Source organism: Nuphar pumila, chromosome 6 (assembly GCF_984573655.1).
Source record: "Nuphar pumila chromosome 6, dmNupPumi1.hap1.1, whole genome shotgun sequence".
Lineage (NCBI taxonomy): Eukaryota > Viridiplantae > Streptophyta > Magnoliopsida > Nymphaeales > Nymphaeaceae > Nuphar > Nuphar pumila.
Genome location: NC_143254.1, coordinates 101,549,848 through 101,694,026, shown reverse-complemented (window position 1 = coordinate 101,694,026; position 144,179 = coordinate 101,549,848). Strand labels below are relative to the sequence as shown.

The window sequence follows — 144,179 nt, the reverse complement described above, 5'->3', positions numbered from 1 at the left end:
AAAGAAGAGCGAAAGGGGGGGTAAAAAATGGGGTTTTTGGAAACCCTAACCCTAGAGAAACGAAGCCAATTACCCGAATCCATCAATACACAGCCCCAGAAACGAGAGCCAAACCCTACGATACAACACACCACTCCATGAAAACCCCAACATTCCGGCAAACAAAATCAAGCTAACACAGAATAGAGCTCAACTTCAAAGTAAAATTCCCATCTCCCGAAGAGCAAAGCGAGCGAGTGAACCAACGAGCGAGAGCGAAAGAGAAGCAGAGAGTTCGGAGAAGAGCTAAGGAGTAGAGAAGAAACTCACGTGGTCGTGGTGGAGGAAAGCGGAGGATTCCGGCGAGGGGATCAGCAATGGCTGCTGCTGGATGGCTGAGGATTTGGAGTCTGGGCTGTGGCCAACGACGAGGACGGCCGGAGAGTCCGCCGTGGAGGCCATGGCGCCGGAGAGCAGGCCGGAGAAGAACTGCGAGTCCGAGCCGCCGGAATCGTTGCCGGAAAACATGGTCGAGACGGCGGCCGTCGGCTTCTCGGGGTGCTTGAACATGGGATGGGGAATTCCCGGCTCTCCACCAACCCGTGCCTGGTTTTGGGCCATCCCAGCGCGGTTCTCAGGTGGCGGTTTCTCGGTGGCCCGCCGGTTTCCGGACGGTCGTGGCCATGGGTTGGGGTCTCGACCAGGGTTTTCAGACGGACTGGTCTATAGCTCGGGAGGACTCGTTCTTTTGGTCTCACATCACATCCCAAAACAGACCACTCTCAACACTCTCTCTCTCTCTCTCTCGCTCTCTCTATCTTGAAGGGTAAATCGTTGCTAGGGTTATATGAGGGAGAGAGATCGGTTTCTCGTTTTGACTTTTTCCTTCTATTTGTTAATACTTTATTACCCTTACCTCTTCTCTCTTCTACCATTCCCCCTCTTCTTTTACACTTTCTTCACATTTAATTCAGTGAGTTAAGTCGTTAACTGGGGGAATATGCTCCACTCTGATAAAGTAAGAGGTAAAGTCTGCACCAAATTAAAAAGTATTTTTCAAATACCTATCAAATTTTTTTGGTTTAATTCATCTGCATGCGAAACAAGGGTCATTCTTAGTTTTAGGTTGAAGGTTTTTTAAAAAAATTCTACCATTGATCGACTGTTGTTGGTTTGACCTTTGTTTAGCACTAACCCAATTATTTAAATGTATTATTTAGCCTTCATAAGAAAATTGTGCATAGGCTTTTGTGGTGTGTTGTTCAAGATGCTTTTTTTTTTTTTTTGCCCCCTTAAGGTGGAAATCCTATCATGTTGAGCCTATTCAAAGACCAGACTTTTTCGGTTGCCCAAAAGTTTAAAGTAATCTATATAAGGCTGCCTAACATTTTAGTAATCACATTTAGCCACCTGCTTTTTAATTTATGTTTTAGAGACATGTTTGTTACTAAAATCATTTAGTTGGCATTTGTTTAGCCATATACTACTATTGATTTGCTTACCAAAAATCAAAACATAAATTGGTTGTTTAAAAAAAAATGGCATTTTATGTATTAAGCAGTGCGCGCATTCACCCTAAGTAAGCGGTTACGACCTCAAGGGTCGCCCATATAACCTTAGGAAGGACTCCCCTACTCCGGGTTCAAGTCTCTGTGTAAATGCCCTTTCCGGCGGAGCAGGAGGTTGCCTGAGAGTCCAGGTGGTTGCCCACGGCGTTTTAGGCTGCTAAGACAATGATCGTATGTACCGCAGGCTAAAACCAGCACAACCATATCTCCAAATTTGGCCATTGTTTCTGTGTAATAAACAAAAACTGTAAGTGGTTAGATGTAATAAACTAAACGTTGTGCTGCTTTTTGTAAATTAATGAAATTTATACTAAAAGTGCCATAAATTTTTGATGGTAACCCAAGCGGAGGGACCCCACACATGAGGTCAGTGTTGTCAGTATCCGTGCGTATCGGCCTGAATCGGCTGATACTTATCGCCAGAAAATAGTTACGATATTGACATGAATTAGCTATTTTTTTAATAAATGTAAAAAATAGCATAAAATTAAATTTTATATTATTTTAATGGCTTTAACACATGTCATGTTCTGATTGACACTTAATATTTTTTAAATTATTTTTTGGCCCATTCAGAACGATTCACTTGACAATGGGTATCGCCTCCGATTCACCTAAACCGTTGGCCAAACGATACAGGTCCGATTCATTGATGAGGTTCGGGCTGGCTTTAGTCTTCAAAAATAAATAAATAAATAAACCTAATAAATGTGACATCTACTTAACCTAACCACAAACTCAGGTGGAAAATTGAAAAAACACCTTAAAGTGTGGTGTGGACATGGTGGTACACATGACAATATCTATTATGTGAATATTAAACGTGGTTTTGGAATTAATAAAAAAAATAGAGATTTTTGAAGAAAAACTTTTGGTACACTCCACGTGGCAGCTGTCAAAATGCACCTGATTCTAAAAACATTATAAAAAAGAAAGTGTGAGAATTTTCTTTTTTTTTTTTTGACCCTTTGGAATTTCTTTTTTTTATTTGTCCCCCCTTCTTATCATGTCAAGTTTTATTGGATTGATCATTTGAAGTATGAAATGCGTAGGGACAACAACTATAAGTCAAATTATCCACCTATTATTTGTCACCATCATTCTTGTTAGACTAGGACTATAGAGATAAGCGTCCATCCCTTGTCAAAATCGGGATAAGCCAACCAAATTTGCACCATTATCTCATTTTTTTTCTTGGATAAATAGATTTCGGGAAATGGAAAATCCCCAAATATTGCATAGGGAGATGGGAAAATTGGAAGGGTCGTGATGTCGCATCCAAACGCCTGACTGCAAAATTATGGCTTTTAAGTGAACTCCAAACAGGATTCGTCGAAGTTTAACCCCAGTTTTTATGGGGATCTGTTCATATCTTGTCTTAGTCCAGCCGTACTGGTAAAAGCAACCAAGTACCGATTTTATTACGTAATCAATGCGTAACATGCTTTTGTTGTATCCGAGTAAACGGGGAAGCAACCGATCGAGCCCACAAGGCACAAGAAATGTCACAAAGATACGTGGAAGAGGACACGATATGCGGGTTTGACTCTCATGTTTGCAAATTTTTTTCAAAAAAAATGAAACACGTGAAAAAAAGAAAGTTTTTAATTTTTAATCAATCAAAAACCATGTTTTGATATTTAATATTTAAAAATAATTTTCATTTAAATATTATTATATGTAATAAAAATTATAACAAGAACCAAACCCTATAGAGTTTGGGTTGGGTGATAAATAAGAAGACCTAATTACGACCCGGGTTTGAACCTACATGGACTTGGGTATAGTTTGTGAAATTTTATACCAGACTCAGACCCGACCCGAGTTCTGATTAAGACCCACAGTTTTTCAATGTAAAAATAATAAAAATATGGTTTTACCGGGTATGGTCCGGGTTTGATTCATGTATAGTTCTTATAAGGTTTGGGTATGATTTTTCTTATAGTGAACCTGATTAAACTAGGGTCCGGACTCGATGCCATACCCAAAAATCTGGTCTAAGTCTGATTCCATCTGGGTCCGAACCAAACCCGAGCCGTTGACATCCCTATACACAACCGATTAGGTGGCTGGGTTTAAGGCATTAACGTCAAGAGTTGGACACCGATGACTAGTGTTCCTTGCCTTGAGAACAAAGTAGCAGGCTCCCGGGCAACTAAAAGGTTTTAAACGTTTGTGGTGGGACATATTGCAGGGTGTCAAGCCCTACCAACTAAACCACTGTTTGTCCTTGATATAAATATCAAGCCAAGCAAAATAAAAGCCATTCATGAAATCAGCTTACACCAGGTGGTGTGGTGTGGTGTGGTGTGGCCCATGCTCTCAACGTTCAAGTCAAATACGTATTTGCACGATCGGGTTACTAAGGTTTGAATTCGGCGCTTGTGATGAGACATCTATTGCACGTTCGGGTCCTAATGCCTCTCAAATAAATATGGGTGACCCCTGGACCTCACCCACAATGGAAGGACCAGCTGCAATGAAAAAACGTGCTTTTGGTAAGTTCAACTACCGCGACAGAACCCCGGGAGGCTGATTGATTTTCCGGTATACCTTTAAGGATCCAAACAAGCTCTTGGAGGATTGCTAGGCCTTTAGATCTATCCATGGACGTCTGGTATGAGGTGTGAAAGTCTCTCACATGTTGCTGGAACAGTTCTGGTCTTTTGAAACATGAATGAGGGTTGCAGTGGCCAAGAGCCGACTACCACGCACACAACAGAGTCTTCGGAGGCTTATGGCCTCTTCGGAAGGGCACCACACCACCGCTGTGAGCCTATAGGGGTGTTGCAACTAGGAGTGGCAAAATATGACACTATCCGCCAACCCGCTTCTTAGCCGGGGGTTCGGGTTTGGCTTAAACGGGTTTGTGTCATAAATGGGTTGACCTGCCTAACTCGTTTATTAAACGGGCCGGATTCGTGTTAGGGGTATGCCAACCCGCCAACCCGGCTGACCCGTTTAATAAATGGGTTAGGCGGGTGGGTCGACACGTTTACCTGACCCTGACCCGCCAACCCGTTTATCCGACCCGACCCGCCAACCCGTTTACCCATTTACTCGTACCCGACCCGTCAATCTGTTTACCTGAACCCAACCCGTCCGCTAACCCGTTTATTAAACGGGTTAACCGTGTCGTGTCGGGTTACCTGCTTAATAAATGGGTTGGGTTCGTGTTTGCCACAGCCGACCCGTTTAATAAACGGGTCGGGTTCGTATTGAGGTATGCTGACTCGTCAACCTGCCGACCCGACCCGCCAACCTGACCCGATTGCCACCCCTGGGGAAGAGGGATAGGTAAGAGAGAGAGAGAGAGAGAGAGAGAGAGAGAGAGAGAGAGAGAGAGAGAGATATTCATGCCCAAGCAAGGGGGAAAGCCCAAGGCAAGGGCGCAAACGGGGAAGGAAGAAAAATAAAGAAAGTGAAAAGGAAAGAAAGAAAAGGAAGAGAGAGAAGAAAAGGAAAGAAAGAGAAAAAAAAAAGGGAAAAGAAGGAATGAGAGATGAGAGAGCTAAAGCTACTAAGAATCTCAAGATTTCATTCATAAGTTGGGTATCTCTTTTAAGAATTATTTATAAAGAGGGTTTCCCTATCATGGATCCGGGCCACCACAAGTTGGGCCTTGAATCTTATTCAAGTAAGCGAATCCAAATCCACTAAAGTCATAATTTAAAAGACAAAAAAGCCAAAAGTTAGGCCAAATGATGCCCTACACGCAGCCCAAGGTGGGTGTGCTCATGTCTAGAGCTTGAGTGTGTATGGTAAAGTGCAGGAACTTCTTGCGCAATATATCTTCTCACACCCAAGTTGCTTTCGGGTCAGCCTTCATCCCGTTCGATAAGGAACGCTCTATGCACCTCATCTTGAATACCTTAAGAGGTTGGGGTGCTCTCTCCTCGAAAGGCATCTACCTCACTCATATGTGGATATCCATAGTATGGTTCCAAACGACTTACATAAAAAAACTGGGTGAAACAATGCAGTAAGGGGCAACTTCAAACGATAGGCAAACTTGTTAAGCCTCTCTTCTACTTGGTACATACCATAAAACTTAGGTATAAGCTTATAAAACTTAGGTATAAGCTTGGAGTATGGCTGCTCAAACAACAACTTTTGCCCTTTGGACAACCTCTTGAGAAGAACTCAATCTCCTACGTGGAACTCTTGATCGCTATGACCCTTGTTATGAAATTGCTCCATTCGTTGTTGGGTCTTAGTGTTCTTCTTAAGGATGTGCAAAAAAAATCGAAGAACTCTTATGCTCATTGGTGAGCCAACTAGGGGGTGACGGCAGCCCATAGAGTGCCTCATATAGGAACATGTTGAGGGCAGGATGGTGGTTGGTGTTGTAAGCATATTGCAACCAAGCCAAGTACTTGTTCTATTTGTTGGGGCATTCGCTAGCATAACATTGCAAGTATGTCTCCAATTTGCAGTTGGTGACCTCCGTTTGGCCATTTGCTTATGGATGGTTTGTAATATTTGGGTTTTTTCTAATATAAATAAATCAAAGATATTATCGTATGAATTTTAAATTGAATTTAGATATGATCCAAAGTCTAGATGCTTCATCTAAATAAAATTTGGATCTGTATCTTTTGTTGGTTCTAAATACTGATTTTGATGAATTGGATCTTTTAAATAAATTTGAATATTATTCAAATGGATATCTTTAACAAATCTGGATATTATTCAAATGAATATCTTTTAACAGATTTGGATATTATTCAAATATCGAATCTAGATATTTTTAGCGGATTCATATTTCAGAGATATACTTATAAATTCTTAAAACATATAAAGGTAAAATGATAATTTACTACCCAAAAGGTATAGTCTGGTAAATAGTTAAAATATTTAAGCATAAAAAGGTAATTTCATACCAAAGGATAATTTGATTATTTTGTAAATTGACCAAGGGTATAAAGGTAATTAATTAAGGTGCTTCTTTTGAATTTTTAAAAAAATTCTAGACTGTTTTTGAAAGTTGTCTTTTAAAAACTGTTTGGCGCTGACACTTATCTCCTCTTTCTTAGGATGACATCTAAGAGGGAAGGAGGGGTGAGTCACCCCCTTTCCTCTTCTAGGTGGACGACATACAGCAGGGAGAGGGTGAGTTCCATAAAGAGGACACTCATGGTAGTTATGTCATGTTTGAGTCCTTCACAATTCAATTTTAATTAAAATGATTTATTTTTATTTTTAGGAAATTTTATTGAATGATTGAAAACACATAATGTGATGTGTTTAATTATGTTGATGCAAATGTTGCATCAGCTGTGATAATTATTAATGTTTAAACACATACGTGCATGCGTGATAAATTGAAACCTTATTTAATTTCTAGTTTGCATAATCTAAAATAGACAAGTGCTGCCAAATTTTTAGATAAATTATTTTAAACGCAACTACGGGAGGTTTGATTCCATTTGGATCCGCAGGTAGGGATCAATGATTATGCAACCTCTATAATAACTTTATAATATATGTTTGAATTTGTTTGGGGGTACATAGACCAAAATTTGTACTTTGGAATTGGCGGACTAATGGCATAGTACACATGGACTCGAGTTTGGACACTGAATGGATTGAATTACATCTAAGTATTTGTATTATGAATTGTAAATTGTAAAGTCTGATTTTTATTTATGAAATAAATGAATTTGTAAATGATTGATGTGGTTTTTAATATGTGACGTGTCTGAAGTTAAATCTAGATTTGATTTAAAAAATAGACTTTCGTTGTGTTTTGAAAACAAACTTTTTTTTTTTCAAACCTATGAAATTTTGGGGCGGTACATGGTTGGTCGAGTTGTAGTACATCTTGGTCCCCAATGCGAGTGAAGTACTCTCTCTAAAACCCATTGATGATAGTAAGATCTCTATCACACATGATAGTGTGGGGTACGATCCTACAACTTCTCGATGTTCTCCATGAATGCTTTCACTGTCGATTTCATCAAGTATGTCTTGGGTAAACCAATAAAGTGTGCACACTTGGTGAAACGATCTACCACAACAACAATCACTTTCTTTTGTAAGTCAGGAGGTGCCTCAATGAAGTCCATAGATATGGACACCCATGACTGCTCTAGAATGGGCAAAGGGTTGAGGTGACTTGGTGGTTTGGTTCCTTCGTACATGTTTCTTTGGCATTTTGGGCACCTTTGCACATACTCCTTACATCTCGCTTTATGCCTTGACCCAAAAATAGGTCTTGGACATACCTATGTGTCCCACCATAGGAGGGTCATGGAACTCTCGTAACAAATCCATAATCAACTTTGAATCCTTGGGCACCCAAATTCGCCCCTTGTGGAGAACGAGAGACCTAATATATTTGGGTCACCCAACATGACTCCCACTTTATCAGGATCAGTAGAGACAAATGAACAAATAAAGATCTTGGATGAAGCTTTGTCACTTGTATGTAACCGTGGAAAGCATTTTAAAGTGCTTTAAATTTCTATTTTAACCTTATTCACTAAAATTATGTGACTAGCCTCCCAAAACTCATAGAAATATCTAACTACCCTCTTACAACTTATGAACTTACATCCATCCGCCCCGCCCTTAGATGTCACGAACCTACAAATTACTGAAATTGGATCAGAGTTCTGACCCAGGTCCGAAATAGATTTTGCCCATATTTTCAGTTTTAGATAACATATATCCGAATTTGGTTTGGATCTAAGATAAATATATACTTATGTTCATTAAGGTCTACTTTGGAAAGCATTATAGTTGGTAAGGGCTAGAATCAAGCTACGCAGCCCATTTTTCACATGAAAATCAACAGGCAAGGGCGGATCCGGGGGGGCGAGAAGGGGCTCGAGCCCCTCCTAAAGTTTCACGCTGGCGACTGTAGTGACTGGTCTCTCTCTCTGTCTGTCTCTCTCTACAGCAGGCCGCATGCTCACAGCCTACAGCCTGACGGTCTGCTCTCTCTCTCTCTCTCTCTCTCTTTGGCCTGTGTGATTCTTTCTTCCTCTTGAACATGATTTTAGGGTTTCTTTAATGATTTTTTGACCTAGTATATCAATCTCAGTTATAGGAAAAAGGGGTTTAGGGTAAAAAAAATGTAAACAGATTTGATTAGGGCTAAGATGCCCTCAATCAAAAGATTAGGATTAAGGCTTTTAGAGCCCTAATTTAGAAAAATAAAATGGGTTTTAAGAACCCCAAAAGTGAATCAACAAATGATTGAGTTTTTGCTCTTGATACATGCTTTTTTAATGAGAAAAAAGTTAAAATTTGAAAGGGTCCTATTTCTGTATTTGTGATCTAAGTTTTTCTTTATTATTATTATTATTATTATTATTTTAATTTAATGCACGCATCCATAGAAAAATATAACAAAAATTTTCAAAACTAAAACCCTGAATCTCGGATGTTGTTTGTTGGCTAGAAGCTGGGCTGCTGGTGCTCTAGGCACTACAAAATTTTTTTGCCCCCCCCCCCCCCCCTCTTTAAGCAAAGTCCTGGATCTCTCACTGTCAACAGGTATTACTCTGTTTCAGTGGATCCCATGTCACACGGTCTCTTTTTTTTAATTGGATTTGAAACTTTATTTGTGAGACTTAAGTCGGATATGGGTTTAAAACTAGAACCAATCTTCAAAGATAGGTTCTGGCCCATAGTTCTGTATTGGATAGCATATATACGAATTTGGGTTAGTTCATCAAGTATAATCGGGTTAGAACCAAATAAGCATTAAAGTTGGGTGTGGTCAAAATTGCTTCCAATGAAATCCATTTTTTTTACTTGAAATTCAATAGGTTTATTGTGAGATCAGAGTCTGATTCAGATATAAAACTAGAACCCAAATTCAAGTTAGATTCAAAACCAGATTTAATGGATAGCATACCTATAAAATTTACGTCATAACAAGCATATTAATTAATGAGAAAAAAGGGTAGAAGCGTACTTTTGGCATTTTAAAAAATATGGACAATTTCCATTTGTGGGTCAACCTTTTGCTTCTAATTTCAAATATAAGCCTCATGTTTTTGAAATCTAAAATATGGGCCTACTTTTCCTCAAATTATTGCCCTTTAGCTCAGGTTAAATCAAAAGTCACATTACAATAGCGACCTCCATCGTTAAGAGTTCAAATTGTTTGTTTTTTCTTTTTTTAACGAGGATGAATGAGTACTTTTCAATATTCAAGGGACAATACAGGAAACAAAAAAGGAATCACGTTTTCCAAAAATATAGATGTGAGCTGAAGTCTCTATTTGATTGTTTTAATTGGAATTTCAGAAAATAATGGCGCATATTTGGACTTATAAGCTAAACGTTGGCCCCTAATGAAATTTTTCTTAAAAATAAGTAAGTTTTCTTTTGACTACGCTCACAAAAACCTAGGTTTGTATCAGATAATTTCAAAAAGCAAGGTTTTTTGACATGGAATTTCAGATAAAAGGAGGCTATTACGAAGAGATTATCCTAAAAAAATGGGGCCCACCCATGGCTTTTCTGTTTGGATCGGAACGAAGGACATGAAACAGGGATGGAGGCAGAGATGAAGGTTAAAATCAAAACCAGTGTGGGGGTATGCATTCCTCCGCCCACCCCATCCCCGATCCTCGATCCTTGAACTCCCATTAGTAAAATAACTAAAATACCTTTAAGGATGGCAGTGGAATGAGGAAAAATGAGGCCCACCTCGCATTGCCCAATTGGATTGGGGATGGATGACATAAAATGGTGATGGAAGCGGGGATAAAGGTTAAAATCAAAACAGGTGCGGGGATGAAGGCATCACATCAATTTGTATGAAGTTGTGTGTTGAACCGGTGGCGGAGATGGAGGACAGAATTTTGAGACGGGGCAAGGGTGAAGACCTTGTCCCTCGCCTCTGCCTGATCCACTGTCATCTCTATTCAATTCTAGTCATCTAGTTGGACGGCTAAGATCTACATAGATCAAGGCTCTTTTTGTTAAAAAAGCCCATCAAACCTTCCAATTATGCTACCAAAAACACAAGTTGCCATTGACTGACCCTAGTCTTCTAGATGTAGTTGGACGGCTAAGATCAACATAGATCAAGACTCTTTTTGTTAAAAAGCCCATCAAACCGTTCAATTTTGCTACTAGAAGCACGAGTGTGCCATTGATGAACAAATCCTTTTGGTTACTACTGTTTATATGATAAATTTGTGTTTCGTTCTTTGGTTTCTAAAACATTAAAACCCCTTAGAACATTTAGGCCTCTTTTATTGTACAGTAAAAATGATGCATTTTTCTAAAAAACTTGCAATTTATCAAAATTTACCTGATGATTAAAATCATAAAATATTTGAACATAAAAAAACTATTTTAACCTTCACACATGCAAATTTCCTCTCAAACATGTGTCCAAGTATTGCATTCAAGATCTGTGATTTTTAACCTAAAAAATAAAAGATTTTTAAAAAATGCAAAAAAGAACAAAGAAACTAGACAGAAGTATTTTTTAACGACACCTAATTCGTTGAAAAATGATGAATAGGCATTGAGATACAACATCAACAACACTTAAAATAGGCATAGTTGTACCTATATTGACTATTCTATACTATTTTTCGGACACCTACGTTAAAAATCTAAAAAACAATAGTAAAAACGATAAAGACAGATCGGGATGTGAACTTTTCAATGCCGCTAAGATCACCTTGATCTGATAAGCAGTTAGGAAGAAATATCCTCTAAAAGAGATTGTTTGATTGTTCCTGTCTGTATGACATATTTTTGTTTCGGTCTTAAAACTAAAAAACAGAAACCCAAGAAGATTTTTTGGTTCTGAATCAAAAGGTAAAGTTATGGACATGTGTCTCAGCTTTTTAACAACTATAAAATGCAGGTTTTCAACATCGGATCAGAAAGATACAAATATAAGAACATAGAATATTTTGCAAAAAATATGTGAATATAAAGATTTTCTCATATATATGGGAAGTTCCTCTTATATGTGCATATTCTTTTATAAACGTATGAATTTTCTCATATATATGGGAAGTTCCTCTTATATGTGCAGATTCTTTTATAAACGTATGAATTTTCTCATATATATGTGAATTTTTTCTTAAATATGAGAATTTCTTCATAAATATATGTGAAGTTCCTCTTATATATGCAGATTTTCTCATAAACATGTGAAATTCGCATACATATTAGAAAATTTGTATATTTTAAGAGGAAAATCATATGTTTATGAATAAATCTGTATATATAGGAGGAACTTCACATATATTTAAGAAAAAATCTGCATATATATGCAAAAATTCATATGTTTAGGAGAAAATTCACATATATATGAAAAACTTCGTATATATTTAAAAGAAAATCTAAATATACATGAGAAAATTCACATATTTAGGACAAAATCCACATATATATGAGGAGATTCATATATTTGCATATTTTAAGAACAAATTTGCATGTTTAGAAGAAAATTCACATATATAGGAGAAACTTCACATATATTTAAGAGGAAATTCAAATATATAAGAGGAACTTTACATATATTTAGGAGAAAATTCATATGTTTAAGAGAAAATTTGCATATATATGAGAAATTTTACATGTTTAAGAGAAAATTCATATATATATATATAAACAACCCACATATATATGAGAAAATTCGCATATTCATATATTTTATGCAAATAAGTCTTTGTTCTTAGATTCGATGTCAAAAACATGCATTTTTATAATTGTTGGAAAGCTGAGACATAAACCTATAACTTTATTATTTTGAGTTAGAATTGAAAACCGCTATAGGGTCTTCATTTTTTAATTCTAAGATCAAAATAAAAAAACATCATCTGCCGACATGAACAATCAAATAGTCTATCTTTCAGAAGATGTTTCTTTCCAACCGCTTATCAGATCAAGGTGATCTTGGTGATATTGAAAAGCTAATGCCCTGATCTACCTTTGTCTTTTTCATTATTATTGTAGATTTTTAATGTAGGTGGCCAAAAAACAATACAAAATAATCAAGATAGACGCAATTGTACCTGTCCATCTTATGTTTTAGGAACATTGCTAAGGTTGTAACAAATCATGTATCGTTGAAAATGTATTTTTGTCTAGTTTTTTGTTTTTTCAAAATCTTTTATTTTTTAGATAAAAAATCATTCACAAAGTCTGTTATAGATCTTGGATGTCATATTTAGGCACATATTTGGAAGAAAATTCACATATCTAGATAAAGTTCACATATGCAAAGGTTAAAATGGTTATTTTATATTCAAATATTTACAATTTTTTGACATAAGAGGGATTTTAATAATTGTAAAGCAGTACAATCATTTTTGGTTGTTTAATTCTCATTGATTTGATGATATTTCATCAAAGCACTTCTAGATGTCATTGATCTCAAGATGAATGACATCCAAAACCTATACAGAGATACTCATCACGGACAGGCCACACTCTTTTTTGTGATGTCATTTGTGTTTCATATGGATGACATCATAATGGTTTAAAATGAACGGCTCACAATGAGCCTATTCACTGTTTTGATGGGTGTCATTCATTTTTAAGATGAATGACGTTCATGGCACCTTTGACGGTGTTACTGTCAGAGGTGCCTCACCTCTAACTTGATCCACTCTCGTTCGTATGTAAAAGGAACGACTTTACATGTAGAGATGCCAATGGGTTGGGATTCGTATCCCAAAACACTTTTGAATCCCAAGAGTCGATTTGGTTCAGAGACAATCAAAATGTGCAAATTCCTCTTCATGGATCCGGCCTATTTGCATCGCTCAATTTTTACATGAAAGCTTTCATAAGAAGTATTGATGGATTTACATATAAAAAGTAGTAAGCGGTGGAAAAAACTGACGCCCAGCAGTACTAGCATGGCACTTTCCAACCATGATAATTTGATGGTTATTTCATGGTGGAAAAAGGCTACATCGCTGTTGTCTCAGCACTTTCCCACTAAATTGCACGAGGACTTCACGTTTAAAAGAAAAGCTCCCAGATTCATATTTACCAAGTGCGTATGAATTCCAGAATCCGACCTTTGAAAAAATCCAATTACTGTTACGACTTCTCTGAATAAAGGCTACCAACAAGGGAAGAGTACAAAGCATCATCAGGAGTCAAGCCTGCTTCCAACATCTCGTCGTACAACCTCAAGGCATCATCGGCCTTTCCATTTCTAGCCAACCCTGATATCAAAGCAGTATATGTAACCACATTGGGAAGAAGTCCTCTTGAAGACATTTCATCAAACAATTTGAGTGCATCCTCCATTTTATCATGCGTGCAGTTCCCATGTATGAACGACGTGTACGTATAAACATCACACTTCAATCCATTTGCTTCCATCTCGTTCCTAAGCTTATAAGCAACCCCCATCTTCCCCTTTTTGCAGTACCCATCGATCAAAGCGTTGTAAGTGCACACACTAGGCCTGATTTTGTTCCTACCCATCTCATGGAACACTCTCATGGCCTCATCTAAATTCCCTTCTTTGCAATGAATGTCCACCAAAGTGGTATAACTCACAACATTTGGAGACACCCCTTTATCAACCATGGCATAGAAAAGCCTCTTTGCTTCCTCAAACCTATTCAACTTACCCAACCCATGGATTAGTGTGCTATATGTGTAAACATCCAGTGTGTATCCTTTCTTTTCCATGGTATACATCAAGTTGAAAGCCTCGTCCATATTTCCAACCTTGCAATACCCAGCTATCATTGTGTGAAGTATAATTTGATTGGAATCGATGCCCTTCCTTTGCATCTCACTAAGGACTGTGGAGGCTGCCTCCATCTGTCCTAGCTTACACAGACCATTGATCAATGCCCCATAAGTATGAGCATTTGGTGTCAAGCCTGCCTCTATGCTCTCATCAAGGAGAGCAAATGCTTTCTTGATGTTCCCACGCTTACAATTCCCATTGATCATTGAGGTATAGACATAGACATCCCCAACCATGTCCCTGTTCTTCATCTCATCAAACAACTCCTCAGCTCTATCGATCTTGCTGGAATTGCACAGCCCATTGATCAGAACGGTATACGTCGCGACGTTACGGTCTACGCCCGAACGGTCGACCAAGTCCAGGACCTCAAGGGCCTTCTCCCAATCACCATTCTTGCAATGGGCCTCCATCAAGGAATTGTAGGAGAAGATATTGGGCTTGATCCCTCTAGCAGCCATGTCCTCCAAAAACTCGAGGGCTCTCTGGATCTCCCCCTTCGAGCAGAACCCATCAACCACAATGGCTAGAGAATGGGGCGTGGCGACGATGCCCAACTCCAGCATCGCGTGCACGAACCCCCACGCAGACCCCATCTCGCCAGACGCCCTCAAGGCTCCAAGATAGGCGTTGCAGGACCAAGCATCTACCTTCCAACCCCGGTTTTTCATATAATCAAACACTTGGTAGGCATCCTGGGTCATGTTTTCATCCGAGTAAATCTTGAACAAGAGGGAGAAAAATTTCACCCGGGCCTTAGAATCCTTGCAGGACTCATCCATTTGAGTCTCTATAACGGAAAAGGGACAGTCATGATCAACAGCTAGAGATTTCAAGAGATCCTTTGCGGCCGAGGAACGGCCGTCCTCCTTGAGCAATCTGTAGACGAGGGTGCAGCAGACGCTGGGGTGGTGCCTCTGGGTTAGTTGATGGCGTCCCAACCAGCTGAAGAAGCACAAGAGGGAAGATGGGCTGAGCTTGGGGTTGGAAATAACGAGGTGGGTGATGTGGGAATTGAGTGTGGGCACCAAAGCGGAGCGTGAAAGGGAGCCACAGCCATGCTTTGCTATTGTCTCGGAGATTAGTTCGGCGAGTTCGTGAGACGAGGAGGAAGGTGGTGATGTGGAAGAGGGGGACGAAGGAGAAGGATGGGAAACGGAGGATCTGTAAAGGAAGGGTTTAGCGGTTTTGATGAACGCCAATCGCTTCTGCTTCTGCATGTTGATTCGCGTTTCGCATCTGCTAAGCGTTGTGGGCGATCTGTATCTCGCCGAGGGCGGAAGCTCAGCGACTACTTGGAGCCAAATAAGGGAACGGAGATTTCCAGAAAGCGGCCCTATTTTTCCTTAATATTCCAAATAGTGCTCGCCTTTTCAGACAGCCTCTTAATAGACAACGCGAATACGCTAATTTTGGCCAATTTACATATAGGGGCTTAATGTATGGTGAATTTAAGTTTAATGGCCTCATGTTTCAAATATTTAGGACACCTTTGCGTGCCAAAGAAAGGGGCTCCGTGCAGGCATAGTGATAAATCTCACGAGATTTATGAAGTCTCGCTAAAATATCGTGAGAAATTACCCGAAAGATAAAAACGGTAATTTCTCGTGATATTTTTTCATGAGTTTTTTCATCAAAAACATAAATATTGTGTTTTAAATATGATATTTATGTTTTTATCGGCTATTTATCATGAAAAAACCATGTGATTTTTATTTTTAAATATGTATGTATATTTTTTTTATAAAAAATAATTTATATATTTTTAATTTATTTTCTATTGCTGAGATTTTGCCAAAAAATGAGATTTAAAAAAATCAAATTTTGACGAGTTTTTGGCTGCCAATATTTTGCCATTTTTAACTCGTCACTGTGTGCAAGATAATGCCTGTGAAACATAAATATTGTGGAGAGGTCAGCATTTGCATTGCCCTAGTGGAGCCCATAAAAGCACAATGATTTCTGTGTGTCCATAAAAATCTTCAGGTTCCAACTGCAAGCAAATAAAGAAGTCGATGGCTCAGGAAAAATTTAATAATTTCATTTGAATGTAAACATTATATATATATATATAACAAAGAATGGCAAATCCCTTGATAATAGGATTGATATGGAAACAATAGATTTAGAGTATACAATCTTGCCAAATGAGACTTGCTGAGCGTATAAAGCAACTAAGATCACGCATGATCTTTGCAATATAACTTGCCTTCACTAGATATCATTCATGATTCAAATCATGCGTGATCTTAGCTGTGATCACAGTTGTACCCAAAATACCCATCCTTATCACTTTGATACTCTCCCTCAAGCTGAAGATTGTAGATCTGTGACTCCCAGCTTGCTTATGAGAATTTGAAACCGATCTTGTTCAAAGGCCTTTGTGAACACGTTTACAAGTTAAAATTTCTTAGAAACATATATAGTGCATATGATCCCTTATTGCACTTTTTTACTAACAAGATAATAGTCTAGTTCGATATGCTTGGTTCGCTCATGAAATACTGGGTTTGCTGCAATATAGATGGCGGATTGATTATCACAATATAATATCATTGGGCTTTTGTAGCAGATTCCAAAATCTGCTAGAAGTACTTCCAGCCAAACTAACTCGTATGTTGATGTTGTCATTGGTATTCTGCTTCTGTAGAAGATCTCGAAATGGTGGCTTGTTTCTTACTTTTTCATGAAATTGGACTAGTGCCTAACATAGTAAGGTAACCAGCTATGGATCTTCGAGTCATTGGGCAACTAGCCCAATCTGAGTCACAATAGGCTGATAACTTAAGTTCACTTTTGGTGGGCAACAAAATTCTATGATTGAAAAATGATTTTAAATACCTTAAAACCCGAATAGCAGCATTGTAATGTGGCACTTTGGGCTTCTGCATAAACTGGCTTAATATGTGAACTGAGTAGACAATGTACGGTCGAGTCACAATCATGTATATTAGATGCCCTACTAGTCTCCTATAGCAAGTAGGATCTTGAACAAGTTCTCCATCTTGCACATTTAACTTCAACTTCAACTTGTGATCCATCGAAAAATCAATCGGTTTTGCACCCATAAGTCTTGCACCAGATAATATATAAAGTACATATTTTTTTTGCCTCGGGAAGATTCTTTATGGTGCTCTAGCCACTTCAATTCCCAAAAAATATTTTAATCGGTCCAAATCCTTATGCTGAAATCAAAAATTCAAAAAATGTCAAGATATGGTATAGCTGTCATCATAGTGACAAATATCGCGTGATTTATGAAAATCTCGCGATAATATCGCCTGAAAATTTAAAACAACAATTTCTCGCAAGATTTTCAAAATATCACGAGAGTTATGAAAAAACATAAATACCATGATTTAAATGTGATATTTATGTTTTAAACGGCTATTTATCACAAAAAAATGTGTATTTTTATTTTTAAATAATTTTATTAATATTTTCTTATAAAAAATAAATTTTATATTTTTTAATTTATTTTTTTATTACCGAGATTTTGCCAAAAATGCAAGATTTATGAAAAAATTTCAATTTCTCGCAAGTTTTTGAAAAACAAGAAATTGTCGTTTAAAATGTTTGTCACTATGATTGTCATTCTCTGCCACAATAATGTCATATATATAGATTAAGATGACTACAATTTTTTATCCTACTTTCTTTGTAAAAAAGGGTGTAAGAGGATGATGCATGCATTAAGTCTGCTTCTTTGAACCAATTTTCAGATGATTGTTTTAATCTATAAATTGATTTGTTTAATTTGCAGACATGATGATGTTCTCTCTGACGGTTGTATCCCGATGGCAAATCTATATAAACTTCATCGTGAAGATCCCTTTGTAAAAATTTATTGTTAACATCCAATTGGTAAACCATCCAATTGTAAATCGAGACAAGAGTGAGTAGACAATGCATGATGATGAGTTTGGCTACCAGTGCAAACATCTCATGGTAATCAAACCCTTCAACTTGAGTGTATCCTTTGGCAGCCAGAGAGGCCTTATAGCGCTCAATAGACCCATCGGATTTATGTTTGACCTTATAAACTCACTTACATCCAATAGGTCTTTTACCTAGTGGTAGTAAGACGACAATCCAAGTGTTATTCACTTTTAAAGCTTGAATCTCTTTGAATATAGCTTCTTGCCAATATGGATGCTTAGAGGCTTAGATATAGTTGCTAGACTCAACATCATTTAAAATAGCGGAAAGGAAAGCCATGTGGAAAGCAAAAAATTTAGAAAGGCAAAAAAAGTTTTGGATGAGATAAAATTTATCCAAAACGGAATGGCCGGGAGGCATGGGTAATGTTTGCTTAGGAACCATTGCTGATAAACATATGTAATCAAGTAAGTATGTGGGGCATGTACGGGTCCTGGTGGATTGTCGAGTGTTGGGAATGATTTTGGGAGGGGTATTTGGATTTGGATCTGGAGCTGTTGAGTGTGCAGTGGTATCAGGTTCTAGAGATATATATGGATCTGGAGGTGGTGGGTATTCATCGTTTTCAACAGCTAATGAGAATGCAAGATTGGTGAATATATCCTCAATCGGGTTTGGTATGACGAGTGTCATGTGAGGAGACTCGTGTTGAGGTTTGGTAAGAAAATGAAATTCGGTTTCATAAAATAAAATATCTCAGCTAGAAAAAAATTCATGAGTGTCCAGATCATAAAGACGATATCCACGCTGATTATATGGATATCTAATGAAAACACATTTTTGAGATCTTGAAGAAAATTTGTCTCAGATGGGTCCTAAATTTGGAGCATAAAATAAACACCCAAATACTCGCAAATGATCATATTTGGGTTTACTTTTGAAAAGAACTACATGTGGAGACTTGTTTTACAAAATAAGGGTAGGGATGCGATTGATCAAATGTGTGGCTATGAGAATGCACTTTCCCCAAAAATATATAGGTAAGTTGGCTTGAAATCGTAAAGTGTGTGCAACCTCAAGGAGGTAATAATGCTTTCATTCCACCCTACCATTTTGTTGATGGGTTCTCACACATAACCATTGGTGATAAATCCCATTCTGGTGAAAAAAAATTGCATATCTTATGACAAGAATTCAACACCATTGTCAGATCGAATGTGTTACACTTGAATTTTATATTGAGTTTTGACAATGATGCAGAGTTTTGTCAGAAAAAAATATGTTTCTGACTTATATCACATAAGAAAGACCCGTGTGCATCGTGAGAAGTCATCCACAAGAGAGAGAGAAATTTGCACCTATGTGTGATTGTGTTTTGTAGGGTCCCCATATATCACAATGCATGCACAAGAGAAAAAAGTTCATTGCTTCTATTAAAACTTATTTAAAAAAAAGTCGAGTCTGCTTAGCTCAATGATACACATCACACAAACGATTAAAACATGGAGACAATTCACCAAGTTCTTTAGACAAATGTATAGTTCGGTCATAAGATGGATGCCAAGTCTCATATGCCAAACTTGGGTGTCTAGTGATTGGGTAGCATGAAGGGCACAATTAAGTTGAAAGAGATGATCAAAATGGTAGATGCCATCACGAAGCTTATCTGCTCCAATCAGCCTCTTTGTTGAACAGTCTTGAAAATTAAAAAATGAAAAAAAAGTATGGCAATACAATCCAACGATTCAGTTAGTTTTTCTATAGATAACAAATTTTAATGAAAATGAGGAATGTGAAAAACATTGTTAAGGGTCAATTCAGATGATAGTTGGGTTTTTTCGAAATGAGATACCCATATAGTCTGACCATTAGGTAGTCAAATGGGTTTTTCTTTGGACACAGATTGGTTATAAAACAAAGAATAAGTGAGGAGTCATTTGATCTGATGCCCCTATATCAATAATCCAAGGAAAATGTGACAAAGAGAAAAAAGAATGAGAGTCTGATGTATCACCTGCAAGGTTAGCGAAAGCCATATTAGAGTCTAGATTTAGCCATTCAGCTATTTGTTTAAGTTGATCCTCACTTAGTTGTGTCAAGGCTGACGTTTTACTAATTTGGTTGGATTAGTTTGTGGCTGCATTGGTTTCTTTGTTGGCATCTCCTTTATCACTTACAATATATGCCTGACTACCCATCTTTTCAGCAGCAACTTGACTATTTGGATGACTGGCTGGATAGCCTATAAGGCTATAACATCGAGCCTTGACATGTCCAAGTATGCCACAGTGATCACATAGAGGCTGTCTACGACCCCTACTACCAATGCCTTGATTATCATTCCATAGTGACAAACGTTTTTATTGGCAATTTCTTGTTTTTCAAAAACTTGCGAGAAATTGAAAAAAAAAATCATAAATCAGGCATTTTGGGAAAATGTCAGCAATAAAAAATAAAAAAATTATTTTTATAATAAAATATTAATAAAAATTATTTAAAAATAAAAATACATAATTTTTTTGTGATAAATAGTCATTTAAAACGTAAATACCGTGTTTAAATCACAGTATTTATGTTTTTTTCATAAATCTCATGATATTTTAAAAAGCTCATGAGAAATTTCTGTTTTAAACTTCAGGCAATTTCTCACGATATTATCACGAGATTTTCATAAATCTCGTGATATTTGTCACTATGTATCATTCAGGCGATCGGTATGTTGTCCAATGCCTTTTGCCATTAATGTTGCCGAGTTGAAAACTTCATTTATGGATGGTGTCAAGAGACACTGAGTCTCCTCTTGACTTACCAACGAATACACTCGACTCACATTAGGCAAAGGGTCCAAGGCCAAAACGTTACTATGAATCCCAGAGAGGGATTCATTAAGGCTCATGAGGAATTCAAACACCTTCCTCTGTTGACATTCACCATACTTCTTGAACACGCCACACGTGCAAGTTAGAATTGTAGAATACGAGCCCAATTCCTCTCAGTAAGTTTTTGAAGTATTGAAGTATGCGGCTATGGGAGATTGATATTTGCGCAGATCACATATCAATTTTTTAAGTTGATAAATACGAGTAGAATTACCTCGAGAAAACCTCTCTGCTAGATTCTTCCATGCCTCACTTGCAAGGTCTGCATAAATAATGCTATTTGCAATGTCTTTTGAGATTGTGTTGAGAATCCAGGACAACACCATGTCATTGCATCGATTCCACAAATGGTACTCATTTGAGATGGCTTTCAGCTGAGGCAACAAACCATCCACGAATGCAAGCTTGTTTTTCATATTTAGTGTCATTCTCATCGCTCGTTTCCAAGTAGAGTAGTTGTCACCCATGAGAGAGGTAAATACGATAACCATGTCAGGGTTATCTGAATGATGAAGATGATATGGGGATGTAGGAGAGGTGGGTTCCTTGCTTGGTACCTCCGTTGCCATGGTTGATCAGGGTCAATCTGATTTGAAGGAAGAATAGGTTAGTAGAGGCAATGAAGATTGCTAACTCGGTTCTTTAGATCCTAGCTCTGATACCACAAAAAAGTCGATTTTATTTGAATGTAAACATTTACATATATACGATAAAAAAATGGCAAATCTCTTGATAATAGGGATTGATATGGAAACAATGAATTTACAACAAAATGTATAATCTTGCCAAATGAGACTTGTTGAGTGTATGAAGCAACTAAGATCACACATGATTTGATCATGCATGATTTGATCATGCATGATCTTTGCAATATAACTTGCCTTCACCAGATATCACACATGATTCAAATCATGTGTGATCTTAGTTGTGATCACAGTTGTACCCAGAATATTGATCCTTATCACTTTGACAACAAACACACCTTTAGGGTGTGTTTGTGTGCCATGGAAGAGAGCTCCACGGCAGCCTTTTCATGGAGCTCTCTTCTGCAGAACATGAGTCCAACCATCCCACAAAATCATTACCACAGGAAGGGGTGGTAAGACGTTGAAAATGTGCTCCTCTTTTCACGGGGAAAGATGAGTTTGTGTTTGCATCACAATTGTGAGCCCTAAAAAATGCATGGGGTTGCATGTGTTTTCGCCAAAACCAAAAGGTTTTCATGATACACAAACATACACACATGGGTAGTGGAAATGGCTATCCCATATTCAATTGAACACATCCAGTCAATATATATATATATATATATATATATATATATATATATATATATATATATATATATATCAAGGAACCAACAAAACCATCATCTTAATTATCTAAAAAACATCACCTTATTTGCCCAAATAAAAGTTAAACACTTGTAATTTCTAATTTTGATATGCATCGATGTGGATAAAAAATAAACCAGGTGGTGATTTAAGTAATTTTCCAAAAGTTATGTGTCTGACTTAAATATTTGAAATTTAAGCAGCTAAATATATGTTTGCTATACATTAAGTGCATATATATAATTTATTTCATAATTTTAACAGAAAAATGCCATTACGATTTCCACCTTTTTTCTACTATTCCAATAAGAAAAAAACATGTTTTCTGGAAAGACAACATTTCATACAACTTTCCACTAAAATTATCACATACAAATATCATTTTTATTATGCCTAAAGTTAATTTCATGGTTAGGATCTAAAAAAGTATAATTTTAATCTTGGTTTTTAATGTGTGCTTAGCTTATTTTATTAGGCAATGGGAAGTTTTTCAAAAAAGTATTTGTATTTGGAATGCAGGGCATAAAGCTCGCTCCCAATAAGAAAATTCTACAAGGTAAACAGAAACACTCAAACCCCAATGAATACATGAATTGCATTTTTTATTACAGAAAATTATCATACTTGATCTACGGCAAAAATGATGCATTTCCAAAAATGCCCCACAATTTACAAAATCCACCGAATAGACAATATCAGAGGTGACCAATTTTTTCTTGTCAGTTTTACCCCTCGTAGGTGCAAATTTCCGATATTTGCACATCATGGTGCTCAAATAATACACTCATTGGACCCGTCAACAAAATCATATCAAAGGTTGCGATATTACAAAAAAAAAAATCAAAACTACAATCAATTTGCAAAACTTGATGAGTCTCACACGATCACCAGTGAAAATTATAAAATTTGTGAAAGTCTGATAATTGCAAAATTGCTTATGAGTATTGCAAAATTACAAAAAATTATAAAAGTTCGATATTATACAATTTCTTATTTGAATAACACTCATATTGTGAAATTACTTTTTCTTGCAAAATTTTATCTCATATAAATGACACATTTATTTATTTTTCTTGTTTGTATATGAAAGGGTGATAACCCCAATCATTTTGCCTCTGGAACCCCAAACCTTCTGGCCATTCTCGTAAAAGTTGTTCGCTCTACCTCGTGCAAGGTTGCGGTATTATTTCTTCGGTTAGCTATTAATGTGAATTCATACTATGCATATTTTGTTATTTTTTCTTTTTTTTACAACATAGTTTCCTCTTCTTTTGTTTGGTTGCTATGTGGACTTATTATGTATGTTTTGTTGTTCTAGATGTTACCCGATGTAAACATGTAATATTTGTCACCAGATTTTTCATTTAGGGTTTACCATCTTTAGGAATTTTCACATGTAATATAGTTTCTTCTTCTTTTTGTTTGGTTGTTATTGTGAACTTATTATGTTTACGTATGTTTCACTGCTTAAGGTTTACGATCTTTAAAGATTTTTGCATATAGTTACCTACAAAAGTCAGCACCAATATGCATCATGGAGTACAAAATTTCTTATTCGAATGTACTTATTGAATGTTATTTTTAAATCATAAGTAGCTCACGATGTCTAAATGTGGCACAAGCAAAATAGTCAACGATGAGAGATTTTTGCAAAGTCGCCTCTTACCGAAATATTCGCATGAATGTTGTTGGAATATTGCTAGAAGGATTGAAGATTTCCAGTTGGAGACCACAAAAATGCTAGGTGTTGCGAAAACATGATATCCAAATAAAATAATGAGGTTGAGAAACAAAGCATCATTTATATGAGACAAAATTTTGCAAGAAAAAGTAATTTCACAATACTTCAAGCGATACTCGTTAGTAATTTAACAATTATCAGACTTTCGCATATTTTATGATTTTTGTTGGTGTTCGCGTAAGACTCTTCACGAGTTTCGCAATTTGTTTATAATTTCACAAACGTTTTTGTATCGCAACCTCTGATGAGATTTTGTTGACGAGTTTTGTGAGTGTATTATTTTAGCATCATGACATGCAAAAATTAGAAATTCGCATATGCGAAGAGTAAAATTGGCAAAAAAAATTGGTAACCTGCGATATTGGCCATTCAGTAGATTTGATAATTTGTGGAACATATTAAAAAATATATCATTTTTTCTGTACAATACGGTCATTTTTCATTTTCATTATGTCAATTGGAAAAAATGTTGGCTACATTCTAGTAGAAACAACCTATTCCATCACTTTTCCTTTTAGATCAAGCATTATGGATATAATATATATAGATTGTTTCATTAAAAGCATGCTTTAGATTGTTCCATTGCATTATATAAGTTGATATTTTAACTGAAAATGACCATATTGTACACCAAAAATGATGTGTTTTCCAAAATGCCTGACAATTTTTAAAATCTGCCTATTGTTCAAATTTGCCAAATTTCAACTATGAAAGGACCTTTTTACCCTTTGTACAAGCAAATTTCTTTCAGATATGCGAACTTCCTCTCACATATCCAAATATGTGATTTTTCTCTCAAATTTGTGAATTTTCTATAAAGGCTTTAATGACACTTTTAAAGTGTTAAAGGCATTAGCAACACATTTGCAAATACTAGGCATGATGCTATTTGCCCAACATGTCTTGACATGTGCAAATACAATACGATATTCGCAACCATGAGTTGCAAAGGTCACCAAAATATACAAACTACTTTTACTAAAATTGCATAAGGGGCACATGCAGGAGGACACTCGTGAGTATTTGGTTAAAAAAGGTGCACGCATTTTAAGGACCTTCGCAACTCATGGTTGCAAATGTTACCAAAATGTGTGAGCCTCCTTTTAATAAAATCGAATAAAGGCACAGGCAATAGGACATTTGCAAATGTGTATGAGAAAATTATCATATTTAGAAGAAAATTTGCATATTTGGGAGAAAAGATGCATATTTGGATATTTAGAAGGAAGTTAGTATATATGAAGGGAATTTGCTTGTGTGAAATGTAAAAGGTCCTTTTATAGCAAAAAAATTATGAATTTGGGCATCGAGCAGATTTCAGATTTTATAAAGCATTTCGAGAAACACATCATTTTTGTCGTATAGTATGGTTGTTTTTCAATCTTTTAATCGCTTCAAAAGCTAACCATCCACAATGTGTAGTTTCATGTTTGAGAAAATCATGTTTTTATGTTGAACTGAACTACTTGATCCAAATTGTGCAATTCTGGGAATGTTTGTTTATACTTTCAAACCATCTTTTCTTCTTGATGGGAATCATTAAGAATTGAAGTTCACCAAGAATCTTGGGGTCAAGACCTTCACAGCAAGCATTGGGCCTTTCTTTGGCATTGGATCACGTCATGGTGGACCGTATGAAAAGAATGTAATGCTTGTCTTCACAAGGGCCAGGTACAAGTGTTAGAAAAACAACTAGTTACAATAGTTAATTTCATATAAAAAAAATAAAACTGCTACTACAATAGCTTTGAACTGAAAACAACCTCTTTTTATTTCACTCACCCAAAAGCAATTACATTGACTCTATTTATAGAGGGAAAAAATAACCAAAATCCCCTAAAACAAGAAGCACTACACCCATGTTTACTAACTTCTACCACTACTCCCATTATCATCAAAACAAGGAACCAACATTTACAAACTTCTACCATATTCCCACTTTCCTAAAAGTTAGCCACTACCTTGAATCCCCTACATAGGTAGTTACACCATTGTTTGAACATCAACCTTACAATTCTCCCCCTTTATGTGAAAACCCAAACACACCTAATGATGACCTGAACTTAACAAACTTTTGAAAGGGGAGAGCTTCTGTGAATCCATTTGCAACTTGATCATTTGTTGAACAATGCTTGAGCACAACTTCTCTATTTGGCACAGCTTCTTGAATGTAATGATGCTTGAGTTCAATATGCTTTGTTTTGCCATGGTATACTGGATTTTTTATCATTGAAATAGTGGCCATGTTATCACGGAAATTTTTTATTGCTTGATCTTAGCCATGATACAAATCTTCAAGGATGCGCCTCATCCAAATAGCTTGACAAGTTGTCGTAGATGCAACAATGTATTCAGCTTCGGCTAAAGATAAGGCCGTGGAGCTTTGCTTTTTAGAACACCATAATACTACTCCTGATCCAAGTCTAAACACAAATCCGCTTGTGCTCTTTTGATCATCCACCAAACCTGCTCAGTCACTATCAGTAAAACCAAGCAATTTAAAGTTAGTAATTGGTTTAAACTAAATTCTATAATCGAATGTGGTCTTAATGTAACGAAGTATCTGTTTTGCTGCTCTCAAATGATGCATTGTTGGATGTTGCATGAATCTAGATACTAAACTCACAGGAAATATAATGTCTAACGTGGTATGTGTCAAATACATCAATCCACCAATCATACTTCTGAGGTAAGTTTCATTCACCTCATAGTTCTACCGTTCATTGTCAATTTCTCATACGCATTCATGGGACTTGAGCATTATTTGTAATTTGTCATGTTGAACTTCTTGAGCAAGTCCACTGCATACTTTTCTCGTGACACAAAAATTCTATTAGTAGTTTGTCATACTTGAAAACCAAGAAAATAGTGCAACTGCCACAAATTAGTCATCTCAAATTCTTGCATAATTTTTCTTTTAAATTCCTCTATAAAAACATTGGATGAACCAATATATATAATATCATTAACATATACACACAAGAAGAATATTTGATCCTTTCACCTTGGTGTATAAAGTGGGTTCACTTTCACTTTTCTGAAAATTATTTTTGTAGAGATACGCATCCAACCGACTATACCAAGCTCTTGGAGCTTGTTTGAGGTCATACAAAGGCTTTTTCAATTTATACACCTTTTTTTCTTTTCCTTCAACAATAAAGCCTTAAGGTTGCTCTATATACACATCTTCATCCAAATACACATTCAAAAAGGCTGATTTAACATCAAACTGAAATAATCTTCATTTTCTTTGAACTGCCAATGCAAGAACAATTCTAATAGTTTTAAATCAAGCCACAAGTGAATATGTATAAAAAAAGTTTACTCCATATTTTTGCACATACCCTTTAACAACCAAACGAGACTTATATTTTTGCACTTTACCTTCCGCATCATATTTCGCCTTATATACCCATTTCATGTCAATGGGCTCTTTCCCTGGAGGTAACTCTGTTAGTTTTCATGTGTCATTCTTTTCTATAATATGTAATTCTTCTCTCATAGAATTTTTCCACTCTTTATTCACACACGCTTCTTCATAAGTCAATGGCTTGACAACCATAAGAGCAAAAGCACACTTATATATATCATCAAAAGAGCGTACCTTTCTAAGTAGCGTGTCTCCATCTAGAGTTGACTCAATGCCATGGTTACTAGTTGATGGAGATCTAGCAACTTCCATAATCTCATCATGAGTTATAGTAGTCTTAGACAATTTTTTTTCTCTTTACTTTGCATCACATCCAACATATTTTCATTAAATGAAAAATATTGAATTTCTTCTTTACTCCATTCTCATACATGTTCTTCATAAAAATTAACATCTCTACGAATGATCATTTTTTTTGTGACAGGATTATATAGGCGGTAACCCTTGGTTTCATCACAGTAACCAACAAATTGCATTTTTCACTCGTTTTATTTAACTTAGAGCATTCACTTGGATCAATCAATGCATATGCAACACAATAAAGATTTTCAAGTTACTTACATTGGGTTTCCTCATTTTCTATGCTTCATAGGGGGTCTTATTTCTTACTGCCTTCATTGGAGAAATATTTAAGAGATTCACTAAATTAGCCACTGCTTCTGGCCAAAAAATGTTCAGAAGTTGTCTTCCACTTAACATGCTTCTTGTCATTTCACCACAGTTTTATTTTTCCACTCTGCGATTTCATTCTGTTGAGGGGTCTTTGTCATTGTCAATTGCCTGTGGATGCCATTTTGCTTACAAAAGAGACCAAAGCTGTCAGACAAAAATTCACCAACTCTATCTGTACGAAGGACTTTTATGGCATATCCACTTTCTTTTCAACAAAAATCTTAAATTCTTTAATCTTTTCAATAGCTTCTGACTTTTCTAAAAGAAAATATACCCAACTCATTCTAGTAAAATCGTCAGTGAATAACAAAAAATACTTATTATTATTCATTGACATGGTTCTCATTGGGCCACAAATGCCAACATGCACTAATTCTAATGGCCTTCTAGCTCTCCATGCTTTTCCAACCGGAAATGGTTATTGGTGTTGTTTTCCATAAACACATCCTTCACAAACATTCTTTGGGAAACTAATGAAAGGTAATCCAGATACTATATTCTTTTGGCTTAACAATTTCAACCCATTAAAATGCAAGTGCCCATACCATAGATGCCAAAGAACCGATTGCTCATCAACATTGACTACCAACGCATGCTTATCAAAACAAGAAATTTCAAGAGGAAACATCCTATTTTGAACCATATGAACTTTAGCAATAAGCTGCTCAAACTTTTTAATCTCACATGCATCATTATCAAACAAAAGAGTACAACCATTTTGAATTAATTGCCTCATACTAAGCAAATTTTGTGCCAAACAAGGAACATAGTACACTTCATAAATTAATTTTTCAATACTTGACTTCGCTTTCATCATCATTGTTCCTTTGCCATCAACTTGAACTTTATTATTGTCCCCAAGCCAAACCTTTAACATTACTGTTTCATCAATACATTGGAAAAGACTTTTTTTCTTGTTATATAGTTACTACATCTACTATCCAAAAACCATATATCACTCTTACTCATATTAGAATCTATACAAGTAATGAAAAAATTGTCTTTTTCTACAATATTTGCTTTTTATTTAGTTTTTTCAAAACAATTTGCTTCAATGTGTCCAAAGTTTTTGTAAAAATAGCATTGCCTTTCTTTGTAATTTGGATTACCTTTATCATCATTACCGTATTTTTGGTAATTCATATTAGACCATCCTCGTCCTCTTCCTCAACTACGATAGCCGCCATGACAACCCCCACATGCACGACCTTTTCTATCATTCTTGGGCACACTATTTTCTTTGACTTCAACTTTACAAGAAAAAGCCTGCTTCAATGTGCTTTCGGATGACATGTTCATACGTTGCTCATGTGCTAAAAGAGAACTCATTAACTCATTAAGTGTATAAACTGAAAGGTCCTTGGATTCCTCTATTTCAGTGACAATATGATCATACTTAGAGGGTAAACATCTTAAAACTTTTTCAATAACTTTCTAATCAGGAATAAATTCACCAAAAAATTCTCATTTGATTCACAACAATTGAAAGCCTTAAAAAGAAATTTTGAACTGACTCACCTCCCTTCATTGAGAATGTTTCAAATTCTCTATGCAAAGTTTGTAGCTTTATAGTTGTGATCTTGTTATCACCATGAAACTCTTGCTTGAGAATGGTCCATGCCTCCTTGGACCTGATGGCATTAACAATTCTAAAAAAATGTGTGTCCATTACTGCTTGCTGCAATACTAATAAGACTTTAGCATCCTTTTTGCGACATTTTTTAACTTTATTCTCCTTTTTGAAAGATTCAGTTTCTTCATAACCATTTTCTACTAAATCTCAAAAATCTTGTGAGATGAAAAAGGTTTTCATCTTAATACACCAAAACCCATAATTCTCACCATTACAAATTGGCACCAAAAACTGTGATATATTGAGAGTATTAGAGTTAGTCACTATACCAATTTTTCATAAGATTATACCTTGTGTTTCTCACTCCAGCTTCAGCCACATTGTAAACATCTCAATTTTTTCTCGTTCATTCTCGGACACCTCCTTTCAACAGATGCCAATTCCCATAGATCAGTCTACCTCTAGGTCCATTCCTTTTAGGTGTCATTTTGCCCTTTTTACCAATAAAATTATCATTTTACCCTTAGGTCACCTTAGATCTCTGTCAGTCAGAGTCAACCAAGCTCATTTTTAAGTTTATAATAGTGAGAATATATGTCATTTCTAGCTTCCCTGAGCTCACAATGAGCGAATCGTGTTCATTTCTGACCATTTCAACTAAAATTAATCTATTTTTTGAAGAATGAGCTCAATTCTAGCTCGAATTCTAGCCAATTATCTCTAAGTTAGTCAATTTCAGTCAATCTTGTTCCCTTGAGTCTAACTTAAGCTCACCGGGAGTTCAAGTGGTCAAATTTCAGTTCAGATTCTTTTCCTACAGTCTTAGAGCTCATTTCAGCTGAAATTGAGCCAAGTCTTGTCAGTCCAGCTAGTGTTTGAGCTCCAGATTTAGTTTATCTCAGTATAATTGACTTTCACTCCAGCTCAAACCCAGTACATTTCTGTCACCCACTTTATTTTGTTGTTTATTTCTCACCATTTCTCTAAGAATTAGGTCATTTCTCGATCATTCAGTCTAGGAGTTTAGTTGAGTCAGTGTCTTTTTAGTTTCTCTGAGTTTAAAAACCCTAGAAACCAGTTTAATACAGTTTAAACCAGTTGAAACCTCATTTTTCAGTGTCGCTCTTTGCCCTGCAGGGGCAAAATCATTTCTCAGGTCATTTTTATTCAGAACATCATTTTTATCATTTTCCAAGCTGGCACAAGTGCCAATCCGGGCTCTGATCAATTCCTTTTCAAAAAAATTAGCTATATCCGAGATCCAATTCATATTTAGATCAAATCCAATATCGGATCTGATACCCAATACCCAATTTCATCTTCAGACAAGAATTTTCAATTCCTTATATCTACTAGGGGTCTAGGACTTCAAATCCCTCATCCAGGGTTTGCATTTGGCATATCATTTAATGTCATTTTATTGCATTTTATGTCATTGCGTGTCATTTTTTAGATCCAGCACTCTTGTTTTCAAAATATCAAATCCAGACTAGAGTTTAAAACCTTTTTTCAAAATTAATTTCAAAAACCTAGGTTTTAAATTGATATTTTTGACATTTGGCCAACCCCTAGGGCTTTGTATCCCCTTATTTCAAAAACATTTCCTTAAAAAAATGATCTGGATTTGTTTTAAACTTAATTTTTAATCAATTCTTGATTTTCACCATTTTTTCTCAAGTGGAGCCCACCCTGCAGGGGGCGCAAAACCCTAATTTTTCCATCTTCATTTAATTTCATTTTATTTCATATCTTACTTATTTCAAAAATACAAAAAAAAAATTATAAATGTAGGCGTCTTTTAAAAGCATTTTGAAAATCTTGTTTTTAACCCCTTTATTTTCACTCTTTTAAAATCAATTTTGAAAAAAAAAATAGGGCCCACATTAGATGGTGCCACATTTGAAGGTATTTAGGTTAGTTTAGGTTTAGTTAGTGTTTTAACCAAGTTGAAATCTGAAAAATCAAAGTCTAATTGATTTTAAAACTTTATTTTTATTTTAGCATTTTAACCTTGTTTTGTACCTTTATTTAGGGTTTTAAAAACCAAATGTGGGCCCACATAGGTGGCACCACATTGAAGAATTTTCAGAATTCATTTAAGAGTCAATTAGGTCTAATTAGTTAGAGTCTTTTTTAGGTTAGAACTCTCCAAGGAAAATCCTCCCCCCCCCCTTTGGCTTATCTCTTAATTAATTAAGAGAGTTCTAACTAGATCAAAACTCTCTAAACCTAAAGTCAAAAAAATCTATAAAAGGGGACCCATAAGGGGGTCGAACCTCATGTTCTATCATGCTCTTTTTCTCTCTCCTAAACTCTTTTTCTCCTCCAGCAGCCTCCTCCATTGAAGATCCAAGGTGAGCTCCTTCTTCCTCTTGCTTTTTTTTTTTAAAATTTATGTGTTTTTCTATCAAATCCACTATTGTTGCCCCTCTTGCTTGGATCTTTTCCCTTCTTTTTTCATTCAAGAACCATGTTCACAATTCAAAATGATGATATAATGAGTATTCAATGTGTTTTACATGTTTTTTATCCGTGAATAATGCTTATACTACGTTTAGTTTGTTAATGCCCCAAAAAAGATCAAGATTCGGCCCTTTTATGGATCGAATCCCTCTTTTAATGTCTAAATCAAAAATTTTATCATGTTTTTCTGTGTTTTTATTTTTGTCTCATCATATTCATGTTTATTTTCAGTTATTCATGCATTTAATCATGATTTATGGCATTAGTTATATGTTTTAACAATTTTATCATGCTTAATTAGATTTCTTTTTGTTCTAGGGTTTTAGTTTTACAATCTTGATTTTTAGCTATCTACTAATGCTATTATTTTATTAGTTTATATTCATTAGTTAAATCTAAATTTTTTATTATAGAATTATGCATCTGTCTACGGTTTCTAATAAAAAAATCAGATTTTTTTGAGTTCTGTAACCCTGTTTATAAATTCAAGAACCGAAACTTGATTTATGCACCATTAAAATGTGGTGCAAATCTAGGAGCATCTTTCCGTGGTTATATCTCTTTCATCAGAGATCGTTTTTCATATTCATAAAAAATGGCATGCTCGTCAGTGTGTCTAGTTTGTTTTGTAAATTTTTTAGGATTTTTTACAGTCGTTTGCTATTTTCTTTCATCCAAAATCAAAACCTATTTCTTTGGAACCGTTAGGCATTGTTTAACTCCTGGGTCATCTTGCCGGAGTGATTTCTCCCTAACAAAAGATAATCTCTCCAATCCGTAAAAAGTGCCGTGTTTGTCTACATGTCTAGTTTCTTTAGTATGATTTTGGTGATTTTTAAAGTCTGTTTTTTATTTTTATTTAACCCAAAATTAGAACCTACTTTTCTTAAACTATTATATATTAGCCAGAATCAAGCGAAACTTGCCAAACGATTCTCCCTAACCGGAGACTGTATTCTTGATCCGTAAAAAGGGTTATTTTCATTGATCTCCTTAGTTTATTCTTATAAAATTTCATAAATTTTTATTGTTGTTTGATATTTGATTCTGGTTTGACACTATGATAGGTATGAAATAGCAGGTAAAATAGCATATTTTTTATCTTTTTATTTAATATTTACTGTATAAATAATTACAAAGATTTATTTTTTGATTGCAAATTACTTTTAGGGTTATTGGAAGTGTTTATGTTGATTTTCATAATTTTTGGAATTCATTTGATGTGTTATTTAGTTATTTCATAAAAGCAGGATGCTCGTGGAGTTCTGATTCAACCGAAACACGAGCAAATTCTATCTTTTTTACATATTTTATTATTTTTATACATTATTTTTAAGATTTTTGAGTTTGATCATCTTTATAATCATGTTAGGGTGCTCTACGCATGATTTGACATCGTTTTGAATCCGTTTGATCCCCAGATTAAGCGTATTATAAGAATCTTTTCTGAAAAACCCTGTTTTAAACTTATTTTTGCAATTAACTTTAATTTTTAAGGGTATTTTAGTTATTTTTTCCTAATTCCAATTTTTTAATTTATTTATTTATATTATTTATTCAGTTATGCATCATCCATTATGTTATTTAATAATTTTATTTCATGAAAGCATGAAAAAAGACTTATATTTGGATAAATCCCTCAATTTCTCGATATTGTTGGATAAATTCTGAAAAAATGACATTTGTCTACTAACAAGTTTGCTAATTTTGCAGGAAAGCTCAAGATTGTATTTTTCTTTATTTTTCTTTTCTTTTTTTTAGTTTATTATTGATGTAAATTATAATTGTAATATTGGAATAAGAAAATTTCTTTCCTGCTTACCTTAGAATGCATTTGTATATAGTTTGATTTTGGTATATCACTGCTATTGATTGTCATTCATGTGCATATTTTAAATTCATAATGGTCAACACGAATGGCACATGCACTCGCTTTTAAGGAGTTGATGAACTCAGTGAAATTCGTATTTGTGGTCATAGTCAGAATATGAACGATACTCAAATTTATCTTTTTTTAAGTTACAAACAACCTATACTTTTAGGCTATCTTAAAAAATTATTGCATATTTTTAAAAGCTTTTCCAAGTATTTTTTCTTTTAGAATCAAATGAGATATATTAAATACATATTCGTAGTCATAGTCAGGAATATGTGGCAAATCTATCTTATTCAAATTCTATAAGGCACATAAAACCCCTTTATGCAAATTCGATTTCTAAAAGAAAGAGGATTTCTCAAAGATTTTTGAATTTCTTTTTTTTCAAAGTATGATTTTATAAAACCATGTTTCATTCATCATATAGGTTAGTCAACATCATATTCTGAGTCTTTTTCCTCAAAATCAATTTTCTCAAAATTTTTAATTTTCTAAGTCCAATTCACGATTTTCCAAGTTTCCTTTTCTTCAAAAATATTTTCCAAGTGTGGCTCACAATTTTCCAATCATCACATTTTTCTAAGTATTTCCAAGATGTTTGAAGCATACATCATGTTTTCAATTTGCATTTTTCAAAGTCATAGCACATGCTTGCTTCTTTGTGCATTTAAGAATAGAATAACGATTTAAGCAGTTTAGCAAAGCAAAACATAAGATCGATCTTTGGTTTGATTACTCCTGGTTATGGCGCCAAGAATGGTTGAACCTCATACCGACAGGCGAGTCTAATTCTCCAGAATTTTTTTATATTTTAAAACGAAGATGAGTTATTTTTAAAATCTTTTTCAAAAGGTCAGTTTGACTTGCAAAAGTAAAATTTTGCATGATAGCACACATGCAAAACCCTCTTCTATTGGATCTCCTTGCTACACCACACTTTTCTCTTTACAAACAGGACGCCCAATCAAGTCGCAACCTGACTCTGATACCATAATTTTTAGAGAAACAACTAGTTACAATAGTTGATTTCACATAAAAAAAATAAAACTACTACTTCAGTCCTGGGGTTAGGCAGAACCCTTACCAGTTATACAACTATATCATTGAGTTTTGAACATGAAACATCCCAACTCAAGGTGACGTGCATTAGCTGCTCCTACCAAATAAGTGGAGCCCCCGTTGATAACTTTTATGAATTTTGGTTGTTTCAACCCTATCTGTTTGCATCCCTACTACCACCTAATGGTATTGGTGTAGAACTATCACACACACTCTCTCTCCATATATATATATATATATATATATATATATATATATATATATATATATATATATATATATATATATATATTAGGCCTCATTTCTCATTTTGCCCCATGGTTTTAAAGTATTTTATGATAGATTTGAATGGTTAGATGTGATTAGCATGCTCGATTTAGTGGGAATTGACTCTTTTATCATGTTTTTAGACGAAAAAACATATTTTTATGAGTCAGGAAAAACTAGTACCTTCCTAGCCATTGATTTTGGATCACAGGAAAAACTTGTATACAGGTTAGATTCCGCTGATCAAAAAGATGATTCCCAGTAAACGGAACCTATAGATCACATCTATGGTATTAGATGTGAGAAAAATACCAAAAAATATAATTTTTAGAGGGTAGAACTCGGCGAAAGGAGAAAGTGGGAAGAACCAACACATTACTCATATATATATATATATATATATATATATATATATATATATATATATATATATATATATTGAGAGAGAGAGAGAGAGATGCTCCGGTCTGGGAGTACCTACTCGCACATACTAGAAATCATGGTTGTAGGTTGTATCTTCTCAATTAAACATTATGAATGTACTCAACATAGTTTGTTGATAAGAATCATGCTTTGGATTATGTTTTTTGGAGATAAAAATAAGATTTTTTAAGTAACAATTTTTTGATACATTATAAGCCATTGATTTTTAAAGTTCTTAAAAAAAATACATCTATACTATAATCACATGATCCAAAACTTGTTTTCTACTAAATAATGCTTATACATCATATCTGCGATCAACAAAAAAAAGTTTAAGAATTTTGAAAATCTAAAGCTTCTATTAGGTGGGATTAGGTACTTCCGGAGCACCCTATCATTACCAATATTAGTAATGATATAGGGATCCAAGAGCACCTACCCCTCATCTATGAGGTTGGATTATTTCCAATCCAGCCGTTTAGATGAGGTTGAATCTTGAATAGCTTTCCATCTTTAATTGCTTCCAAAAAGTAAGAGAAGGAGGTGCTGGAAACACTAATTTTGATGGTTTTCCATTAATAATACCTTCCAAAAGCTAAATGAATGAATTTAAGTAGTCTTATATATATTAAAAATGACGTCACATAGATGCATGCATGACCATAACTATGTGTGTGAGAGAGAGGACCATGTTCTCATCCATCCATGCATTCATGTTTATTATCCATTCATGTCTATCATCCCTTCTTGCATCCATGTCCACAATCCATGGATGGTTATGTATGAGAGAGAGCAATTCATTTACTTTTTTTTTTTTGGAAACCGCCAACCCTCCTCCCTCATTTATCTTTTTGGAAATCATTAATAATAGAAACCCATGACATTTTCAAGTTTGATCTAAACCACTAGATTAGAAATAATCCAATGGTCTAGATAATAGAGTAGGTGTCATATATATATATATATATATATATATATATATATATATAGAGAGAGAGAGAGAGAGAGAGAGAGAGAGAGAGAGTAGAGCAGAGCGTAGGTGATACATGCTTAATGGGTTTTTCAGGATTTTTTTCGTTTTATTTTTAAATTCTGACAGTACAGATGTGAGGTTTTATAGGGAGCAGCTCCTGAAGTGTTAGATTCCAATACATGGGTGGGTTTTTATAAGGTTAGAAAAATCAATGGTCCAAAATCTTTGTACATTTTGGAGCCTCCAAATATAATTTTTTTCTTAAATCGAAAACACATGATCAAGGTGTGGATTCCTCATAAATTGACCATGTCCAACACATTTATGGAGTCAAAATTGCGGAAAAAATAATGGAGCAGAAAAACCCATTAAGCATGTATCATTAAGCACCTACACTCTATATATATACACACACAAAAGGGGTATCATTGGACCCCTTTCGTCCGACTTTCGTGGCCTTGTGCCTCATTTTTTCACCCAGATCTTTAGTGGCGGTAAGACCTGTGCGCAAATTTTTTTAGGTGCACAACTGTCCAAAGATACACCCTACTCTTTATATATATAGAGAGAGAAATGGGTAGGTGTGAAATTGATACTGCTAAATGGGTTTTTCTGCCTTATGGGTGCTTTTTTTGCAGTTCCAACCCCATAAACGTGTTGGGCATGGTCAATTGACGAGGAATCCACACCTGGATCATGTGTTTTCGATGAAAAAAATAATATTTGGAGCCCCAAAAAGTTACAAAGATTTTGGGCTTTTAGAACCTTATAAAAACCCACCCATTTGTCGGAATCGAACACTTCAAGAGTTGATCCCTATAAAATAAAGTGCATAAATCACATCTATACGGTCAGAATTTTAAAATAAAATGAAAAAACTTTGAAAACTCATTTAGTAGGTATCATTTCACACCTTTTCATTATATATGAGTTAAATTTTCCTAGTGTTTATATGTGCAAACAACCTAGCAAATGAGACAGAACCCGCTTGTTTTTCTTTTCTCACATCTAAACCATAGATGCAAATTTTCAGGTTTTGTTTAGTAGAAATCAGCTTTTGGATCGCCAAATCTGACTTGTATACAGGTTTTTCCGATTCAAGAATCAATGGCTATGAAGGCCTCATTTTTCCTCGGCTCATAAAAACATGTTTTAACATGATCCAAGAGATGATTCCAACTAAATCGAGCATGCCAAACACATCTATGAGGTTAGATTGTGTCAAAACAACTCGCACCATGAGATTCAAACTAGATTGTACCAAATATAAACCATAGATATATGAAAATTGTTCCATAAATTTGAGTGTACTACGATGGTGATACACCCACCATCAGATATGAAGGGATAAAGAATCAGAGATAAGAGGGCTACAGATAATGGTGGGGAAGGAAGAGAAGAAGGAAATAAGAAAAGGTTGTGGGCGGTGGTGAAAGTAACCCTGTCGAGTGACAGTGTAAGACATCATTTACGTCATTTCAAAACCAGTTTAGATGAAAACAATTCCAGATCAGCATCTACTGCAAAACCTTCTTTACCAGTAGCACTTGATGCAGTGTGTGAGCATGCCCAGCTGCTTACCAAGTAAATACAAGAAAAGAGTAAGCCCTAACAACGTGAGTTAACGATAACTAACAGTTAACAAGAGTATGGGATTACATTTTAAAACAGAAAATGGTGACATTAGCATATACTACAATTAACACAGAAAAATGACATTTCTCAGTGCCTCCATCACAATGGTGCCAACAAAGCTACATGCTGAACCATTCCAAAAAACACATAAGCACAACTCTTGCAGATGCAAACAAGGGCACACACTATCGAAGCATTGGACACAGAATTACAACATTATGTTGCCATATATACCACAACAAATTGCTTGGCATGAACTCAAGTAGCTGGGGGCCTCCTGTAATATGATAGCGTGGTGGTTGGGAAGAACATCTGCCTAAAACCTTCAGCTTTTATAATTGGAAATATGATGTTGGTTGCGCCCTGCACAACATTTTCAAAGTAATCAGACTCCAGAAAGCACCTCTCAGCAAAAAAAAAATCCACATAAAAAATCACTTCCCAAATCAAATTGTTCAGCAACAGAGTATGCATAAGGGTCAGGACAATCATCAACCAAATACAGCTCATAATAATGTCAGTGCTATATGTTCTGATGCATGTAAAGATAGTGGTTATGTTCAACATCTTTACTATTGCATTTTCAACAATGAACAGCAACGCTGTTGACACTTTTTAACTTCACATGCCTAGACTGCATTATTCCTACATGCACAAGTTTACTCAAAAATGGAATCGCCATTTTACCTATTCCAATCAGAACTTTAAAAGTTAAGTGAATGGGAAAACTACTCTTAAACCTGAATGCATCAGTCGACCTTACATGTAGGATGCCAGCCACGACCAGATCCAAATCATTTAAATAATAAGATCTAGAACGGTTACTAACTGCTTCAACCGTAATTTGGGGATTATGAATTTGGCAGTTTTATTCATATAGGAATCTCTTCATTTGGTTCAGTCTTCTTTCACTTTTTTTCAATAAGACTAAAAGAAAAAGAAAATGAAGACAAATTTTCTAGAAAATGAAAGTAATATACATTATGATATTCACTACCAAGAGATGTTTGCTTGAACTATAAGTACTCACCCACATGCACGCACACAGACAGGATGTACAGTTTTCTTTGCTTTAACATGGATGTTGAAATCCCATCAGATGGACATAACCAATGCGGTTTTGTATGGTGGTTATACTGATAACTTCATGTAAAGGAACATTCTATTGACCAAATCTAATAATTATGTTGCATTTTGTACGGCTCAAAACATCAGTATTTGGTTGATTCCAGAAAGCTTCTCACAGTTTGTAAGGGCTGGAATCCTCAACAATGATGCCGTTAGACTCTCCCTTCAATTTTTGAAGCTGACATGCTTGCAATCTTCTTAAAAACATTAAGAAGTCTTCAGATTAACCAGAGGTTATGTCCCAGATATATCATGTGGATTGTTAAAATATTATGGCTCTTTTATATATATATATATATAACCCGATAAGGGTATTTATGTAAATTCACATATTTTACGCATATTCTCATTTGAGAATATGTTGCATTTGTTTTTTTATTTTCGTTTTGTATTTTGCTTTTTTATTTTTTTTTCTTTTCTTCCCATTAAATGAGATGTCACATGGGGGGGCTCCAACACATAGGTTGGAGCACCCTCCAACGGTTACTTTTCTAACCGTTGGAGGGGCTCCAACATATGTATTGGAGCCCCCCCATTGCTCCAATATAGTATAAATAGGGGTGACCCCCTCAGGCTTCTTCATTCTTTTTGTAAAGCCCCTTTTGGGGCTCAAGTTATTAAAGTTAGATATTTTTTTATGCCCTTGTGCATGTGTATCCATGCCTTTGTGCACTTGTGAGAGTTCTTCTTTGTGCCTTTGTACACACTTTGTGGTTCCCACATTGTGTTTATACACAAAATCTCTTTTTATAGAGATTTTCACAGTGGATACGGATGTAGATACTAGAGATATGGTGATGTTTATGAAGTTTTACAACACAACTAAATGAATTAGAAGTGTAATATCCAATGTGATATAGTGTCCCAATAAAAAAGTTCAAGGCTTGCCCTCATATGAAAACAAAACTATTCACTAGGATACCAAAAAAGGAAAGAAATGTCTAACCATGATATTAGTTAGCCAAATGTGCAACTAAATCTGCCAACAAAGATATAGCATTTCAAGAGTGGGACAAGCCAATAAATTATCATATCTGTGGAAATTCTGTCTACGCATCTATAAATGACCAAATTACTAGGTGTAGAAGATGAAAACAGTAGAAGTGAGCTCAAATTAATTGCGTAGATAAAAATCAATAATTAAAAAAGTGCTTCAATGGAAGATTTAATGACTACAACAAATATTAAAAAAAATCAGCGTAATAAATCACTAGCATAAATGGAGACATTATAGTGTATTTTCCTATGGCAGTTTGATTTTTGCTTTCATAAATCCAATTTCCCCATATGCATTATAAACACAAACAGGACATCGTTCAAAGAAAAAGTTTTCTATATTCGTTTGCAACTGCAGAATATTCACAAATTATAACAGAAACCAAAAAGCATAACCAGAGATATTCCTATTTTCTGTGTAAAATTTTGGGCATGATAATCATTCTCCTACCGAGATGAGCCGAGCTCCAATCCATAAGCGTCTAGGAGATGGAAATGGAATCAAAAGACGTCCAACACAATAGAGAGCAACAGCAAAGAAGTGGAGAATCAGGCTCAAAGGATGTGGGTTTAACCCTGATAACAGAGCAACTGGTCCAGATGAGAAGGCACCTCCAAGGCTCAAATAGTCAAAACAGGCTTGGCGCATTTCCTTCATGGCCAAATCAGGTGATGCACAGAAAACTTTATAGAGTGCATCTGCTAAAGTATTTATCGTAGACGCAACTGGCTGCAGATAAAAGGATCAAAAGATAAGGATCAATTCAAAAAAAAAAAATCCCCCGATGTTAACTTGTCCAAATTATTAATCAATGAATAACAAAAAATAGAACTACATTAAAAAAATCCAAACTTGCCAGTATTCAGATTATATTAAGCCCACAGAGTCTTACGCTGCCAGAACAGCAATTGTAAGCACGGCAGGCAGAGACAGCACAGCTAGGTCTCTGATCCTGGGGCTATTTCTCCGTGCAAATAAAAAAAAAAAGCATCTCACCCAGTGCAGTTACTTACTTTACGCAAGGTGTAAAAGGACTCCAGGTACTTGCTAAGTGATCGAGCATCACTGAGATCACGGACAGGCTTAAGAAGATTTGAGACAAGAACAACATCAGATAATGCAACAGTCATTCCTCCACCAGTTAATGGATGACGCATATTAAAAGCATCTCCCATAAGAAGAGCGCCAGGTGTAGGACAAGGAAGAGCAGGCATGCTCCTGTTAGGCATTGTTTTAATATTTCCTTTATCAATGGCAGAAATAAAAGCGTCATGCAACTGACTTGGTATCTGATGCAAAAATCAGAAAAAGTTTAAAGGTTAGAACCAAAGAAAAATTAAAGTCCTATTATCAGATGACATGAAGGGAAAGTCAAAAGTCAACTTGATGAACCATAAAATAATGAAAGAATTAATCACATCCACTACCATAAACTGTACTGTCAAAGTTAAGGAGAGATGAACCGAGGAATTAACAAAAAATGGTATGTACAGAGCCTATAATACCTGAGGTGCCACAAAAGTTCTCAAGTATTTAGCCATTTCTCCATTAGCTATTGAGGGCACTTTTTGACCAGGAACATCAACTAAGCATCGGACCTCAGTTCCACTGATGGGATAGAATAAAATGACAGAAGGATCTGCTAAAACAACATGTCCATGATTTGGGTACGGAAGCTTGCAGTTCTCCAGAACAAGACTGACAAAACAAGAAGGCACATCCACCTATTGAAGTGAAAAATATTAGTTCTAGGGAAAGCAAAACCAAAGATAATATAAAAAAGTGTCACAATGCTATTAAATTGTGTAATAGACAGCCTTCCATGATACCATAGTCATAAACATAGACAAATGTTGAATCCCTTGTGATTTTATCATGAGAATTTCAAAGTCTATGAAAATCCCAACACAATCATGAGAAATACAAAAATGTCACTGTTTTGTAATGTCATCATGCAATATTTTTACAGTTTGTATTATATTTTCTTTTTACTATTTTTGGTTAGAGTTGTATTATGATGTTCCCATTATTTCCCCCAAAAAATTCACACTTATTGTGACATTCCCTATGTCCCAGGGACATGCCATTTTGGCTGCATGTCGCTAGTGACATGAGCAGACACGCTCAAACACACCAACACGGATGGCATTATTTTAATATTTTTAAATAATATTTTATTATATTTTAATTTTATTTCAATAAAAAGTCATTTTAATGTTAAAATATTAAAAATTAGTTTTTTATTGATTAAAAAATAAAAAATCCTGTGTCCTTGTGTCCCATTTTTTGAAAAAAAAAAATGAACTTTTGAGTCGAATCCAAATCCCGCATCCTCAAGTCAACGAATCATTTTGACATGGCATTTTCTCTTGTTGAGAAAATCCCAAGAGCAATAACCACACACAAAGATAATTTAAAGCAAGGAAGAATCCATGACTTGTGAAGCATAAGTGTCTACCAAAGAAACATACTATTCAAGTTGTCATAAAAAAATCCACTTACCTTAGGAGTGCAAAGCGAGCGTCGTAAGTTTGACAAGCAGCCATCACATATAATTGTAAGTGGCGCATATGCCTTGAGTTCATCACCATTCATAGATTTGTATCTGACGCCCTGAATGGTTCCACAATCTTCAATCAGTGCAGTCACAGTTCCTTGTTCCAACCGAACACTAGAAAAAGAAAAAAACTATGTCATGCCCAAAGGAAAAATAGGAACATAAGATGAAGTGGAAAGTTATTTTCAGAGTTCAAAATTTAGAAAGATTAGTAAAATAAGAAAGTGGCAGAGAGTGCACCAATAGATTTTCACATCTGAGATCTATGTCACATAGACACATAACAAGCATGTCTTGTGTCAGCACACACAACCCCTCCCCCCACCCCGCAACACCGACATGGGCACTAGCATGGGCATTGGATGCCATGACACTTCATGACCAGAGTCAAACTTATGTCAGACATGGTCAACTAACATCATGTATGTTCTTTTATGATCTTGATCATTTGTAATACAGCTGGTTTATTCTTGTTTTAGAAAGAAGGTTTATTTTGTTCAAAATAGTCATGTAAATTTGACTTTTCAACTTGGATTATCATTTCATATTTGTTAATAATAATGGATTAGAATTGTTGCTCAAGAATGTGCACTTTCCCGATAACAATATTGATTTATTAGTTTAGATTGTGAATTTTGAATATAAACATGTGCATGTGCACAGAGGTGGAACTAGAAGGCAGGAATGAACTAATAATTAGGCATTCTCCAGTAAAATGCTGAATGGGAAATCTGTTCTGTCACCAATAAGGATTAGAATGAAGCTCAAATTATGACATGTACTGGGTATGTTTGTAATTGTCCCAGGTGTGTTTTTTCTTCTACGGTGGAGCTGGATTCAAGAAAGAAAATTCGCAAGTTCTGACTTTAAAAGGGCCATCACGTCACCACATCTTATCCATGTGCAAAGACCCATTATCCATGAGAGTCAGAAGTTCCATTCATCTATATGGAAAGTCTTATATGTAAGAGGAAATTCCTGCTCTCAATCTTCGGTAATTCCCATTCAAATTGGAAAAACGATATTGTTCTTACTTGAACAAGGATGACAACAGTGGGAAAAGATAATTCCCCTGGGAATTTTTATTCAAACAACCCAAACAACTCTTACTAGAACTTGCACCTTGTATTTTTGTGTGCTCTGTGCGTTGTGCATGTGCATGCACTGCTGGTGCAATTAGTATATCTGAGATAAATCCCAAAATATTAATTACTTATCAGCCTCTTTGTTATGTGAAGTAAGAGCAGGAAATGCATAAGATAATTCAAGTGTGCACACATGCATATTATTGCAACTCAAACTCCTGATTGATCCCCACAACATTAACAATTGACCCTTCTTTTCTTTATTGGAAAGCTTGGTGATAACCCAATTTACCATAATTTCAGTTAAATTTCAACTACTGAACTTTTAAGATCTAAGCAAGAAGGACAGTAATAGACTAATAGTTTAGTTTATGAGCATTTTAAATAGTCCTTCCTGAATATTCATTCTGAAGTATTCACTTGTGATGGCATTCGCGACCCTAAATTAGCATGGTAAGATAAACAAGTATGTAACATGGGAAAAAGAAAAAAAGGAAGTAAAGATAAATGAAAAAAATACAAGAATGATTTATGGTCAGAGTAAAATACTTAGGGTGGGAGGAAGCTTTTTCTCGCAGCCGTTGAACAAAACGCCCATTGTGAAAGCCTCTCCCTGCAACACCTGAGTGATACTTTTCCAAAGAATATGATACCTTAGTATCCTTCCCATCTTTAAAAAGTGCATACCCAAAGACTTGTTGAGCATCTATTTGTTCCACACAATCTGTGGCATGCATTAGAAAAAGGAAAAACAAAAAACCATAAGCCACAAAATTTATTCACAATTCAAACAATAAATCCAATCAACCTCATCCAGGAAACAGTTGCAACACACAACAGATACAAGTAACCATGAATGAATTCATTTTATGTAAAAAAGAGCCAGTTCAATGCCCACCATCAAGACCAAGCTCCACCAATTTTAGGTAGCCGCCAGGCTGCAGGAGTTCCCCAACAATCCTGTCTGGCTGTGTTAGATCTCTCTCAATCAAATGTACCCGCCGTCCATCCTGCCATAAACAGCATAAATACAAACGTTACTGATGAATCTTGGGAAATAGCATGCAAATCTTTAAAACCATATATTAGAACGTGTTGAGCTCAATCACAGAAAGAAAAAAAATAGTTACTGTATATGTGCACTCATTCAGACCATGTATTAGATGTTTACCGTTTGAAATTCAGAAAGACAACATGATTTTCACTTATACATCTAAGTTTATCCCAATCTCAGAAATGCAAAGAACATTTATCTCAATTAAGTAAAAAAATAAATGGTTTAACTTGATATGCTACTAACATAAGCTAAGATAGTTACAATGCTCACTTTAACTTTTCACCCTCAAAACATTTATTCTCAAAGAGGCCACTGACCATTACCCCCAACTCTCCCACCCCAAGTATCTCTCTTAAATCATTTATTTCACTGGAACATTCATCTGATTGTCTTCAACCAAGAAACAATCTCTCCGCCAGCCCAATATATTACACGCTTGGAGCAATGGCAAAATTCCGGTGAGGCCTCATGCCAAGTACCAAAATCCCAAGGATAACACATTTGAAATCTCTGCACTTCCTTGCTCATCTGTTTTCTTCTTCTCTTTTAAAACTCTCCTGTTATAAACTTGACAATAGTTTGTCGAGTTGTAGATATATTTTCTCTACGGTGGCACATTATTTTCCCATAAATTTTGGTTTCTCCAATTACACTATGTCATGAAAGCATGCTACACCTGCCCATAACAGCTCCGCCTTTCTGGCTAGGGGCAACTGTGGATTGGCACTTGAGATGGAATAGTCACGGTTCAAAATCCACGGTGGGACACAGACTAGGAGAAAGAGAACACAATTCACTTATGACCGAGGTGTTACAAGCAGAAACCAAAAGCATATTCGGAACCCAGTTGGTCTAAGCACCCCACCGACCAACACCAACTCGAGATCTTGTGGCTGGTTCGCGTTGTTGGTTCACTTCTCAAATATTCTCGAAGCCAACCGAAAGCGTCCCACTTGCGACAAAACAAATACAGACAAGCAAGCAAACACACACATTCTCCAATCACCACAAAAACAAAGGACAGAAAGAAGGGAAAAAAAAAAAGGAAAGAAACAAAATCCACCGCAAATTCCAATAGAAATCTCACGCAAAAGAAAATAACATGAAATCATTATGTTGGTTCGTAATGCAGTCTCCAAAGAAAAAAGGGTTTGGTTGGTAGTCACCTTGGCGAGGGCGTAGGCGACGGCAGAACCGGCGACTCCGGCGCCGATGACGATGACGTCCGGCCGGCCTTCCCCTCCTTCCCTCTCCCTCTCCCTTCCGCCCCCCACATTCCCTTCTCCCTTCTTCTGCGACTTGTTCCTTCTCCACCCTCTTGATAAGAAAGCGAACGTCAACAATGAAGCCAACCACAGCCACAGAACGTGCCCCACGTACATTTTCTCGCCTCTTTTCCCCTTCAAATCTTTTCTTGCTTTAAAAGAACCGGAAAGCAGACCAGAATTTGAAGCTTTTTCAATCTCTTCTTGCTTTAGAAGAAATCTTAAAGCAAGCAAAGACTTTGGAACAGACACGGACGAGAAGAAAAAGTTGATGACGAGAACACGACACTCCAATGAGAGACGGTCGGTTGAGTTGGAGCACCCCTCCCAATCTCTGCCTGTCAGCCCTTTTTTCGACTGGCTCTTCCGTGCTTTGGCTTTGGGGAGGTGCTACGTCACGTGAAGATGGACAAGTGGCGGTTTCAACTTCTTTAGGGGGGTTCTACCACGTGTCACATGGCTTCATCAATGAATTGATTGTAAAATATCGGCAGTGGGACCCACAAGATGGAGAGAGGGGATTAAGAGGACGTTTTAAAATAACAAAAAAAATGCATAGAAAATAAAAAATTTGCCTACAAGAAGTTGATATAATAAATTTTTAAATAAATTTTTTTCGCTTAAAAAAATGAGAAAGAGGAGGGGTGATGAAGCTTCTCCTCCACAGTGAATGATAATATAGACTATGTCCATGTACCATGCATCGCCTTGCCCTTGTAAAGCTTTGATTTTTCGATAACATTGGCCTCCAGTAAAAGATGTCAACCAGAACAGCCTCCTCGCCATCGGTGAATTGCCTCCCCCCACATACTTGATCTCCTTGTCCTCCTGTGAGACATCGATGCTCTCGTCCTTCATCAAACACGTTCAACATATCATTGTAATTGACCAACAACATCAGAGTATCACTGTAATCGACATAGATAATTCATCACACATCGGACCACCAGGTGGATCGCTCCTCCCTGAATCGGTGTCCTCTATGTCTCCCTCTGGATTGCATTCTCTAACGTCCCTTTTGCATTCTCTAACGTCGGATGACGCCAACATCGAGTTGACGACGTTAGAGAGAGCCCCAAATGCAATTAGAGAAACTCTATCAGAAAAAATTCTCAAAATCATACATTTCACTTTAACTACATCTTTTTCACTTCTAAACGTGCCTAAGTGTAATGTGATTACACTTTTACTGCGCTGCTACACATGATCACTCCCACGAGTAGAACAAGATGAGCTGCTAATAAGTTGGTGTGGCTTGGCTCACCTCATTGCCTGCAATAAGCTACTTTAGTTGGCTTAGTGGGCTAGCTCAATGTGTTCAAGTTGAAGGATGCCAATACCAATGGGGGGGCTCCGCTTGTCTGGTAGGAGCAGTTAGTGCATGTCACCTTGTGTTGGAACATTACAAGTTCAAATCCCAATGATATTGTTGTATAACTGGTAGGGGGTTTGCCTAGCCCCACCTTGCCTTTAAAAAAAAAAAAAAAGTTGAAGGATGCCAAGAGTTCAATTGATGCTTGAGTACGCAACTAATAATAGAATGTCTGAAGACCCAAGGGGTTTGGTGTAGTGGGATGAAGCCTAGACCGTTTGAAAGACAGTCTAGGTACAAATTTCATGGGCATCACCCTCTTAAGTAAGCTGAAGCTTAGCGAGTCTTTGGGGTTGAGAGGTAAGCCTTCAGAGTTTTATGCTGACAGGGACGGAGACCGTAAGTATGGCAGGCTGAGCCAACGCCACTAGGTTTTTGTGCCTAGAGCGGTTTCTCCGAGTAAAAACATTAATAGACTGAGCCATAACGGTGGTTTATCTTTTATTATAAAAAAACAAAAAAGAGCTAAGCTTGATATCAAAGGATGTTCAACTTGACTCGGGTTGTAAAAGCTATGGTGATAGAACTTATATAAGGATAAAAGAAACATATTTGTATAAGATAAGTGTTGTGCAAATATGTGCTACTAATCAAGATAAGGAACTAAGAGTAATGATTAGCATTTTTCTTCCACCTTGTAAATTTTTTTATGAATGGGACATGGATTTTGAATCATGTGATCCTCACATGCACATGCACATGCACATGCACATGCACATGCACATGCACATGCACATGCACATATGTTTTTGAAAAATCAAGGGCCACAAATACCAAAGCTTCACAATTCAAAAACTCCATCTTACCCTGCAGGCAGACCGCAGGTACGTCTGGCTGAGCCAGCGCGATCAGGTCTTTGTGCCGGTGCAGTTTTTTCGGGTTATAAAAAAAAGGTCGTATCCTTAGCAAACAAACCATGTTCAATGTATGTGCATGATCAGATTGAGTCAATATAACCTTTTTTTTTTTCATAACAGAGTTGAGGGAATTGAGGATCTCAAATATTACAAGAGAGTCTATGACATCTACCATCCCAAGAACTTCTAGGACTAAGGTCTCAGGCAAAAGCAAAATCGAGTTGCCTGTCAATAGAACTTATACCTATTATTTTCAATTTAATAGTTTTGTACTTTCATTAGTAGCAAATATTTTTGTAACTATACATATAGTAATTTACATTAATTGATTGCTAAGCATGATTATACATGAAAAAATAGTTTTCATCAACAAATAAATTTAAAAATATATGAAAACAATTCCAGAGCTTATATGGCAAAATATTTTCCATCCTCAAATAGAGTGTACACTGTAGTAAAAAAAACAACACTATACTTATTGACATTTTATTTATTTATTTGTGGATCTAACCTTATAAATGTGAAGTACATAGTTTGTTTGGTGAAAGAGATGTTTTGAATTATGTGATTGTATCATGTAAGCAGGTTTTCCAAGTGTTCAAGAAAAATGAATGGCACATAATGCTTAAATATCACCCATTGTGTTATGCCGAAGCAAGGTGATTCCCTGAGAGCGAGGGGTGCACCACAGGTTTATACCATCGCCACAGCTACAGTAAGTAGGATACGCATAGCCAGTGGAACTAGGTCTCCTGTTGACCAAACCTCGTTCCCATCTCGCCCTCTCTTCGCATTCTCTTTTTTTTTTTTTAAGTCAAGCTGGGGTTAGGCAGACCCTACCAGTTATAGAATGATACCATTAGGATTAAACTTGCAACGTCCCAACACAAGGTGACTTGAATGGCTGATCTTACCAAACAAGCTGAGCCCCCGTTGGTAACATCCTCTCCTCACATTCAACAACGCTAGACTTTGAATAATAAAACAAAAACCCTCCCAAAATTTATTGGACTCACTCTCCAATGTGATTGCCCATTTGAAGACAACACATCTCATTCGTAAGTGGGCCCCATGATGGGACTGATCCCTACCAACAGACCTCAACCCTAAAGACGTGGGCCCATCACACCAAGCTCTTTATAACTGAACTTTTGGTAACTAGAATCTTCATTTTACTCCAACTCAATCTCACGGATGTGATATATTACACGTATCATTCAGTAAGTATCAATCTCTCTCTCTCTCTCTCTCTCTCTCTCTCTATATATATATATATATATATATATATATATATATATATAGGTTTGTATAAAATAAAATATGCTACATGGTTTTTTTTTTTTGCAGTTTCTACCTCATAAATGTGTTGGGCATGGTCAATTTGTGAGGAATGATCATGTGGTTTCCATAAAAAAAATGCTACTGGAGCTTCAAAGATTTTGGACCATTGATTTTTCTAATGTTATAAAAACCCACCCATGTATTGGAATCAAACACTTGTAGATCCCTATAAAATCAAATACATAGATCACATTTGTAGGGTCAGAATTCAAAATTAAAACAAAAAAAATAAAAAACTCATTTAACCCAGACCCATTATTATATATATACATATATAATAATGTGTTCTTTAAGCCTACTTTTTTGTTAGGTCTCGTTAGGCTCCTTTAAAATTCATAGTTTTAAGTATTTTTTCTCTCGCCTAACACCATAGATGTGATTTATAGATTTTGTTTAGTGGAAACCAGCTTTTGGATAGGCCGAATCTGACCTGAATACAGGTTTTTTCAGTGATAAAAAATCAATGGTTGTTAAGGTGCCAGTTTTTGTCTATTCATAAAAATATATTTTTTCATCAAAAAAGCATGATCCAAGAGTCAATTCTCACTAAATTGAGCATGCTAAACACATCTAATGGTTCAGATCTATCATAAAATACTTAAAACCTATGCGGCAGAACGTGAAATGAGGTCTAATATATATATATATATATATATGAAAAACATACCCAATAGAAAACCTCTCAAATTTATTCAATCATAAATATTTATCAGCTTTTCCGTATTTTTTTGAAATTCTAATGCTTGTTTTTATAGGAATCAATTCTTGGAGCATTTGATTATGATGCATGGATATGTTTTTATAAGGTTTTAAAAATCAAGAGCCTATAATTTTATAAAATTTTGAGGCTCCAAATACCATTTTTTTCATCCAAAATGCATGATTGAAGTATCTATTTCTAGTAAATCAATTAGAGGTTTCTTATTAGGTAGGTTTTAGAGGTTTTCATTTTCATTTTCATATATATATATATATATATATATATATACTCTACTACAACAGCCATATTGTGCACGGAATCAATAAAAGAGCACGAAGTGATCATCTATGAAATAAAAATGGCATCAAAGGTCAGGATTTCAGCTAACCTGCACATATAATTCATGAGGCAAAAGCTTACTCAATTAGACTGCCAAGGGTCAGGAAGCTTACTCATCATGGTGCATATCGACCCACTCGAGTAACAAGCGCCCAGTGTCGATTTGTGTAAGTTTAAGAAAATAGAATCCCAAATTAACCTGGCCCATATAAAAAATATATTAAGAAAAGCACTCGGGTCAATTGGATATACAACATAACTCGTAGCATAAACCCAGCCTACATGTTACTCAGTTAGTGTTCAGATCGACCCAAATAACGTGGTCCACATTTTTTTTTTTGCCCATAATTAGATATTTAGGTTCAGGAATTGGATCAAGTGTACTTGAGACAAACACAACCCATTGACAGACCAAGTATAGACCCTATTTGTCATCCAGAATGTGTAAACACATGGTCAAACTGCATCTCGCACGATCGCGCTGGCTCAGCCTGCCATACCGACGGTCGTTGTGCCGGCAGCATAAAACTCCAAGGCTAGAACCCCTGCTCCTGAGGCCTATACTACGCATTGGCTCGCGCAGAAGGGCAACCACCATGAGGATTGAACCTTGACTGCATGTCTCTCAGCCAATGCTCCACCCACTACCCCAACCCCTCTTTGGGCAACGTGCCCTAGTAGTTGATAAGAAAAAATAAAATAAAATAATGATTTAATACGAAAGTGATAATGCAAGCAGAATGAAACAATTGAACACGTGTTGGATGATATAAAAAAGTTCCATGTCACAAGGATACGACTCAAAGAAATACGTCATTTTTGTTTAATTTTTTAAAAAACAATATACAAAGAGACATAATACAAGGGTAAGTTGGAGTATCCCTGTGCATAGAAAAGAAGTAATGAATATAATACAGAAGGGAACTTACAGAGAAACAACTCACCCTCTTAACAATATCATGAGTGTGATCACTTTCACGTACCCTATGGGCTCCTCAACAATAGAATGTAGGCTCCACATAAAATGTTATGTGATTAGACTGTGTCACGTAGGCAGGCATTTAAGCTATCCATGGATCTCTTTCGTTGTGTGAAGACTTCACTCATAAGATTGATCATGTTTAGACCCCAACTCCACATGTAAAAAGAGTGAATTAGGTTGATGGTTTTAGCCTTTTAGGGTCTTTTTATGCTGTTCATCCCAACACTCGTCCACCATTGCTGGGGCCTTGGATCTTATCGTCCATTAGGCCTTATTTGGAAACTGTCAATCCGTGGCAGCTAAGAATACAAATGTAAAATCACTAAAATTTGTGGTTATAAGAAATCCACATGGTTGTTTGGGATAAGTGAATAACAGTTCAGCAGAGAATTTATCACTTCCACTTATTGGACTGTTTGGAATGCAGCTGAAAAGCTGAAATTATTACTGAAAGATAATTGGAAAGGTTGTAGGAGCAGTCACCAGTGTGCAAACTAGTGTAGTACTTAGTAACTACCACATCATTCACGTGAAAAGTGAAGCGCAGAACTGGAGTTGTCAAATACCACTTCAGTTTCATTATTTCCTGCAACTACATCCATCCCAAACCACTTTGGCCGCCACTAGTGTTCAAAGGAACTTGTTCTTGTTTAGGTTTGTCCAACTTAATTACTGAAGAAAACTTTTCAATAAATGCTTTCTACATGTTCATAAACATAGTGTACACGGTACTCCCTTAACAAACAAGTGGTTGGTGATCCTTTAGATGTGATCCACTTTATGAAAAAAAGAGAGGATTCGGTGGTTGGCCTAAGTACCTTTCCAAAATGCTTATCCATTTAAAAGCTGACATTTATCTTGGCTGTACACCATAAATGCCATTCATCAATGGGGGTCTCCGCTTGTCTGGCAGGAGCAGTTAGTGCACGTCACCTTTGTGTTGTTGGGAAGTTGTAAGTTGGAATCCCAATGAATATGGTTGTATAACGGGTAAGGGGTCTGCCACAAAAAATGGCATTCATGAAATTTTACAAATAGTGAAACTTGGGCCATGTTTATTTGAAGCAACTTTAGTGAGAAAATGATGAGTTGGGTAATTTCAAAGGTCGCTAAACATAACAATGTTCAAATATCATAGTGGAAAAGTGTCATGCACAACAGCAGCAGCAGTTTCTGGTTGTTATTTTTTGCTTATATTTGTAGATGGTGAAGTGAAGTTCAAGTAATGCAGTCTGAGAGAGATCGACTCTCTGCCATATGGCTCATGTCGAAGAAGTTAAAACCCCTTGATCGCCCTTCTTGTCCACTGAAGAGCTTGCTGCTTTGGCCATAAGGCAAATGTTGCACGTCTTGGATATCAAACTCACGACATCCTTTGTATTTCTACTCTCTCATTGCGCACACCCATATCTTAAAATTCCAACAATACATGCAACCAATAACTATTATTAAAAACTAATAATAAAATCATGTAAATGGCTCTCAATGAGTCCATTCAATGACTGTTGGGGATCCTTTTGTGAGACCTTGTGGCCATAACTGGATCCAATACCAGGATCTTGTTGAGTAATGAGGGTAACAAAAATTTGTGTGGAAGCAATACAGGATTTAACAAAGGTACAATCAAATCACAACACAAGGGTTTACGTGGTTCGGTCAACACGACCTAAATTCACGAGGCATGGAGAGAATAATCCACTATAATAAGAGTAGAGAGTACAATTTAGATAGTGCAGGTTCCAGTAGCTTGCTCAAAGCTAAAGAGAATACCAACAAAGGAATCACAGGAAGAGAGGGATACAAGATTACCTCTAGGGTGCACAACTCGAGTCAAAACCCACACCACAACCAACACCTCTCTCTGAGGATCAATACGTGGTGATGAACATTCTCTCTCTCTCTCTCTCTCTCTCTCTCTCTCTCTCTCTCTCTCTCTCTCTCTCTCTCTGCACGTTGCTCACAGTCACTCTTCTCACAACACTCTGCTCTTTTCTCACCAGCACACAGTCTCTGCACCCCTATTTATAGATGGTATAGAGCCTTCTAGACTCATTCTAGAAATCGAAGGGGTTTTGACCCTTCAACTTTTTGCATTAATGGAAAGTGGGTGGCTATTTCACTTCCCCACATTATTAATGGAGGGATAGGGCTAACCCTTCAACTTCTTCTGCATTAATGGGAAGTAGTGTGTGGCTATTTCACTTCCCCACATCATTAATGAGGGATAGGGTTGGACCCAACAATATCCCCCTCCAGCCCAAGGGGATACTCCAATTCAACTAATCAACTGGAGTCCATGTCAGCCAGCTGCCGACATGTATTTTGTTTCTCCATCGATAAGGCCTTTGTCAGCATATCTACACCATTATCATTTGTGGAGATCTTTGCAAGATGAAGTAAATTTTTCTCAAACACATCTTGAATCCAATGGTACCTGATATCTATATGCTTTGACTTTGAGTGAAAACACGGATTATTGGCGAGATGAATGGCGCTCTAATTGTCGTAGTACATCAAGTACTTGTCTTGCTCTAAACCCAATTCCTTCAAGAATCTTTTCATCCATAGCATCTCTTTGCAAGCTTCTGTAAGAGCAATGTACTCTGCCTTAGTAGTAGACAAAGCAATACACTTTTGCAATTTTAACTGTCATGATAGAGCTCTCCCTGCAAAAGTAAGTACAAAACCTGATGTGGACTTCCTTGTATCAATATCTTCAGTCATATCTGCATCTGTGTAACCTGTCAAGACAGGTGGTCCACCACCAAAGCTTAAACAAACTTTGGAGCTCCCTCTAAGATATCTAAAGATCCACTTTACTGTTGCCCAATGCTCTTTTCTTGGATTTATAAGAAATATGTTAGCAACACCTACTGCATATGTGATGTCTGGTCTCGTGCATACCATTGCATACATCAAGCTTTCAATTATTGAAGCATAAGAAACTTTCTTCATTTTCTCCTCCTCATCACTTAATGGACTCTGCTCTGAGTTCACCTTAAAGTGACCTGCAAAAGGAGAACCAACTAGCTTTGCATTGTTCATACTGAACCTGTCTAACATTGTCTCGATGTACTTTTCCTATGATAACCATATTTTCTTGGTTTTTTTATCATGAGAGATCTGCATGCCCAATATTTTTTTGATAGCCTCATGTCCTTCATTGCAAAGGTCTTACTCAGTTCCTTCTTAAGCCTTTGACTTTGAAGCCTTCTGGTTGCTCCATGTATATCTCCTTCTCCAAATTACCATAGAGGAAAGAAATTTTTACATCTAGTTGCTCAATCTCCAAGTTCAGACTAGTAGCAATACCTAGAGCAACACGAATAGAAGATATTTTAACAACATAAGAGAAAATCTCTTCAAAGTCAATACCTTGCTTTTGACTAAAGCCTTTCACAACCAATCTGTCTTTGTAGTTTGGTTGAGAACATTGTTCTTGAGTTTTCAACCTGAAAACCCACTTGTTCTTTAAGGCCTTTTTGCCTTCTGGTAATTCCACCAAGTCATAAGTGCAGTTCTTCTGCAATACATCCATCTCATCATGCATAGCTATTAGCCAATGCTCTTTCTGCTCACACTCTTGTGCTTCCTGGTAACTCATTGATTCACCTGCATCAGTGAGTATCACATATTCATGTGGAGAATACCTTTTAGAAGGTTGTGACTCTCTAGAAGATATTCTCAGCTGGGGTTCTGGAGGAGGTTGTTCTCCAACTTCTTCCTACTCAACATAGTCTGTAGGTAAATCAACATCAGGCTTTGCATCATCTTCCTGCACTGCTCTTCCTTCAACTTATGCCACTGAAGAACTAATTTGATCCAAGTGGATAGATCCACTTGCAGAAGTCGAAATTGATACCTCTTTCTTGATATCTTCAAGTGTTTGGTCTTCAAAGAATACCACGTATTTGGATCTGAATACCTTTTGCTTCTCTAGATCCCATAGCTTGTAGCCGAATTCAACATCATCATATCCCAGAAAAATGCATTGCCTCATCTTATCATCAAGCTTCGACCTCTCCTCCTTGGGGATATGTGTAAATGTTCTATATTCAAATACCCTCAGGTGCTTGTAGAATACATTCTTTCCTGACCACACCCTATCTGCAACATCATTTGCTAAGACATGAGCATGAGACAAGTTGATCACATCAACTGTTGTCCTTAAAGCCTCGCCCCATAATTTCTTTGACAGCTTGGACTATGCAAGCATACACCTGATTCTCTCTGTAATTATACGGTTCATCATTTCTACAACTGCATTGTGTTGTTGGGTATCTAGAACTGTCAACTCGTGGTAAATTTCATGAATTTTATAATATTTATGGAATGGACCTGTGTACTCGCCACCATTATTTGACCTGATGGATTTTAGCTGTTTTTTTGTTTCTCTCTCAACTATAGCATGGAATTGCTTGAATATATCAAGAACCTAATCCTTGGTTTTCAGAGGGTATGCCCAAACTTTTCCTGAGAAATCATCTATAAAAGTAACAAAATAAAGTGCACCACTGAAAGTTTTCACATCAGTAAAACCATTAACAGTTTTTGTTCTTAGAGGACCATAAACATCAGTATAAACTCGCTCCAGAATGTGAGATTTTCTATGGAAGGCATTTCTAACAAAAGATACTCTATGTTGATTACCAGCTAAGCAATAAACACTCGGGTTTAGATGTGTACCTTTTAACTCTGGAAGATGCTCTCCCTTAGCAAGAATCTGCAAGCCCTTCTCACCCATGTGGCCATATCGACTGTGTCACAAATCAATAAAAGAGTCCTCAGATGTATTCAATTGTTCCTTGCATACCTTACCTTGTATCTTGTAAAGAGTACAACATCTCTTTCCTCTGGCCTGAACCAATGACCCGCTGGTGAGTTTTCACTGTCCTTGGCTAAAAACATTGTTTCTGCCCTCTTTATCAAACTTTTCTACTGAAAGCAAATTCAACTTCAAGTCTGAAACATGTTTGACATTCTTGAGCACCAACATGTACCCAAGACTGGTCTGGAGATTAATATCTTCAATCTCTATAATTTTTTATGTTTTTGTGTTTCTCATTCGAACAACACCAAAATTACTAGTCTTGTATATATTGAAATACTTTCTTCGTGGTGTGGCATGGTACGACGCTCATGTATCTATGACCCAATCTATATCCTGGTGCACACAGATACATGGATCATTAGTAGTAGACAAAATCACAAGCTCATCTTTAACTGTGGTTGTGGTATCTTTGGTTTCTGATGATTATGTCTCTTTCTTTTTTTTATGATTTTTCTTTTGTTGTTTGCATTGATTCTAGAAGTGCCCTTTTTTCCATAATTGTAGCAAGTGATGTCCTTCATTGACCTGGACTTGCTCCTATATCTGCGGTCATTTTTTTTATCCTTTGATCGACCCCTGTCTTTGGATGAACTCACCATTAATCTTTCACCAGAATCTTGATTTGGTGATGGTCTTCTCACTACAACAGAGCAGTAGATTAGCGACGACCACCTTTCATCGCTAATCCGTCGCTAATCCGTCGCTAACCATGTTAGCGACGGATTAGCGACAACGCGGCGACAGTATGCTTACGTCGCGAATATTTCGATGCTAACTGGCGACGGAATTATTCCGTCGCCAAGTCCGTCGCTAATTGCGACGGAATAACGAGCGCTATATTCCGTCGCCAATCCGCCGGTACTAAACGGCGACCACGGCGTGGCGACGGATTTAATTCCGTCGCTAAGCCGTCGCTAGATTAATATGAATAGCGACGGAATCATCCGTCGCTAATCCGTCGCAAAAACGAAAAAAAATCAAAAAAAATTTATTTAAAAATTAATTACGGAGAACTGTACAATTTATATTTCCTGTACAATTTATATTTCCTGTAAATAAAAAACAAACCACACAAAAAAATTCATATAACAAGTATCTATAATAATTAATCGTTCCACCTTAAAACTAAAAAGTTTAATTATTTACAATTCAACAATTACAATTAGGAAAAATAAAAAAAATAGAACTTCTTCAACACAGTCCTCTAATCATCGCCAAGATTTTGTGCGTCTTCTTGTTCATTGTCTTTATCTGTCCCTTCAGCTCCACTACCCTGATTATCGCTAGCAGCCTACACAAGAAAAGAACAGTCAGTATTGATAAACAAAATATAATGAAATAAATTACACACTATATGTGATTCTATCATGTGCTCATGTGTGATCTAAGGCAATAAAAAAACTCTATATGTGATTCTATCATGCTCATATGTGTGCTAAGGCAGTCAAAAAATTGAATATGTGATTATAGCATGTTCATATGTGTTCTAAGGCATATAAAAAAACTCTATATGTGATTCTACCATGCTCAGATGTGCTTTAAGGCAAGCAAAAAACTATATATGTGATTCGATCATGCTCGTATGTGTGCTAAGGCAGTAAAAAAATTGAATATGTGAATATAGCATGCTCATATGTGCTCTAAGGCAGGCAAAGCCAAAAATTTTATATGTGATTCTATCATAAATGATATATAACATGTTCATATGTGTTCTAAGGCAGTTAAAAAACTCTATATGTTATTATAGCATGTTCATATGTGTGCTAAGGCAGTCAAAAAACAGAATATGTGATTATAATATGCTCATATGTGTTCTTAGGCAGTAAAAAAACTGAATATGTGATTATAGCATGCTTATGTGTTCTAATGCAATCAAAAAAACTTTATATGTGATTCTATCATGCTCATATGTGCTCTAAGACAGACAAAAAGTTAAATATATATATATGTGATTCTATCATGCTCATATGTGTGCTAAGGCAGTAAAAAAATTGAATATGTGATTATAGCATGTTCATATGTGTTCTAAGGCATCTAGAAAAACTCTATATGTGATTCTACCATGCTCAGATGTGCTTTAAGATAGTCAAAAAAACTATATATGTGATTATACCTGAGAGGGACCTGGAATCGAAGATCCCCTATCCTGAACAGCGGCCTTGATCTCATTTCGGAGAAAGGGGGCGACGGTGTATTGGAAGTAGTTATTCAGTGATTCATTAATGATCTCGCGTACATCATCACCGGAAAGAATAGTCGGCTGCTTGGAGCTTATGTCGGCGCAAGAAGTTGGTGAGCCGTAACTGGAAGAACCAATAACTGGTGAAGTGTTCATATTACTCCCAAACCCGAACACGCGACCTTTTTTGGGTTCACCTGCTGCAGTCACCCATGCTGTAGGATCAAATGATGGATGCTGAGTAGCGTCTTCACCATATCGCTCTACCATTTGTTGCTCATATGCCTCCTACAAAATAATGTTTAAAGTATTCATTAATAATTAATGATAACATTATGATGACTTGCATATATATTGCAATGATTATTAATAGAATTAATACATACCGTTGTCGTTCTCGCCTTCTCTGATACGAAGACTCCCGTGGTCTTCCGTTTATGTGTTTCTACAAACACATCCTTATATGGTACACTGCCTCCTTTTTCTGCTTCCTGCGAAGTTAAATGACAAAAGATTTAGTACACAAATTTGCAACTATACTTATAAAATTAATATTATATATTGATGAGTTACCATTTTCTTTAGGTGGCTCCCAAATGTCTTAGATCCACCTGTGTGTAGATGGGCTTCGGGCATCTTCGATCGATTTTGTGAAGCCTTCGCAGAGCGATTTTTAAATGCATCTCCCGCCCACATATCGCACATTTCATCCCAGTAATCTCTCCTGATAGTAATAGGACCATGGCCCTTCCACAGTAATGGATCATCTACTACGCCAGATGCTTTTTTTGCTGCAGTCTTCATAGTGTGCAGCATGTCTGCAAATCGATTGGCAGCCACCTTCTGCCACACCTTCCTTGCATCATTTTCTTCCACCGTAGTTGCAAAGCGATTCGAAGCCTACAAATATTTTCAGAAAGTTAGTAGACATTGCTTAAATAAATTAAATATGAAACACATTAACTATGAGGAACAACTGTATACCATGAATGAGGACCACAATCTGTCTAATACCTCCTTTGGGTACTCTTTCCATTGAGCAACTGGTCCTGGTAGATGTTGAAGAAGTGAATTCCTAATCTCCCGTACTACTTCTTGTGGCTCAAACCTCGTGCTGCACATGAATTGTTACACAGTAAATATCAATATAAAATATTTAAAAGATATGCAATAATTGAAAACAAAATACTTACGGTCGATTATCGATATACACTATTCGAATGAGTCTTCTTGTGCCAGCCTGTGAAGACCCTGTTTCCTGTGTTGGCTGTTGACTTGTGCGATCAACTGGTGTAGGTGGGTCGTATACAGGCGCAACATCATCTGTAAAAAAATACACACCAAGTTCTCAGAATGTGCATTTGAACTAATCAAGCATCTAATTAGTTATATGATATACCTATCACAGGAGCCCGTGAAGATGAAGGTTGAGCCTGGCTACTACTGGATGAGCGACCACTATAACCTCCACGAACCATATTCTAACAAATAACATATGTCATACAATACATTCAAATAATTCACATCAAGTATTACAATGCATTCAAGTCATTCACATCAAGCATTGCAATGCATTCAAATAATTCAAATCATTGACATCAAGTATTGCACTAATTCAAATCATTCGTTAATTGCATAAATTATAATACATTCAGATAAATTACAATGCATTCGAATCATTCGTATCAAGTATTACAATACATTGAAATAAAATTTTTAATCATTCACACCAAGTATTGCAATACAACTCACATCAAGTATTACAATGCATTTAAATAGAGGTTTGTAGTATAAGATTTTTTTCACTAGCTTGAGAATTCTTCCTCGTCACTAGTTTGACTTTCTTCTTCTTCTTCTTCTTCTTCTTCTTCTTCTTCTTCTTCTTCTTCTTCATTGTTTGCCCATCCACTTGGTACATCATTTGGATCACATTCCTCTATGAATGTTTCATCAGCCAATGGAGATATGACATGCATATCATGCGCAACATCGTGACCATAAGCGAAGTCACAGACATCATCTGATTGATAGTAATCACTGTCTTCAGCTAACTCATCTTCTTGTAACTGATCATACTCGGGGTATAGTTTGGATTTCACCTTGCAAACTGCCCACCATTCATTTCTATCTGACTTTTTTATACTCGGATATGAAGTATAATAAACTTGTTGAGCTTGCGAGGCTAATATGAATGGTTCATATGTTCCAAACCTGGATTTATGATTCACCTCCACAATGCCTGAAGCTTTGTCGAGTCTTGTTGCAGTTGGATCAAACCAATGACACTTGAATACCGTAACCCTGTTATTCATGCCTAAGTAAGTCAACTCCATTATTTCCTCTATAACACCGTAGTAATCATGTTCATTTTCACCGTAGCTGCTACCCTTGACACACACGCCACTATTTATCGTTGATTTGTTTATACCGTAGTCTTTTGTATGGAATCGATAACCATTTACGATATACCCGTTGTAGCATTGCACAACTTTAGTCGGACCATTTTCTAAATCACATATTCCTTGATCTTTAACATCACCATGGCGAACCTACGCACAGACATAAACAATTATTGTGATCACGATCAATTAAGTAACTTAGTGTTGTTTATAAGTACAAAATTTATGTTAGCTTCTTTACCAACTGTTTCAACCACTCCACAAACTTAGTTTCACGTTCTTTTTGTACTTCTGCATTAGTGAGATGTGAAACTTTGCTTTGCAACTCCAGATCAAATCGTCTGCAAACCACAAATACTTATATTACCGAGCCATGTATCCACATATAGAACATAAAAGGATTTATAATTGAGTTGCATATACATATACTTACTCGATGTATGGGTCGATCGCTGAACAATTAAAAAGAATATAGATGTGTGCTGCATCTTGCTCTCGATCTGTCAATAGCCTTGATCGGCAACTACCAAATGCATGCCCAAGTCGTTGAAATATCGACAGCTTGTCAGCTACAGTTACTTGTTCTCCATCATCGTTACGGGGCGGGCATGTGTAACGTGTTGAAATATGAGGTTCGAAGTACATAGATGAGAAATTTGAAATCTCTTCTAAAGTGTACGCCTCACAAATAGAGCCTTCTACTCTTGCTTTATTACGAACCTTTTTTTTTAGGTCGAACATGCATCTGACAAGAATATACATTTCAAATTTTAAATATCTGTCATTAAAGAGACAAATATAAAAAAACATATACCTTTCAAATGGGTACATCCATCGATATTGCACAGGGCCACCAACCCTTAGTTCATATGGCAGATGTATGATCAAATGTTCCATAACATCGAAAAATGCTGGCGTAAATATCTTTTCTAACAGACAAACAGTGGTGATGACAGAGTCCTCGAGATTCTTTACATCTGATACAATGACCTCCGATGCGCACAATGTTCTGAAAAATCCGCTCAACTCAGACAATACCCCCCATATAGGTTTGTCTAACATATCATGGAATGCTAGGGGTATCAATCGTTGCATAAAGATATGACAATCATGGCTCTTCAACCCATATAACTGTCCATCGTCAATCTTCACAGCCCGAGCAATGTTAGAGACATATCCATCTGGAAATCTCAGTTGTCTCAACCATTGACATACATGTTTTATTTGATCAGGTCCGAGCACGTACTTCGCCTTTGGTTTCAGTACTTTGCCATTATACTCTTTGAGTTCCAATTCTGGTCTTTTACATATTAATTTTAAATCCATACGGGCCTTCGGATTATCCTTCGTTTTTCCTTTAATATTCATTACTGTATTGAACACATTATCAAACACATTTTTCTCTACATGCATCACATCCAAATTATGTCGTATCAATAGGGTCGGCCAATACGGTAGTTCCCAAAAAATAGATTTTTTCGTCCAATTGTGTTCCTTCCCAAATCCACGGAAGGGTGTAGGACTGCGGGCATCTGTTAATACATCTGGAAAGTATCGCAATCTTCTTAAAATCTCTATGCCAGACAATCTTGAGGATGGACCTTCCATTTCAGTTGTGCCTGCTGTAAATGCATTCTTTTGACGTCGGAACGGATGATCGCTGGGTAGAAATCGACGATGGCAATCAAACCAGCAAGGCTTCCTTCCATGCCTCAATCTAAAAGCTTTGGAATCCTCCATGCAGTACGGACAAGCCAACCTCCCATGTGTGCTCCAACCAGATAACATACCATATGCAGGGAAGTCACTGATTGTCCATAGAACAGCGGCCTTCATGTTGAAATTTTGTTTTTTGTGGGCATCATACGTGGTAACACCGTCATCCCACAGTACTTTTAATTCATCAATCAATGGCCTTAGATATACATCAAGATTTTGGCCAGGTGAGGTCGGACCAGGGATCAACAGAGACAAGAAAAGATTTGGACGTTTCATACACAAGCTTGGTGGAAGGTTGTATGGAGTTACAAATACTGGCCAGCATGAGTATGGAGTTGATCTACCCCCAAATGGATTAAATCCATCTGTACATAGACCGAGTCTAACATTTCGCACTTCCATTGCGAAGTTCTGATGAGTACGATCAAAGTGCTTCCAAGCTTCAGCGTCAACAAGATGCGTGATCTTGTTTTCATCGTGTCGAACTTTATTTGCATGCCATCTCATGTGTTTAGCTGTCTTTGAAGACATATACAATCGCTGCAATCTAGGAGTGATAGGAAAGTAGCGGAGCGACTTGTATGAAACTTCCTTTGATCTCGTGCTACCATTGCCTCTTGTCTTTGGCTTGAACCGAGGATGCCCACATGACGGGCATGATATGTCGTTTTCCTGCTCCTTGAAATACAACATGCAGTGATTTGGACAAGCATCAATCTTTTTGTAACCCATACCTAGAGCGTTGACCATAACTTTCGCACGATAGAAATTTTGTGGCAATTTCTCATCTTTAGGCAACATACTCTTCACAATCATGCACAAACGGTCAAAACATGATTGACTCAAATTATACTCGGACTTCAAATTCATTAGTTGAAGAACTGCAGACAAGATAGTGTGACTCTCACAACCGTTCCAAAGTGGCTCATCAGCATCTCTAAGTAAATCATAAAATCTACTAGCTGCATCGTTTGGTGATTCTTCATCTACGACAGTTCTTACATCACTAGAACTCATAGCAGAACCCAGTTCTGTTCCTGCAGCATCAAATATCAAATTCGTATATGGATTATCGTGCACCACATTCACCCGTGCATCAAAATCGTTTCTAAATTCTTCTCCATGAAACGTCCAGTTCTGATAATCACTCACAAAACCCTTCCTGTATAGGTGATGTCTAACGCCATGAGGTTCTACAAATCGATTATTCTTACAAATCTTGCAGGGACACCTAATCCGACCTGTGGGATCTACCGTACTGACACTTGCCGTTGCAAATTCAATAAAACTGTCGACACCATCCATATATTCATGCGATAACTCATTGTCTACTATCCTACGGTACATCCATTCACGGTTTGCAGTCATTCTGTCGTATGATGTTACGAATAGTATCCTAACCAGTTAAAAGAGAACCATCAGAATACTATAATGAAGAAAATATCAAATTTATCATGCAATATATGATGTCATACAATCACAAGAATTATGATGCATGCATTGATAACTTAATATTTTCATGTGCAAACTATTCATGACACGATACATTCATTTGAAGCATGCTTTCAGTATACAATTTCACATGGAAGACATAATCAAATTGAAAGTAACTACATGTAAGCATGGATACAATCACATCAAACATTGCAATACATCGAAATAATTCATATCAAACAAATATCAAACATGTACCTGCAGCAAACACACTTCAATATCCCACTAACTACTACCATGCATAGCATGGACTCCGTACTCCAAAAATAAGAACACTTCCATATTCATACATTAAAATCATGCTCAGCATGATCTCCGAACTCCAACAAAGTAGTCATAGATATCAACAACTAAGTGAGTGTGTGAACAATAAAGTGTTATATTCAATAAATTAAATAACATGTGATGCGCTTGCATCACTTACTCACCACGGGTATTTACCCGATTTGCATTGTTTTTGTCACTTACTTACCACGGGTGGCGGGGCACAAGCAAGTTCTGTTGAGAAATCTGCAAAAAAAAATGATGTTTTAAAATGAAGTCACCATGAAATTATTCGACCATATTAAATCATAAAACCTTAAAATACAAGAAAATAAATTATAAATAAACCAAAACATCATAAACTATAAGAAAAATAAACCATAAAATTAAATAAAAAAGCCACAATTTAAACCTTAATCAAACAAGGAAAAAACCTGCCAAAATCAAATACAAAAAAATCCTTCATCAAATTAACTAAAAAGTATTAATTAAAAAAATGTGATTTAAATCCCTAATTATAGAAAATAAAAATAAAAACTCTAAATAAATAAAAAAAAACTAATCAAATTAACTATAAAAGCCTTAATTAAAAAAATTTGATTTAAAGTCCTAACCAAATTAACTAAAAATCCTTAATTAAAAAAATTATGATTCAAATCCCTAATCATAGAAAATAAAAATAAAAGCTCTAATCAAATCCAAGAAAACCCTAATCAAATTAACTATAAAATGCCCTAATTTTTAAATTTTGATTCAAAGCCCTAATAAAACAAAATCAAATAAAAAACCCTAATTAAATTAACTACAAATAGCCTTAATTTAAGAAATTTGATTCAATTGCTTAATAAATGAAAATCAAAATAAAAAATCCTAATCGATGAAAATCAAAGAAAACTAAACAATAAAAATAAAATAAAAACCCTAATTTCTGAAAAAAGAAAAAAAAGAGCAAGAAACCAGGGGGTCGACCCCCGGCCGGACACGGCAGGGGGTCGACCCCCGGCCGGACATCAAAAGGGGTTGACCCCCTGCCGGACAAGGCAGGGGGTTGACCCCTGGCCGGAGACGGCAAGGGGGTCGACCCCGGCCGGACAAGGCAGGGGGTTGACCCCCTGCCGGACATCAAAAGGGGTTGACCCCCTGCCGGGGTTGACCCCCTGCCGGACACGGCGGGGGGTCGACCCCCGGCCGGACATGGCGGGGGGTCGACCCCCCCCCCCCCCGGCCGGACACGGCAGGGGGTCGACCCCCTACCAGGGTTGACCCCCGGCCGGACACGGCAGAGGGTCGACCACCTACCGGGGTCGACCGCCTGGCAGAGTCGACCCCCTGCCGGAAAACGCAGGGGGTCGACCGCCTGGCAGAGTCGACCCCCTGCCGGAAAACGCAGGGGGTCGACCGCCTGGCAGAGTCGACCCCCTGCCGGAAAAAGCAGGGGGTCGACCTCCAATCCATTTACGTACCTGCGGTTGCTCCGGGCAGCGACGGCGGCAGCGGAAGGTTGACGGAAGGAAGAGGGCGGCAGGAGGGAGAGGGCGGCGGGCGGGAGCAGCGAAAGGAGAAAGGAAAAAGAGGGTTGGGATTAGGGGTAATGCGACATATAGCGACGGCTTAGCGACGGATTAATTCCGTCGCTAAGCCATCGTAATTCAAAAAACAAAAAAGGCGACAGAAAATATTTCGTCGCCTAGGCCGTCGCTATGTTGCGACGGAATCTTAGCCGTCGCAATTCCGTCGCTAACTGTCGTATTTATTGCGACAAAACATTCTCTCGCAAAATCCGTCGCTACTTAGCGACGGATTTTGCGAGGGAATGTTTTCTGTCGCTAGTTTCGTAAAATTCTACAAATATAGCGATGGATTCATTTCTCTCGTTAATCTGTCGCTAAGTAGCGACGATATAACTCCGTCGCTAAATTCCGTCGCTAATCAACTATTTTTTTGTAGTGTCTCCTAATTTCATTTGAAATGAGCATACATGTGACCTCTTTCATATCCAATGTTTTTTTTCATAAATTATGGTTGTAACAAGATGCTCATAAGACAGGAACAATGAGGTTAGTAACAACAAAGTTTTATCCTTATCTTCAAGTTTAACATCCAAACTAAACAGACCAGCAATAATCTTATTAAACACACTAAGATGGTCAAGAATGGGAGTACATTCCTTCATACGAAGACTATAAAGTTTTTTCTTGAGGTGTAACTTGTTGGACAAGTTCTTGGTCATATAGAGGTTCTCTAGCCGCAACCACAATCCCGCCACTATTCTCTCTTTCATCATGTTACACATGACTTCATCTAATAGACACAACTCAATCACATCAGTTGCCCTTAAGTCAAGATCATCTCATTCATCATCGGTCAAGGTCTTTGTCTTTTTCGCCTTCCCGACAAGAGCCTTATGCAACCCTTGTTGTGCAAGTAGAGCCTTCACCCTTCTTTGTTATAAAGAGAAGTTTTCTTTGCCATCAAACTTCTTCACATCAAACTTGGAGCTAACTGACTTAAAAGATATGACTTTTCATAAACTAGCTCTGATACCATTTGTTGAGTAATGGGGGTAACAAAAATTTACGTGGAAGCAATATAGGATTTAACAAAGGCATAATCAAATTACAACACAAGAGTTTACGTGGTTCGGTCAACATGACCAACATCTATGGGGCACGAAGAGAATAATCTACTATAATAAGAGTAGTGAGTATAATGTAGAGAGTACAACGTCCAATAGCTTACTCAAAGCTAAAGAGAATATCAACAAAGGAATCACAGGAAGAGAGGGATACAAGATTATCTCTCGGATGCACAACCCGAGTCAAAACCTACACCACAACCAACACTTCTTTCTGAGGATCAATGCGTGGTGATGAACATTCTTCCTTCCTCTTCACTCTTTCTTTCTTACTTCTCATCTCTTTGCACGCTGCACACAGCCACTCTGCTCTTTTTCCACCAGCACACAGCCTTTGCACCCCTATTTATAGATGGCATAGAGCCTTCTAGGCTCATTCAAGAAACCGAAGGGGTTTTGACCCTTCAACTTCCTGCATTAGTGGAAAGTGGGTGGTTATTTCACTTCTCCACATCATTAATGGAGAGATAGAGCTGACCCTTCAACTTCTCCTACATTAATGGAAAGTAGTGGGTGGCTATTCTACTTTCGCACATCATTAATGAGTGATAGAGCTGACCCAACAGATCCAACAATTTTTTTATTGTTGGCTAGTGCTTGGGTAATAGAAAGATGGAGGACATGGAATGGTCACCAAGATTGCTCTGAAAGATCGACAACAATAGTCAGGTCATCATTGAGTCATCACTAGGAGATCTCGAGTGGAGACTGAACCAAAACATGGAGGGGAGGGTAGATCCCAGCCTGAGTAATGAACCAATTAATTGTACAGTTTTGCTAGATGCAAAGTTAAACTAATGCCTAAAATCTGTAATGAGATGGCATGGCAGTTGGCCAAAATGGCTTTGCCACACAAGGAACTTCACTTGAAGAATAAACCTCCGGACCGGCATCCTTATATTTTGTAATCTTTTTGTATAACTTTCAATAGACTGGTAGGGGTCCGGCTAACCCTAGCTTGCTTATCATTAAAAAAAAAACTTGATACAACATTTAATGAGAGTTGATTGAGCATGCAACCAGTCACAAAAACTTAGGGTGCATTTGATTGCCTCCGATTTCAGAGAGAGAGAGCTCTAGCCCAACCCCCTCTTCATTGAGCTAGATATCCATGTAATTGCTAGTCATAAATATCTAGATCCAATGATTTAGATCTTCATTTTGAAAACCATGGATCAGGCATGAGCCTCACCGACTCTTGGATCTAGGATCAAAGACACGATGCCATCAATTGCCCCCTTTGCAATCCTAGGCCCAATCATTTCAACCATGTTATGTAGGGCTGTCAACGGGTCCACTTTATGCCAAATTAGGGTTTACCCGAACAACAAACATCTACCACAAAAGAAACTGTTCAAGCACCTGTCCTAGATTGTGTAGGATCAAGAAAATAAATCCCAAACTCGATGCATATAATTTAAACTGCATTTAGAACTTATTTCTACACTAAAAAATGCATATAAAATCTTGGGTCTGCCAGATTGGATTGGATATTCAGGTAAAATTATATCCCAAACCCGACCCACATGTTACTCGGGTCGGTTTCAGGTCCGCCCATATAATGTTCAGGTCATAATATCTTATGCCCATGCCCGAGTATTTGGATCTGGGCCGGGTCAGGTATTCAACATAAACCCGTCCACATTGCTCATGACCTCACTGGCGCAGCCCATGTGGAGAGGCTGAAAATAGTCTGCATCATCACAAATTTCATGTCAAGGCACACTATCATAGGCCTCACAACTTTTTAAAATATTATAGATTATCCTAAGTGACAAATGATTGGATAGATGAACCATTTCCAAATCAAGTTGTCATATGTAATCAGAATGTTAGGTCAGTTTGGGTACATTTGAGCACAGATAAGCAAAGGTCAACCCTCCCAAGAGCATGCTTTGGTAAAATATTGAGGGTGTGTTTGATGCCTTGGATATGATATCCGGGATAATCTGAGATTTTAGGAGTTCTAATACAAGGATCTAAGGTGTACATTGTAAACTCCACATATAAAATGAATGTTTCTTGTAAAGGATTTGAAATTTATTTTAAGCAAAAAACATAAGTTTTCACAGTAGCTTTATGTTGCTTCTTTCTTGTTTATTGAGCCATGGGGTTAGTGGATCCCTGACAATAGGGCTATCAATGGATCAGAATTTTTTTTTCATATCTCTATATCCATCATCTACCTGTTATATATACTATGTTGATCTAATCATGTTTTTACTAACAAATGCAAGCTACTACATTAGACAATACATAGGATAATGTTGGTTTTACATTTGAAAATAAAAGGCCTTAGTAGATTAAGCTTTTACTTTTCCTCGATGGACCATATTTCTGTTTGATATGTGTCAAAATGCCTGCATCATCCAACCTGCTTATTACTTTAGGCTCTACCTGAAAATACGAGGTGTATTGGGGATTGGTAGAATACACATATATATGTGGAGTTTTTTTTTTTTATAACCTGAAGAAACCGCACCCAGCACAAAGACCACTACAAGAAAAATGCTAATTAGCGACGGATATTTGCGACGGAAAAAATCCGTTGCAAAGTAGCGACGGATTAGCAAAAGAAAACTATTTGTCGCTAACATTTGAAATATTTGCAAACATAGCGACGGAAATATTTCCCTCGCTAAATCCGTCGCTACTTAGCGATGAATTAGCGACAAAAATTTTCTGTCGCCAAAACACTAAAAAAAATACTAATTAGCGACGGATTTAGCGAGGGAAAATTTCCCTCGCTAAATCCGTCGCTAATTTTCGATTTAAACCATCCCGCCTGAGGCGCAAAATTTTCCCTCCCTCCTCCCCCCCCCCCCCCCCGTTTGATTTAAATCGCCCTTCCTCTGACGATGCGCAGCAACCCTCCGAGCGTCCTCCTCCTCCCGCTACCTCTCCCCCATGTCGTCCTCCTCCTCCTCCCGGCGGTGCCCCTCGCCGGTCTCCACTGCCCATCCTACCTCTCCCTCGCCTGAGGCCCTTCGAGCGTGACTGGCGTCGGCCCCCAAACCGTCCTCCTCCTCCCGCTACCTCTCCTCTGCGCGCCATCCTCCTCCTCCCGGCGGTGCCCCTCGCCGGTCTCCACCGCCCGTCCTGTCTCTCCCTCGCCTGAGGTCTTCCGATCGTGATTGGCGTCGGCCCCCGGACCGTCCTCCTCCTCCTCCCGCTACCTCTCCCCTGCGTCGTCCTCTTCCTCCCGGCGGTGCCCCTCGCCGGTCTCCTCCTCCTCATGCTACCTCTCCCCCGCGCCATCCTCCTCCTCCCGGCGGTGTCCCTCGCCGGTCTCCACCACCCGTCCTGCCGCTTCCTCGCCTGAGGCCGTCCGCCGTGATTGGCTCGCTGCGGAAGAGCATCCCGACGCCGGAACCCGCCTGTACAAAAAAATTTGTTTCCTGCCGGAGAACGCGCCGGTCGAGAGCAATTTTTTTTAAATTTTTTTTTTAAAATTTAACGACGAATTAGCGACAGAGATTATCCATCGCTAATTTAAAATAGCGAAGGACTCGCGATGGATCATGTCTGTCGCTAATCCGTCGCAAATTAGCGACGACAGTAGCGACGGATAAGTTCTGTCACTACTTAGCATCGAAAAATTCGCGATGAAAGTTATTCATCGCTAATCCGACGCTGATCCGTTGCTAAACCGTTTAGCGACGAATTAGCGTCGGATTAGCGACGGATTTAGGTTGTCGCTAATCCACAGGTTTCTTGTAGTGGACCTGGTCACGCTGGCTCAGCCTGCCATACTTACGGTCATCTTGCCGACAGCATAAAACTACGAGGCTAGGACCCTTGCCTCGGGGCCTATGCTATGCATTGGCATGTGCAGAGGGGCGATACCCATAAGAATCGAAGTTTGATTGCCCAGCCAAGGCCTCACCCCACTATGCCAACCCCCCTTGGGGCATGTTTATGTGGAGTTGATAATATAATAAGGGGTAGTGCACATGCTGAAAGCTTTAAGGGAGTGTTTGAATGTGTGGAATGCGGCGTCCACAGGACACCCATGGTGTGGGGCTCGTGCGCTCATGCAAATGTAGGATGGGTGGACGGGCACGACACTGCATCTCACACTTTCCGTTGAGATGCTGTTTGCTATCCAAGAGTGTTCCGCCCTTCCCCTGGAATAGGAGAGGACAAGACAGTACATGACACAATTGAAAAAACAAACAAACAAGACATGTTGTCCTTGTCCTCTGTCCGTCCAAAAGGACAAGGTTGGACGCAAAAAAAAATCGACTGTCAACAGGTCAGGTTTGTGTCAGGTACCTGAATAGACCCGATCTGATCAACGGGGTATCGACATAAAAATGATAATCCAAATTAATGTTAATTAGGTCTACTTGAATCCAACTTGGGTAATATGTGGGTCAGGTTTTGACTTTGATTAAACTCTTTACATTGGCCATAAGGGTTCCAAACATCTGTTTGGATGGGTTGGTTGAAGGCATTCACTACAAGAAATCCGTGTTGTACTGGCTGTAGTGGCATTGTGAACCCCAGTTTACTGGCGCAAAACTAGTTGCGCCAGTAAAGCCCGTTGTGAGAGGACCCAAACTGCTCTCTCTGGTTCAGAGTAGCTGTGGGTTCACCGAGAAGCATTTTAATGGGTGATCAGGTTGAGGAATCGTGATGGAGAAAGGCGAAGGAGAGCTTTGTCGATAGTGTAGCGTCTCTTGTGGAGTTAGCTTAAGTCTCCTCAAAGGACACTTTGCTGAAATTCTTGAGTGGAGCTTCAGAAATGTACGGATATGGCAGACGAGCTGGAGAGCCTATTCTCTCTCTATATCTCTCTCTGGTGCAGCAACATATCGCGTCCTCTTTCTCTATCTGTCTTATAAGTTGAAGAGACCGGAGGTAAGAGAGAGAGAGGCGATCTCAAAGGGAACGGATTCACTTTCCATTCGCTTGAGGTGAGTGATTTTCTCTATTCTCTTCTTACGCTTTAATCACCCTCAAAGGGAAAGGATCGTTTCCGGCTTTTTGCAGGAAAGAAGGATTAGATGTTGGGGGGGGGGAGAGTGGGGGTAGAGCTTTTTTGTGAGGAGACGCAGAAGGGTGGATCTCTGATTATAGGATTAGATTTCACAGGATTTTTAAGTGTTTTTTGCTCGTGAAGGGACCTTACTTTTGTTAAACTTTTTTGCTGTTGACTTAGATAGCAGTTGGCATTTATCTCATGAAAATTTGTTACTTACAATTATTTTCTGTAAGATTTTACAATGTTTGGTTGGAATGTGTAAGATAAAATGCATCTATATTTATTGGGCTTTGTTTTTCAAGCTCAAGGGTTTGCCCGTTTTTGTGTTGGTGGGCTCAGAGTTGCTACTTTGAAAAGTAATTCAAGAAGCAAAAGTGAGAAGTCAAGCACTTTCAAAAAATTTATGAAGCTACACAGAACAACTTAGAAGCCAACCAAAAATCATCTTGAAAATAGCAAACCAAAAGCGAGGGAAAAGCAAAAAAAAATGAGAAAAAAATAAAATAAAATAAAATAAAATAAAAAAGCAAAGAGAAAGCGAGCTTTTCAAAAAAAATTTGGTGCTTCTTAGCATGTTTCGAAAACACGCTTTGAAGAAAAGTGTTTCCCCATGCCCTATGACACTTTCTATAATCTTGAGTGAGGCAATTACTTTTCCGTCATAGCTGCCAAGGACTCCCCTGCACCCACTCGCAAAAGGGGCAATTGATGGCATCGGGTCTTTGATCCTAGATCCAAAGGTCTGTGAGGCTCATGCCTGATCCATGGTTTTCTAACAACTGTACCTTCATGGACAAATTTCTCTGCCTACTTTTTAATGGATAAATTTTTTTAGTGGAGGCAAAGAATATATATATATATATATATACATAAACATAAGGCAGACGCCGCCTTGCCAAGCGTGCAATATTCGATAGGAAGAAGGGATCGGTTGGACTCGCAGGTAAGGTAAGAGTGGATCTCCTCCTTTTTTGTGATGCATTTTTCCTTCCTACTGCTACTGGGTTTTTTGTATGCATAAATTGGGTGGTTTTTTTATCATTCCCAACTCTGAGAAAATCTCAAACCCCTTTTTTTTTTTGCCAAAGATTGTTTTCCCTCTTCCCTAGTTCTCTTCCCACGAAGAAAATCCCACCACGTGTCACGGAAATATGCGAACCCCCATGGGGGGCGTTTGACGCACACGCCACGCAGCTGTGAAACTCGTTCCCCCGAGGGTGGTACGACTCAGTTTCCATATGAAAACGGGGGAAGCGGCTTTCCTCAGAAAGCATTCGTCTGATCGTCCGCAGGAGAGATCCCCACTTCATGCGAAAGAGGCTCTCTTTCGCACGAAACAGGCTGAAGCAAACGACCCCCAAAATTCTTCGCCCACCCTCTGCAAAAGCGTGCTTGTACGGCTGCAGTATTGGTTCGATTAAATTGGGCTCAGTGAGACTTGACCGGAACCCAACGAGACTCGGCCTAGCTTAGCTCTGCCACTCTGTCCCGACCTCAGCTGATCTCCAGGAGAACTTGGTCAGACCTTGGCCTTTTTGGTGCACCTTGTCTTTAGGCTGAATGCAGTAAAATCCTACTTTTACCCCAATTTGGTTGTGGTCGGGATAGAGTCTTGACCATAGCGACAAATCTTGTGAGATTTATGAAAATATCACGAGAAATTACTTGAAAGTTAAAAACAATAATTTCTCGCAATATTTTTAATTTATTTTTTTTTTGTTTGAAATATAATTATTGTGTTTTAAACTCGATATTTATGTTTTTATCGATTATTTATCATAAAAAAACTGTTCTTTTACATATTTTTATTTTTATTTAGTCATAACAATTTATATTTTTATATTTTAATTTTACATTTTATTGCCAAGATTTTGCCAAAAATGCAAAATTTACAAAACTTTTATTTTTTGCGAGTTTTTGGCTTTGGCTGCTGAGATTTTTGCCATTTTTTACTTTTGTCACTATGGTCTTGACAAAGCCCAAACTTGATATAAGATGACCATCCCAGACAGTAGTTGAGCTCCCTTTAAGCTATATTATCCATCGATCCCAAGCATGGTCTTGGATTAAGAAAGCTTTAGGGGACTTTTGGATGGCTCCAAAAACTAGGTTTTCAGGGTTTTTGAGGTAACCAAGGAAAAATCTGTCTTTGTGCATTGTTTGGGTGCCATAACACCAGGTTTAATTAAACTGGTTTTGTTCAAGTTAACAATCAGAACACTTTTTTTTTTTTGGATAATCAAGCTGGGTTTAGTCAGACCCCGACCGGAAGAAGCCATAGTTAAGAGCTGTGATCAGAGATTTATGAAATCCAAGCCATTTCCATCGATTGGGAAACCCGTTTTGGAAGGGGAGACGTCGGCATTAGGAGGAGTGCGACCGCATTAAAAATCAGTGGATTTCAACAACATCCTTACAAGGACATTGTTGCCAAATCCGCGATTTGGTCACCCCTATCATCGCCCTCCCAACAACATGAAAAGATCAGGTGCCATCACATGGCATACTTTTAGTGTGCTGCTGCACCTGATCACCCTCTATCTTGGGGATAGGGCCTGTTAGTTGTGGGGCCCAAGAAATGACGGAGGGTGATAAGTGCAGCGGCACATTAAAAGTGTGCCATGTGATGGCAGCCTATCCTCCCTCTCCAACAACTGCTTCCAAACAGAGCCTTAGTCTCATCCAGTGTGACAAAGATCGTGAGATTTATGAAAATCTTGTGATAATATCGCGAGAAATTGTCTGAAAGTTTAAAACGGCAATTTCTCACGAGATTTACAAAATATCATGAGATTTATGAAAAAACATAAATACCGTGATTTAAACACGATATTTATGTTTTAAATGGATATTTATCATGAAAAAAATCATGTATTTTTATTTTTAAATAATTTTTATTAATATTTTCTTATAAAAATATTTTTTATATTTTTAAATTAAGTTTTTTATTGCCGAATAAAATGCAAGATTTTATGGATTTTTTTCAATTTCTTGCAAGTTTTTTGAAAAACGAGAAATTGCCCATAAAAACGTTTGTCACTATGGTCTCGTCTTCCACTAAATCAACCCCTCGCACACTGAAGCAAACGTCAAAATTTCAACCAGCGGCTTGCCAATGTGAAGTGGATGGTTAGATAGCACAATCATAACCGAGGGGTCTTGAGTTCGAATCCTATGGGTTCTCCTCAATCTTGCCTATAAAAAATAAATAAGATAAACAAAAAAACCTTCAAAAATTGTTTTCATCAAATTTGACCTTTCGTTAATTGTGGTCAGCCTTCTCAGGTATACGTCTTGTGACTTGTCATGCTTGACCAGATGCTATGTCCAACTTGTGTAAATCAATTTTGGTTTTGGGTTCAAACCTATCAGATCACATCATAGAGTTTCAGATCCAGATTTTATATTATTCTTCGAAGCAGTTGATCTGCTGAAAAAACGAGTAGAACCTATTATTTTATTGTGGATAAAGTAAAACATGTTGGGTTAGGTCTGATTCCAGCCGCATGTGTTTACTTGACTCCGACCTGGATTTGAATAGACCCAACCATATTTATTCTGAATCAGATCCAGATTGAGATATATATATGCAACCCAAATACAATAATATGAGACACATCCAGTTCAGACCCGGATCAAAAATCCATCCAGCTGCTATCTCATTTGATCCCTTATTCAGTATTCCTCGTCCGTGAGATTCTTTGGTAATACTTTTTTTGCTAGTCAAGCTGGGGGATAAGCCCCTGGGATTTGAACCCGAGACCCTCCATTATGGTAGTGCGACCTAACCATTCAGCTATTCATTCAAACCCTTAATCAGTGTAGAAGAATCATTGGATGATCAGATAGATATGAGTAGAAGGTTGTGTTTCAGTTGATTGGTGATTCAGAGATCCATGCAGTTTTGATGGGTTTTTAACAGGGACTTGGTTCCTTCTTTCATTCACCATGTCTGAGCTTGGTTTCCCATTTTAGAGTGGCACTTGGCCAATATCTGCAATAGCTAGAACCAATACACACAATAGTTGGATGTCTGTTACATTGATGGAGTTTCTGTCCCATAAATTCTAGCAAATTTATTTAGATATTGATATGGCTTGATAGCTGGGTTGTCCGGGTTACACTAATCTTAGTTGAGGATTATTTATGCAGTGCCCATGAGGATCGCTCTTAAACCATGCAAGAATTGATACCTTAGCATTACTACAAAACTAAGAAACTAAGAAAACATGAAAAATAATAGAAAATTGCAAAAAAAAAAACAACTAAAATTATTTATCAAACTCTCTTTGTATCTCACTACAATGAGTATATATAGCAAACAATAAAGCAACCTTAGAAACCTTGATCCTAATATGGATCTAAGATAAATCCAATTCTAAACTATGATCCAAATATGACTCAAAGAACCAATATAAATCTGAGATACATCCGACATGAAATAAGATCCAAAACAAGACCCTAAACTAAGATCCAAACTAAATAATTACAAAAATAAATAAATAATGAAAATGGATTTGAATGAACCCTGTAGACCCGATAGTAACTCGCTCCTGCTTAATGAAAGCAATCCCTAATTTTTTTGTGTTTATGCACTCTGGCCTCAAGTATGGGCGCCTTGGTCTGACAACATTAGCAGCATCTGCTAGCACCCATGTCCTGTCCACTCATCCCCTATGTCATCTCTATCTTCATACCCCTCCTTGGGATTTTATTATTGCAAGTTGTTTTGATCAAATCTAACTCCACAGATGTGATCTATATCATTTATTTAGTGAAGATCAACATTTAAATTGCCAAAATCTGACTTAAATAAATCATCTTTTTCATTGAAGTAATATAATCCAAGGATCAATTCTCACAAAATCGACCATGCTAAGACTTGTTGCATCATAAGATTTAAAAGGGGGGGGATGAGTGAAACCGAACTGTGTTTGCTTTCAACCATAATTGCATTCAATTTCATCATAAGCTTCATGGAATCAACTTTCATTTTCATACCAACTGATGAATCCGGAATTTATGTCACAAGGACACTCTTACCCCCGTGTTGTGTAAATATGTATGCTGTTCTACACGAGAATGGTGTGTCCAGTGTCTTTTTTGTCGTGTCCATGTGACATAGATCCAGAATCATTGTTAATGATGTTTAAGGTTCAGCTTGCCATCCACATAGGGTTGCATAAAGCTTTAGGAACATATTTTCTGACCTTGTGTACATCTTCTGCCTGTTTTTTTTTCATTGTATATAATTTTGCACAATTACTGAAGTCAGCTCTTATGGTGTTCTTGTTCAGGCATGAATTTATAGTGGAGACTTCAGCGAAAATGCAGTCCAGAATCTTTGAATTGAATTCCAAGCTTTGGCGAATTTTCAAGAAAAAAACATGGACTTACTGGATCTTACTATTTCTAAGCAGCGGGGCAATGCTTGTGGCATTCCCTGCATCATCACTCCTCACTCGCCTCTACTACACCGATGGCGGTAAAAGCAAGTGGATAATCTCCTGGGTTGCAGTGGCTGGTTGGCCTTTAACTGCCCTCCTCTTGGTGCCACAGTATTTCTTCAGTGGAATATCACCTACTCCCCTAACAGTCAAACTTTTCCTTTCTTATATGGCACTTGGTTTGCTTAGTGCTGCTGACAACCTCATGTTTGCATGGGCATATGCTTTTCTTCCTGCATCAACTGCATCCCTTATTGCATCCTCTTCTCTTGTATTTTCTGCAATCTTTGGGCGTGCAATTGTGGGTAACAAGCTGAATGCCTCTGTTCTCAATGCCATAGTTATCATCACTGCAGGTACAGTTCTCATAGGCTTAGATTCTAAGTCTGATAGACTACCAGGTGTTAGCAGGAAACATTATGTCCTGGGCTTTATATGGGACATCCTGGGGTCTGCCCTTCATGGCTTGATCTTTGCACTTTCAGAGCTATTATTTGTGAAGATGCTGGGAAGAAGATCCTTTCATGTGGTATTGGAGCAGCAGACAATTGTTTCATTGTTTGCTTTTGTGTTCACCACAATTGGGGTAGTTGTGAACAAGGACTTCTCTGCAATGAGATTGGAAGCTAGTAGTTTCAAGCATGGCAGATTGGCATACTACATGGTTCTCATCTGGGGAGCCATCACTTTTCAGTTGGGAGTTGCAGGTGGCACTGCTATACTCTTCCTAGCATCGACCATCATGGCGGGTGTGCTGAATGCAGTTAGAGTGCCTATAACCAACATAGCTGCAGTAGCATTGTTTCATGATCCTATGAGCAGTTTCAAGATCCTTTCATTGGTATTAACTGTCTGGGGATTTGCGTGTTATATTTATGGGCATTCTTCGGTCAAAAAATCGCCCCAAGGTCATGGAGAAGATTCCCAGTCAGTTTAATGTGTTATGTGTTCCACAGGCATGGTTTAATAGTTTAAAATCTTTGCTTGGTCTGTCAGGAATCACAATGTCATCACCATGTATCGTATTTAGACCATGATGCTCTAAGCAATGAAATTTTGAAACAGGATTCAATCCACGCTTCCATATGCTCAAAGGAATGTAGTGAGTTTATGCCATCAATCCTTAATTTGGTTATGCCATGAGGGCAAACTCATGAATGTCTCCAAGTTTATGGGATGTCATGAGTTCGAAACCCATGGGTATGGGATCTGTTGCTGCAATGCTGAAGCTGGACCTGGGGTTTTACGGCAATGAACTTGGTAAGTGAGGCAGTGTTTCCCTGGTTATCTAAAAAAGATCGTCAAATTGGTTACATAAGGGGCACACTTGCTTGCATCTCATGTGATGCAAAATCAATCGATCCCAAATCACATGATTTGAAATCATGTTTCCAAATCACAGGGTGGAAAATATGATTTTGGATCACATGAGAAGCGAGTAAAATGTCCTCAAATGTGATTTTGAATCTCACTTTTCCATTTTCTTATGTTTGCATGAATGTGAAAAATGGGGCAAAATGAGAATCATTCTCTCAATCGTGAGTTGGGCCAAGCAGATGTGCTCGAGGAGTCATCACCCACTCAGTCCAAGTGGGGGAAAAGGCGACAACCTTTTCGTACGAGTCCTTTGAACTTTTACATTCTCTAAAGCAATAGCAACTCGATAGTAAATGATGGAGCCAGAACAGTTTCCTCGGCATTCACTGATTGACTCACTTAAGCAGATGAAATGATGGTTGTGTTGTGTTTGTGCTAAATACTATTTAGCCATTATCAGGAATATTTCATAAAGCTTGCTAAACCAAAATAAACATTGCTCATCTGTACAAGCAAGAGGATCACTGATCAACTTCATACATCTGCCTTCTTAGATTAAAACAAAGGAATTGAAGATTTAATGGCTAGAGTTTTCTAGCCATCGTCTTGTTAAATATCTTTAGCATTTTACCACCGAGGTGGTATCCCATGTGGTAAGCGGGGTCCTGTTCCAAGCTGAAGGCCCAGGTTCAAATCCCTCTGACACATGGGGCTTAAGAGATATCTGGTAGGGGTCTGCCTAACCCTTGCCTATCAAATATATATATATATATTTTGGTATCAAGCATTCCATGTGGCAACAATTAAGCGGCAAAGTGGACTTCAATGATCTAGAGCACCCCAATTACCATTGGCAAGTATGATCTCTTTCTTTTTAACCATCTGCAGTTTAATCATATCCACTTAATGAAATAATGACACTTCTAATAAGCTCTAATGTGTGACACAAGATTTCCAGATCTGTTCATGTCCAGAACGAGCTAAACTTCATTATCAAAGAAAGACAGTTATAAAAGAGAAAAAACCATATCTAATAATAATGTGACCTGACCATATGTGTGTCAGTACAATTCTGCTAACAAGTTGGCAAAATGAATCATTCATAAAGAACAGTTGCATCAACCTTTGTGAGCACATAAAATAGATACATATCTAAAAGTTGCCATATAATTACTTTGATGCTGTCACACGGACACTCCATTTTTTCCTCCGCACCTGTGTCGACATGCATGTCCCCGTGTTGACACGCGTCAACACCTGGACATGCTATTTTACCCTCCGCACATATAAGTTTGCATTCAATTTATAATTTCTAATTTCTAATTATATTTTCAGTTTATAACTTTATATTTTCGGTATATAATATATATTTTAGATATAGCATATATATTTAGATTATATTCAGTTTATTTTGAATTTATTTTGTATTTATGTGATATATATATATATAGCCGTGTCCCCCTACCCACATTTTTTGCAATTGTTGTGTCCTACCTTTTGTACCCATACCCAGGTGACATAGCTTTGATGGTAAGGCACGAAACCCCGTGATATGCAGCATGACAATCAAGGTATCTTCAGCTCAAAATCCCTCAAACTTCCGCCAAGAGTGACAAATGTACATGAAAAAGTTTTGGCTAAAGTCATCGACATGGATCAACCTTAACAAGCCGCACACACACAAACACATGGAGAGAGAGAGAGAGAGAGAGAGAGAGAGAGAGAGTCGCCAATGTCTCAAGATAATAAGAAAAGAAAAAACAGAAATGTTTGTCATTATTTAATAGCCTTGCTGGTAAGACCCAGAAACCTGTCACATACAGCATGATCATCAAAAAGTAAATTGAGCTCAAGATACTCTAGCTTCAGTCAAGGCGCCTAAGGAGGTACTCTACTTCAACAAGTTTGGTTAAAGGCATTACCCATTTCTCATACAACAGAGACACCATAGATGGATCAATCTTTTGCTTACCAGTACCCTCTGTAGAGTAACTGCTGATTTCTTGTCCAAACACCTTTGCTTTGTTCTCCACTCTTCTCTTGACCATCTCTTCCACTTTCGGAAAAGTTAGCAATCTCATCAGAGCATCCGTATCCTGAAAGAAGGCAAGAAACGTTGCTTTGTACTGTGAAACACGTGCAGAGACCAATTTGTTTTCATAGTTCAGAAGGGGGAGGGGGGGGAATATTTCTTTTCCATTATGAATCAGAAAGTCAAACAATGACTAGCACACCGGAAGCAATTCTTATATTTTTCAACTTAATGAAGAGGTGGAAAAGAAAATGATTACCCGGGCACGGATAGCGGGTCCGTAATCCTGTGGTGCATCCCGGTATTTAGCCTCTGCCACAAACTTCCCATAATGAATCCTTCTAGAGAGTGCCTGTAAAAGTTTAATAGAATATCTTAATATATGTAGATGTAAATGTTCATCGTCAATGTGAACAGTCATCAGTAAAGCTTTCCCACCTGCAGACAAGATAGATCACATACAGCAGTTGACCTGTAGTTGCCATCATCGCCATCAGTTGTAATCAATGGAAGCAATTCCTCAAAATACATCTTCCATATAGTTTTATTTATGTTTACACTGGCAGCAGCAGGGTGTAATACCTACATTTGGTTGATTTGAAATGTGTTTCAAACTCATGCACCTGAAGTCAAGCATGAGTTCAACAAAGTAGTTCACCTGTGGATTGTTGAGATGAGGTAATAATGGCTGTGGTAAATCATCAGGGAAAAAAGCATTCTCCTCTAGGCACTTGTATCTTCCAAGCTTAAAAAAAATGACACATTTTAGGGAAAATAAAAGATTCATGGCCAAGCAAATGTTCTAACATCATTTAATGAATCAAGACATAGTCGCACAATTATTTTCAGTCATTTGCCCAGAAAGCACCATGTATCTCAAAAATGTATAACAGTATAAGGTTTCATCAAGACATTGAAAAATCACATAAGGATAGACTGTGGACATACAATTAAAATTTAGAGAGAGGGTCTGAGAGACACACACACACACAAAAAAGAAAAAAGCTTTCTTAGCCTTGTACTTGCAAAATTGCCTTAGTGGTGAGTTACTCTGAGAGTGTGCAGGTAATGTATAAGAAATAACTTGAAACAAAAGCAAACACATTTCTCACCACCACAAACACCTACTCAAAGACAGGTGACAAATAGAGGCTATGACAAAAGGTCACACACCCAGATACACATGCACAGACATGGATGCACACACATGTGCACAGACACACATGGTAAATTAAACAATTCAACTTTTTTGGGAAAACGCAAGTTGTAGTGATAGGTTCCTCAATATTTCCTGTTTTCTTCAAAAGAACATCACAGTGCTGCCACCTAGAATGTCATAACTGTACATGCTGATGAACTTAAGCAAGAACATAGCACATATCAAGCTAGGTTATACATAAGAATGGACCTGGGTCAAATCTGAAAAAGCTTTTACTGCAGTTAGTAAATGGGCTGGAACTGAAACTAGATTGTTGTACAAAGGCTTAGCCATAAATCTGAACTGTGAACCAAACAGGTCTAGAATGCTAAAGACAAGCTTGAAACTAGCCTAATAATTCCTGGCCCATGAAGCCTCCTTTCCATCCTGGGTTGGTCTAAACCTAGCATAAACATAAGCTAGGCCCATTAGTCCTTTTGATCCAATCCAGGCTACCATATTATTAGTTCCACTAGCAAGCATCCTACAAAAGTTCAGGAATAACCTTCTATATCAAGGATGAGTTAGCTAATTGGTGATTGAAACCTTTCAATATGCATGTACTAAGAAAACATGTGATCAAAAGCATGTATACAGATGGAACGAGGGAGATCAGAAACATGCCTTTGGTCCGACCTGTTAAAATATATTGTAATTTCGTATATATATTTTATATATATAAGGTGATACATATATTATATATGTATATGTATCTACCTATTATATATATAAAATATATATATTGCTAAGGGTAGCTTAGGTAAGGGTAGTTTAGGTATTTTACACATATTCATTTTCGTGAATATGGTTTGTATTTTTTTCCTTTTTCTTTTTCTTTTTTTATTTCCTTTTTTATTTCATTTAATGCATTGTACTTGCATTGGGAGGGGCCCAACCCACTAGTCGTTGGACCCCTCCAACGGTCACATTTGTGACCGTTGGAGGGGCTCCAACGACTATGTGGAGCCCCTCCCAAGGCCTCCAAAAAGCCCTATATATATGGGCAGCTCCTCTTGTATTTTCTCAAGGGATTTGGGATTATAGCCCAACCTCTTTTGTTGTTTATGAATCTTATGAGTGCATTTGCACATTTGTGATTCCGTGTGTTGTGTTGTGCACAAGTGTTCTTGGGTGTGTATGTTCACACATTTATTCTCAAGGTTATTGCGTTATCGACCAAAGTATCTTGTTGAAGATACTTTTACATGGTATCAAAGCCTCGTTGAAAAAGAAGAATTGTGATTCGCCCTCTCTTGCATTCCTCGAAAAGTGTGCCTTCAAGTTTTTTGAAATCAAAGAGGATCACCTTCTTCGAGCAATATTTTAGGAGCCTCTCTTGTCAAGAAAGACGCGAAAAGTAATTAAGGTACGTATTATTCCTTGTATTCTTTCCTCTCTAATGGGCGAAAAAGACTCCCATTTCTCTCTTGGGTTTAAGCTTAATGGCTCAAACTATCATGTTTGGGCCGGTAATATGGAAGCCCATATTAAAGGAAAGGGGCTTTGGGGTTACGTTCATGGATCCATACCGGAACCGGAACCCAAAATTACCGTTATTGAAGGAGGGGATATTAAGATCCTTGAAGGGGATGAAAGACAAAAGGCCCTTGAAGAGTATTCTAAAAAACATGATGATTGGGAAATGAAGAACTTCAAGATCTTATCTTGGATTTTCTCATCCGTTGAGACCAAGATAAACGCCAATATCATCAAATTTAAAAAGGCTTCCGAAGCTTGGGTATATCTTGAGAAAATGTACACCTCAAGAGATCTATCCCACAAGTACTTTCTCCAAAAGAGGGCTTTGACCCTCCAACAAAATGACATGACCATTCGGGAGTACTTTGCCGAATTATCCTCTATTTGGGACGAGCTCGCAATTCTTGAACCTAAATGGAGTGGAGAGGCAATCGAATTAAGGCACAAACAACTTGAGGAAGACCGGTTCTTCGATTTTCTAAATGGCCTTAGACCCGAATTTGAACAAGTTCGGTCCTCTCTTCTCTCAGCCTTCACATCCCCCTCACTTGAAGATGTTATCACCAAGCTAAGTGGTGAAGAAACCCGTATGGGGATTGGCAAAAATAATCCTAGCATTCTTGTTACTTCCTCTACTCAAGAAGATGGTGAAATGGCTAATGCCGTGTCAAGACCGGGAAATAACATGAAGACCTATAGACCTCCTCATTTCAAGAATCAAGGTCAAGGAGGAAATGATCGGTATGGCAAAAGAGACTATAGCAAATTGAATTGCTACTATTGTAAAGAACCAGGACATATCAAACCTATGTGTCCTAAATGGAAGAAATTGATTGCAACAGCTATGGCATCCCAAGTAGATGAACGACCTTCTTCATCAAGTGAGTCTCTTTCTCTTCAACAAATCGTAGAAGCTCTACAACCTCTTCTCAAGGGAGGTACTTCCAGAGCCGCTATGTCATCCTCTTCCCCTGGTAAGACATCTTGGCTTTTAGATTCCGGTGCATCCTTTCACATGACCCCTAGCTCTTGCTCTCTTTCAAATTTTTCTAAAAATTCTTTTCCATCCTTTGTCTCAACCGCGGACGGAACATCTCTTGAGATTAAAGGAATAGGTAATTTTGAAAAACAAGACTTTTTTGTTCCAAAAATTCGTTTTATCCCAAACCTTAACTTAAATCTTCTTTCCGTCTCCCAACTCTCGGACCATGGTTGCGATATAAAATTCTCTTCTAATAAATGTTGGATACAGGATCGCCAGTCCGGGAGATTGATTGGGAAAGGCTCTAGAAGAGGAGACCTCTACTACGTAGATTTTCTTCAAGTTCCCAAGAGTCAATTTTGCAACGTCGTGCAAAACAAAGATATTCATGTATGGCATAAGAGATTGGTTCATCCCAATATTGTTAAAATCTTCTATTTGCCTTTTGTTAAACATCTTTGTAAAAGTGACTTTTTGTGTAATGAATGTATTCTTGGGAAAATGAAATGTTTGCCTTTTCCTCAAAGATCCATGTTTACGACAAAACCATTTGAAATTGTCCATTCTGATGTATGGGGACCGGCTCCAGTAATGTCAAAAGGAGGATTTTCATATTATGTGATCTTTGTAGATGACTACACTAGGTTTTGTTGGATTTATTTTCTTAAACATAAACATGAAGTTTTCTCAACTTTTAAAAGTTTTCACATGATGATTTCAAATCAATTCAATGGATGTTTAAAAATCTTTAGGTCCGACTCTGGAGGAGAATATCTCTCAAATGAATTTAAAAGTTACCTTGAAAATTTTGGTATTCTTCACCAAAAATCTTGTCCGAAAACCCCTCAACAAAATGGGCTAGCCGAACGAAAGCACAGGCACATCATTGAAACAACTAGGACTTTACTTATTTCTCAAAATATTCCAAAAAATCTCTGGGTTGAGGCAGCTCTTACTTCTGTCTATCTCATAAACAGACTCCCATCGAAAAATTTAAACAAAATTTCTCCCTTTGAAAAACTGTACGATAAGGAACCTGATTATAGCAGGTTAAGGGTCTTTGGGTGTAAATGCTTTGTTCTTACTGATAAGAATGACAAACTTTCTCCCAAAGCCATTCCTTGTGTCTTTCTTGGCTATTCTGAAACCCAAAAGGGGTTTCGTTGTTATGATGTCAAAAGTGATAAATTGTATGTTTCCAGAAATGTGAGTTTTCTGGAAAATCTTAGTGGATTCGAACGTTGTGACCCTCATAATGAAAATGTGGATTATTCCTTTTTATTTGATTTACTGAATAAAGACGATGATACTAGTGATAATGAGTCAGATCAAAGTAACCCAAATGAATTTGATACCGAGGAAAACATCTCCTTGCCTCCTTCGTCACATCAACATATTGATGAAGAATTACCTAGAGACCCTATCACCTATACTCATAGAGATCAAAACAACTTTAGGAGTGCTTTTGACAGATATAATGATGCCAGTCCCAGTGCCTCTCAGAATGAAATAATCCCTCGTAGAACCGAAAGAAGTAGAAGGCCTCCTTCTAGGTTCATTTCCTATGACTCATTTTCACCAAGATATAGAGTCTGCCTTAGTGCCATCCACTCCTATATAGAACCTAGAAATTTTGAAGAAGCACGAAAGTGCCCTGAATGGATTAATGCAATGGACAATGAACTTGAGGCTCTGAGAAGAGCCAAAACTTGGGAGTTTCAAAATCTTCCTAAAGGCAAGAAAACAATAGGGTGCAGATGGGTTTTCAAAGTAAAAACTAAAAGTGATGGATCCCTTGAAAGGTATAAAGCTCGCTTGGTTGCAAAAGGATATAGTCAAGAATATGGTATTGACTATGAAGAAACTTTTGCTCCTATAGCTCGTATGGTCACTGTCCGATGTCTTATAACCGTTGTCTCTATCAACAAATGGAACATCTATCAAATGGATGTTAAAAATGCCTTTTTAAATGGCGATTTAAGCGAAGAAGTTTATATGGATGCTCCTCCTGAAATGGAGACTCTTAAGGGAAAGGTGTTTCGTCTTCAAAAAGCACTCTATGGCCTAAAACAAGCCCCCAAGGCTTGGTATGATAGATTTAACTCTGTTATGATTGAGAATGGTTTTTCCTCTTGTTTTACTGACACTGCTCTATTTGTTAAAAAATCCAATGCAGGGATTGTAATTTTACTTTTGTATGTCGATGACATGCTCATCACTGGGAGTGACTCTAACGGGGTTAAGAGTATAAAATCTATCTTAAAAGATAAATTTGAAATGTCTGACTTGGGTTTTCCAACTTATTTTTTGGGAATTGAAGTAGCATACTCTCTTAGAGGATATTTCTTATCTCAAACTAAGCTTGCTTCTGAGATCATTGACAGGTCAGGTATTACAGATGAGAAGCTTTGTGAAACTCCTGCGGTCGTAGGAGCAAAGATGACAATTGATGATGGGGTTCCCCTTTTGGATCCTACACCCTATAGACAGCTTGTAGGATCATTGATGTATCTGAGTATTACCAGACCAGATATATCCCATGCAGTCCATACTGCAAGTCAGTTTCAGCATGCGCCTACATCCGTTCACATGAGTGCCATCTTACGAGTCGTAAGATACATAAAGGGTACTCTAAATAAGGGAGTTTTTTTGTCCTCTTCTTCTGACTTAAAATTGATTGCTTATACTGACTCAGATTGGGGAGGTGACCCAAATAACCGTCACTCCACCACTGGTTTTTGTGTATTCTTAGGAGACTCACTAATATCGTGGAGATGCAAGAAGCAACAAAAGGTGTCACTCTCCTCCACAGAAGCTGAATATCGTGCCATGGCAACTACTACCATGGAGATTGTTTGGATTCATCAATTGCTAGAAGACATGGGGATTACAATAGAAGGGCCCACTAAGCTTTGTTGTGACAACAAGAGTGCAATCTACATTGCGAAAAATCACACCTTTCATGAGCGGACTAAACACATCGAAATGGACTGTCACTATGTTCGTGAAGCATATCTCAAAGGAGTCATTGATCTTCCTTATGTCACGTCCGAATATCAGTTGGCAGACTTCTTTACTAAAGCCTTGTGCGCTCCGCGGTTCAACTTTCTTCTTGGCAAACTATCGGTCATCTTGCCCTAAGTTTGAGGGGGGGTGTTAAAATATATTATAATTTCGTATATATATTTTATATATATAAGGTGATACATATACATATATTATATATGTATATGTATCTACCTATTATATATATAAAATATATATATTGCTAAGGGTAGCTTAGGTAAGGGTAGTTTAGGTATTTTACACATATTCATTTTCGTGAATATGGTTTGTATTTTTTTCCTTTTTCTTTTTCTTTTTTTATTTCCTTTTTTATTTCATTTAATGCATTGTACTTGCATTGGGAGGGGCCCAACCCACTAGTCGTTGGACCCCTCCAACGGTCACATTTGTGACCGTTGGAGGGGCTCCAACGACTATGTGGAGCCCCTCCCAAGGCCTCCAAAAAGCCCTATATATATGGGCAGCTCCTCTTGTATTTTCTCAAGGGATTTGGGATTATAGCCCAACCTATTTAGTTGTTTATGAATCTTATGAGTGCATTTGCACATTTGTGATTCCGTGTGTTGTGTTGTGCACAAGTGTTCTTGGGTGTGTATGTTCACACATTTATTCTCAAGGTTGTTGCGTTATCGACTAAAGTATCTTGTTGAAGATACTTTTACACGACCATACCTCTTCCTTGAAGAGATCAACTTAAGCTAAAGAACCCTCAACCAAACCCTGAACTTGAGCACCTCCTACATAATATAAAAAATGCAAAGATCATCTCATACTATTGTTTTAAGGCACTTCTGTTATTAGATCCATCGGTTATTTTGTTATCAGTTATTGTTTCATGCTTGCCAGAATATAGTCCTCTTTTAGTGAGAGAGTAACATGCATCTTGTTTCTATAGCTTGTTTCTACATGTCATATATGAATAGAAGTGAAATGAACATTTTAAGCATTACTGTTGTATGATTGTTCTTTCTCTTCTTTCTCCTCTTTGAACCATCTTACATCTCTCATACCTCTCAGCGTCATCTTTCTTTCCCTTTGTCTCACTACTTTTTCTAACGATTAAAATATAACCTAACATGGAATGAAGAACGCCCATCTCCAGAAGAATGTTAACTCAATAATTAGTCTGTGTTAAGATAAATCATCAATCTGAAATCATGTATGTGATGTCCCAAAGATGTGGATTGGTGTGCAATGGACATCATGACAGGAGCTTTTGATACTGCAGCAAGCCACCATTCGAGAGAAATATATTATCCATTCTCATGGATGTAATTTCTTGTTTCTCTAGATGTTGGTATATGGATCTATTGAAGGCATGATAATTTTCAGGTTTCTTAAGGGTTGAAAGGCCATTAAGGCCTGTCATAGGGAGTTTAGCATGCACATGCGAGAGAGAGAGAGAGAGAGAGAGAGCAGTAGGTTATTTCGAGTATACTCAGAGCTCAGAGCAACAAAATGTTATTCTTTCTCCTGTTGCACCCCACAGCATCTACATGGAATTAAATAGATCTTCCTACTAATTAGAAATATTTATCAATATTACTCACAAATCCTAACACCCTAATCTAAAACCATAAGAAATTAAGACCAAAGCTGTGAGCTATACCTAGATTTCTGTCAAGGATTTTTCTCATTTTCAGTAGAGTCGGTCTAGGGCCATTTTGATTGCTTGAAAAGTTTGCTATTGGTACTGATTTAGAATTGCTCTAGATCCTCTTGCCAACTGCATTGTTAATTAGTTGCCAAGCAGCGTGTTGAGTAGTCCTCCACCTGCAAACTGCACAATGACATTTGGACTGTGAGAGGCCAACAGCATCTTGAGCAGCCACCCTCCCCTTGCCGATTGCATGATGACATTCAGACTGGGATAGACTGGCAGCAAGTGGAGCAGCTGCCCTTCCCCTGCAGGTTGTGTGATGACAATCAGACTGTGAATTCTGTGATCATGAGACCGATTCTTTACTCTCTGACTCTCATGTAATGGAAAGAGGCGGAAGCTCCAATGGAGTAAAAAGCACTCTTTAAGAGTGACCTTAAGAACCAAGAACACAAACACTATAAGTGCACACACAAAACTCTCAAAAGTAGAAAATGACTTAAAGTCATAAGTTGGATTTATTGAAGAAAGGAAGAGAAGGGTGAAAACCCCATACTTACAAGAGGAGAATACCTCCTCTATTTATAGAGGAGGGAGACTCAAAGAAGGGACCACAAGGGGGCTCCCTTGTAGTCGTTGGGATCCCCAACGGTCAGAAATCTGACCGTTGGGGCCCCAACGACTACAAGTGTGGGGCCCTTGTGGTCTTACAAAAAGGAGAAAATAAAAAAGAAAAAAGAAAAAAAGAAAAAGAGAAAAAGGAAAAAAGTAAAAAGGAAAAAATACATTGTGGTTTTACAAGAATACCCCTATCGGGTATTTCACTAAAAAGGAAACTGTATATATATACATATATGTATATATATACTTATATATATACGAATGTATATATATAAGTATATGTATATATATATATATATACATATTTTAACACGCCCCCTCAAACTTTACGGGGAGAAGACCGAAAGTTTGCTAAGAAGAAACATAAATCGTGGAGTTGGGAGCGCCTTGGTGAAGAAGTCAGCTAGTTGATACTCTGAAGTAACATATGGTAATGAGATAGTCCCTCTGAGATATTCATCTCGAACATAATGGCAATCCATTTCGATATGCTTGGTCCGCTCATGAAAGGTGTGATTGTTGGCAATGTATATCGCACTTTTGTTATCACAGCAGAGCTTGGTGGGAGTGGAAATGGGAACGCCCATGTCACCAAGGAGACTCCTAAGCCATACGATTTCCATAGTTGTCATTGCCATGGCCCGATATTCAGCTTCAGTGGATGACAGTGAAACCTTCTGCTGCTTCTTGCATCTCCACGAAATGAGGGATTCACCTAAAAAAATACAAAGACCCGTTATTGAGATACGATCATTGGGATTTCCTCCCCAGTCAGCATTAGTAAAAGCAGTTAAGTCAAGAGATGAGGAAGAGGATAAGAAGAGTCCCTTAGATATAGTATTTTTGATATATCGCACAATTTATGAACCGAAGTAGGTGCATGCTGAAACTGGCGTGCTACATGAACTGCATGAGCTATATCTGGACGTGTGATGGATAGATAGGTGAGAGATCCGATTAATTGACGGTAGGGGGGTTGGATCCTCAAGAAGAACACCATCTCCAAGTCTCAGTTTTGCATTAATAACTTCGGGAGTCTCAACTTTCTTTTCATCAGATATTCCTGATTTGGTACAAATTTCTGCAGCTAATTTCATTTGAGATAGAATGTATCCTCGCGGGGAATAAGCCACTTCAATCCCTAAAAAATATCTTAAATATCCAAGGTCAGACATATCAAAAGTTTCTTTTAACATAGACTTTACATCATTTACTCTCTTTTTGTCATTCCCAGTGATGATCATGTCATCAACATACAGTAGAAGCATAATAATGGAGTCACATGTCCTTTTAACAAAAAGAGCAGTGTCAGTATAGCAAGAAGAAAATCCTAAATTTATTAATACATTACTAAACCTATCATACCAAGCTTTAGGAGCTTGCTTAAGTCCATATAAAGCCTTTTTTAATTTCAAAATTTTTCCATTTAAATTCATACCTGGAGGCGGTTCCATATAAACTTCTTCATTTAAATTATCATTTAAAAAGGCATTTTTGACATCAAGTTGAAAGATTGGCCATTTTTTAACAGAGGTTATAGCAATAAGAGCTCGAACACTAGTCATTCGAGCAACTGGGGCAAAAGTTTCATCATAATCTACCCCATACTCTTGGGCATATCCCTTGGCTACCAACCTAGCCTTATATCTTTCCAATGAACCATCACTCTTAGTTTTTATTTTAAAAACCCATCTACATCCAATGGGTTTCTTGCCAATGGGAGGATCAATGATTTCCCAAGTTTGCGCCCTTTTAAGAGCATTAAGTTCTAGTTCCATAGCTTCATTCCAATGAGCATATTGTTTAGCATTATTGTAATGAGATGGTTCATGAAAAGAGTGAAGAGCAAGTAGGCATGCTCGATAGTTAGGAGAAAAAGAATCATAAGAAACAAATCTATTGGGTATTTTGGAAATCCGATTTGATTTTCTTTGAGAGGTCTCTTCGGTTGACTCACTTTGAGAAAATTTTTCAAGGGCACAAGGAGGATTTCTTTCATTCCTTCTAGAGTAGACTTGTATTTGTCTTGAAACATTTTTTTCTAAGTTTTGATCATCATTTGGATGTTCAAAATGATTTTCACCAAGGGGTTCACTAGGATCAATATGATCATCTATGATGTTTTCTTGAGGCAATAAGTCAAATAAAAAAGAATAATAAATATTTTCATTTGGTTGGTGCGAAAAACCATTTTCTTCTTCTAGGAATGTGACATCTTTTGAGATATAAAGTTTGTTTTTTAGTATGTCAAAACATCTATAACCTTTTTGTTTTTCGCCATATCCCAAGAAAATATATTCAATAGCCCTAGGAGAAAGTTTATCATTTTTGTGAGTTAGAATAAAGCATTTACATCCAAAAATCCTTAGTCTTTTATAATCGGGAAACATATTGTAAAGTTTTTCAAATGGAGAAAGATTTTTCAAAGAGGATGAAGGGGTTCTATTGATAAGATACGTTGAGGTTAGAACCGCTTCGGCCCAAAAGGATTTTGGGATATTTTTTGAAATTAATAACGTTCTTGTAGTTTCTATTATGTGTCTATGCTTTCTTTTCGCAAGACCATTTTGTTGCGGAGTGTTGGGACAAGAACGTTGATGACAAATTTCATTTTCTTTTAAATAGCTTTGAAAATCATTGGACAAATATTCGCCTCCCGAATCGGACCTAAGAATAGATAGATTTCCCAAAAATTAAATTTTAACCATTGCATGAAATTCTTTAAAGAAGGAGAAAACTTCGGATTTGCGACTTAAGAAGTAAATCCACGTGAATCGAGTGAAGTCATCAATAAAGACCACATAATACGAAAATCCTCCTTTAGACAAAATGGGGGAAGGTCCCCACACATCGGAATGAACAAGTTCAAATGGCCGAGTGGTAAAGTAACTTCTTCGAGGAAATGGAGTAGCTTTAGATTTCCCAAAAATGCAATCTTTACAAGTCATGTGATTGTCTTTACAAGTATTGTTCAAAAACGGAAAAAGAGACATTTTTACAAAATTTGGATGACCAAGTCTCTCATGCCAAATTCCAATACTTTTGTCTTTTACAAGATTGCAAGAAGATTTAGATGGAAGAGTCAAAAAGTCCATAAAATAGAGATCAGCCCTTCTATGGCCTTGCCCAATCAGCTTCCCTGACTCGAGATCCTGAACGGTGCAATCTTTGGGTGAGAAAGAGACTTGACATCCATGATCGGTGATTTGAGAAACGGAAAAAAGATTTAAATTAATTTTTGGAACGATTCTTACTTTAGGAACGAAAAAATTTTGAGAATTTTTAAAATCAAGTGTTCCAATACTTTCAATTTTCAATGATGTTCCATCGGCCGTTGAAACATAAGAGGATATGGGTTCGGAAAAAACATTTGAAAGAGAGTTTTTATGAGATGTCATATGAAAAGAAGCACCGGAGTCTAGTATCCACATACCTGGAGGTGATGAAGAATAGGCGATGGCGGCTCCGGATGTTGAGGAAGAAGTTTTGAGAAGATGTTGGAGAACTTCGGAGATGTGATTAAGAGTCTCTTTGATATCTCCCTCTTTGGCATTTTCTTCTTCCTTCTTTGGAGAATTTTCTCCAACCGTGGCAACTTTTCCTTTAAGTTTGGGACAAACCGGTCTAATGTGTCCCGGTTCATTACAATAATGGCATATATTATTCCCTTTCTAGGCCCATTACTATTTTTGTTGAAGTGAGGAGGTCTATAGACTTTAACATTTGATTCGGGCCTAGTAACGGCCAAAACTTCATCATTCTTAATGCTTAAGCCAAGTCGAGTTTCTTCTTGACATATTTCGGCGAGGGCATCTTCAATAGGTAAGGCTTTGCTTCTATGGAGAAGAGTGTAAAAGTATCTCCAATAAGATACTAAGATCAAGACCTTAATATTATTGATAATAAACCCACCACGAATGCACAATAAGAACACTTTAGAACACTTGTGCACAAAGGCACAACTCACAAATAACTCACAAATGCACAAAGGCATAAAAACAATGGAATCAATTTATTAAGCACTTGGGCTTTGACTCAAAGCCATGAAAATATACAAATGGGAGAACCCCTATTTATAACAACACAAGAGGAGCCTTGGAGGGGCTTCACTCATAGACGTTGGAGCCCCTCCAACGGTCACAAATGTGACCGTTGGAGAGGGCCCAACGTCTATGTTAGTGGGCCCCCCAAGGTACCTTTTGGTACTTTACAAAAAAGAAAATAAAATAAATAAAAAAGGCAAAAAGAAAGAAAATAAAAACAAATTACAATCACATCCATAAAGTGAATGTGCGTAAAACAGAGGAAAAGACTAAACTACCCCTACGGCTAAACAAATAGAAATATATATTTTATATATATAATAAGTAGATACATATACATATATATATTAATATATGTATATGTATTACCATATATATATAAAATATATATATTACATTATATGATTATGTACATATTTTAACACCCCCCCTCAAACTTAGGGCAGGATGACCGAGAGTTTGCTAAGAAGGAAGTTGAAACGCGGAGCACGCAAGGCTTTGGTGAAAAAATCCGCCAACTGATACTCGGACGTGACATATGGAAGGTCAATGATTCCTTGGAGATACGCCTCCCGAACATAGTGACAGTCCATCTCGATATGCTTGGTCCGCTCATGAAAAGTGTGATTTTTAGCAATATAAATCGCACTTTTGTTGTCACAGCATAGCTTGGTGGGCCCTTCAATTGTGATTCTCATGTCTTCCAGCAACTGGTGAATCCAAACAATTTCCATGGTAGTAGTCGTCATGGCACGATATTCAGCCTCAGTTGATGATAGATACACCTTTTGCTGCTTCTTGCATCTCCATGAGATCAATGAGTCTCCTAAGAATACACAAAAACCAGTGGTGGAGTGACGGTTATTTGGGTCACCTCCCCAATCAGAGTCAGTATAAGCAATTAATTTTAACTCAAAAGAGGAAGACAGAAAAACTCCCTTATTAATAGTGTGCTTTAGATATCTCACGATACGTAAGATAGCACCCATGTGAACAGAAGTTGGTGCATGCTGAAACTGACTTGCCGTATGCACCGCATGTGATATATCTGGTCTGGTGATACTTAGGTACATCAACGATCCTACTAGCTGCCTGTAGGGAGTAGGATCGGAGAGAGGAACACCATCATCAATCTTCATTTTAGCTCCTACTATAGCAGGAGTTTCACAAATTTTATCGTCCGTAATACCTGACCTGTCAATAATCTCAGATGCCAGCTTAGTTTGAGACAAAAAATATCCTCTATGAGAATATGCTACCTTAATACCCAAAAAATAAGTTAAGAAACCCAAGTCAGACATTTCAAACTTATCCTTTAAAATGGATTTTATGCTTTTAACCCCTTTAGGATCGCTCCCAGTTATAAGCATGTCATCCACATATAGTAGCAAAATAACAATCCCTGCATTAGATTTTCTAACAAACAAAGCAGTATCAGTAAAGCAGGATGAAAAACCATTATCTAGCATTACGGAATTAAACCTATCATACCAAGCCTTGGGAGCTTGTTTTAAACCATAAAGTGCTTTCCGAAGGCGAAGCACTTTTCCTTTAGGAGATTCCATTCCAGGAGGAGCATCCATACATACTTCTTCATTTAGATCTCTGTTTAAAAAAGCATTCTTAACATCCATCTGATAGATGTTCCATTTATTGATTGAGGCAACGGTTATAAGACATCGGACGGTGACCATCCGAGCCACCGGGGCAAAGGTCTCCTCATAATCAATCCCATATTTTTTACCATATCCTTTTGCAACTAAGCGGGCCTTATATCTCTCAAGGGACCCATCACTCTTAGTCTTGACTTTAAATACCCATCTACACCCTATTGCTTTCTTGTCTTTAGGGAGGTCTTGAAACTCCCATGTCTTTGCTTTCTTTAGAGCTTCAAGTTCATTATTCATAGCGACTATCCATTCAGGACAATTTCGTGCTTCCTCGAAGTTCCTAGGTTCTATGTAAGAGTGAATAGCGCTTAGGCAGGCTCTATATTTAGGTGAAAAGGACTCATATGAAATGAACCTAGAAGGGGGTCTTCTTAGTCTTTCGGTCCTACGAAGGTTTTCTTCACTTGAAGGTGTAGACTCATTATCATATCTTTCGAGGGCGCTTCTGAAAGTATTCCTATCTCTATGAGAGTAAGTTATGGGATCTCTATGTTGTTCTTCACTGATATGTTGATGAAGTGTGGAGGACTCAGAATGGGTTTCGTTATTACTTAAGTTATTTTGATTTGATTCATCATCACTAGTATCATCATCATCAGTCAATAAATCAAACAGAAAGGAATAGTCAACATTCTCATCATTAGTTTCAGGTTTTTCGAAACCACTAATATTTTCCAAGAAACTTACATTTCTGAAGACATAAAGTTTATCACTTTTAATATCATAACAGCGAAAGCCTTTATGAGTTTCAGAATAACCAAGAAAGGCACAAGGAATGGCCTTAGGAGAGAGTTTGTCATTTTTATCAGTAAGGACAAAACATTTACATCCAAAAACCCTTAACCTGCTGTAATCAGGTTCTTTTTCGTATAATTTTCAAATGGAGAAATCTTGTTCAAGTTTTTAGATGGAAGTCTATTTATGAGATAGACAGATGTAAGGGCTGCCTCAGCCCAAAGTTTTTTCGGAATATTTTGTGAAATGAGCAAAGTTCGTGTTGTTTCAATAATGTGCCTATGTTTTCGTTCCGCCAACCCATTTTATTGGGGAGTTTTAGGACAAGACTTTTGATGGAGAATTCCATAATTTTCAAGATAACTTTTGAATTCATTGGAAAGATATTCGCCACCCGAATCGGTTCTAAGAATTTTTAACTTTCCATTGAATTGATTTAAAACCATCATATGAAATGTTTTAAAAGTTGAGAAAACTTCATGTTTATGTTTAAGAAAATATATCCAACTAAACCTAGTGAAATCGTCCACATAGATAACATAGTATGAGAAACCTCCCTTAGATATCACCGGAGCCGGACCCCATACATCGGAGTGAACAATTTCAAAAGGTCTTGTTGTAAACATGGATCTTTGAGGAAAAGGAAGACTTTTCATTTTTCCAAGAATACATTCATTACAAACAAAATTTTCATTACAAAGATGCTTAATAAAGGGCAAATAAGAGATTTTAACAATGTTGGGATGACCCAATCTCTTATGCCATACATGAATATCTTTGTTTTGAACAACATTACAAAATTGATCCTTGGGAATTTTAAGAAAATCAACATAGTAGAGGTCGTCTCTCCTAGAGCCTTCCCCAATCAACTTCCCGGACTGGCGATCCTGTATCCAACATTTATTAGAAGAAAACTTTATATCGCAACCATGGTCCGAGAGTTGAGAAACGGAAAGTAAATTTAAGTTTAATTTTGGTATAAGACGAATTTTTGGGATAAAGAAGTCTTGTTTTTCAAAATTGCTCATTCCTTTAATTTCAAGAGGTGTTCCATCCGCCGTTGAGACAAAAGATGGAAGAAAATTTTTAGAATAATCAGAGAGAAAACAAGGACCTGGAGTCATATGAAATGAGGCACCGGAATCAAGGAGCCAAGATGACTTACCGAGAGAGGATGAGGATGACATAGCGGCTCCAGAAATGCCTCCTTTGAGAATAGGTTGAAGAGCATCCACAATTTGTTGAAGCGAAAGAGACTCATTTGATGACGAAGGTCGTTCCTCTGATTGGAATGCTAAAGCCGCGGCAAGAAATTTCTTCCATTTAGGACAAAGGGGTTTGATATGCCCCGGTTCTTTACAAAAATGGCAAGTTAATTTGCTATAGTCTCTCTTGCCATATCGATCATTTCCTCCTTGCCCTTGATTCTTGAAATGTGGAGGTTTGTAGGTTTTCAAATTATTTCCGGGTCTTGACACGGCATTAACCACTTCATAATCACTTTGAGAAGGGGTAGCAAGAATACTCGGGTTATTTTTACTAATCCTCATACGTGTTTCCTCACCACTTAGCTTGGTGATGACATCTTCAATAGAAGGGGATGTGAAAGCGGATAGGAGAGAGGACCGAATTTGCTCAAATTCGGGTCTAAGACCATTTAGAAAGTTAAAAAATCGATCTTCTTCTAGTTGCTTGTGTCTTAATTCAATAGCTTCTCCGCTTCATTTTGGTTCGAGCATAGCAAGCTCGTCCCAAATAGATGATAATTCGGCAAAATATTCCCGAATAGACAAATCATTTTGTTGAAGAGTCAAAGCTTTCTTTTGGAGATAATATTTGTGTGATAAGTCCCTTGAAGTATACATTTTTTCAAGGTACAACCAAGCTTCGGAGGCCCTTTTAAACTTAATGATGTTGGCATTGATCTTGGTTTCAACGGACGAAAAAATCCAAGATAAAATTTTGAAGTTCTTCATTTCCCACTCATCATGCTTTTTTGAATATTCTTCAAGGGCCTTTTGTCTATCTTCACCTTCAAAAATCTTAATATCCCCTTTCTCTATGATAGAAAGTTTGGGTTCGGGTTCCGATATGGAACCTTGAACGTATCCCCAAAGGCCTTTCCCTTTGATATGGGCTTCCATATTGCCGGCCCAAACATGATAGTTCGAACCACTAAGTTTAAACCCAAGGGAGAAGTGGGAGTCTTTTTCACCCATTAGAGAGGTAAAATGATAGAAAATAATGCGTACCTTAAAAGTTTTTCTAACTTTTCTTGACAAAAGTTGCTTCTAAAATATCGCCCGAAGTAGATGATATACTTCAAAACTTCACTTACTTGAGGGCATGATTTTCGAGATACTTCACAAGTGGCGGGATGCACTATCCTCCTTCTTCAACGAGGCTCTGATACCATATAAAAGTATCTCCAATAAGATACTAAGATCAAGACCTTAATATTCTTGATAATAAACCCACCACGAATGCACAATAAGAACACTTTAGAACACTTGTGCACAAAGGCACAACTCACAAATAACTCACAAATGCACAAAGGCATAAAAACAATGGAATCAATTTATTAAGCACTTGGGCTTTGACTCAAAGCCATGAAAATATATAAAGGGGAGAACCCCTATTTATAACAACACAAGAGGAGCCTTGGAGGGGCTCCACTCATAGACGTTGGAGCCCCTCCAACGGTCACAAATGTGACCGTTGGAGAGGGCCCAACGTCTATGTTAGTGGGCCCCCCAAGGTACCTTTTGGTACTTTACAAAAAAGAAAATAAAAGAAATAAAAAAGGCAAAAAGAAAGAAAATAAAAACAAATTACAATCACATCCATAAAGTGAATGTGCGTAAAACAGAGGAAAAGACTAAACTACCCCTACGGCTAAACAAATAGAAATATATATTTTATATATATAATAAGTAGATACATATACATATATATTAATATATGTATATGTATTACCATATATATATAAAATATATATATATTACATTATATGATTATGTACATATTTTAACAAAGAGATGCCCTAACTTGTTCAAATTCCGGGCGAAGACCATGAAGAAATTGAAAGAAGTGCTCCTTTTCAATTTGTTCCCTTCTTAATTCAATATCTTCCGGAGCCACCCATTTAGGCTCAAGAAGAGCAAGTTCATCCCAAAGAGGGGTTAAAGAGCTAAAATAGTCCCGGACACTCATATCCATTTGTTTGGTGGAACGGATTTTTTCTTGACAAAAAAATTGTCGAGCAAGATCCTTTTGGGTATACATACCCTTAAGGAAAAACCATGTCTCATTGGACCTTCTAAATTTGGCAATATTAGCACAATTTTTAAGGTCAACATTGTTCATAAACCATGCCAAAATTTTGGCATGGTTACTTTCCCAATCCTTAACTTTGGATTGATGGTCATTGATAGCTTTGATGCGCTCATCGCCATCTAAAGCTTTTTCAATCTAATTTTCGATTTTAGTGAGAACAAGAGAGGGTTCGGGAGTAGTTCCCATAACATAACCCCAAAGTTTCTTACCTCTTAGATGATTTTCCATCGCGGAGGCCCACATGAGATAGTTGGACCCATTTAGCTTAAAAGAAAGCTCCACTTTAGAATCACGTTCCATCGGCACCAAATCCTTCCTTTCTTCTCAAAATTTGAGAGGCACACGTTCCAAGATAATAAAGAGAAGCCCAATCACCAACCGAGCTTTGATACCATGTAATGGAAAGAGGCGGAAGCTCCAATGGAGTAAAAAGCACTCTTTAAGAGTGACCTTAAGAACCAAGAACACAAACACTATAAGTGCACACACAAAACTCTCAAAAGTAGAAAATGACTTAAAGTCATAAGTTGGATTTATTGAAGAAAGGAAGAGAAGGGTGAAAACCCCATACTTACAAGAGGAGAATACCTCCTCTATTTATAGAGGAGGGAGACTCAAAGAAGGGACCACAAGGGGGCTCCCTTGTAGTCGTTGGGATCCCCAACGGTCAGAAATCTGACCGTTGGGGCCCCAACGACTACAAGTGTGGGGCCCTTGTGGTCTTACAAAAAGGAGAAAATAAAAAAGAAAAAAGTAAAAAAGAAAAAGAGAAAAAGGAAAAAATACATTGTGGTTTTACAAGAATACCCCTATCGGGTATTTCACTAAAAAGGAAACTGTATATATATACATATATGTATATATATATACTTATATATATACGAATGTATATATATAAGTATATGTATATATATACATATTTTAACATCTCATACTACCATGAGTTCTCGTCTCTCACCATCTTCTAATGAAAACAACCATGCAGTAGTTTCCACACCCATTGGGGACCCCTCTTTCAGTCCAGTTGAAACTTGAAACCCATTTTAAAAGGTACTTCATTTGACACCGACCACCCCATTCCCCTTGGGTTTGAGGGAGTTGCCACTGGGCGTCTTGAAGATGCAAGGTCCGGTGGCATTGATAGATTCTTCCAATCTCTTTTCGATGAGCACAGGTGTGCAGTAGATCCTTCCGAGGAACTTGAGGCTATGTGAAACTTTTGTCACTGTGTTCTTGTGGAAGTTATGTTCTACCAAAGCTTCCGTTAATGGAAAATGCCCCTCCCTCCAACTAAACTAGTTCCCAGAAAAGCAAGAAAATGTAAATCTCGAACAGAAAGTTGAAATGCTTAATTTGAACTCCAAATGAAGTTGTAACTTGTAAACTATGGTTTAGTAATTTTTACTTTTCATGGTTATGTTCCCCCTTTCTGGAGGTTGGCTGATCCTAAGATGGTTGTTTTGTACCTTTGGGTTTGTACATGTTTTGAAACCTTTAATATGTCCCTTTTTTTTTCTTCCTCAAAAGATGGAATATAGAAGGCATTAAACAAGGAGCAGACAGGGGAGTCACGCCCCTCAAAGATTCATGGTCCAGGAGATTCTACTTCTTTCCTCACTGTATCCCTCTAAGTGCTGCCTTGTATCCAGTCTAAACTAATGACAATCAGATCTCTTGTACAAGCAGGTGTTGTAAAAGAATCCAATTTTCTTTGTCTACAAAATTTCATGGAAATTACTTTCCAATTGCACGCATTGTTAGCGTAACAACCAAGACATATGAATCCTATATCTGCATCCTGAAGGCCACATTGTTCTAAGATGAATAATATAATGCTTCAATCTTCCTAGTGTCAATATGGTCAACATTTAAACCAATAGACACTGCCATGTTAACAGTATCACCAATATGATTGGCATTTGCAGGAACAGAGATCTTTCTTCTAGCTTTGACAATCACCATTGAATTCCCCCTGGTTAATTGAATACATTGGCAATAATGACAAAAATCATTTACAATAGTACTGCTTATCATACATGGTCCCTGACTATAACAAAAAGTTATGAAATGAATAGGAGCCGTTCAAAATGCTCAGAAATCATCTGTTTAGTTCACTTCACATCTTAAAGGCAAATAGAGCCCTAGTATGAGAGACTGGGATGAAAGCATGTGAACAATGGAACAAAGGAAATAGCTAAGGAACAGCAAACACAAATACCTATACTTTTAGGGGTACATAGTCCAATTCAGAGATGTATGTATGTTGGTGCTGTGCCTAATTTTCTTTCAATGTATGTATGCCTTCTTTTATCTGTTCTCGTAACTCCAGACATCCATCTTCGTATATGCATCTTAGGCATTTGCACTCTTTCAGTTGCCTTCTTGTTGCTCAACATGAATTTCCAATTTCTACATGGATTTGACCACTCGCATCTTGGCAATGCTGGCTGCCTAGAATCTAAACCCAATGTATCATTCCACTGGTTCAACGTAATTTTCTTCTTGAAGCCAATGAATTTTTTTTTTTGAAGAAAATTGGCATTTCTCCGCTTTTAAGCTTTATTCGGTGAATGTTGGTGGGATTCTTTTGCGATTCTAATAAGAATCGGTGCTCGATATAGAAGATAGGGAGTGTATCAGAGTTCACCCAGTGATCTGTTCCTCAATCTTTCTGTCTTTCCCATGTTGGTCTTACTCTATGTATCCTATAAGACAGAATTTATTGTTGTGTTTACGGTGGGATGCAAAGTATGCACATGCAAGGAGAGGGAAGGGGCATCTTACACCACCAAGATGGTGACCATAGGTACGGGACCAGCACGGCCAGGACTCTGATCTCGGGTACGGTTTCTGTTGGACATAACGGATTTGGGTCCAACCCATTCGGTGACCCGGTTTGACACCATTAGTGGGTCACGTAATGGGGAGTTAGTGGGTGGGAGTTGCCTATTTTCCCCGTTATATAAGGGGGGTAAGCTTCTATGAAAATGATGAGAGATTCATAGCATATTAGCTTACCCCATATACCACATAAGGTTTACGTGGTATAGGGTCCTTCTCACCGTCGACCTTAGGCCTGGGCTCATCGTGAGAGTCAACCGGCTGAGGAGAACGCCAAATACCCTGCACGTGCACTCTATGGCAACTACAGGTATGCTTTCTGTGTTTGATTTTGCAGGAAACGCCAACATTGGGTTATGGGCCCACGAACCATGCATTCCACTGCGCGTGGGTGCGAGTTGGCCCTTTCGGCGTTTTCTAAATTCAGTTGCGCTGACAGTCGACTGCAACTGCCACCATGGGGCGACATAAGTCGCAAGTCGACGACGGCAGTCACCGTGAGGTGACTATTTTTTCTGGCAAACTGTTGTCGTGGGGAAATAGTATTTCCCGGCAGCCCGTCTACTTTGGTCGCCAATAGATGGTGATTGTCGCCATGAGGCAACTGTTATTCCCTGCGATTGTAGCCGTGGGGCGACAACGTTCCCGGCATCACATCCACAAAAAAAATAGTGGATCGTCTTTCTGCCCCTATGGCCGTCGAACTGCATGCGGCTTTGTTGGTGCCGGGATCTGCCGTGGATCGTCGCCAGGGGAGGGGGTTGTTTCGCCGGATTGCCGGCGACATGTGGCGAAACCCTTCCATGTAATTTCTCCAGTCGCCGGAATGACCCCGACGAACCTCCTCTTCTTAGTTTACCTTTGTCGTTGGGCAATGAGGTTCTTCATCACTGGTGAACGGCGACAGTCATCGGCAGGCGACAATGGTTGCCATAAGGCGTCGAACATCCCCAGCAGCAGATCAGATAAAAAAACAAAGGTTTACCTTCGCCGCGGGTTGTCGCCGGAGGGAGAGATTGCTTTCCCCGTCCGGCAACATGCTGCATCTGGGGTTGTCGCCGGATGGCAGGCGTCTGGGGTTTAAAAAAACCCTTTTCTTTGCTCCTCCAGTCGTCGGGCTGCAATCGGGTCTGTTGTCGCCGGGGTTGCCTCGGACGTTGTTGGGGGGGGGTTGCCAGTTTGCCAGATTGTCGGCGTCCGTCCGGCGACGTGTGGCATCCGGGGTCTAAAAAAAACCCTTTTCTCTCATGTGGCCGTTGGGCTGTAGAGGGGTTTACCCTCGTCGGGGTGTCATCGACTGGGCACCGGTAACGGTCGTCGTACTTCGCTGTGGGGCGATTGAAAGTTTTTCACCTGTATAGAGAAAAGAGAGAGAGGGAGAGAGAGAGAGACGAAGAGGAAACCCAAGGCTTTCGACTGATACAATTTCCTTTTCCTTTTTTTTTCATACATAGAATCGTGACCTAAACAGTGTTTTATAATTACAACACAGAGGTATGGATCCGGGTCTGGTGTATCCAGACCTGACAATCTAAGTGTTTTACAATGCATAAGTATGGATACACAATCCATGGATCGACGTGGAAATGGATCGGATCCGGATCCTTTTTCACCTTTTTCACCCCCCCTCAAGTTGATCATGGTTTTGTACCATGAACAACTTGCCTTTAAGCATCCAAAAACGATCCTTTGTTAACCCTTTGGTAAATAGATCTGCAACTTGTCTTTCAGTATTGATGAACTCAGGCTCAATCTCTTTTTCTTCAACCTTCTGTCTCACAAAGTGTTGGTCGATCTCAATGTGCTTGGCACGACTGTGATGTACTGGATTGAATGACATGTTGATTGCACTTTGGTTGTCACATAGCAAAGTAGTGTGGGAAATCTTTTCTCCTACTTCAGTTAGTAGATGCCTGATCCATGTGACTTCGGCAGTAGCAGCAGCCATAGATCTATACTCAGTCTCAGTGCTTGATCTAGCGATGGCCTTTTGTTTTCTACTGCTCCAAGAGACTAAATTTTTTCCAATGAAGACACAATATCCTGATGTAGATCTTCGTTCATCAGGATCTCCTGCCCAGTCTGCATCACAATATAGAGTGAGTCCGTGCTCATCTTTGCCATATGACTGTGGTGAATATATCAATCCATCCCCAATAGTCCCTTTCAGATATCTAAGGATCCTCTTGACCGCTTCCATATGTCCAGTGCGTGACGCATGCATAAATTGAGACACTTGATTGACTGAATAAACAATATCAAGTCTGGTGAATGTGAGGTACTGTAACATTCCTATTATGCTTCGATACCTGGTGGGGTCATCATACAAATCTCCATCCTCAGCGCTAAGTTTTTGATGAAGCACACTCGGAGTTCCCAGAGGTTTACAGTTTTGCATGCCTGCCTTGCTGAGAACGTTTACGGTGTACTTGTGCTGAGTGAGTGTCAAGCCATGAGCCTGGTTATCAACTTCTACACCAAGGAAATAACGTAGAACTCCAAGATCTTTCATTTTGAACCTCTGTCCTAGTAAGTCTTTTACTTCTTGGATGTGTGTCGCAGAGTTTCCTGTGATGACAATATCATCGACATAAATTAATAACAGAGTGCTCACAGTCTGACTTCTAAAAATAAATAATGAGTAGTCCAGCATGGAACGTGAAAATCCATGTTTCTGAATCTCTAGCGAGAAGCTATCAAACCATGAGCGAGATGCTTGCTTCGGACCATAGATAGCTCTTTTTAACCTGCACACATGAGTTTTACAATTTTGTTCTTGATACTCAGGGGGTTGCTCCATGTATACTTCCTCCTTTAAATCCCCATGCAAGAATGCATTTTTTACATCAAGCTGACTCAACTTCCATCCATGTTCAACGGCCAGTGAAATAATAATTTGGATTGTTCCCATTCTTACAACCGGACTGAAGGTCTCATCATAGTCTTGCCCTGCTTCTTGAGTGAATCCTTTTGCCACAAGCCTTGCCTTGTATCGTTCAATGGTTCCATCTGGCTTGTACTTTATTTTGTAGACCCATTTACATCCGACAACATTTTTGTCAGGTGGTCTGAGAACAACTTCCCAGGTTCCACATTCATGCAAGGCTTGCATTTCATCATTCATGGCTTCTACCCACCTGATAGAAGTGGTTGTCTGGTAGTACATGATGGGCTCATCTTCCTTATTGAGAGCAGTTAAGAAGAGTTGAAAATCCAATGAGAAATTGTTATAGCTAACCCACCTGTCAATGGGATGTCGTATGCGGTTTGATTTTCTGACCTCAAGAGTATGAGAAGTAGTCGGATTGCCGTCTGAGACATGATCTGAATGGCTTGATGCTGTCGGTCTCTGTCTAGAGTAGACAATGCCCTTGTATCTGCCTGGTACTTCTTTTGTATTCTGTGATCTCGACATCCCAGTGTCTTCAAAACTCTCTTCTTCTTGTTGCACGCAATCTGAGGAGCATGCTTCATTCGAGTTAACAAAAAGTTCTGAACTCAACCAAGGATAGTAAACTTCAGTTGGCATATTCGTTGCATCAGCTTCGTCATCAAAGTTTTGTTCATCAAAGACAACATTTCTTGAGATTCTAATACGTTTGTTGGTGGGATCATAACACCTATATCCTTTGTAGTCATCTGCATATCCCACAAACCTACATTTCTGGGCTTTGTCCTGAAACTTGTTTCTCAAGGACTGATCAATATGCACATAGCAAACACAACCAAAAACACGCAAATCATGATAACTAGGATGGGCTCCAAAAAGGCAGTGATAAGGAGACTTATTTTCCAGAACAACCATGGGCAGTCTATTTATCACATGCACGGCAGAATGAAAGGCTTTTGTTCATAGGTTGATAGGAAGATTACTGTCATGAAGCATACTCATGGCACTTTCAACAATATGTCTATGTTTTCGTTCAGCAATCCCATTTTGTTGAGGAGTATGGGGGCAAGACACCCTTCTTCCTATTCCATTATTTCGAAGAAAAGAAACAAAATCACGGGATGAGAATTCCCCACCTCCATCACATTGGAAAAATTGAATGGACTCAGAAAATTGATTTTTGACCAAGGAAAGAAAATTTTGAAACAAAGAGAAGACTTCCGACTTATTCTTTATGAAATATATCCAAGTGTATCGAGAATAACTATCAACAAAGATTAGATAGTATCTGCTCCCAGATCCAGAGACAATTGAGGCGGGTCCCCATACATCAGAACAAATAATCTCAAAAGGTTTTGAAGCTCTCTTATTAATGAAATGGAAAGGCAATACATGACTCTTACATGAAAGACAACTGGAACACTTATGACTGCTCTCATTCCCATTAAGACTTTCTTTTGGAATGAGATTATTAGAGACAAGTTTCTCAATAAAATGACTCCCACAATGTCCTGACCGACTATGCCATAAGAATGGCTTATTACATTCAAAAATGCTAAAAACATTAGCAGAAGAAGATGAACACGACTCTAACGAAGGCTTCGAATTCAGGTGAGCAGGGCGGACAGCATGACATGGAGCTTCTTCAAAGACATACATATTGCCTCGTCTTTTTCCTTCAGCGAATGTTTCCCTCGTGCGGTAGGTCCTTGACCTGCACAGAGAAGGGAGTAAATTCAACTGAAGCATTATTATCATCAATAAGCTTGGAGACAGAGACAATGTTTTTCTTAATGTAAGATTGCTCTGTCGGCCAATTAATGAGCGGTCAGTCATCTAGTTCAATTCCCGTTAGTCTTTCTGATAACCCTGCTGTTAAGAAAGCTGCGTCTGAAACTAGTCCCATTGACCCTCCGACCATTGTTTATATCCCTTCCAGTACTCTTAAAGATACTGGAATTGCTTTGACTACCCTTGCAAAACAAGGGAATTCTATAGTTCAGTTACTTACCCAAGTTCTGAGCAATCAGATAGCCTTGGCTGCCTCCGTCGCTGAATTAAAGACAATCAGTTCTCAGACTGAGTCTAAGGAAGACGAGATTATAAAGGATCTGTCTGAAAAATTCAAAGGTCTTACCGTTTCTGAAAAGAAAGGTAAGTTCAAGGTCTTTAAGGATCCTTATACAATTCTGAGCGACGAAATCAAGAAGATTACCAAGTGATGGATCTACGCCCTGCTGCGGTTGCCAATTCTCCATCATCTTCTACTATAACTGAATTCGAAGATCAGATTCAGGACTATAGATCTGGTCAACGGCGTCTGCATAACCTCCAAAGGGGGGTTAATCGATTCTTCCACCGACGGCCACATCTGGAGATTTTGGAGTCTCAGCTCCAACCAGATCAACAACTTCGTCGGTCCTTAAGGGAGCGTTCTAATATGGTACCGGCAGAGGTACTGTACAACTCCCGGCAAGATACAGCCCAACACAGGGTGTATCAGCATCTCTCGGAAGAAGTCATTTCATGTTTAGATGGTCAACAAGTTGATCGTCTGTTCATACAGCCAGACAGCTTTCAAGAATTGCGGAGAAGCAATTTCCGCTTCATTCACATAGGCCTGGCGCAGGTACGGCTTCAAATTTTACATCGGATGGATGAGGGTACTCAAGCCCTCATAGTTTTCCGTGACACAAGGTGGCAAAATGACCAATCAGTCTTTGCTACCATGGAAGTGGATCTTTCAAGGGGACGTCAGATTACCTTTATTGTACCTGATACAATAATGACGTTACGAGATTTTTACCATCACTTCCAAATTTCCATCAGAACCAGGGGTTACCAGAACTGGCGAAGCGGTGAAGCCAATCTTATCATCACCCGAGGTTTAATTGGGAGGTTATCCAACACCCCCAACATGGCTTTTGCTTACCAAATTAGTCATGTCACTGACTATTTAAATAGCCATGGAGTCACTGCGCTCCCCGGACGGAGGCTCACAAATCAGGGCGTTCAGAGCCTTGATTGGATTATCTCGGACTCATCAGTGGTACCGCCATCAACCCCAAATGAATCAACGACATCTAATTTAATAGATGGTCGCGTTTCTGTTAGGTTCTCGAATTACACTCAAGAACCGGATGATGAAACAGAGCACATACTGGCGTTCTTTTCTGAAGAAAGTGATGACGATTTTGAAAGTTATCACAATTATCTTGCGAATCAAAGTGCTCAAATAGATGAAGGGCCTAAATGGGATTCTTACGGCGAAGAAGATTTTATTAATCCATTTGCCGAAGAAAAGACGTCCGCCCTCGAAGAAGAGTTGGATTACCCAACCTTTTCTCACCTGAAAAAGGCCATAGCTGCGGCCAACACATCTGAAGGTTCCTCTATTTATAATCCGGCTCAGCAGGATACTGCTATGAACCAGCCTGATTATCCTCCTGCTACAGGTCAGACTCCTCCCATTATTCCCCATTTTGAAGGAGCATCGAGTAGCAGAACCAAGTTTAAGAGAGGATCCAACACTGAGATATGGGACCTACCCTCTGCAAAGCAGACCCAAGGCGCGATTTTCGTAATTCCACAACAAATCGGCCTGTTTCATGATGTTTTCTCCAGGTGGGAGTCCATCGCAAGGAACCTTGTCGCTGACAAGGGTTTCACTGATGCACGAGACAAGGCAGATTTCATAGAAAATCTGCTAGGAGAAATTGAAAAATTAATATGGGTCCAATGGAGGATGAAGTACCAGAATGAGTACGAACACCTCATTACAACAGCAGATGGAAGAGAAGGGACCAATAACATATTGGCCCAGATGCGGTTAGTTTTTACGCTTGAAGATCCTGCCCAAGGAACTACGGAGATTCAAGATCAAGCGTACAGGGATTTGGAAAAACTCTCATGCAGCAATATAAAATATATTGTTCAATACATGAATGATTATCTACATCTCGCTGCAAGAACTGGGAGAGTATGGATTTCCGATGAAATATCAAAAAAATTCTGGATGAAGATGCCCGGTGATCTCGGTAGCCGTATCAAAAGAGGATTCGATGAACGATACCCAACTGTTAATATTGGACTCGTTCCAAGAATCTTATTTGCATATCAGTATTTGGAACAAGAGTGTAAGGACGCAGCATTCAAACGATCTTTGAAGAATCTGTCCTTTTGTTCACAAATACCTATACCTGGGTATTACAAAGAATCCAGAGAAAAGAAAAGGTATGGGCTTCGTAAATCATCTACTTACAAAGGAAAGCCTCATCCTTCTCATGCCAGAATTGAGAAGAGAAAACATCTTTTAAGAACTAAAAGATGTAAGTGCTACCTCTGTGGAGAGGAAGGGCATTTCGCTAGAGAATGCCCAAATAAAAAGCGAAACATCAGGAGAACGGCTATTTTTGAAGGATTAGAACTTCCTGATGATTACGATATAGTTTCGGTCGATGAAGGCGAAGCTGTCAGTGATACAATATTCTCAGTATCTGAGAATGAAGAAAATGATGAATCTTTAGAGCATCAATTGCAGACTCTAAGTCTGAATATGATACGGCGCCTTGGAGAGGATAAGAAGGACAGTTATTGACCCAGCATCCTGCTAAAACCTGACCAAATGGATTGCAACCACGACTGGCGACATAACCAGGTGGTAGAAAATCCAATCTGTTGTTGTTGTAGGATAAAAACGATGAAGAGAGCAAGGATAAATTGCTCTAACTGTGGAATCGTCGCTTGTGGACTATGCGGTCCGCACTATTTCAACCACAATGTGCCAGTGGAGCCTGTTCAACAGACTCCTGAAGGACCTCCAAAGTTCCGAAGTATTATCAAAGCACACGTTGATTATATTCAGTGGCTTGAAGCTGAAAATAAGCGACTTCAGAAAGAGATTCAATATCTCAAGGAGCAGCTACTAGTACAAGATCTGGAAAAAGATTTCAAAGAATTGGGTCTCCATGATAAAAAAGTTTGCGGAAGCAAAATAGAAATAGGAGGCGGAAGCAACAAGAACACAGAAGTTGAGAACAAACACTTATATTTCAATAAGTTGGAAAACTTACAAGATATACTAGACTTGAATACTCGACTGGAAAAACAAGAGGAAGGCTTGTTCGGAGCTCGCTCTGATGTTTTTCAATATAGACTGAAAGGCTATATATAACCTTTCAAATTGTGCAGTACAATAATTGTACTCCACTTTGCGTAGTGGCTACGTATTTACTTTAATAATTGTACTGCAGTGCGCAGTACAATAATACAAAAGCATCGTTGCAATAATGCAATAATGCGACAAACCGAAAGCAGACTGCAATAATGCAGTGTTACGACAAAAACTGAAAAAGCAAAAGATGCTGCAATAATGCAGCAAAACGACAAAAGTAAAAAGATATTCGCACGCAGGCGAATTATTACAAACGACAAAACTGAAAAAGTTATTCGCATGGCGAATTATTACAATATTGCGACAAGAGAGGTGGGCCCTTGGAATCAAATTTTTACTTCTGCATTCCTGGCGATGATTTTGCCTAGTGTAGAGGCAATTTCTTTAACTTTTGCAAGGGATTGTTGGATAATCCCGCGGATATCACCCCAGTAATTATCTTTTGTAGAACAGTTGATACAGGCTTCCAACTTGATTTCCTGTATCTTTGACTTGTTCATTCGCAGCATGCTCTATGTGGAATAGAGCACGGCTGAGGATACTGCATTCTTCAAAGGTCCTCCCTGGATTTGTGTGTCCAGGTCTGTAGGGAGGATGGAGTTTCTCCATGATGGCCTTGTATTCTGTAACAAGGTCATTGCTTGGTCGCATAAAAGACGGACCTCCTTCAGCATTTGTGGTGATTGGGATGGTCTTGCCCTCCATTCTTGAGAAAAATCAGAAAATTTATTAATAAAAACTAATTTTTCATCAAAAAGACGCCCTTTTCCCTTGATCATTACGGTGATCATTCTTGATAACGTGTCAGCTAACACGTTTTCTTTTCCTTCAATGTGCTCAAAGAGCACATTAATGCCAAGCCCAGTGATAAAGTCAACAAATGCGATCCATCGAACTCGCGAAGGCTTGTTGACGTTTGTTTTGTTGAAGAAACTGATGATCGCTTGACAGTCAGTTCTAATCAACAGCTCCTTATGCTCCAAATAGTACAGCTTCAGGCTTTCCAGACTATTCATTACAGCATGTAATTTCTGCATCAATTGTTGATTTAGGAGGATCAAACTTGCCGCTTGCATAAGCGCAAGGTCTTTCTAATGTTTTCGGGTCATACTTCTGAGGTTTCCATTTTATGACCCCTCCCCAACCTTCCATGCAGCCATCTGCTTCTAAAACCATGTAGCATTCGAGCGGTGGAATAGACAATGGTGGCAGGTCCCTGACCTGTTCTTTGATTTTTCGAACAAGCTTTCAATCTTGTTCATTCATCCTTCTCTCACCTGTAGGGCTAGTTTTTCCATACAGGGGAGCCAATAATTTTCCCAGGTTAGGAATGAAGTTTCGAGCATAATTCAAAATTCCTAACCATGATCTCATACCTGCTTTTGTATTGAGTTCGGCATCTGTTTTATCAAGAATTTTCTTGATAATATTCGGCTGTAAATAGATGTCGCCTTCTCCTATAATTGCTCCTAGAAATTCCATCTTCTTCTGCCCAATTGTCATTTTTGTTGGGCTGAGAACCAACCCATGTTGCTGGCATTTTTCCAGGAGAATTCGCAGGTGTTTAGCATGAGCATCCTCTGTTTGTGAAAACACGAGGATGTCATCAATGTAGACTGCTATAAAGTCCTCAGTTCCTTTAAAGCAGTTGTCCATTTTTCTTTGGAAAACAACGGGTGCATTTTTCAAACCGAATGGCATGACAAGCCATTCATACAACCCTTGCGGCACCCAAAATGCAGTTAACGGAATAGAAGATTTTTCCATCATTACCTGATGAAATCCACTTTTAAGATCAAATTTTGAATAAATCTTGTTACCTGCAACCTTTTTAATGATGGAGTTTATCCCTGGTAGCGAATATTGATCTTTCTCAGTGTTGTCATTGAGGCGCTTGTAATTGAAAACCATGCGCTCCTTCCCTTTTGTAACAACTCCTGTTTTCGGGTCTTGAGTAGTACCCGAATGAACGATTATAGCTGTTGTTCTATGCTGACTCTGTGAAGGCCGAATAACTTCTAGTTGCTGTAAGGCCATCACATGTTTCGCAAATGACTCCTTCATTTGCGGGGTAACCTGCTTTAGCGGCCGATCTTCAATGATAAAATCAGCATTTTTCAAGATAATTTTGCAGGTAATCTGATTTTTGGACCAGTGTCTTAACGGATCATCACCTATGTAACCAGCATCCGTTAGCTTCTGAATTAATGGAGAGAATTTCTTTTGGAAATTCTCTGGAGTTGGTCCAGAATTATACATCACTGCCTCCTGCAGTTGTATATACTCAAGCTCATCCACTTCTTGTACAAACGCAGAGATTTGAGTCGTTTGTTGCGTTTGAATTGTGGTAACATTTTTGTAGAAGGTAATAATATCACCTTCTATTCTTAAACCACCTTGCATCGCCCTGATGAAGTTGCAACCTATTATCATCTGGATTTCTCCACCCAGTTGCATGGGAAATGCATAAGTGTACGGGATTCTGAAGCTATTATCTCTAATAATCATTTTCCCGTACTTCAACTTTTTATTGGCGCTTTGTTTAGAGTTTACACCTGTGAACTGCACCGTGAAGGTGTTAGCCTCCAGTGCAGATACAGGTATAGATTTCTCATCTATACAACAAGTTGTAGCGCTGGTATCCAATATTGCTTTAACAACAAAAATTGGAGTGCCTGGGATTTCAAAACTAACATTTAAATTGTAAAGATGACTTCTTACTGTCTTACCCCCACCACACTCCGCTGCGTATGTTTGTTCTCTTTGTAGAACAAATATGTCATCTGAATCGTCAGCTACTTCTTTGCCTTTATCATGGAGACCCAATTATTTGAAATCTTTCTCCAGATCTTGTACTACTAGCTGCTCCTTGAGATATTGAATCTCTTTCTGCAGTCGCTTGTTTTCAGCTTCAAGCCACTGAATATAATCAACCTGTGCTTTGATAATACTTCGGAACTTTGGAGGTTCTTCAGGAGTCTGTTGAATAGGCTCCACTGGCACATTGTGGTTGAAATAGTGCGGACCGCATAGTCCACAAGCGACGATTCCACAGTTAGAGCAATTTATCCTTGCTCTCTTCATCGTTTTTATCCTGCAACAACAACAGATTGGATTTTCTACCACCTGGTTATGTCGTCAGTCGTGGTTGCAATCCATCTGGTCAGGCTTTAGCAGGATGCTGGGTCGATAATTGTCCTTCTTATCCTCTCCAATGCGCCGTATCATATTCAGACTTAGAGTCTGCAATTGATGCTCTAAAGATTCATCATTTTCTTCATTCTCAGATACTGAGAATATTGCATCACTGACAGCTTCGCCTTCATCGACCGAAACTATATCGTAATCATCAGGAAGTTCTAATCCTTCAAAAATAGCCGTTCTCCTGATGTTTCGCTTTTCATTTGGGCATTCTCTAGCGAAATGCCCTTCCTCTCCACAGAGGTAGCACTTACATCTTTTAGTTCTTAAAAGATGTTTTCTCTTCTCAATTCTGGCATGAGAAGGATGGGGCTTTCCTTTGTAAGTAGATGATTTACGAAGCCCATACCTTTTCTTTTCTCTGGATTCTTTGTAATACCCAGGTATAGGTATTTGTGAACAGAAGGACAGATTCTTCAAAGATCGTTTGAATGCTGCGTCCTTACACTCTTGTTTCAAATACTGATATGCAAATAAGATTCTTGGAACGAGTCCAATATTAACAGTTGGGTATCGTTCATCGAATCCTCTTTTGATACGGCTACCGAGATCACCGGGCATCTTCATCCAGAATTTTTCCGATATTTCATCGGAAATCCATACTCTCCCAGTTTTTGCAGCGAGATGTAGATAATCATTCATGTATTGAACAATATATTTTATATTGCTGCATGAGAGTTTTTCCAAATCCCTGTACGCTTGATCTTGAATCCCCGTAGTTCCTTGGGCAGGATCTTCAAGCGTAAAAACTAACCGCATCTGGGCCAATATGTTATTGGTCCCTTCTCTTCCATCTGCTGTTGTAATGAGGTGTTCGTACTCATTCTGGTACTTCATCCTCCATTGGACCCATATTAATTTTTCAATTTCTCCTAGCAGATTTTCTATGAAATCTGCCTTGTCTCGTGCATCAGTGAAACCCTTGTCAGCGACAAGGTTCCTTGTGATGGACTCCCACCTGGAGAAAACATCATGAAACAGGCCGATTTGTTGTGGAATTACGAAAATCGCGCCTTGGGTCTGCTTTGCAGAGGGTAGGTCCCACATCTCAGTGTTGGATCCTCTCTTAAACTTGGTTCTGCTACTCGATGCTCCTTCAAAATGGGGAATAATGGGAGGAGTCTGACCTGTAGCAGGAGGATAACCAGGCTGGTTCATAGCAGTATCCTGCTGAGCCGGATTATAAAAAGAGGAACCTTCAGATGTGTTGGCCGCAGCTATGGCCTTTTTCAGGTGAGAAAAGGTTGGGTAATCCAACTCTTCTTCGAGGGCGAACGTCTTTTCTTCGGCAAATGGATTAATAAAATCTTCTTCGCCGTAAGAATCCCATTTAGGCCCTTCATCTATTTGAGCACTTTGATTCGCAAGATAATTGTGATAACTTTCAAAATCGTCATCACTTTCTTCAGAAAAGAACGCCAGTATGTGCTCTGTTTCATCATCCGGTTCTTGAGTGTAATTCGAGAACCTAACAGAATCGCGACCATCTATTAAATTAGATGTCGTTGATTCATTTGGGGTTGATGGCGGTACCACTGATGAGTCCGAGATAATCCAATCAAGGCTCTGAACGCCCTGATTTGTGAGCCTCCGTTCGGGGAGCGCAGTGACTCCATGGCTATTTAAATAGTCAGTGACATGACTAATTTGGTAAGCAAAAGCCATGTTGGGGGTGTTGGATAACCTCCCAATTAAACCTCGGGTGATGATAAGATTGGCTTCACCGCTTCGCCGGTTCTGGTAACCCCTGGTTCTGATGGAAATTTGGAAGTGATGGTAAAAATCTCGTAACGTCATTATTGTATCAGGTACAATAAAGGTAATCTGACGTACCCTTGAAAGATCCACTTTCATGGTAGCAAAGACTGATTGGTCATTTTGCCACCTTGTGTCACGGAAAACTATGAGGGCTTGAGTACCCTCATCCATCCGATGTAAAATTTGAAGCCGTACCTGCGCCAGGCCTATGTGAATGAAGCGAAAATTGCTTCTCCACAATTCTTAAAAGTTGTCTGGCTGTATGAACAGACGATCAACTTGTTGACCATCTAAACATGAAATGGCTTCTTCCGAGAGATGTTGATACACCCTGTGTTGGGCTGTATCTTGCCGGGAGTTGTACAGTACCTCTGTCGGTACCATATTAGAACGCTCCCTTAAGGACCGACGAAGTTGTTGATCTGGTTGGAGCTGAGACTCCAAAATCTCCAGATGTGGCCGTCAGTGGAAGAATCGATTAACCCCCCTTTGGAGGTTATGCAGACGTCGTTGACCAGATCTATAGTCCCGGATCTGATCTTCGAATTCAGTTGTAGTAGAAGATGATGATGGAGAATTGGCAACCGCAGCAGGGCGTAGATCTATCACTTGGTAATCTTCTTGATTTTGTCGCTCAGAATTGTATAAGGATTCTTAAAGACCTTGATTACGTTTCTGAAAAGAAAGGTAAGTTCAAGGTCTTTAAGGATCCTTATACAATTTTGAGCGACGAAATCAAGAAGATTACCAAGTGATGGATCTACGCCCTACTGCGGTTGCCAATTCTCCATCATCATCTTCTACTACAACTGAATTCGAAGATCAGATCCGAGACTATAGATCTGGTCAACGGCGTCTGCATAACCTCCAAAGGGGGGTTAATCGATTCTTCCACCGACGGCCACATCTGGAGATTTTGGAGTCTCAGCTCCAACCAGATCAACAACTTCGTCGGTCCTTAAGGGAGCGTTCTAATATGGTACCGGCAGAGGTACTGTACAACTCCCGGCAAGATACAGCCCAACACAGGGTGTATCAGCATCTCTCGGAAGCAGCCATTTCATGTTTAGATGGTCAACAAGTTGATCGTCTGTTCATACAGCCAGACAGCTTTCAAGAATTGCGGAGAAGCAATTTCCGCTTCATTCACATAGGCCTGGCGCAGGTACGGCTTCAAATTTTACATCGGATGGATGAGGGTACTCAAGCCCTCATAGTTTTCCGTGACACAAGGTGGCAAAATGACCAATCAGTCTTTGCTACCATGAAAGTGGATCTTTCAAGGGTACGTCAGATTACCTTTATTGTACCTGATACAATAATGACGTTACGAGATTTTTACCATCACTTCCAAATTTCCATCAGAACCAGGGGTTACCAGAACCGACGAAGCGGTGAAGCCAATCTTATCATCACCCGAGGTTTAATTGGGAGGTTATCCAACACCCCCAACATGGCTTTTGCTTACCAAATTAGTCATGTCACTGACTATTTAAATAGCCATGGAGTCACTGCGCTCCCCGGACGGAGGCTCACAAATCAGGGCGTTCAGAGCCTTGATTGGATTATCTCGGACTCATCAGTGGTACCGCCATCAACCCCAAATGAATCAACGACATCTAATTTAATAGATGGTCGCGTTTCTGTTAGGTTCTCGAATTACACTCAAGAACCGGATGATGAAACAGAGCACATACTGGCGTTCTTTTCTGAAGAAAGTGATGACGATTTTGAAAGTTATCACAATTATCTTGCGAATCAAAGTGCTCAAATAGATGAAGGGCCTAAATGGGATTCTTACGGCGAAGAAGATTTTATTAATCCATTTGCCGAAGAAAAGACGTTCGCCCTCGAAGAAGAGTTGGATTACCCAACCTTTTCTCACCTGAAAAAGGCCATAGTTGCGGCCAACACATCTGAAGGTTCCTCTTTTTATAATCCGGCTCAGCAGGATACTGCTATGAACCAGCCTGGTTATCCTCCTGCTACAGGTCAGACTCCTCCCATTATTCCCCATTTTGAAGGAGCATCGAGTAGCAGAACCAAGTTTAAGAGAGGATCCAACACTGAGATGTGGGACCTACCCTCTGCAAAGCAGACCCAAGGCGCGATTTTCGTAATTCCACAACAAATCGGCCTGTTTCATGATGTTTTCTCCAGGTGGGAGTCCATCACAAGGAACCTTGTCGCTGACAAGGGTTTCACTGATGCACGAGACAAGGCAGATTTCATAGAAAATCTGCTAGGAGAAATTGAAAAATTAATATGGGTCCAATGGAGGATGAAGTACCAGAATGAGTACGAACACCTCATTACAACAGCAGATGGAAGAGAAGGGACCAATAACATATTGGCCCAGATGCGGTTAGTTTTTACGCTTGAAGATCCTGCCCAAGGAACTACGGGGATTCAAGATCAAGCGTACAGGGATTTGGAAAAACTCTCATGCAGCAATATAAAATATATTGTTCAATACATGAATGATTATCTACATCTCGCTGCAAAAACTGGGAGAGTATGGATTTCCGATGAAATATCGGAAAAATTCTGGATGAAGATGCCCGGTGATCTTGGTAGCCGTATCAAAAGAGGATTCGATGAACGATACCCAACTGTTAATATTGGACTCGTTCCAAGAATCTTATTTGCATATCAGTATTTGAAACAAGAGTGTAAGGACGCAGCATTCAAACGATCTTTGAAGAATCTGTCCTTCTGTTCACAAATACCTATACCTGGGTATTACAAAGAATCCAGAGAAAAGAAAAGGTATGGGCTTCGTAAATCATCTACTTACAAAGGAAAGCCCCATCCTTCTCATGCCAGAATTGAGAAGAGAAAACATCTTTTAAGAACTAAAAGATGTAAGTGCTACCTCTGTGGAGAGGAAGGGCATTTCGCTAGAGAATGCCCAAATGAAAAGCGAAACATCAGGAGAACGGCTATTTTTGAAGGATTAGAACTTCCTGATGATTACGATATAGTTTCGGTCGATGAAGGCGAAGCTGTCAGTGATGCAATATTCTCAGTATCTGAGAATGAAGAAAATGATGAATCTTTAGAGCATCAATTGCAGACTCTAAGTCTGAATATGATACGGCGCATTGGAGAGGATAAGAAGGACAGTTATCAACCCAGCATCCTGCTAAAGCCTGACCAGATGGATTGCAACCACGACTGGCGACATAACCAGGTGGTAGAAAATCCAATCTGTTGTTGTTGCAGGATAAAAACGATGAAGAGAGCAAGGATAAATTGCTCTAACTGTGGAATCGTCGCTTGTGGACTATGCGGTCCGCACTATTTCAACCACAATGTGCCAGTGGAGCCTGTTCAACAGACTCCTGAAGAACCTCCAAAGTTCCGAAGTATTATCAAAGCACAGGTTGATTATATTCAGTGGCTTGAAGCTGAAAACAAGCGACTTCAGAAAGAGATTCAATATCTCAAGGAGCAGCTAGTAGTACAAGATCTGAAGAAAGATTTCAAATAATTGGGTCTCCATGATAAAAGCAAAGAAGTAGCTGACGATTCAGATGACATATTTGTTCTACAAAGAGAACAAACATACGCAGCGGAGTGTGGTGGGGGTAAGACAGTAAGAAATCGTCTTTACAATTTAAATGTTAGTTTTGAAATCCCAGGCACTCCAATTTTTGCTGTTAAAGCAATATTGGATACCGGCGCTACAACTTGTTGTATAGATGAGAAATCTATACCTGTATCTGCACTGGAGGCTAACACCTTCACGGTGCAGTTCACAGGTGTAAACTCTAAACAAAGCGCCAATAAAAAGTTGAAGTACGGGAAAATGATTATTGGAGATAATAGCTTCAGAATCCCGTACACTTATGCATTTCCCATGCAACTGGGTGGAGAAATCCAGATGATAATAGGTTGCAACTTCATCAGGGCGATGCAAGGTGGTTTAAGAATAGAAGGTGATATTATTACCTTCTACAAAAATGTTACCACAATTCAAACGCAACAAACGACTCAAATCTCTGCGTTTGTACAAGAAGTGGATGAGCTTGAGTATATACAACTGCAGGAGGCAGTGATGTATAATTCTGGACCAACTCCAGAGAATTTCCAAAAGAAATTCTCTTCATTAATTCAGAAGCTAACGGATGCTGGTTACATAGGTGATGATCCGTTAAGACACTGGTCCAAAAATCAGATTACCTGCAAAATTATCTTGAAAAATGCTGATTTTATCATTGAAGATCGGCCGCTAAAGCAGGTTACCCCGCAAATGAAGGAGTCATTTGCGAAACATGTGATGGCCTTACAGCAACTAGGAGTTATTCGGCCTTCACAGAGTCAGCATAGAACAACAGCTATAATCGTTCATTCGGGTACTACTCAAGACCCGAAAACAGGAGTTGTTACAAAAGGGAAGGAGCGCATGGTTTTCAATTACAAGCGCCTCAATGACAACACTGAGAAAGATCAATATTCGCTACCAGGGATAAACTCCATCATTAAAAAGGTTGCAGGTAACAAGATTTATTCAAAATTTGATCTTAAAAGTGGATTTCATCAGGTAATGATGGAAAAATCTTCTATTCCGTTAACTGCATTTTGGGTGCCGCAAGGGTTGTATGAATGGCTTGTCATGCCATTCAGTTTGAAAAATGCACCCGTTGTTTTCCAAAGAAAAATGGACAACTGCTTTAAAGGAACTGAGGACTTTATAGCAGTCTACATTGATGACATCCTCGTGTTTTCACAAACAGAGGATGCTCATGCTAAACACCTGCGAATTCTCCTGGAAAAATGCCAGCAACATGGGTTGGTTCTCAGCCCAACAAAAATGACAATTGGGCAGAAGAAGATGGAATTTCTAGGAGCAATTATAAAAGAAGGCGACATCTATTTACAGCCGAATATTATCAAGAAAATTCTTGATAAAACAGATGCCGAACTCAATACAAAAGCAGGTATGAGATCATGGTTAGGAATTTTGAATTATGCTCGAAACTTCATTCCTAACCTGGGAAAATTATTGGCTCCCCTGTATGGAAAAACTAGCCCTACAGGTGAGAGAAGGATGAATGAACAAGATTGAAAGCTTGTTCGAAAAATCAAAGAACAGGTCAGGGACCTGCCACCATTGTCTATTCCACCACTCGAATGCTACATGGTTTTAGAAGCAGATGGCTGCATGGAAGGTTGGGGAGGGGTCATAAAATGGAAACCTCAGAAGTATGACCCGAAAACATTAGAAAGACCTTATGCTTATGCAAGCGGCAAGTTTGATCCTCCTAAATCAACAATTGATGCAGAAATTACATGCTGTAATGAATAGTCTGGAAAGCCTGAAGCTGTATTATTTGGAGCATAAGGAGCTGTTGATTAGAACTGACTATCAAGCGATCATCAGTTTCTTCAACAAAACAAACGTCAACAAGCCTTCGCGAGTTCGATGGATCGCATTTGTTGACTTTATCACTGGGCTTGGCATTAATGTGCTCTTTGAGCACATTGAAGGAAAAGAAAACGTGTTAGCTGACACATTATCAAGAATGATCACCGTAATGATCAAGGGAAAAGGGCGTCTTTCTGATGAAAAATTAGTTTTTATTAATAAATTTTCTGATTTTTCTCAAGAATGGAGGGCAAGACCATCCCAATCACCACAAATGTTGAAGGAGGTCCGTCTTTTATGCGACCAAGCAATGACCTTGTTACAGAATACAAGGCCATCATGGAGAAACTCCATCCTCCCTACAGACCTGGACACACAAATCCAGGGAGGACCTTTGAAGAATGCAGTATCCTCAGCCGTGCTCTATTCCACATAGAGCATGCTGCGAATGAACAAGTCAAAGAAGCTCTGGAATGCGTTATTAAGATACAGGAAATCAAGTTGGAAGCCTGTATCAACTGTTCTACAAAAGATAATTACTGGGGTGATATCCGCGGGATTATCCAACAATCCCTTGCAAAAGTTAAAGAAATTGCCTCTACACTAGGCAAAATCATCGCCAGGAATGCAGAAGTAAAAATTTGATTCCAAGGTCCCACCTCTCTTGTCGCAATATTGTAATAATTCGCCATGCGAATAACTTTTTCAGTTTTGTCGTTTGTAATAATTCGCCTGCGTGCGAATATCTTTTTACTTTTGTCGTTTTGCTGCATTATTGCAGCATCTTTTGCTTTTTCAGTTTTTGTCGTAACACTGCATTATTGCAATCTGCTTTCGGTTTGTCGCATTATTGCATTATTGCAACGATGCTTTTGTATTATTGTACTGCGCACTGCAGTACAATTATTAAAGTAAATGCGTAGCCACTACGCAAAGTGGAGTACAATTATTGTACTGCACAATTTGAAAGGTTATATATAGCCTTTCAGTCTGTATTGAAAAACATCAGAGCGAGCTCCGAACGAGCCTTCCTCTTGTTTTTCCAGTCGAGCCTTCAAGTCTAGTATATCTTGTAAGTTTTCCAACTTATTGAAATATAAGTGTTTGTTCTCAACTTTTGTGTTCTTGTTGCTTCCGCCTCCTATTTCTATTTTGCTTCCGCAAACTTTTTGGCATGAAGAACATCAGAGAGAGTAAGAGTGGAATGTGACATGGGAATGACGGTTTTTCCAACATGAGAAACAGGATGGTGGGATCCATCTCCAGTAACAATCTTACTTTTCCAAAATAAGGAATAGGATTAGAAATCTTACTTGCATCACCTGTCACATGAGTCGCTGCTCCTGAGTCCACAAACCAAGTGCCTTCATCATTCTGCTTCAATTTCAACTCTGATAAAGCATATATTAGTAGATCTTTGATCTATCCACTATCTCTGGTATTGGTGAATTTTCTTTTCATTTCTGTCTGTGGACCCTTTCCTTTATTCTCTGGATTATGCCAACAATTCGCCTTGATATGCCCCTTTTTGTTACAAAAGAAGCAAGTGGGAATGGATCTTGATCCCTGCGCATGAGCAGACATATTTGGAGTGGGGAGTAGACCACGCCCTCCGTATCCACTTCGCCCTTGTCCTCCTCGTCCTCGTCCTCTACCATAAGTCACTCCTGTGGCAAAAACTTCTTAAGAATTTGTGTGGATGTGAGTTTCCTCAGAGAATCCCTTGAGAGTCATTTCATACTGAATCAATTTCGCTCGTAACGCATCGAAAGAAGGAAGAGTAGGAAGACATAATAGTGAAGTGACTATCATATTGTAGTCAGATCCCAATCTACTCAGAGTTTGTTGCACCATGTCATTGTCGCTTACGACACATCCTATAACTGCAAGCTGATCTGTGATGGTCTTTATCTTGTTCAAATATTCCATGATGGTCATGGATTCTTTTCTTAACAACTGAAACTCCCTTTTTAAGAAAACCATCCTTGCTTGAGAAACCTGCGAGTACGTCTGAACCAATCGCTCCCAGAGTTGTAGCGTTGTACAATTGCCGGTAATGGCAACTAGAACTTCTTGAGACAGGGTTGAGGTGATGTATGCGACAACCGATTGATCTTTCCTTTCCCAATTGAGAAATTCTACATTTTTGACATACACGATCGAACTCACCCCTTGATCATCTTTCTCTTCTTTCGGGACAAATTCCGGTGGAACGAGAGTGGTTCCATCCAGGTGACCTAAGAGACCTTGACTCCTTATAAAAGGAATAATTTCTCTTCCAAATCAAGAAATTTGAGGTATTCAACTTTTCAGAAACAAGTTGGTTGAGAAAGCTTGAAGAAAGATTTGATTGAGAGAGGTAAGGGTCCATTTGAGAATGAAAAACAATAAGAATGTCAACCAGAGTGTTCACAAAAAGTTCAGCCCGCTTTCTTCCTTCTTTTTTTTTTTAGGAGAATCGCAGGCTGTCGGATTCAGGAAAATCAGTTTCTGAACCTTTTCTATACAGTCCAGAAACTGAGATTGACGTGATGAAGAATGCCTTCACACGTTAAAAGAAAACCCCCTTTTTTTGACAAGAATAGAAATAGATACTCAAGGAACAAGTTTCACAGCATAACAGTAAAGAATCATAAAAAAATATTCGAATATGCAAAGACAGACTTAGAGGAGATTAGGTAAAGGAAGATTAAAAAAAAAAAAAGGGAAGATTCGTGAAACACAGTCACCCAAAGTCTGTGCTCACGTAAAAATGGTGCACGTGAATCACAGATTCACCAAATGTGAAACCCACGTGAATAGAGTTCACGTGGATCACGGTTTCACAGAGAAAAGAAACCCACGTGAGGTGTGGGTACACAGGAGATTTCAAAAAAGAAGGAACGAATGAGCAAAGAGGAGAGGAAATGGAGAGAAACAGAAGAAAAGGGAAAGGGATACAAAAAACCTCGATTTTCCGAACTTTGTTCTTGCCGGAATCCTTAAACTCGATTTTTCGAACTTCGCTCTTGCCGAAATCCTTATCAGCCTTAGCCGGATCTATGCTCTGATACCATGAAAGTTTTTCACCTGTATAGAGAAAAGAGAGAGAGGGAGAGAGAGAGAGACGAAGAGGAAACCCAAGGCTTTCGGCTGATACAATTTCCTTTTCCTTTTTTTTTCATACATAGAATCGTGACCTAAACAGTGTTTTATAATTACAACACAGAGGTATGGATCCGGGTCTGGTGTATCCAGACCCGACAGTCTAAGTGTTTTACAATGCATAAGTATGGATACACAATCCATGGATCGATGTGGAAACGGATCGGATCCGGATCCTTTTTCACCTTTTTCAGCGATGTGGGTCGCTGTGAAACTCGATGAGGCTGCTCACCTTCTTCCCCATTAAAAGGCTTTAACCCTAACGGGCCTGCCATTGCTTTTTTGGGTCGGTCCTGACCCAGGACCGGACCCAGACCCATTCAAAATCCAGGTATGGGTCTGATCCGCTGGGTCAGGACCAGAGGGACCGACCCGGATCCGATTTAAGATTGGGTCCAAACCCGGGTCCTGTTCGGACCGGGTTAGACCGGAGTCCAGTTCGGACCGGGTCCAACCCGGGTTTTGTTCGGACCGGGTTCAACCTGGGTTCAGTTCGGACCGGATCCGACCCGGGTACATTTCGGACTGGATCTGACCCGAGTACATTTCGGACCGGGTCAAACCCGAATCCTGTTTGAACCGGGTCAAACCCGAATCCTGTTTGAACCGGGTCAGACCCATGCTTCTGCAGGGTCCAAACACTACTTGGCATGAACCAGATCAGGAATTGATACTGCCCTTTCCAAAACCGATTCGGAGTCGTTTTTGACCGGTTCCTACTTGAGGACTCCGGGTTTTACCCATATGAGCATGCTTTTGATATTTTTTCATCCTTTATAAAGTGTTTGTTCTAAATAATGCATGACTTATGCATGTTAATTCATGTGTTTTGTGTTAGTTAAGTTATGCATGATAAGCATGAATTATAACTAAATTCATGACAATTAGTTTATGCATATTAGTTGAAGCATGAACTTGTATTATGTCATGAATATACATGCATTAAAATATGTGCATGGGCATGCTCCATAATACGAATATGTTTTTGGTAAAAGATCTTGATTGACCAATTCATGTAATCACCAAAGTGATCTGAGTCATGTTGATTAAGAATTCTTTATACTGTATTAATATTCGTTATTATGATTGTGTGTGAGTTTATGAAATATCGATTATATCCAAAGGTAGGTCGTTGTGTTCCAAATTCACATAGGGTGTAATAGTAGATGTGTATTCTAGCCCATGAAGTATATTCGTACCCAAAGGTACACTGCTGAATTGCCTCTGGTTATATGATCTGCTAGTTTCACCAACTGAAGTCAATTCCTTGAGAATTGAAGAAACGGAACAACTATGAGTATTGTCGTTTCCACCAAAGTGGAACGGTAATGACTCAACTATGCTTGTCTCAGAAAAGGTGAATAATAAGGAGTCTCATATTTACCTTTTCAATATGAATCTCGTATAAAGCAATTTGTCTTCCACTCATACAGAGAATAGAACAGCCATTCTGAAGGCTGTCTACGAGAAGTGGGAGCGCTTAAAATGATGTCCATGAAAAGTGGGAGTGTTCGAATATCTTAGTTTGTTGTTTTGCAATCGCGAGTGACTAAGAATATTTGAGGTGACATCTCTTACTGCAGGACAATGAAGGAATTTTTAAAATCCATTGGGACACAAATTATTGATTTTATACGAGATTTTATCTCAAGCCATATGGATTAAAAAACTTCATTGTAGGTCTTGGTATTGTGGACTCTATTGAGACACCACTAAAGATCTTTTGTGATAATAAAGCAGTCGTGTCCTTTTCAAATAACAACAAGAGCTCAACATCGTGTCGACACATGGAGTTAAAATATTTTGTTGTTAAAGAAAGGACTGAGAATAATCCGGTATGTATTGATACAATTGGGACGAAGAAAATGACTGTGGATCCCCTTACTAAAGGGCTGGCACCGGGATTGTATTCCTAACATGTAAAGGGGATGGGTCTTTTTTATTTCTTCTGATGTATGACAATACATTATATGATCACATTTGTGTATATGAATTTGATTCTCTATGGCTTAATAAATTATTGATTTTGCATAAAGGATCTCTCATATGAGTTAGAGAGAATAGCAGAATAACAATATTTAAAGGACCAATAGAATAAGTAAGAGACCAACCTATTCATAAAGGTAATTTCAACACACTGAAGGTGAATTATAGTGTAGTACATGAAAATATGACATTTCATAAATGAGTGTTCATCTCCATGACTCATATGATTCATTCTTGTGATAAAGGGTAGCATGTGAACCCACATAAAGAACTAAATTGAGATAACAGTATAAACCACGATTTAATGCAGTTTTGATGTCAATGGGTCAAGTGGGAGAATGTTGGACATAACGGATTTGGGTAAAACCCATTGGGTGACCCGGTTTGACACCATTAGTGGGTCATATAATGGGGAGTTAGTGGGCGGGAGTTACGTCTACATTCACGTAACTGCTTCTTTCCTCCATTATATAAGAGGGTAGGCTGCTATGAAAATGATGAGATTCATAGCATATTAGTTTACCCCATATACCACATAAGGTTTATGTGGTATAGGGTCCTGCTCACCGTTGACCTTAGGCCTGGGCTCATCGTGGGCGTCAACCGGCTAAGGAGAATGTTGAATACCCTGCACGTGCATTCTATGGCAACTACAGGTATTCTTTCTGTGTTTGATTTTGCAGGAAATGCCAACATTGGGTTATGAGCCCACGAACCACGCATTCCACTGCACGTGGGTGTGAGTTGGCCCTTTCGACGTTTTCTGAATTCAGTTGCACTGACAGTTGCCTGCAACTGTCACCATGGGGTGACGTAAGTAGCAGGTCGACGAGGACAGTAACCGTGAGGTGACTGTTTTTTCCCCATGTAACAAACCAAAAATAAAAGGGGAAAACTGAAAATCATGCACATGGTATGAACCAGCAAGACAAATCCAATCCAAATCCGTGCCAACATAAACATAAGAAGCATAAAAAACCAATCAAAGCTACACGTAAAATCACATCCGTGCTGAACTAAGAAAATATACGATCAACCAACAAAAAATTACAAGTGAATTACTCCCCTACGAAACAAAGACCGGCATTTTGAGCTCAGAGAAAACGCACCATTCCCCTGAAACGCGATTGGGTATCATCTTGTAGTGAAGAAACAAAGAAAGAATTGAAGAAACAAGGAGGAAAAAAGGAAGGATGGGGATATATGTAATTGGAAATCATTAAGTGGTGGGTGCATACCTTGGCATGAAGAACCTCTGTCTCCTTGACGAGGGTTTCTAGGAGAGAGGCGTCGAGGGGAGGGGTGACGTCGTAGGTTGGTGAGTTGAAGGGGTGTTGCGCTCTCTCGATGAGGCCGAAGACGATGGTGTCTTCCTGTCGGATCAGAGACTCCCTTATGCGTTCCAGGCTCAGCCCTTTGCCCTCCATTGCCCGTCGATCGTGTGGGAGACGGATCGGACGCGCAATGCTTTGCTTTGATGATCCTTTACTGTTCGTTAAAATGAATGGAAGAAGCAAAAGCGAACGTAAGAGCGAAGGGGATAGAAAAAGCAAATCACGGAGAACGTGGTGGGGCCCACCTTTGCGGATTTTTAGCGAGGAAAGAAAAATATCTTGCTCGCGTCTGACAGAATTATGTCGGCCCGGCGCGTCTCGCAACTCTCAAGTAACAAAAGTTAAAAACGGCAGAATATCAGCAGTAAAAAAGTCGCGAGAAATTGAATTTTTATTTTTTACAAGAAAATATAAATAAAAAATATTAAAAATAAAAAGTCATATTTTTCTCAATAAATAGCCGAAAAAACATAAATATCTATTTAAAATAAGATATTTATGTTTTTTAACAAAAAACTCATGAGAATGTGAAAAAATAAGAAGTTGCCCTTTTTATTTTTTGGGTAATTTCTCGTGATATTTTCCCAAGATTTGTCACTATGCTCACAAGTAAACATGGGTGAGATTCAAATTTGAGGTATCAGCATGTCAATGGATCAAATTTTACCCGATATCTGACGCAATCTGATTCCTTTTAGTAGGATTTGGTAAACCAAAATGATATGGGATTATAATCGGATGCCATATCGTTTTAACTTTGCACTACTGAATCCAACAAATATCTGGATTTGATGAATATCTGAATCCCATTACATGAAAAAAAAAAACTAGATTTCACCATCCTAATCTGAATCCATTTAACCATAATTCGATGAGTCAAATCTGGTATTGGCCATATCCGATTCCAATCTGAACCGTTTACATTCCTCAAACAATAAGTCTGAATTCAGGTCCAATCAGACATGCTATAACCTACTATAAGCAAAACCAAGCACACCAGTAAGATTATGTTGGAATTTGACTCAAAACTAGCACTAAGTTTTTCTTCTTATTTCCATTTTTTCTTAAGTTTGTGGGTAATGGGTTTTCTACAAATGTTTAGTGAAGGTTTGGGTTTTCTACAAATATTTAGTGAAGGTTTTTGAAAAAACTTTTGTCCTTGTACAGAAGGATGGATCTTAAGCTTGTAAATCACTTATTTTTGGATCTTGAATCTTGATCTTAACCCTTAACCTTTAACTTATTTTTTTAGTACTTGGAACATATCTAAAACACAAGTCCAAAACTGATTATTGACAAAGCCTTAAAACTATCATTGACTTTGCATTTAACATATCCAGATCCGTTAGACCATGCCCAACGTTTTTGCATGGGGTGTAAAACCTGTAAAATTTCGATAATTATCAAAATAAATAAAAGGCAACATTTTTTAGAATAAATACGGTAACATGATATAGAGTCGATCCAAATGGATCTTAAATCCAAATAAAATCAAGTGGATCCAGTGTTTGGATTCGATATGACATATAGACTCGGATCTTGGATGGATAAGAAACCCAATTAGAATCCAATTGGATCTTAATAGATCCAAATATGGTTGAATCTCGATCAATATCCAAAAATGTAGTTAGAAAGTTCAGAAGATCTAAAGCATATTTTTTATCCAAATCGTAATTGAGATTTTTTCAAAAAAAAAAAATTGTATATAAAAAAATTAACAAACACCAATAATGCAACAAGGAGTGATGTGGTGTAATGGCAAGAGGTCTTGCCTAGTTAAGAGACAACTTGAGTTCAAATCTCAATAGTCATAAACACGGATTTTAGAAAGAAGTGTCTTTTTGACAAAAACGTCAAACATCGACGAAGATTAAAGTTGCAAATATATGCAATGAAGTATGCAATGACGCAGTGGTGAGGTTCATTGCCTCTAAGAGAGGAGAACTCCGGTTCGAATCCCCCTGTGTGCCAAAAGGGTTTTGCCCAAAACATAATTTTGGTAAAACTCGTCAAAAACGTTAATAGAGGATAAATAAAATAACGTTGCAAGAAATTGTAACGAACCATACAACAGCGCATTGGTGGGGCTTGTTACCCTTAAAGAGAAGAACCTCGGTTCAAATCCCTCTATGCATTGTTATATTTTTCATAAAGAAAGCTTTTATTCAAATTTCAAAATTTTAAATGGCTCACAAATCTTCACTTAAGAGGTTCTTAAAAAGGAAAACCCAACCGTTTTCTTTGGGAAGGTCCCCATTCCCACGGTTTTTGAAAAGAGGAAGATAGGAGTTTCAAAATTGGGGTTTTATGGAGGCAGCAACGTTTTGGGAATATGGTGAAGAGTTAAGAGGTCGGTTACAATGAGAAAAAAAATGTTAGACAAAGGGGGGATGTAAGACCCGCAATTTTTCAGATAACTCTGAATAAATTCCTGAGGCATTCTTCAGTGAAAAATAGCATTTTTACCGTAAAGCGAATCGAACCGATTCCTGCGACCCAGATATACTTAGGATATTCGTATCTTCACGAATATATGCTCAAACGCTCTGGAGATCATAACTTCCTCTCTGCTCGAAATCAAGAGATTCCTGCGAGCCAACTTTCTTAGTTGCATAAATACGAAGATAATGGCCTACTCAGAATTTTTCGGAAAAAAATCGCCGAAAACCCGAAATTCTTGCGGGACCCACAGAAATATGGGTGGGACCCACAGGAATATTTCTCAGAAAATATTCTAGAAGATTCTAGAATATTCCAGCACCATCCAGCTCCTTCCAGCACCTTCCATGGAAGGGATTTCTGAAAAGCCAAGGGGTAAAGAGGAGATTCTGAAACTTGGGGCCCAAGTTTCAGAATCTATAAATAAAGGAGCCCCCCTCTCTTTAAAAATCGCCAACCCCTCTCTCTCTCCTCCTTTTCCAAACCTCCCCTACCTAGCCTAGCCCACCTGACCTGGTCTGAGCCTGCCTGACTTAGCCTAAGCCTGCCTGACCTGGTCCTAACCCACCTGACCTAGGTCTGAACCCACCTGACCTAGCTCAAACCTAGTTGACTTGACTTGAACCTAGTTGGGTTTGAAGTCAAAGTCCTTTTTGGTCCAGCTTTGGTTTGGATTTCTGAACCCAGACTTAGCCTACTTAAGCTGAGTTCGAACCTGCTGAACCCAGTTGACTTGGATCGAACCCTGTTTGGTTCAAACCACTTAGGTTGAGTAGCTTGACCTGCTCTACCTCTTTCTCAACTAAGTCAGCTTCATCTGACTTAGTCTGACCTCTCGAAAGAAGGCTCGAAGCCAAAGAAGCAACCCGGAGTCGTTTCTTCCACGATTTGAAGTAAGTTCGCTTCATTAAACCATCTCTCTCAAGTATTTGATTGTTTGTATATAGCATATACTTTCTGAAGTAGTATCTTACTTTAGTTCTTGGTTGAGCCCTCTAGGACACTTCGGTGTTCACGCGCTCGCCTCGTAACTATCGTCGGATATATATGTTCGAATACGCAGTATATGCGTTCTTCAAAATAGTATCTCACCCTAGTTCTTGGTTGAGCCCTCTAGGACACTTCGGTGTTCACTCGCTCGCCTCGTAACTATCGTTGGATACAGATCTAGGTGTATATCTGCTGATACTGCCGACGCGTCTTATATCGCACAGGCCATGTAATTTACCTTTGCCGTCGCGTCGTATGATGCCAAGGCTCCCTGCTTTCTGTACTTCCGATTACTGCACTTCCGATTATGCATTTACTTACGCCGTCGCGTCGAACGATGCCAAGGCTCCTGCTTTCTGCAATGTATTTACTTACGCCATCGCGTCGAACGATGCCAAGGCTCCTGTTTTGTTATATATGTAGAATATTTCGTTCAGTTACACACCCTGAACAATAGTATATGCATTTCCTTTACGCCGCCGCTGTATAAAGCACAGGCTTCTGCTTATATTACATATATGGCACGTAAGTGAGCGTTCAAACGGAGATCAACTCCAAAACCGCCCATGCGATTCCCTTACCGCTCATCGTACAAGATTCTGCTTGACGAATAAAGCCCCTATTGGAAAGGCTTCGCCTTTTGGCAAAATGCTCTTTACGTAAAGACTAAATCAATTACGTATGGCCTGGCTATGGCCCAAGGTTCCTGCAACCTTGATGGATGCAAAGTACGCACAACGGTGCGCATCCATTTCCTGAGTTAAGCGTAGCGATTTCCCACCAAAGAGGGGAGATGCCGCTGAAACGGATAAAAGAAACGCACGCTTTCTCCGTAAAAGAGAGGAAGTGCTGCTGAAATTCCTGAAGGAGCTAAGAATGGCTCAGAAAGAACGTAGCAGAAGTGCTACCCAGTTATGGAACGCCTTCTACAATGTAGAAAGGTTCGTCGCACCACTGCCGGTAGAGCATAGAAGGTGTCGACAGAATGGTTGGCAGAAGAACTGCCAAAACCAGTTAAGTGGCACAATGATGTCCTTTGTTGGAACGATGTCAGAATGACTCGTCTCCCTGACACCTGCAAGGGCATCATACTTGTAAGAGCCGTTGCGCCAAAGTAGTGGTAGCGCCTTGACAAGGTCCTGAGCTCGTTGCGTAAAGATACGCCGAGTAGCCGATCCGTAGAGATCGAGTCATGTGCATGCTCATTAAGAATTATCAGACAACCAGACTCGTAAGGGCCGCTGAGCCGGAGTGTGTTGTTTCCACCGAAAGAGGTGAAGTGCTCGTCAAGGCCGAAGTGCCGAGAGCAGAGTTAAGCATGCATATGAATAAAACCTTTGTTCCACGGTGAAAACCGTGTGGTTGATTGGGGTCAGGTACATATTTCTCAAAGGCTGCCCTATAGGCATGCAATGTTCGTCAAGTAATTGTAAGACCGGCAGGCCCCTTTCAGAATTTCTCACCGAGGAAGACGGTGATGGCGCAACCTTGAGTGACATATATTTCACCCGAACCTGATAGAGTTCATTGATGGCCTTCGTCACTCAGAGGTATGGAGGTCGTGGTTATCCTTAAATATCTAAGGATTGAACCCAACTACTGCAGTAGCAGAATGCATTCGGATACCTAGTAAGGATCTCTTCCGGTATGCTGTACCGTCCTACTAGGGGGATGGGGTCAACAGGCCTCTGGGGTATTTAAAATACATAGAATAATCAACCCCCAGATCGTCGCGTTGTCGCCCAGATATGAGTCCCCTAAGCCCAGGGGGAGGTGCAATTATCGAAACAAAGCATTAGCTTAGGTACAACGCTATTTTGAATGTATGAGTGGATGACGTTGTTGAGTCAGTCCTGCATAACCTTTGTGAAGGTGTCATGGTCGGTATACTACTGGACCGATTGGGAAAGAACCCCATTGATATCCGTACGACTAAGTGAAGCTCGGAGAGCTGTCCTTAGATTCGTAGGATACGGATGTGCCAAGCATAAAGGCTTGAGCTAGACATCCATTCGTGACTCTGAGGAAGTCAAGGCTAAGTCGTAGAGACTTAAGAGGTTATTCTAACTCACAGCCCTGAAGAGGCTTATGCGAAGTCATGAGGACTCGAGCGGATGTTCAACTCATAGCCCTGAGGAGGCTCTTGCGATATACGCTAAGTCTTGGAGGCTTGAGCGTCGTTATTGCGCATTGCGACCCTGAGTGGTCAATATCGTACTTGAGTTGAATGGATGTATGACTGCATGCTTACCAGACCATCAGTGGTTCTGACCCCGTTTAATGGGGATTTCAGGTGTTGTACCTGCGTGGCGATATGCGGAGCAAGACGGCATCGAGTTCCAGGATTTCTCTAGACAGAGTTGTACTGCTTCCTTTTTATTGAACCTACACTGCTTTTCTAAGCAGTGGTGTTGTAACAAACAAGTGGTTTTCGATAAATGGAACACTTTGGTGGTCAATGAGTTGCTTGGCCACATACCTGCAACGTGCTCGGAGTTTTTTAAAACTGACGACTCATTATTGTCTAATTCCGCTGCTAAAAGCTTTTCTAAATTCCGCTGCAAAGAAAAAAAAAAGAAATTCATGAAAATTTTAACTTAGCTTTGTTTTGGAAATCCGGGGCGTTACAGGGGATTACAAAAAAGTTGACTTTTTGGATCCTTTCCCTTTCTCACGTTTTCCGCTCTCAGCCATGTGATCTTCTTCCTTCTTCCCTCTTTCACGTCTTCCCCACTCTAGCCATTATTCCTTCATTAGAGACGTGAGCCGAGCATTTGCCACATACCTCCGGGTTGCACAACACAAGAGACCATTCGACTCACATGATAAGGTGAAACAAGTCACCTCCGAACTTTGTATCTTCAACGAGGTAAGGGGCTGATAACTATATGCATGCGCATAGTGCCATGAGGCACATATAGGTGTTAGACAAACTAGATATATGTACGATGATATGTACATACCAATCATTAGCCATGGTCGTGGTTAACGTAATGCATACATCAAATATTGCTCTATAGCTTGGCATAGATGTATAGTCTCTACCAAAAATCTGCATATGTGTGCATATTTGATTTTTATCTTACACATACATATGTGCTTAAACAATAGTTTGCATATTGGTATATATATTTGATTTTATTTTACACAATCCTCAGCTTGTGTATTAGTGCAAATGTGACTATTTGTAGTTAATCATGCAAATATATCTGTTAATAAGAAATGTGCCTAATTGAATATATTTGAAGATTTAATCTACATATACATACGATATCATGCCTATACATATGATATCAATCATAAATCTGCATACTTGTATAAATATGATGCTTGAGTTGTATATGCGTGAAGAACTAAATTTTGTTTGCTACATATAGATGGGTGCTTTTAAACATAAATCTTCATAATTGTAGGCATCTAAATGTAATTTAGATATAAGGTCATTATTAGATAATCAGCCACTAATGATGGTATCATGTTCAGCCTTGGTACATGATTTGCCCAATATGGCTGTGATTGTAAGACTATTAAAAGGAGTTTAGATCTATTTAAAAAAGAATGATTGTATCATACTTTATAAATTTTTATCAAATCTATCAATATACTGAGGCAGGGCAGTGTCATTCTCTTTTGGATTGTTATTGGACATGTCCAACATTGTGAATGGCTATTCGTACATTGATGGGCTATCAGACTTGCTTAATGAATCTAAGAAAAATAAACGTGTTTACGTCATTTGAAAAATATAAACTACTATGCATTTTGTCTCCAATCTATATGGGTTTAGAATTTAAAATGAAACCATGATTGTATATCCTATCTTGTGTTATCCAATCCTATTGTATTTAAATTCAAAAGAATGCATTCATACGTTTCAGATCCATATAACTCATGTGGTTTTGAAGGCACTGGCACCTGACCAACGTGCTCGGTTTGGTAGAATTATTTTTTCTTCCTTGGGAAAGAAGATGATATTTTATGTATACTACAAGGGCAACCAAGAACATGCAAGGTCGGTTCGACTATAACCCATGTGATTCTGGGTACCTTGTACTGTGAGATAAACCAGACCAGTGTAGCTGATCTGGCCAGGTATACCTCAGTCTAAGATGATCAGGCCGAACCTTATAATGTTGTATGAGTCACGTTGGTCAGACGGACTAGACTCAGCGCAAGGTCAGCAGGTTGGGAACTGCTCGGTTCCCAACTTGTTGGTCGTGTACTACTGAGGTTGTCAACCACTGCGCACTACAAAATATTTTTACCTTTCACTTTTAGCAAGCTAATATGTAGACCTTCCTCCGATCCCCCAAGCCACCATCATCTCACAAGCAGTGCCGCAGAATAGAATTATGCAAGCTTTGGTTCAAATCTGATTACCCAAGCGAACGTAATAAATAAACTAATCCCAAATGAAATGAATCAGTTGCATACCTACTAACATGAGTCATTGGACTTTTAACTAGGGCATTTATGTGATGTTGCTTGTATCATTTTTTTTGCCTTCAGCCTTACGTCGTGTTGTTCTAACTTTCTACTTGCCTTGGTTTCAAAACACAACTTTACTCTTAATAGGTTTTTATATAAGAGTGGTGCAAGCTCATATTATGTTGTTTTGCTCAATTTCGTCAATCTTGGAATGATGGCTTGCACTCATTTACCTCTGAAACTCATCCATCATCTAGGTAAAATCCATCGCCACTTGCCATGTGATATCTGAGATAGGACTACATCACCAAAGCTTAGTGAGGACATTGAAGCTCTATATTTGTTATCTTAAAAACGCACTGCATCACTAAATTCAAATCTACTGGAATGTCTAATTGTAGAGCTCTTCACCCTTTACGAGTTCATGGTTTGATGTACTTGATGACCTGTGATGTTAGGCTTGGACATCTTTTGGATTGGCCCTTCTACTATAGGTATTGTTTTATTTCACAAGATACTTTCCGTTCAAATGATAATAAGTATTTTATGGGAAATTCGTGACCATGCACATTCTCACCTTAGGTCTTAAAAGTCACTAAGGTAGATAGACATTGGTAATGGCACACCACACTACCACGCACATGTTTAAAATAGCATAATGGTTATACTTTCTACTTAGAGAGAGAATGTATGTATTGAGGAGTGAACAAGATAGCAATGATGTAGTCATATTGCGTATAGTTTTGTATGTGTGGGTTTGCAAAAAAAAAAAAACTAGCTAAACAAAAGGCATTTGACCTACAATGAGCACATGAAAGTTTAACATTGAGCTTACAGCCTTGCAGAAGGTTGATAGTGCCATACAAGCACTTATGAGATGTTAAAGTTGGGATATGCTATGTGGTAGCATAGCCAGTAGGGTACGATACATATACCCTAGCACCAAAAACAAAAGCTAAATTAATACATGATCACATAAATGAAAATTCTAGATTTTGGATATACCTGAAAGACGGTATATGTTACTAGTTTCTAATGGGATTCTGGGTATACCTGAAAGATGGTATATATTACTGGATTTCTCAAGGTTCTGGGTACACCTGAAAGATGGTGTATGTTACTGGACCCTAACAAACAAAAATGAAGAATATGCATATATAAAATAAATAAGAGATTCTGGGTATACCTGAAAGACAATATATGTTACAGGTTTCCCGAGATACTGGGTATACCTGAAAACGGTATATGTTAGTGGTTTCACAGAGCTCTGGGTACACTTGAAAGATGATGTATGTTACTGGAACAAAGGTCTACCTTGGAGAGGGTAGATGGTACAAACTCCGTGGGATATTCTAGTTTTGTGAGAGCGAGGCGTCTTACCCGGTCTCGAGTCCTCGGAGTTAGCGGGTCAGGACTGCCAATGCGTCCTAGGTGGTAGATCCAGGTTTTCTCCAGAAGTTACAGGGTGCATCATAATTCTAGTTCTAGCCATTGGTGAGTACTCTCTCGGTTGTGAACCGTCCTCTTTGGATATCCGTATGGCTAGTCATACCGATTATTAAATAGTAGACCCTCGTGTGGTCTCGGTCCGCTACGATGTTGAATGCCTGTGCGTACCCACATGGTAATTAACAAGAGAAAATATAAAGTAAGTGCATTTATAAAAATCTTCAAGTAGTTTTATAATGCTTTATATTGAAATATTGTAATTCATGCATGCAGTGCTTAGCTCAAATCTGGTTTTCTTTAAATGAAAATGGTGACAGCTTAAATGTGAGTTATAAATATAACGTGTCATTTCTTGATGTCCTTAGGCAATGGATCATGGAATGCTTTAATTAAGTGAACTGTATATCCAACATTTGTTCACATGTTGTTACTGCTTATATAAACGTGTAGCACATATACTTGTACACATGACACTGAGCACACTCATATATATGGTATGTCTCTTACTCAGACGGGGTAGTCTGACCCCTTCTGAATTAATATTTTCAGGAAATAGAGAAAGGTGAGAAATGTGGTCGTCGCTGCGGACAGTGCCATGTGACCATATCTTATACGAATGTCCTGCGGAACTCTAACTTGTAATAATTCATTTAAATGTAATTTATGACTTGTAATATTTCAATGTAAGAGGTTATTGTTATTGCTTATGTACTATTACTTGGAACCCGCCCAAATAAATGTACTAAGAATTTAATAAAAACATTCTCGCGGTTGTTTAGAAAGAAAAAAAAAATAATTTTCAAGTCAATTATTTGGGGCGTTACAACTATAGTATCAGAGCAGGACAAAAATATATGGTTCATGGCCTTCTAGCGACCCTGCGAAAGCTCTGTAAGTATTTAGTTTATTTTCTAGTTTATAGAAAATGAATAAATTACTACATCATTTTCGAGAACCTAGATATATTGCTAGGGACACTATTAGACTTACAATTATGGTTCAAACAGATAGATAAACTCACTATAATTGTTTGCTCGATTAGATGACTTGGGAAGCTAGGTGTGACGATCTTCTTAAATCACTGAACAAGCTAACTAGGGTTGTGATACAACAAACTTCAACAATTCAAGTTCTAGGGAACGGACTGCAACTATTGTTGTATGGTAATGTCCACCCGAAGTGGTGTGGCAATCGAAGGAGGAAGTGTAACAAGGCCTTCAAGAGAGAGAGTTTCATATTAGTTGGGCAAGAGCAAAAGGGGCAAGGAAGCCACCGGAACAGCCAACACCAAAGAAAAGTGCAACACCCAAACGTCCAATACACGTGTCGACGATGCCAGAAGAATCATCTTCGTAGAGTTTTTCCTCTCGATATGGGAAAGTGTTTCAAATGTGGACAACCGGAACATGTTGCCAAGTTTTGTCCGAAGTACTATAAAAAGGAACAAGCATGTCTTTGGGACACAAGTGTCTGTTTTTACTGCAACAAGACAGGTCACTTCATTCGTGAGTGTCGTATGAAGAAGGCCAATGTAAAGAAGCAACTCATGGTGAATAACCACATCATTATTGTCTCAAACTCTGTGGATTCGCATAATGCACATGCATTGGATGAATTCATTCAGGGCAACTTGACAATGGATATAGAGAATGTTGTGCCCAAAATCAAGTTGCACGGACAATAGGGAAGAGTACCTCAAATAGTTCGTAGGCTACTCAAAGGACATAAGCATGAATGCACTGGAAGCTGAAGAAGACAAACAAACTATAGAGAATGAATAAATACGGAAGGTCAACCTCGATAGTTATTGCAGCAACAACCACAATGTTAAGTCAGAATAAAGGATGAAGACTCATTATAGAATAAACTAGACTTAAGGATGTTATGATATAAGTTCTTCGGGAACCAAGATGAATATTTTGATGTAATGTTCAATGAAATGATTTTAAGTTTAATACTTGGATTGGTTTAATCTAGAATTTTATACCAGATCTTAATAAAAAACGATCAGGGATATAGGGTCTGACGACTCAAGTTTCGATATGCATTGAACATTGAATAATATTTGTCCCAATTGATATATCAAGATTATATATCACTTTATAGTAAATGAAGACTATGCCATTAGGGGATTCAAATAGGGTTTTTTTTTTGCTACCCTGAATAAGACCCTAAACGAGACACAAGGTTTAAACTTCAATTGGTCTTGAAGTATCGTTTAATATAACACACATAGTAAGATACTCCAATCTATTTGTTTGGTCTTTGTAACAAATTTCGAGGACGAAATTCTTTTTAGGGAGAAATGATGTAAAACCTGCAAAATTTTGATAATTATCAAAATAAATAAAGGGTAAAATTCTTCAAAATAAATATGGTAACGTGATATAGGCTTGATCCAAATGGATCTTAAATCCAAACAAAATCAAGTGGATCAAGTGTTTGGATTCGATATGACGTATGGACTTGGATCCTAGATGAATCTGAAACCCAATTAGAATCTAATTGGATCTTAATGGATACAAATATGGTTGAATCTCAATCAAGATCCAAAAATGTAGTTAGAAAGTTCAGAAGATCTAAAGTATATTTCCGATCCAACTCGTAATTAAGATTTAAAAAAAAAAACAAAAAACAATTTTGTATATAAAAGAATTAACAAAGACCAATAATGCAACAAGGAGTGATGTGGTGTAATGGCAAGAGGTCTTTCCTGGTTAGGAGGCAACCTAAGTTCAAATCTCAATAGCCATATACACAGATTTTAGAAAGAGGACATGTCTTTTTGTCAAAAACGTCAAACGTCAGACGAAAATAAGAAGATTAAAGTTGCAAAGATATGCAATGAAGTATGCAATGGCGTAGTGATGAGGTTCATTGCCTCTAAGTGAGGAGAACTCTGTTTTAAATCTCCCTGTGTGCCAAAAGGGTTTTGCCAAAAAATGTCATTTTTGTAAAAACTTGTCAAAAACGTTAATAGAGGATAAATTAAATAACATTGCAAGAAATTACAACGAACCATGCATTAGTGCACTGATGGGGCTTGTTACACCTTAGGGAGTAGAACCCTAGTTCAAATCCCTCTGTGTGCAGTTATATTTTTCATAAAGAAAGCTTTTATTAACATTTTGAAATTTTAAATGGCTTATAAATCCTCACTTAAGAGGTTCTTAAAAAGGAAAACTCAACCATTTTCTTTGGGGAGGTCCCCATTCCCACGGTTTTTGAAAATGAGAAGATAGGAGTTTCAAGGCTGGGGTTTTATGGGGGCAGCAACGTTTTGGGAATATGGTGAGGAGTTAAGAGGCCGGTTACTATGAGAAAAAAAAAACGGAAGACAAAGGGGGGTTTACAAAAAATTCGACTTTTTGGATTCTTTCTCTTTCTCTCTCACGTTTCCCCCTCTCAGCCGTGTGATCTTCTTCCTTCCTCCCTTTTTCATGTCTTCCCCACTCTAGCCATTATTCCTCCATTAGAGACGTGAGCGAAGCATTTGCCACATACCTCTGTGTTGCACGATACAAGAGACCATTTGACTCACATGATAATGTGAAATGAGTCACCTCTGAACTTTGTATCTTCAACGAGGTAAGGGGTTGATAACTATATGCATGTGCATAGTGCCATGGGGCACGTATAGGTGCTAGACAACTTAGATATATGTACGATGATATGTACATACAAGTCATTAGCCATGGTCATGGTTAACGTAACATATACATCAAATATTGCTCTATAGCTTGGCATAGATGCATAATCTCCACCAAAAATCTGCATATGCGTGCATATTTGATTTTTATCTTACACATACATATGTGCTTAAACAATAGTCTGCATATTGGTATATATATTTTATTTTATTTTACATAATCCTCAGTTTGTGTATTAGTGCAAATGTGACTATTTGTTGTTAATCTTGCAAATATATCTGTTAATAAGATATGTGCCTAATTGAATATATTTGAAGATTTAATCTGCATATACATACAATATCATGCCTATACATATGATATCAATCATAAATCTGCATACTTGTATAAATATGATGCTTGAGTTGTATATGTGTGAAGAACTAATTTTTTTTTGCTATATATAGATGGGTGCTTTTAAATATAAATCCTCATAATTGTAGGCATCTAAATGTAATTTAGATATAAGGTCATTGCTAGATAATCAACCACTAATGATGGTATCATGTTCAGCCTTGGTAGCATGATTTGCCCAATATGGCTGTGATCTTAAGACTATTAAAAGGAGTTTAGATCTATTAAAAAAAATGATTGTATCATACTTTATAAATTTTTAGCAAATCTATCAATATACAGAGGCAAATCAGTGTCATTCTCTTTTGGATTGTTATTGGACATGTTCAACATTATGAATGACTATCCATACATTGATGGGCTATCAAACTTGCTTAATGAATCTAAGAAAAATAAACGTGTTTACGTCATTTGAAAAACATAAACTACTATGCATTTTGTCTCCAATCTATATGGGTTAAGAATTTAAAATGAAACCATGACTATATATCCTATCTTGCGTTATCCAATCATATTGAATTTAAATTCAAAAGAATGCATTCATACATTTCAGATCCATATAACACATGTGGTTTTGAAGGCACTGGCACCTGACCAACAAGCTCGGTTTGATAGAATTATTTTTTCTTCCTTGGGAAAGAAGATGATATTTTATGTATACTAGAAGGGCAACCAAGAACAGGCAGGGTCGGTTCGACTATAGCCCGTGTTTCTGGGTACCTTATACTGTGAGATAAACCAGACCAGTGTAGCTGATCTGGCCAGGTATACCTCAGTCTAAGATGATCAGGCCAAACCTTTTAATGTCGACCGAGTGACGCTGGTCAGATGGACTGGACTCAGCGCAAGGTCAGCAGGTTGGGAACTGTTCGGTTCCCAGCTTGTTGGTCGTGTACTACTGGGGTTGTCAACCACTGCGCACTATAGAATATTTTTACCTTTCACTTTTAGCAAGCTAATCTATAGACCTTCCTCTGATCCCCCATGTCACCATCATCTCACAAGCAGTGCCACACAATAGAATTATGCAAGCTTTTGTTCAAACCTGATGACCCAAGCGAACGTAATAAATAAGTTGATCCCAAATGAAATGAATCAGTTGCATACCTACTAACATAAGTCATTGGACTTTTAACTAGGGCATTTATGTGATGTTGTTTGTATCATTTTTTTTGCCTTCATCCTTACGTTGTGTGGTTCTAACTTTCTACTTGCCTTGGTTTCAAAACACAACTTTACTCTTAATAGGTTTTTATATAAGAGTGGTGCAAGTTCATATTGTGTTATTTTGCTCAATTTCGTCAATCTTGGAATGATGGCTTGCACTCATTTACCTGTGAAACTCATCCATCATCCATGTAAAATCCATCGCCACTTGCCATGTGATATCTGAGATAGGACTACATCACCAAATCTTAGTGAGGACATTGAAGCTCTATATTTGTTATCTTAAAAATGCACCGTGTCACTAAATTCTGATATTTGGGGCTTAAACATTAGGCATTCAGAGGCAGCCAATGATGTCAATTTATGACCAAAGTTTAGGCTGGTCTAGGTGCTCCCAACTGCCAATCCACACTGATAGCCCTTCATGCTTACGATTGGGTGGGGATTTCATACATACCATAGGATTTTGAGATGTACTAAGATCTACTAGAATGTCTAATTGTAGATCTCTTCACTCTTTACGAGTTCATGCTTATGGTTGGGTGGGGATTTCATACATACCATAGGATTTTGAGATGTACTAAGATCTACTGGAATGTCTAATTGTAGAGCTCTTCACTCTTTACGAGTTCAAGGTTTGATGTACTTGATGACCTGTGATGTTAGGCTTGGACATCTTTTGGATTGGCTCTTCTACTGTAGGTATCGTTCGATTTCACATGATACTTTCCCTTCAAATGATAATAATGTTATTAATTCATGTTATCAATCAGGTCATTATGTTATCAATCCAAAACAATCAGGTCATTATGTTATCAATTTATGTCCTTCATGCTTACGGTTGGGTGGGGATTTCATACATACCATAGGATTCTGAGATGTACTAAGATCTACTGGAATGTCTAATTGTAGAGCTCTTCACTCTTTACAAGTTCATGATTTGATGTACTTGATGACCTGTGATGTCAGGCTTGGACATCTTTTGGATTGACACTTCTATTATAGGTATCGTTCGATTTCACATGATACTTTTCCTTCAAATGATAATAAGTATTTTATGGGAAATTCGTGACCATGCACATACTCACCTTAGGTCTTAAAACTCACTAAGGTAGAAAGACATTGGTAATGGCACACCACACTACCACGCACATGTTTAAAATAGCATAATGGGTATACTTTCTACTTAGAGAGAGAATGTATGTATTGAGGAGTGAACAAGATAGCAATGATGTAGTCATATTGCCTATAGTTTTGTATGTGTGGGTTTGAAAAAAAAAAACTAGCTAAACAAAAGGCATTTGACCTACAATGAGCACATGAAAGTTTAACATTGAGCTTACAGCCTTGCAGAAGGCTGATAGTGCCATACGAGCACTTATGAGATGTTAAAGTTGGGATATGCTATGTGGTAGCATAGCCAGTAGGGTACGATACGTATACTCTAGCACCAAAAACAAAAGCTAAATTAATACATGATCACATAAATGAAAATTCTAGATTTTGGGTATACCTGAAAGACGGTATATGTTACTAGTTTCTAATGGGATTCTGGGTATATCTGAAAGATGGTATATGTTACTGGATTTCTCAAGGTTCTGGGTACACCTGAAAAATGGTGTATGTTACTGGACCCTAACAAACAAAAATGAAGAATATGCATATGTAAAATAAATAAGAGATTCTGGGTATACCTGAAAGACGGTATATGTTACAGGTTTCCCGGGATACTGGGTATACCTGAAACCGGTATATGTTACTGGTTTCACAGAGCTCTGGGTACACCTGAAAGAT

The 144,179-nt window shown here is 38.2% G+C and overlaps 6 protein-coding genes across 6 annotated transcripts in view; 1 reads left to right on the top strand and 5 right to left on the bottom strand.

The window, feature by feature from the left end:
* LOC149835437 (uncharacterized) overlaps positions 1-1,605 on the bottom strand; it is a 23,008-nt gene extending 21,403 nt beyond the window's left edge. Inside the window, exon 1 of the mRNA XM_090008513.1 lies at positions 310-1,605. Coding sequence (XP_089864639.1) covers positions 310-600 — 291 coding nt within the window. The 5' untranslated portion in view covers positions 601-1,605. The remainder of the gene's footprint in view (positions 1-309) is intronic.
* Positions 1,606-13,280: 11,675 nt separating this feature from the next.
* Positions 13,281-15,527, bottom strand: LOC149835436 (Pentatricopeptide repeat (PPR-like) superfamily protein). The gene has a single exon (XM_090010525.1). It carries the CDS (start codon positions 15,471-15,473, stop codon positions 13,587-13,589), a length of 1,887 nt encoding a protein of 628 aa, XP_089866651.1. The 5' UTR covers positions 15,474-15,527; the 3' UTR covers positions 13,281-13,586.
* A 22,906-nt stretch (positions 15,528-38,433) lies between these two features.
* On the bottom strand, positions 38,434-57,045 carry LOC149835435 (squalene epoxidase 3-like). Its single transcript, XM_090009583.1, has 16 exons — positions 56,951-57,045; positions 56,824-56,894; positions 56,063-56,259; positions 55,570-55,861; positions 55,387-55,449; positions 55,052-55,145; positions 47,456-47,642; positions 47,287-47,398; positions 46,448-46,698; positions 45,123-45,234; positions 44,774-44,948; positions 43,085-43,253; positions 42,088-42,306; positions 41,596-41,871; positions 41,033-41,311; positions 38,434-38,820 (listed from the first exon to the last, which is right to left on the bottom strand). Exons 1-16 carry the CDS (start codon positions 57,043-57,045, stop codon positions 38,716-38,718), a joined length of 2,697 nt encoding a protein of 898 aa, XP_089865709.1. The 3' UTR covers positions 38,434-38,715.
* Positions 57,046-58,131: 1,086 nt separating this feature from the next.
* LOC149835434 (uncharacterized) lies at positions 58,132-59,350 on the bottom strand. The gene is made up of 2 exons (XM_090010524.1): positions 59,082-59,350; positions 58,132-58,259 (listed from the first exon to the last, which is right to left on the bottom strand). The coding sequence occupies exons 1-2, from the start codon at positions 59,301-59,303 to the stop codon at positions 58,173-58,175; spliced, it is 309 nt and encodes a 102-aa protein (XP_089866650.1). The 5' UTR covers positions 59,304-59,350; the 3' UTR covers positions 58,132-58,172.
* Positions 59,351-73,541: 14,191 nt separating this feature from the next.
* Positions 73,542-79,160, top strand: PUP5 (purine permease 5). Its single transcript, XM_090010523.1, has 2 exons — positions 73,542-73,593; positions 77,943-79,160. Exon 2 carries the CDS (start codon positions 77,974-77,976, stop codon positions 79,027-79,029), a length of 1,056 nt encoding a protein of 351 aa, XP_089866649.1. The 5' UTR covers positions 73,542-73,593; positions 77,943-77,973; the 3' UTR covers positions 79,030-79,160.
* A 1,997-nt stretch (positions 79,161-81,157) lies between these two features.
* Positions 81,158-128,047, bottom strand: LOC149835432 (chorismate mutase 2-like). Its single transcript, XM_090010521.1, has 5 exons — positions 127,774-128,047; positions 82,100-82,186; positions 81,880-82,023; positions 81,701-81,793; positions 81,158-81,505 (listed from the first exon to the last, which is right to left on the bottom strand). Exons 1-5 carry the CDS (start codon positions 127,960-127,962, stop codon positions 81,275-81,277), a joined length of 744 nt encoding a protein of 247 aa, XP_089866647.1. The 5' UTR covers positions 127,963-128,047; the 3' UTR covers positions 81,158-81,274.
* Positions 128,048-144,179: the final 16,132 nt, after the last annotated feature.

Excerpts from the sequence above, each read along its gene's own strand:
- LOC149835435 (XM_090009583.1), bottom strand. The coding sequence starts at position 57,045 with ATGTTTTTAGCCAAGGACAGTGAAAACTCACCAGCGGGTCATTGGTTC. Across the intron at positions 44,949-45,122 it reads GGTGGAGCTTGGTCTTGATG|ATTGTGTGGAACAAATAGAT; the intron begins GTGGGCATTGAA and ends TGCATGCCACAG. Across the intron at positions 38,821-41,032 it reads TTGGAGCTCGGCTCATCTCG|GGCGCAACCAACATCATATT; the intron begins GTAGGAGAATGA and ends AATGTTGTGCAG.
- LOC149835432 (XM_090010521.1), bottom strand. The coding sequence starts at position 127,962 with ATGGAGGGCAAAGGGCTGAGCCTGGAACGCATAAGGGAGTCTCTGATC. Across the intron at positions 82,024-82,099 it reads CTCATCTCAACAATCCACAG|GTATTACACCCTGCTGCTGC; the intron begins GTGAACTACTTT and ends AACCAAATGTAG. Across the intron at positions 81,506-81,700 it reads GACCCGCTATCCGTGCCCGG|GATACGGATGCTCTGATGAG; the intron begins GTAATCATTTTC and ends GCCTTCTTTCAG.
- PUP5 (XM_090010523.1), top strand. The coding sequence starts at position 77,974 with ATGCAGTCCAGAATCTTTGAATTGAATTCCAAGCTTTGGCGAATTTTC.
- LOC149835436 (XM_090010525.1), bottom strand. The coding sequence starts at position 15,473 with ATGCAGAAGCAGAAGCGATTGGCGTTCATCAAAACCGCTAAACCCTTC.
- LOC149835434 (XM_090010524.1), bottom strand. The coding sequence starts at position 59,303 with ATGAACACTTCACCAGTTATTGGTTCTTCCAGTTACGGCTCACCAACT. Across the intron at positions 58,260-59,081 it reads CGATTCCAGGTCCCTCTCAG|GCTGCTAGCGATAATCAGGG; the intron begins GTATAATCACAT and ends TTTCTTGTGTAG.